At 38.2% G+C, this 144,179-nt stretch overlaps 1 protein-coding gene across 1 annotated transcript; it reads left to right on the plus strand.

Annotated features, from left to right (window-relative positions):
- Nucleotides 1-17,720: 17,720 nt before the first annotated feature.
- Nucleotides 17,721-80,176, plus strand: ZPLD1 (zona pellucida like domain containing 1). Its single transcript, XM_061134155.1, has 11 exons — nt 17,721-18,259; nt 33,366-33,479; nt 50,115-50,335; nt 55,345-55,526; nt 57,676-57,748; nt 62,227-62,324; nt 64,491-64,571; nt 68,299-68,470; nt 70,718-70,826; nt 77,074-77,103; nt 77,745-80,176. Exons 1-11 carry the CDS (start codon nt 18,229-18,231, stop codon nt 77,918-77,920), a joined length of 1,287 nt encoding a protein of 428 aa, XP_060990138.1. The 5' UTR covers nt 17,721-18,228; the 3' UTR covers nt 77,921-80,176.
- The last annotated feature ends 64,003 nt before the right edge of the window (nt 80,177-144,179 follow it).

Below are 144,179 nucleotides of genomic sequence, written 5' to 3' on the forward strand. Positions count from 1 at the left end.
AAATGAAAATTGAAAGAGATATAGCTGGAAGGAGACAAAAGTTTATAAAAGATGAGCTCAAGTTTCATGTTGGTGATGATTAGTCTTGTAAAACCTTCTGGGGCCTGTGGAAACATTTGCTTGTCTAAAATCCAGTTTTTTTTTGTTTTTTGTTTTAGACTTCTCATGATGAGCAGCTCATCTCCCATTTGAAGGATACAGTCTTTTCTGAATAAGTGTGGTACGGCCAGGGATTTGAGCACTCAGCCACACGCCACGGAGCCAGGCACATGGAAAACAGCTGATTCCACAGATCCGAGGACTTGGGTAAGTGCCCAGCACTTAAGCTGCCTAATGTGATGGCAAATGTTCCCCTTTTAGTAAGCATGGAAAATTCATTTTAATTTAATAGTGTTTTATGATACAAGGAAGCCTCTAGTAAAACTCTTCTGATAGTGTGATTCCAGGGATGGGTAGAAGCTGGACTGGGAATTAAATGTACCAAAAGGAAAAACATCTTCCCATATTTGGGAGCAGAAAGATAGAAACAAAACTTTATTTTGTGAACTGTAGTCCCATGCATCTGAAATATTTAGATTAAATTTGTAGAAAGAACTGACCCTTTAGGAAACTTCTTCGATTCTAACGTTAGAGCTTCAGGTCAAATGTTGGACAGGTTTTGCCACACCATTGTATTCCAGGCTTGAGTCCCATCCATAGTCCACCAACAATTGGCTTCAGCCCACAGTTGTTCCATTAATAGAAACAAGCAGGCAATTTATATTTGAGATTTCTTATCTGAGTTCTATCATACCATAAAATGTTGGCTGAATATGGCATCATCTCTCATTACAAAGATGATATGATAGTTTAAAATAATTATGATCTATTTTTTTTAATGAAAATTATTTTAAAGATGAACCTGGTATTAGAATTGACATGGAGTCTCACATAACCTGGGAAAAGTCATCCGTGACTCAGAGGGAATGTTGTGATTTCCATTTCTTGGGTGATCTCTAAGGCTCCTTCTTTCCAAGATCCCCTTTGGTAAAACCAGTTGTTTGGGGTGTTAAGAAAGAGAACTTACTTCTTAGATTCCAGTGTTGGAGATAATAATCTTTTTGGTTTTTAGGAGTGTGGCATTATTTATTTTGCTACTCTAAATTGGTTTCTCACAATTCATTTTAAGGGCCAAAGGAAAACAATTCTAAACTGTCTGTTTAAATAAACTTGATAGCAAAACAAAGGAGTTGATTTTAGTTAAAAACCTTAATATTTCTTTTAAAACACAATATAAAATGCTTTTTTATTATGCTTGCTTATGAGGCACATATCATAACTATTATTTGAACCATTGCTCCCAGTTATACATTTTTTAATGGCCCTAAATGAATTTTGATTTTTCTTCACTGATTGTTATAATGGTTAGAAGAATATAAAAGTCTCAAAATATGCTGTATGTCCATTTTCTTTAGAGATTTTCAGAAATGTCCTCAAAATCAAATACAGTCATCATTCAGTTCAGTTTAGTTCAGTCGCTCAGTCGTTATCTGACTCTTTGTGACCCCATGGACTGCAGGATACCAGGCTTCAGTTAAAAGTCATATAATGTAGTAGCAAGATCATGTAAAATATTAAAACAAATTCGAGACATTTAAAACTTTTGCCCCCTCTTTAAAAAAGGTCTATAATAATGTGAGAAGATAATAAAAATTGAATTTTTCTGCAAGGAAATTTTATTTTAAAGGTAACTTTTGAACTATGAGCAGATGCTCAGAATATTGTCTATTTAGTTCAGGCATCAAAGAGAATTACTGACAATTTATGCTTCTATAGCTTTTTCAAGAGCTTGAATAGTGTTAATTTCATTAGGAGAGAATGATAATCTTTTGCATCATTTAATCACCTATCAGCAGTATTGCTTCCAATGAATTCAACTTTTTGGTTAATTTACCAAATTCATGTGCTTTTTCTTTTCCTGTATTTAAGCTGGAATGTAACCTGAGTCAACACTAAAAATTAAACTTGATCTGGATTGTTAGGTTTTGTCTTCATTACAAAATGGTATACCTGGAAACCAGGCGTAACAGCTTCACTAAGATGTGCTAAAGTTAATATTAGCCTGAGTTTACAGATTCAGAGCCATTGATGATTGTTATTAGATATCTTGTTATTTGACTTCAAGTGGGGAAATATAGGAATTTCAAACTCTCAAAACTTCAGTGATGAGGTGAAAAAAAAAAAGGTATACCTCAAAAAAGTAAATGACCAGTTCCCTCATTCAGTAGTAGTTTTACAAATATTTTAAGAGCATCGTAGTAAGTATTTGGTGGCAAAGAACCCACTTGCCAATTCAGGGGATATAAGAGACTCGGGTTCGATATCTGGGTCAGGAAGATCCCCTGGAGGAGGAAATGGCAACCCACTCCAGTATTTTTGCCTGGAGAATCCCATCGACAGAGTTGCCTGGTGGGCTACAGTCCACGGGGTCACAAAGAGTCCGACACGGCTGAAGCCGCATAGCACACATGGCCTTTACCAAGGTTTACAGAAAAAATATGTTATTGAGAAAACAGCATTGGCTGAAAGAAATCCCCTTAGAAATGTACAGTGTCCTATTGCATAGATTTACGTGTTGTGTGTATGATAGCCACATACTAATTGTTTAAAGCAGGATCTCTAAACTCTGTGAAGGGTAGACAGTGGCTATTTTAGTCTTTTTGGTCTCACTCTTGGCTACTCAAATTTGATATTGTAGCCTTAGAAAAATACATACACAAGTGAGTGTAGTGATATTTCAATAATATTTCATTTGCATACAATGGAATTTTTTTTTTTTTTTTTTGGCCGAACTGCACTTTGGCTTGGATCTTGGTTCCTTGATCAGGGATCAAACTCTTGCCTCCTGCAGTGGAAGCACAATCTTAACTACTGGGCAACCAGGGAATTCAGAGACTAGAATTTTTAAATTTCATATAATTTTGGCTTTTCATGAAATGAAAGAAATGAAAGATTTTTTCAATTATTTAAAAATGTGAAAACTGCTTTTGTTCACGACACATACGAAAATAGAGGATGGGTAGAATTCAGCCTACTGTTTACTGAGTTTACTGAGTAAATAGTTAACTGAGTAAACAGTTTACTGAGCCCTGGTTTAAAGTATTAATTTTCTAGAATTCACAGTAGGCTATATGTACTAGTACTTCAAGAAATATGAAAACCAAAATTAGATACATGTATATTTATGGGCTTTTTTAAAGTGACAAAGTCATATAGAGAACCAACTCAACAAAGTTAAATTTAGATTAATTTAGATTAATATGACATTTTGTTATTTCTATTGCTGTGTATGTGAAAAATTCAGATACTGAATATACAAGATATTTTTACTTGGTTAGAAGGAAACTGAGACCAAATGAAAATGTCAGTGGCTTTTTTTTCCCCCCCAGTGGCTTTATTTGTTATGTTAAGATTTTCTTTAAAATGAGGTTAACTTTAAACTTTCAATTATATTATAGTCATTTAATATGAAATCACATCATTAGATAGGATTAGAAGGAAGACCATTTATTGTCAAAATGTAAAATTTAAAATATGATATTTGCTCAAATATACTTATCTAATAAATAGCCAGTGTTCATATAACTGCACAGTCTCTTAGTGAAACATACCATCATTAAACCACTGAATGAAAATCTTTTGTACATTACATGAATTGTATTTTCAAATTAAGCTATTTTTCTCTAGGTAAGATATACTGTGGAATTGGAAAGAAAAAAACTCATGGCTAAATTTTCTTTCTGTTTCAGATGTAGTTAATAATACTTTGGATATAAGAAATTAAAATATTTGATAGTTTTTAAAATACTAATCTAGAAATTTTAAATCATTATCATAGAATACATTTTAAAAACTTACCTTTATTTGTGTACCGTGTATATTTGTGCTCATATGGTTGAATTCTGGCACAGCAACTCTATTTAAGAACTTATTTTGAATAAGTATTTAAAATTAAAGTATGTATATCTGCATTTTAAAATTCCTTACTTTATCAATTCTATTATAGAAATGTGTTCCATCAATGATAGTGGAGTGAAAGGAGACTTAGGAAAGGACTATAATTAACTTTGGTGGGTTTTAGTTTGTAAAAATTTAAAAGCTTGGAAATATTATTTACAAGACATAAAAGTATTAGATGAACATATTTTTAAAAAGTGAACTAATTAACTAAAGCTATTCAGAGAATATAAAAATACTAGCTGAGTGTTTAAAAAAAAAACAACCTGGAATCAGGTAACTAAATTCAGTAATTTTTTACTCTGAGTTTTATATACCTAGGTGTAATTTCAAATCAGTGTTCTAGACCTAAAATCACATTTGAAAAAAATTCAGTTTAGTTGCTGAGTCGTGTCCAACTCTTTGAGACCACATGGACTTCAGCACTCCAGGCTTCCCTGTCCATCACCAACTCCTGGAGCTTACTCAAACACACATCCATCGAGTCGGTGATGCCATCCAACCATCTCATCCTCTGTCGTCCCCTTCTCCTCTCGCCTTCAATTTTTCCCAGCATCAGGGTCTTTTCTAAAGAGTCAGTTCTTCACATCAGGTGGCTGAAGTATTGGAGTTTCAGCTTCAGCATGAGTCCTTCCAGTGAATATTGAGGACTGATTTCCTTTAGGATGGACTGGTTGGATCTCCTTGCAGTCTAAGGGACTCTCAAGGGTCTTCTCCAACACCACAGTTCAAAAGCATCAATTCTTCTCTGCTCAGCTTTCTTTAGAGTCCAACTCTTATATCCATACATGACTACTGGAAAAACCAAAGCTTTGACTAGATGGACCTTTGTTGGCAAAGTAATATCTCTGCTTTTTAATATGCTATCTAGGTTGGTCATAACTCTTCTTCCAAGGAGCAAGCGTCTTTTAATTTCATGGCTGTAGTCACCATCTGCAGTGATTTTGGAGGCCCCCAAAATAAATCTGTCACTGTTTCCATTGTTTCCCCATCTATTTGCCATGAAGTGATGGGACCAGATGCCATGATCTTAGGTTTCTGAATGTTGAGTTTTAAGCCAACTTTTTCACTCTCCTCTTTCACTTTCATCAAGAGACTCTGTAGTTCTTCACTTTTTGCCCTAAGGGTGGTGTCATCTGCATATCTGAGATTATTGATATTTCTCCCAGCAATCTTGATTCCAGCTTGTGCTTCATCTGGCCCAGCATTTCTCATGATGTACTCTGCATATAAGTTAAATAAGCAGGGTGACAATATACAGCCTTGACGTACTCCTTTCCCAATTTGGAACCAGTCTGTTGTTCCATGTCCGGTTCTAACTGTTGCTTCCTGACCTGCATACAGATTTCTCAGGAGGCAGGTCAGGTGGTCTGGTATTCCCATCTCTTTCAGAATTTTCCACAGTTTGTTTTCATCCACACTGTCAAAGGCTTTAGTGTAGTCAATAAAGCAGAAATAGATGTTTTTCTGGAACTCTCTTGCTTTTTGGTTGATCCAGCGCATGTTGGCTATTTGATCTCTGGTTCCCCTGCCTTTTCTAAATGCAGCTTGAACATCTGGAAGTTCACAGTTCACGTACTGTTGAAGCCTGGTTTGGAGAATTTTGAGAATTACTTTGCTAGCGTGTGAGATGAGTGCAATTGTGTGGTAGTTTGAACATTCTTTGGGATTGCCTTTCTTTGATATTGGAATGAAAACGGACCTTTTCCAGTCCTGTGGCCACTGCTGAGTTTTCCAATTTTGCTGGCATATTGAGTGCAGCACTTTCACAGCATCATCCTTTAGGGTTTGAAATACCTCAGCTGGAATTTCATCACCTCCACGAGTTTAATTTAAAAATTAAAACCACATCAAAACCAATACAAATAATTTCTAGTGATGGGTGTGTGAATGTGAAGTTTTGATGAAATTGAAAATTTTAACTTCATTAGTGATGTAATTCTTAAAAAATAAGTATTATCATGGTCAGGATAGATGTTGATATACTTGATTTTCTACATTTTCGCAGTGTGTTACTATCAATACCACTTTTGTAACAAGATAATCATTCATTTAACAAACATATCTTGAGAATCTACAGTGGACCTGGCGTTATGCTAAATACTAAATACAAAGATGAATATAACATTCTTGCCTTCATGAAATTTACAGGTTTATTAGGGAATATCAAGGATACACATCTGGGATGATTTTGACAGCAGGAGGCATTTGTCAGTGTCTGGGATATGAAGTGGTCATTACTTAAAGGGGAGTTCTGGCAGACAGTTGGTAGAAGCCAGGGATGCCTTTAAACATCCTACAATGCTGTTAAAACACCCTACAACAAAGAATTTATCCAGTCTAAAATGTCAATAGTGCTGGCTTTGATAAACCTTGATCTAAGCGTAACACATTTTTAAACCTATTACAGAATGATATAAAGACTCTGATGGTCAATTTGACAACTCAACAAGCAAGAACAGTTGTCATGATAGAGGAATATTTTGAAAAAAGACCTGTGTTTGAGCTGATTCTTGAAAGGTTGAATGGAGTTGGAAAGAAGTTTTCCAAACAAAGTCAGCAAAGTGAGCAAAACTATAGATGTGTAAAATAACTTCTAATTTTTGGGAACTATGCAAAGTCTAGAGTGGGTTGGTTGGTTGGATGTGGGAGTTTAAAGACCTGAAGTTGGGCAGCTGAGTAGGAAAAGGTATTAGAAATGATGAAGGGATTTGAGCAGGTGCATATGATCAGAGCAGTCCATTTGTAGGATTCATCAGCCATGTGAAGTGTCGTGATTCTTTGAGGAAACATTAAAATCCTACTTCACTTGACTAGAGAAGAACCACAAGAGGATACGTCTCCCAGTGGAAAGAAGCTTCCCTACTTCTTTTCCTATAAATGTTTTGCTTCTGATTCAATATCTTTCACTTTATTTGTCAGAACTATATCAAAGCAACCATAGTTGAACCTTAGCTCATTTTCTGTAGTTTCATAAATATGTTATGTTGCTGACTGGCTGACTCTTGCGGACAGAAGCTGCTTGTTGTAGCATCAGGTAGCACTGTCCTTCTTTGGAGGTTCTATTTTCAGATGCCTGTTGCAGAGCCATGGTGAAGGAAAAAAATAAGAGGACTATCATTACACTGTCATTACAAATTGTCTTCTCTCCAGCCCCTTGAATATTTTTCACTTGTATTTCTCTTTTCTAGTATTAGTGATCCCTTTGTGAAAAATTTCCTCTAGTACTAATTGCTGTCTAGTTATCTTCCTCTCTTTCACCTTAAATTCAGAAACTTCCTTATATAAGTATTTATCCCCTCTACTTCCTTAATTTATATTTATAACATTAATCCTCTAAGACATAAATAATGACTATAATCCAGCTTTGAGTCCTTACTCAGAACATGGACTATGTTTTCTTGTGAACAGTTGAGGCTGGGGATGCTGTTTTCCTTTTGCTTACTTCTTTTGTTTGGCCAATTGAAACATGTTTGTGGATAGGGACCATTTAATCCATGGGTACCATGTTTCTACATTTAGTCTTTAGCCTCTTGTGTTTCCAATTTTAGTACCTTTAGACTCATGTTTCTAAACTCCTGAGTTTCAAACCTCTGACTATAACTCATAGTCAGATATTTTGCATTGTGGTCTAGTAAACACACATCCATCCATACATGTACAGCACATATACATTTTACAAAAATAGTCTATCCACTCCATCCTATACTATCCCATATATAGTATGGGATATACACTATGTTGTATATAGTATGGGATATATACGGCAACACTGTTGTTGTTCCTGACCCACTAATATACTACCGCAGTAATTATTTCAAACGGTTTTTCTAATCTAAACCCACGATTTTCAGCACAGCCTTTGGGTTATAGCGCTCTTCTAAATGGGTCAGATAAACTCAAGGGATATTCAGATAGCTTGAAAGCAAAGCTGTTCTTTGTTCCATTGCTTTGATTTCTGTTTGTGAAGGGAGTTAATTTATTTAGATTTTCAAATACCACAAGAAGGAGAAAATGAGATCATTTTAATGTTTTTGAAAGGTCTATTTCCTACTTTTCTTTAAATCCCATTTATATTTTATGGAGTCCTTCAATGAATGGACCACATTAAACACCCACTGAAATTCACTTAGCAATTAAGCATGTATTGCTGGATGAGACTTTTTGTGTAATTCTTTGGGTCAGAGACATTTGTCATGATAAGGCTTGGTTTTCATGCTGCTCCTGATAGACTGTTAACCAAAATGATCTTAAGAGGTGTGGTCTCCTCACCTCTGAAGATTTATGTTTAAACTTGCCAAAGGTACTAGCTACAATGAAACACTGTCTGGAATCTCGTCCACTGAAATAATGCATCCTTTTGCTCACCTTTGACCTCTGCTCACCTCCTTCCCCTCACTTACTTTTGTTTGAGAGTGACCCTGAGGGCAGTTCACTTTGTTTCTTGTGACCCACAGCTGTCTCCAGAACTTCCTTGGTGCTTCAGATTCCAGAATCCATTTTGGTTTGTGAGAGAGAGCTGCAAAGTTGTATTTAAAATTATGTCTTCATTCCTAACCCTGGATATTGCTGGGCTATAATTTTATTGGAATTGTGTTCATGTCATCTAAAATACAAAAGCTCATAAGCTGTCTTCTTAAGAAGTGATAATTCTCCTCCCCTTCAGAACTCTCATTCTCTAATATCGTGACATCATTGACTCATCCTGTAAATGTTAGATTGACTTCTGCCTCCCCCGACCCACTTCCAACTTTCCTTAATAAAAGATGAAATGTCCTTTTTCAAAGGTTCTGTAACCCAGCTTTAGGCCATCACTTAGATCATGTAGGTCATTATTTTACCGATAACAAGAAAGACCAAGAGAAGCAAAATGAGTTCCTCCTTATTGCAGTTAGAGAATATGTAACCAATAGTTCCCTTAATTTGAGTTTTTATTAAGATAAATTGCAAATAAAAAAGATATTGAAATAACAGGATAATCTGTAATATTTTTACTGTATTTCCTACACATACAAACTTTTTTTTTTTGATGAGTCATTTTAAAACAAAAATACTGCCTTCCCTTGAAAGTCAAGATTAATGCTTAATATTTTCTCTTAATTATGATTTTCAGAGTAAGGATTTGATATAGTAATCACTTCCAGTGATTGATGACTAACCTTTTAAATTCATAAAACAGAAACAATGTGGTGCTTATTGAAATGTTTAAATAGAAGGAGTTAAATTTTAGGTTTTCCTGGCTTTAACATCAATTCTTGAGTAATGCTTTTGTGTGTATATGCTACTAGATACAACTAGCTAAAACTTTGCTGGATCTCATTTCATTATTTCCCAAAGTGTAGTACTTTGTGGATGCAATTTTGTTAGCAGATAACTGAGTTAGAGATATTAGAAATTATTACTATGAAAGCTGCTTTTATTTACCTCCTTTTATATTACCTATTACAAGCATGCACTGCCTAGCAAAAAATTTAGCCACTTGGCATCAATTCCTACATCTAAAAAACAAAAGCAGCTCTGTTCTCTACGATGTATTCCTCAGAGTGATGTCATGAAGGTTAATATTACAATTCCCCCAAATAGTTCAACATGACAAAAAAATTATGAATGTTAATGAGAACAGGGTTGAAAATGTATTTGAGGCAGAATAAAGCACTGTTATAAATTACCAGCAACCTATTTTATTTTGTGATTATTGTTTCCTAAAAGCCTTTGAGACCTTTGAGAAACAAACAAAGATATAGACTCAAGGAGAAATAAATAAAAGTGTAAAACCAATAGCAACTTATTTTCATGTAATTTTAATTTTACTGCTTTTGTCTGTGGAAGTACAGTGCAGTTCAAAAGGCTATTGCCTTTTTTCAACATTATTGAGATTAGACTGAGAGACCTCTTATGGTTTATTTCTTATAAAATGACAAGAGATAGATATGAGGATGTTCTAGATGAAATATTTGCCACCTCATTGATGGCTGTAGACAGAGTGAAAAGGCAGTAGAGAATCTCTAAATCCTCCTGATATGGTAAAGCCTAAATTCTGATAAGGGAAGTGATTTTAAAAAGAAGGCTCCAGGGAACTGGTCGCTATATTCTCCTATAGTTGTTCAAATGTCATACATTCATTGGCTCTTTATAACTGGAAGTCATCTCACTCATTTCTACCCAAAACACTTCAGTTCACACATGAAGTAGCTGAGGGTAAGGCACATTAAGTGACTTCCCCGAGACCACAACTAGTGATGAAACGGGAACTGGAGCCCAAGCCTATGGTTATATTTATTCGAAGGTATATTAGTGTAGCATAAATGTCACATTATATGAATTAATGGGTAACGTGAAAACAGAAATATCTCCATAAGCCTCTAGAAGGAAGTTGTTGGGAGGCCCAGCCTATAATTTATGATGATACAACCATGTTTTTTCCTAAAAAAGCTTTCATTGCCCCAAGATCAAAAAGATATTCTCCCAGGTCACAAGAAATCTTTCATTATCCCAAGGTCGTAAGGATGTTCTACATAAATTAGCCTCCAGAAGTCTTAATGCTGATAATGTAATTTATGAAGCTGAAATGTCTCCCTTCTTATTAAAAACTTTCAGAGGACAGAAACACATATTCAGAATGTATATTCTGTGCATTTGGTGAAGTTGCATCAAACTGGCATTTATCATTAACAAATTCAACTATATAATCTTGGAGAAAAAAGAAAGCAGAATTAATTTAGGAAGCATGTGCAGTCTCCCTGTTATTCCAGTCAACAGATTTATTTTTTATTTTATGTAAGTGTGAGAGAGACAACATCAAACTGATATCCCTCACTTGATCTTAGTTCCCCTGTAACTCTGTAAACATCTCAAGGTCTGGTATATGATTTTAGCATTTTAAAGATATGATTCTATTTTGGTTCTTTTCATGGCTTCTGAAGCAAAGCAACCATTTACTTAGTGTTTAGTGTGAGATTTTCTTGATGTCCTGTTTTGAGTAATTAAAAATTATATTCTGAAATTTTTAAGGATTAATAAGTAATTAAAACTATAAATGACCAAACTTAGCTATTCTTGAAGATTTCAAGCTCAAATTCTGACTATTTATCTGTAAGTATAAGCAGACTTTAATAGTCATTTTTAATGGGACTTTGAGTAATATTTGATTTTATATGCAAGTAGTTAATTGGTGTACAAATAGGAGGTTGAATATACTAGTTTTTTATAAAACACAAGTTAATATGTTTGAAGGAGTTTAATTATCTTCTGTAATAATCCATCTATAAAGTATTTAGTGCTTATAATAGATTTTAAAACTTATTCAAGCTTACATTTTCTTAAATATCTCAATAATATGGAGAAGGCAATGGCAACCCACTCCAGTACTCTTGCCTGGAAAATCCCATGGACGGAGCAGCCTGGGGTCCACGGGGTCGCTAAGAGTCGGACATGACTGAGCGACTTCACTTTCACTTTTCACTTTCATGCATTGGGGAAGGAAATGGCAACCCACTCCAGTGTTCTTGCCTGGAGAATCCCAGGGACAGGGGAGCCTGGTGGGCTGCTGTTTGTGGGGTCGCACAGAGTCGGACACGACTGAAGTGTCTTAGCAGCAGTAGCAGCATGTCAATTTTACATTAAAAGTCTAAAATGTTTCCTCAGTTACACATCTCAAAAAAAAAAAAAAAAGACCAACCTATTAGTTACATAGAGCAAATTCTCTAACACATTTGAATTATTAAGAATACCAACATGTATAGATTCTATAGCATGAAAAAAATGATTCTCTTTTATCATCTTTAACATTTCTATGCCTATGTAATCCTGGGGTTAATAGATGCTAACACACTTGGAAAGGAATTATCTTCTAATTGAAATTGCTTATTAGCCAGAGGCTTTGACTGGGACAATGGGTAGAGTCTTAATAGTAATCACCATACAGCATAACCTTATTTACAGTCTTTACAAGGACTTGGTAAATTAGGGAGGAATTATTGTACCCCACATGACTCATCCAGCCCATATAATCCACATCTAATGTGCTGTAGATTCATGCTACCTATTACTCAGATTTTCTTTCTACAGTCTCAGTCATGCAGCTCTTCTTTCTTTGGCAAGGCCCTACTGAAAAATAATTTTTAAAAAATTAATTGTTATTGGAGTATTGTTTTACAATGTTGGGTTAGTTTCTACTCTATAGCAGAATGAATCAGCCGTACATATACATATCTCCCCACTCTTTTGGACTTCCTTCCCATTCCAGGGACGGTCACCACAGTGCCTTAAGTAGAGCTCCCTGTAATACACAGTATGTGCTCACTAGTCATCTATTTTATATACAGTATCAATAGTGTATATATTTGATTAAATTTTATATTTATGGACTCAAGCTATTTGAATGAATTTCATCTATTGTATTTCTGACTTGGACACAATCTTGCATTTTCTCACATTGTTTTGGAGATGTCTGGTAGGAACATAGGATTCTTACCAATGTAAAGTGCTGCAGAACAGTCAGATTTTCTATATTACAAGAGACTAAAGGGCTATCATAATCTAAATGCAAAGCATAAACCTTTGCATTTAGTTATATTACCTCTTTCATCTCTTTTTTTGGATCTTGGATTAGGGAAATATAAAAAGTATATTTAGGACCTAAAGTCAGTTATTTAACCATCCTGTACTTCAATTTCCTCAACTTTAAAATGGGGGCAGTTATACTACTTGCTTCATAAGTTTTCAGTGGGAATTTAAATAGTATTTGATAACTATTAAATAATGGTTATCATGAATTTGGGTAAACTCCAGAAGTTGGTGATGGACAAGGAGGCCTGAAGAGTCAGACACGACTGAGCTACTGAACTGAACTGAACTGAACTGAATGGTTATCAATAGTAATTATGTAAACAAATAAATGATAAAAATTGATAAAGAACATGATGAACAATTTCTTGCCTAAGTGGCTTCTTACAGCTTTTGGGAAAAAGCTTCCAGAGTGAGATTTGTCAAAATTAGATCAGCATTCAGTATTACTAACTACTGGTAGGATTTTAGGCAAACTAAAATCTCCCATGGTGGCTCAAACAGTAAAGAATCTGCCTGCAATGCAGGAAGCCCAGGTTCAATCCCTGGGTTGGGAAGATCCCCTGGAGAAGGGAATGGCAACCTACTCCAGTATTCTTGCCTGGCAAATTCCATGGACAGAGGAACCTGGTGGGCTATAGTCCATGGGGTCACACAGAGTCAGATAAGACCGAGCATGCACTCATGTAGCAACATAGCAAGATCTCTTTGGGTGTTAGTAAATGCAGATGTCAGAAAAATGATCTCCAAGGAGTTTTCTGGGCTTCCCTGGTGGCTCAGATGGTAAAGCATCTGCCTGCAATGCGGGAGACCCAGGTTTGATCCGTGGGTCGGGAAGATCCCCTGGAAAAGGAAATGGCAACCCACTCCAGTACTCTTGCCTGGAAAATTCCATGGATGGAGGAGCCTGGTAGGCTACAGTCCACGGGGTCGCAAAGAGTCGGACACGACTGAGCAGCTTCACTTTCACTTTTCAAGGAATTTTCCAGTTCTAAGGCTTTATGGTGTTACAGGAGAGATGTAAGTTCCCAATAAATGGATAAATATCAAAGTCAGTTGAACAGCATAATATATCTGATAAATGAATGTTGCAAAAATCATCCCATGAAGTATACTCACAGTGTGCTGAAAGGAACAGAATCCTGGGAGGAGAATGGCCAGAACATTGCTGCTTGCTGACATCATTTGCTATTTGGCCTTTGGCATTCAGCCTGTCCAGTCATGCACACTGCTTATTTTGCCTACTTCTGCTTTCCAAATGAGAATTAATCTCAGTGCTAAGGTCTCATGTGGCCATCAAGCTCTATCTCCATAGAGATAGAAGAGGAGCTTTTTGACAAATCACCTGCAGCCATGGAGATTGTAGAGCTGTCCTCAGATTGATTTGTTTTCTCAAGACAAAATTGGAAATTCAAATATTCTGTTACAGACACTGTGTCTCCATGCCACTATATACCCCACGTCTTTCCTCGTTATCTGTCTGTTTTGTTGGTTATTTCCATCATAATGCAGCAAGGCTAACCGTGTGGGCATGGTCCCAGCTCTTATTGCTGTCTGATTCCCCATGGGTTTTGGATGGTTATATGCATAGTGAGGGGACATTTAAATGACTTTTGTGTGTTGCACAGTCAGGAAAACAACCTTTCCACACCAGCTCTTTTGATCTCTCAAAAAAACAACCATCATAATAAAAGCAGATGTTTGAATGGGCAAAAATAAATCCAGGTGGCTCCAGTCTACCCCAGGAACCTCATACAACTCCATTGGCTCATCCAGGTTTGTCGTTCTCCTGATCTTAGTGGGCACAATTATCACATTTCAAGTAGGCCTGAGTTCCAACCACAAAATTTAAACAAGCAAAAAATCCTTTTCTACCAGAATGGTAAAGGGTCAGTGTGAGAGTTGGAGGGGAAAGGCAAGGAAAATCAGTTTCTTCCACGGAAAAAGTCAAAGAGAACAGTCTATGTCATGGATTATTAGCAGTTCTGGAGCAAAAGATGTACTTGACTTTAGTTTGAACCTGCTCCGTGTTAAAATACAGATAGCAACAAAATGTAAATACTTAGCAGGTTGCCAAATGTATTCAAAGCAAATTGGAAGTGAGAATAACTCAGGTGGGAAGCAGAATCAGAAAAGTCTCCACAAAGGAGGCATTTGACCTAGAGCATTTGAGCAGAAGGGAATGCATATGAGAAAAAGAAAGCAAACACAAGTGTGACATGTTCTGGAAGCTGTGACAAGAGCAAATACTGGACCATGTATTGTGTGAAGTTGGGGAGGATGAGGAAGAGGTAAAATAAGGTAATAGGTAACATTGTAGTCTGATAGAGAAATGATGAGAAACTTAAAGATGCCAGTAAGGTTGCAGATGGGCTTCCCTGGTTCAGATGATAAAGAATCTGTCTGCAATGAAGGAGACCCAAGTTTGATCCCTGGGTTGGGAAGATCTCCTGGAGAAGGAAATAGCAACCCCCTCCAGTATTCTTGCTTGGAGAATTCTATCGACAGAGGAGCCTGGCGGGCTACAGTTCATGAGGTCGCAAAGAGTCGGACACGACAGAGTGCCTAACACATTTACACTTTCAAGGTTGCAGATGACAGGAGTGAAGCCTTTGGCATCTGTGTGAGGAGGAGCATCAATAAAGTTACAAATAACTGTAAAAACTGTCGTTGGAGGTACTGAGCGAAGAACGGCTAAAAAACAGGAGGAAAATGTGACTGGGTGAAAAGTTTTGTGTGTACGGCATCAGATATACACATAGAACTTGGATACAGAATGCTTCGACTAGAAGTACAAGTCTGAATGTTAGGAGAGAGAGAAGGGCTGAGAATTTGATGACAAGAGAGGTATAGGGACTGGAACTTTAAATTGCTATAAAGTTGGGAACTTTCAAGCATAGACAGATTAGGAGTGTGATTAGCATGGTAGTAAGTGAGCAATCATCAGTGAAGGAGAAACAGGCATATATAGGGCATGAACACTAGGGCAGGACAGCATTTCACAGGGTATGTAAACAACACTGCAAATGTCACAAAGAATCACAAAGTTGTGTGAGAAAGAGGTGGTTGGATTTGGTCATTAGAGGGTTCCTAGAACAAATAGAAGCGTAATTTTAGCAGAAATAAAGGAACAAGGAAACTCCCAGGGGAGAGTGGACAAGAGTTAGTGAACTAGAGATTTAGAACGTACTAATTTTTGAAACAAGTTTCCAGGTAGGGGACGAGCAGTAGGGCAGTAGCTTTGTCAATTGAGAAGGAGGCTGTAGGGGAGAGGGGACAGCCGGATGAAAGGGGACCATGAGGTGTGCGACAGGTGTCAGTTCTAACCAGCAAACCTTTGATCATCTCTCTGCAGAAGTTTTGGAAGAGGAAGTGTCTCAAGTACTCTAGGACCTTGGCTTCCATTTCTCCAATTACCCCTTTTAGCTGTTATAACTTCTTGAATCCTTGAACACTGTTCCCTGGATGTGACGTTGTGTCCTCCATCCAGGCCTAAGGAAAGGGACACATTGCAGTTTTTCCACATACCCGTAGGCCAGATGTGTCAATCAGTCTGTTAATATGTTGGAGTACCTAAAGAAAAGTTTTAAAAAGGAAAAAATTAAAACAAAAAAGTAATAAAAAGTAGTAAATTATTTTGTACATTAGTTAGTTTAAAAATATTTGTTGTTCTGGCATTGGTAAGGGCATTTAGTCCTATGTGTCATCATGTGGTCCTATTGGCCTTAGCACATAATGCTCGTCTGTTTGGTCCTTGGGTAGCAGCATTGCCCTTGCTGTGTCCACCGTGGCTGGCATCTCTCACATCGTCTCTGTCGACTTTAACACAAACTCTAGGCTTCCAACCTCTTCAGTCTTCCAACTCTGGCTCTTAAAGCCAAGATGTTGAGAACCAAAATCTTCTTTGTTTCTAGTAGTCAAAAACTATGTAGTTTTCCCTACTTTGAGGTAAAATAAGACTCTTTGTGCTGGGAGCCGGAACACGAGATCCCACTCATGACAAGGTCATGAGGAGAAGACCTGACAAGCAAGGCAGATCAGGACCTCAGGGATTTCGAAAAGCTGCCCCGGCGCTCACCTTAAAGATGATCTCTGTCTTTGTGATGCTTGCTATATTAGACTACTCCCTAATTTCTGTGACACGGGTAGAAGGCCTTCCCAGATCTCTCTCCAAACAAAATCAAGTTAGAACTTTAATTAATATGTCCGCCGGACGGTGGTATCCTATAAGATTATCCAGGATGAAAGGAGTGTTTCAATTTAGACCCCTTTGCTGGCATTCTAGCCCGCTTGGCAAATGTGTACTAATGTACATAACTGCTCACAACACCTTAACCATAAACAGCATAAAGCACCTGATCACATAAAGGCCCTAATAGGCACAGAGCCCTTTGGGGGTGAGGAAGCCCTATTAGAGAACACAAAAATATTATTCTAGAAGTGGTTATAGTTAAAGATTTAGAAAAGTAAGAGTTCAGAATTGTTAATTTTAACCAGGAATGCTAAACAGGGGCTGCCTCACCAGAGCTTCAGAGTCTTTGTGTGGTAAACCTTTTAGATAAATTTAACTGATAACTTCTGCCAAAGGACTGACCTTTGTGTTCATTAAAGAATAGATTACAGGAAAACAGCTTTGCATTCACCTAGGTCATAACATGTCAATAGGCCCCATGGACAGAAGATAACGTACAAGACTCTCACAAAGAAGTATGCAGAAAACACCCTGGTTTTGTGAAGGATAAGCTGATGTAATATTCAACTATCTTCCCCTTAAAAATGTACTAACTTAGAATATCAAAGCGACGGTAAAAAATAAAGATTGGCCAGACTCTGCTTCACCCCCTGTCTGGTCTCTCTCTCTCTCTCTCTCTCTCTCTCTGTGTCTTTCTCTCTCTCTCTCTTTCTCTTGCCGACGCCATTCATCCTGAGGGTACCCCTGGATCCTGCCAAGGCTGGACCCCGGCAAGTGGTGCCACGAACAGGGAACCTGAAGGTAATCCCCTCCATTGTTCAGTCTTCGGGATGGCTAGGACCCCACTAGGGCGCCGCGGACCCCCTCTGCACAAGATAGGTAGGGTGAGGAAAGTGGGTAGGCTTCAGGTTTATTCTTTAGGACCACACTAGGGTGCTACAGGCCCCCCTGCATAAGAAAGGTAGGGTAAGGAAGGTGGGTATGTTTAAGGTTCCTTCTTTTATAAGATTAAGATCCTCTCCTTTTTCTTCTTCTAGTTAGTAACAAAAATGGGTAACAGTGAGTTAAAGGAAAGACAGCTTTTTATTGGGGTTATATTGCAGCTATTAAATAAAAGAAGTGCTAAAGTAAAAAAGGCTAGTGTTCAATCTTTTTTCACATTTGTACAGGAGCAATGTCCTTATTTTCCAGAAGAGAGCAGTTCTCCTGGGTTCCCTTACCCTCCTGCCCTCCACCCCAGTGCCCTTTCCAATGAGATCTCTTGCTTTGTCAGCACATGTGTCTCCTCGGACAGTTCATTTATAAGAGCCCAGTTACAGGCCCTGGAAGGGGTCCCCCTTCCTGCAACTGGTGGGGACTCTTCTTCACTGAGACTGACATCCTGACCACTCGGGGTGCTCAGAGGCCAGCTTGCCTGCCAATGGACCAGACCCAGCGGCCGCAACTGGGACCCTTTTGTCCCTGGTCTCCTCCTGATGCAGACAACTGGCCAGAGTGCCCCGACCGGTAAGGAACAAGAGACTTTACTGACCTCTCTCCCCTTCCCTCTCTCTGTCCTCTCCTTAGCCCTTCCTATCCTTCCCGTTTTTCTAGTCCCCCGGTCCTGGACGCAGGAATCTGGTCGAAGGGCCTCAGCTTGCGCTGAGGATTGGAGACTGACCATCTCCTCTTGGCAGAGAACTCGAATTCTGGTAGGGCCGAGTTCCAGTCCTCCCTTCTCTGGAAGCCCAGGGAAAAGCCCCGTAACGCCTGGGTGTCTGCAGGTGGCAGGAGACGTCTGTAAGGCCACACTTTTTGCCCCTCTTTCCCGCCTCCTCCTCCTCCTTCTTTTCCTTTCCTCCTCTTAAAATCTTTGAAGACCTCTGAAGTTCAGTGTCTCTATAGAAGGTTTTCTGAGAGACTGTATTCTTGTATTTAAGGGAGTGTCTGATGAGGACTGCCAGGTTTATATGTGTGTGTTTTAACTCTGTTCTGTGTTGTGATTTTTGATGGTCATTTTGCTTTGTCTGGCCACCGTTTGGTTTAGCCCTGCCACCATTTTGTTAGAACTTGATTTTCTTTCCCTGTGCCTTGAGACCAGGGCTCTCAGGAACACTTATCTAGACCATCTCTAACTCCTGAGACTGAGGGAAAAGGGAAAAAGCTTTTAAAATTTTTTATTTATTTCAACTTTTTTATAAACTAGTAAATTTTATATTGTAGTATCTAATTCATGACCAAACTTTAAAAATGAGGCTAGATCTTGCACCGTGTCTGTCTAAATATGTCTTGGTATGTCTTTGTCTCTGGGTAATATTTTTTAGGTTAATTTGTAAATGAGCTCTATTTAATTGGCTTAAAAAGGTAAGCACTTACAAATCAAATAATTCTAAACTAAACAATAAATTCCAGGTTCAGCTGAACTGGGAAATAGTCAGTATTAAATACCTGATATTAATGTTTGTTAGTTGACCTATCTAATATAGACATGTCTTAGAGTAATTAACATCAAGCAAAATATTTTCATTATGCCTAGGTCTATTATAAGTTAAATATTGTTATATTGTAATATCTGTTACAAGTTTGTCAGCAAGGAAAGTACCTCAAGTAAAGAAACTTCAAAAAAGAAAAAAAATAAATGAGATAGGAGCTTTTAGATAAACTATTAAAAATCATCATACTTTAGAAATGTCTCTCTAAAACAGTCCCTTTAGATTTTGGTAACCTGAATTTCTAGGGTTGTGCTAAATTAAGTGACTGATTTGTTGAATAGCTAGATCATTCAAAAAAAAAAAAAGATTCTGAAACATTCATTACTGAACACTAATTTCCTCTTACAGAGAAACTGTAGATTTTGGACTATTAATGAATAATGTTTGATGCCATCCTGAGATGTTCACTAAAATTTTTTTAGAAATTGTCACTAGTATTTATGTTCACCAATCTGTAGAATGATAATATAAAAGTCAATTCTTGAGGGGGGATCGGGATGGGGAATACATGTAAATCCATGGCTGATTCATGTCAATGTATGACAAAACCCACTGCAATGTTGTGAAGTAATTAGCCTCCAACTAATAAAAATAAATGAAAAAAAAAAAAGTCAATTCTTGGTTGCTTAAGGAAAGTAATGTGTGTGTGTTCAGTAAAGAAGGTATGAGGAATGGAGTTACATTTTATGAAGGAAAAAGGAAGTAAGTCTGACTTATAGTTGGCTGTTCCAGGATGGGAGAACAAATGGGTACAGAAAGTGATAAAAAGGTTTTCTAGAATCTAGACCCCAGGGAAAGAGTTTTGTGTATGAACAAAAGTTTTCTTGAGATGTTGAACTGCCTTTGATAATGGATTTTAAGTTTCTTTACCTCTGAAGTGATCTGTTCTATGTTTACCTTTAAAATATTCTTTTTTACTTTGGCTAAGTAAATATATTATTTCACAGTGATCTATATGATTCTACCTGACAGAGTACTATAAACCCTTTTGATATTTATTGACAAATCTGCCTAAATAGCTTGACTTCTGGCTGACTTTGGGATGCTTCAGAGGGCCCCTGAGACATCCCAAAGAGCTATTAAACTACCTGAGTTCATTTGACATGTTAAATTGCATGGGAAATATTGTTGGACGAGTGATAAATCTTCTCAGGTTATATTGTATGATTGATGCTACTTATATAGATATCCTAAAAATTATGTGAAATTCATAAAAATCTGATATGTCCTGGTAAAATGTTGTCAGTTATAATTTTAGTTATCATGTTAAAGTGTTACAAGTCACAGCAATGACCAGGCTACTTTGTCAATTACAATTTAATTAGATTTTAAACATGCCTTGTATGGTTTCACTCTCATGCCTTTAGAAAAATACTGTTAGTTCTTCAAGATTTATAAAAAAGACTTTTCTAAGATTAACTGATAAATTTTGCTTGTTTGCTATCTAGTAAATTGGTAACAGACTGAAATTTAGTCTACTCTCTATGTTAAGAGAACAAAGTTTTCTTAGAATGAATCTTTCAATAACAGATTATGAATTTCTTTGCCTTTAAGTGATTTATATTTGTTTTTAAAATCTTTTGTTACTTTAGTAAAGTAAATAAGTGCTATTTAAGATTATGGTACATGTAAAAACTCATTTTGCTTCTACAAAAAATAACCTCTCACTGTTAGACTTGTGCTATCCTAATGTCCTTAAAACATGGCAACAGTCTACTCCTAAATCGAAAAATTAAAAATGGGTGAATGATAGCTGAAAATCAAAGAGTCAGGGCTATGGAAAATCCAAGACGGGCCACTTGGTTTTTCCCAGCTCCGTGACAAACCTCATTTTTATTTGATGGGTTAAAGCCTTCCCTGGCTACAGGGTTAATGTATCCATAATAAAGAAATCACTAAATATTAAGTTTTGTAAATTGTTAAACTAAGTTTCTAGTTTTGCTAATTAAGGTTTATTGTTTACTAAGACTCACTTCTGAGATAGTTCCTTGTTGTTATATTGCTAACAGATTTAATTAAGTTATTAAAAAAAGACACTCTAAGTTTGTTTCTAAAGCTTATATCAGTAATCTATCTTTGGATGAAGATCAGATGCCTCATGACCTGCAACCAAGACATCCTGTGCAGGCAACTCAACAAGCCTCCATACCCACATGGGGACAAATTAAGTCGCTTTGCCATCAAGCACAGAGAATAGCTTCTCTACAGGGATCTTCAGCCTCCCCTTAAAGGTTTTTATGGCTATGCTTGCTTCACTTTCTTGCCAGGTAAATGCTACCTCTTCTACATCAGAAAAATCCAAGTAGTTACTTGGAACAATGACCCTATACGGGTCAACCCAAACCAGCCTTATCTTTTGAGAGGATCCTATACTTCCTATGATAAAGATCACTATCCCATTAATTTTAACTGTACTTTTAGGGGATTAACAGATGACCTTCCCCTTTGCTTTAACTTCCCAAGAACTCTTATCACTCCCTCTAAGGAGGGGTGTGTCGGAGCCTCCAAGAAAGCAATTTTGTCAGATTCTCCAGCATCAAAATTTTCAGATAAAACAGGAGATTGGCTGGTTTGGATATTACAGGCCCCTATGCCCGGGGTCCTTGACCACTGTAAATCCTTGTTCCTCAACGCTCCACCAAAATATCCAAATTGTATTGATGCTGCTCCTTCAGACGTCATATGGAAAACTATAGACAACCGCCTTGGATATCCGGTATGGAAATCTTGTACTTATAATTTAAAAATAGATTATAGAATACCGGGAGGCAGAAACTATTTGGTACAAGACTGGAGCAATCCAAACCCAAGTCAGGATCCAGGATCTGTTCCTGACTATGTCAATAGGTTTAGCAATTGGAAAGATGATTCCGTCCCTTGGCCGTTGGCAGCCAGCAGATGGCATTATAATCAATTTGTTCCCCCCATGTTGTCCTATACAACTAAGGGCAAAACCTTTTGGCAACCAGAAATTTGGAGAGCCCTTGCTGCCGCCTCCCTTGTTACCCTATCTTGGCCAGAGAACGATTCCACCTATTCTGTGCTGCCTTCTTTACCCTCCCCTTAAGTTTTTTTTTTGTTGTTGTTGTTCACTAATAACTCTAAAAAGCTTCATATACAGATGAACTATTCAGGTGGACCAAATATAGTCTGCTGTGAACAATGCATGCTCTCATCCTGCCTAAGCGCTCAATATAATATTTGTTCCTTTGTGGTGCTGTGACGTCCACCTTATCTTATGGTGCCCGTCGCAGTGAGTACCTATTCGTATGACAATTACGGTCTAGCCGTTCTGCAACAACTGCAAGATTTAATGCGATCCCGACGGTTTGTAGGACTGCTTATCTTAGGGATTTCAGCCTTAATAACCGCAATTACCTCTGTCACTGTGGCAGCGATATCATTGACTCAACAGGTACATACTGCTCAATATGTCAATGACATGTCAAAAAATGTTTCTTTAGCTCTAGCTATGCAAGAGATTATAGACAGGAAATTAGAATTAAAAGTAGACGCCCTAGAAGAAGCGGTCATGCATATTGGAACTGAATTACAGGCCTTAAAAGTAAAGTTAGCATTATCCGGTCACGCCAACTATCGGTGGATTTGTGTAACACCCCTAAAAGTAAATGATAAAGATTATAATTGGGAAAAGATTAAAAATCATATTTCATGTGTATGGAATAGCTCCAGCATTAGTTTAGATCTTGGAAAGCTTCACGGTCAGATAAAAACCTTAGAACAATCCTGACTGGACTTTACTGCTGCAGGGGCTGCTAATGATTTTTTTCATACCATTTCTAACTTTATTACTGGAAAAAATATCCTATCAACTATCCTCAGTTATGCTACTGTGGCAGCCCTAGTCCTACTTCTCATTATAATCCTTCCTTGTATTGTCAGAACTCTCCGGCAGAACACTCAGAAGCTCGCGACTGAGATCCATCTGGCTGTCTTAAAAAATAAAAAAGGGGGAGATGCTGGGAGCCGGAACACGAGATCCCACTCATGACAAGGTCATGAGGAGAAGACCTGACAAGCAAGGCAGATCAGGACCTCAGGGATTTCGAAAAGCTGCCCCGGCGCTCACCTTAAAGATGATCTCTGTCTTTGTGATGCTTGCTATATTAGACTACTCTCTAATTTCTGTGACACGGGTAGAAGGCCTTCCCAGATCTCTCTCCAAACAAAATCAAGTTAGAACTTTAATTAATATGTCCGCCGGACGGCGGTATCCTATAAGATTATCCAGGATGAAAGGAGTGTTTCAATTTAGACCCCTTTGCTGGCATTCTAGCCCGCTTGGCAAATGTGTACTAATGTACATAACTGCTCACAACACCTTAACCATAAACAGCATAAAGCACCTGATCACATAAAGGCCCTAATAGGCACAGAGCCCTTCGGGGGTGAGGAAGCCCTATTAGAGAACATAAAATGTTATTCTAGAAGTGGTTATAGTTAAAGATTTAGAAAAGTAAGAGTTCAGAATTGTTAATTTTAACCAGGAATGCTAAACAGGGGCTGCCTGACCAGAGCTTCAGAGTCTTTGTGTGGTAAACCTTTTAGATAAATTTAACTGATAACTTCTGCCAAAGGACTGACCTTTGTGTTCATTAAAGAATAGATTACAGGAAAACAGCTTTGCATTCACCTAGGTCATAAAATGTCAATAGGCCCCATGGACAGAAGATAACGTACAAGACTCTCACAAAGAAGTATGCAGAAAACACCCTGGTTTTGTGAAGGATAAGCTGATGTAATATTCAACTATCTTCCCCTTAAAAATGTACTAACTTAGAATATCAAAGCGACGGTAAAAAATAAAGATTGGCCAGACTCTGCTTCACCCCCCGTCTGGTCTCTCTCTCTCTCTCTCTGTGTCTTTCTCTCTCTCTCTCTTTCTCTTGCCGACGCCATTCATCCTGAGGGTACCCCTGGATCCTGCCAAGGCTGGACCCCGGCACGTGGTGCCACGAACAGGGAACCCGAAGGTAATCCCCTCCATTGTTCAGTCTAAGGGATGGCTAGGACCCCACTAGGGCGCCGCGGACCCCCTCTGCACAAGATAGGTAGGGTGAGGAAAGTGGGTAGGCTTCAGGTTTATTCTTTAGGGCCCCACTAGGGTGCTACAGGCCCCCCTGCATAAGAAAGGTAGGGTAAGGAAGGTGGGTATGTTTAAGGTTCCTTCTTTTATAAGATTAAGATCCTCTCCTTTTTCTTCTTCTAATTAGTAACAAAAATGGGTAACAGTGAGTTAAAGGAAAGACAGCTTTTTATTGGGGTTATATTGCAGCTATTAAATAAAAGAAGTGCTAAAGTAAAAAAGGCTAGTGTTCAATCTTTTTTCACATTTGTACAGGAGCAATGTCCTTATTTTCCAGAAGAGAGCAGTTCTCCTGGGTTCCCTTACCCTCCTGCCCTCCACCCCAGTGCCCTTTCCAATGAGATCTCTTGCTTTGTCAGCACATGTGTCTCCTCGGACAGTTCATTTATAAGAGCCCAGTTACAGGCCCTGGAAGGGGTCCCCCTTCCTGCAACTGGTGGGGACTCTTCTTCACTGATGTAAACTGATGTAATATTCAACTATCTTCCCCTTAAAAATGTACTAACTTAGAATATCAAAGCGACGGTAAAAAATAAAGATTGGCCAGACTCTGCTGCACCCCCCCCCGCCCCCCGCCCCCGTCTGGTCACTCTCTCTCTCTCTCTCTCTCTCTCTGTCTTTCTCTCTTTCTCTCGCTGACGCTGTTCTTCCTGAGGGTACCCCAGGATCCTGCCAAGGCTGGACCCCGGCATCTTTGGAAGTCAGAGTTAGGCAATATATATTCTTGTAATATAGGTTCTATTCTCATCTTCCTAAAAGGATCGAGAATTGTGGGGCAACAGAGAGGGTTGGCAGGAAACTCATTCAAAATATTGTCATATTACTCAGGAATCCTGCATGGAGATGGGGGACTTGAGGAATTTCAAGAATAATTTTGACTACATGAGGGATGACTCATATATGACTATATGAGCTGAAGATCATAACTGATCAATAGAGTGCTATCCCTCTAAATGTGTAAGAAATATTCTCCTGTAAATCCATACTATATACTTTCTTGAGTCACTCCTTGACCTTTTTCCATAGCACTTACCAAATATATTTTAATGTATGCCATTATTGACTTCCCCTCTGTAGTTTTTTAAACTCTATGAGGGTAAAGACCATGTTTATTTTGTTCACTGCTGGATTAATTCCCAGTACCTTGAGTCTAACATAGAAACTGCTTATAAAAATTTTTGTAATGAATAAATAAATGAAAAAATTAACCAAGGAATACCAACTAGTGGAGTATAGATAGAAAGGGGCTCTTCTATTCTTATGCAAAAGTGCACCAAAGTATTAAGTAATCTTTTGCTATTGGTACCCATATAAACACTGTTGATTTTTTGGAGGTAGGATGATATTCAGCCTATTCAGAATATATCAGCATGGTGTCCCTTCTCTTTGGCTGATTCTTGTGCTATGCTTGCTCATATGTATTTTGTATGTCACCTCTATTGATAAATATTGTCATTCTGAAGTGATCACACTAATAGTCAATTGTTTAATTAATTGAGGGAAATGTACATTTAAGAGAAATAGCTAAATTATCACTTTATTATTGATTTGTTATTATATTTCATGAAAGGATAAAGAAAATAAATATACTAATATATATCTTCAAAGCTGCTTCAGAATAATAAAATATATGCATATCTTAAAAATTAACATAGTAAATTATTTAAAAAAGAGTTTTTAGAATGACTTAGTTCAATCTGTCAGTACCCCCAGAACTAAGGTACAGAATAAATGTTCTAAACTAAACACTGTAGATCATTTAAATGCTACAGACTTCTTGGGAAAACCCTCAACAAAAAGACAAATGAGAAATGCGAGCAAAGGGAAATAAATGAACACTCACTTTGTGTCAGAGAAGATTGGAGTAGGTTTTACTCTAAGGAACAGCCTTCAGCATTCATATTTCCTCATGGTATACATTAAGATCTCTAGTCATAAAATTTCTAAATGTCTTCTTGATGACTAAACCTGTTTTGTTTTTTGTTTGAGGCATTATTCAGGAAGCACACAGTGTATTTTATTTTTTGCTTAGCAAGACAAGAATGTTCTATGTTAAGGAATGTATGTACAAAATAATATACTTGTAGAAATACATTTCTGATGAAAGTTTTATATTTTCATTTCCCTTTTATTATATATGTTGCCTCTAACGTCTCAGTGCAACACAGAAATAAAGAACATAGAGCTTCAGTCTAGACACCTGATCAGAAAACAGATTACTTCATTATAGTATTCTTCAAATAATATTGTCTCCAGCGTGGTAAAACTGGTGATTTTGGAGGGTGAGCTAATATGTCTTTCTTCTAGAGGCAAGACCATGTAACACTGTAAAACCTGACTGAGAAAGACAGCTGCCTACCTGTACAACTACAGTGCCTGTTTGCCTCGGGTCTTACCTGGGTCCCATTGGCTCCTTTGAAGGCTAACATAGGACTCTACTCTTTTGATTTAAACTTTTTGATCGCTATTTAAATCAAAAGAATAGAGTCCTATGTTAACCTTCAAAGGAGCCAATGGGACCCAGGTCTCTATAAAATAACACATTTCTTCTCCCTTTCTCTGCAAACTCTTCCATCTATTTGTAGTCAATTAAAGCTTAATCAACTTTTTCTGATCTTTTCTGAGGAACAGGCTTGGGTGTGTACCATAGAAGCACCAGAAAAGAGGTGAAGCCCCCTGTAGGGAACAGCAAGTCTGTGCAGGTCAGTAAGTGCAGAGGAGGGCTGAGAAGGAGTGGATTAGGGTGATCACCAATGTCTAAGAGCCAACTTCATATTTATGTGAATCTGTATGATTAAACAATTTGCTGTGGCTTACTAAACAAAAATTCATATCTTAGATTGATGATTAAATATTTGAAGAAATGATTTTGGTTTAAATTTTCTATTTTTTCCTAACTAGAAATATACTATATTTCTAGTATAAAGGCAATAAAATTAAAGAAGTATGAAACTTTGATGAATTGTTTCTGCAAAAGTTATTTCTCAAGAGTAGATAAAGTGCTTTTGAACAGATTCACTTTTTCTCAGGTCACAGGAGTGCTATTTAATAAATTACTTTTCTTGGGTGCCAAGAGCCACCTTTATTCATCTGAAAAGGTTAATGCAGCTGTTCAAAGTTGTCCAAGTTGTTCTCAGAGAATAATTTAAGCACTGAAACTCTGTTTTGTTTAGGAAATTCCTAAAGAGAAAAAAAAAATGTTCAGTACCAATTAAACACAAGTAGTTATAGTAGTTCATAACTGACATTGTTTTTTCCTCCTGAGTGCCATTTATATGGATTGATTTATATCCCTGGCCACATAAAACTTTAGAATTCCCTCTTTTTCACCCCAGGATTTCCTATCTTTCCTTTTATTTAATTTTTTCCCATAGTACTTATTATAAATATACTGTGTTTCACATATAGATTTTGTTTTCTTCTGACTTCCTTCACTAGAATGTAAGTTCTATGCAAATAACTTTTTTTCTGATTGCATTACCTCAGTTTCCCTGGACAGTACTAGGCACATGTAAACATTCAATAAATGAATGTAGGAATAAATCAGTATTGATCAGATTTACCAAGTAATTGCCAGATTTCCATTTGATGAACCATTGAAAGCATAATTTACCTTTCTCATGATTAGAAAATATAGTAAGAAAACATGGTTAGAAAAGTGCTTTTAAAAACATTCTGATACATAGTCAGCCCTTAACACTCACTGGTACTATCATTAAATCAATTAGTGAAAAGAATACTATTTTTTGATGTACTCATTGCCTAAGTGAAATAGAGTCATGAAAATTAAGTAGATATTAAACATATTTGCCTCAATCGTCTGAATCCTTTAGTTCAAAGCATATTTTAAGAATACATTATTAATATAATTTACTTTCTGAAAAGTAACAAGACTTAATTAAATTTATTTGACAAACTCCAATTAAATCAAACAGAGTATTATAATAATTCCAAAGATTAAGCTTGGTTTTGAATTGTGCTCTGCCATTTACTAAGTCATTTACTAATTGACCCTGGGCAAGTCAATTAAAAACCTTAGGCTTCAGTTTCCACATGTGTAACACGGGTGAAAATTAAATCTATGTCAGTAGTTTAATATTAAACATAGCACAGTACCTGACACATAACAATTCCTTGATAAAAGGAAGATCAAAAAAATATTATTAAATGTATAAAATCTAGTGAAAAATGTCGGTGACAAAGCTATCTCAATTTACATAAAATTAAGTGAGAATTAAGAGTGAAATTATATTTTTCTGACCCCAAGTTTAAGCAAATAAATCAGAAATTCACATTTTGGAAGAAATTATCATTTTCAAAAGAGCACTTAATATAGGAAATACTAACATTTGATGCAAATCACTTAGCATATGACTTCCTTTGTATTGCTAAGTATAAAACACAGAGCCTCTTAGTACCAGTGTAAGGATGCAGGTGTCCTTTTAAAATCAACACTTCTAAATTCCTGAAAAGCCAACATTATATATACAATCCTCATCCTTCCCTATCCCAATAAATTTAAACTTATGGAGGTACTGAGTTCGAAAGATGTTCAAAAACTGTATGATACATGTCTTCAAGGTCATTGTTATCTAAGAATGTGTTACAAATTTTTTGTTATATGGGCCATGTTAGGCAGTTTTGTACATTTTTAGCACCAAAGTAGGGGCATTGGATACTACACTTAGTTATGGTGGAGAAGATGGGAAATGTTTCTGCTCAGGTTCTCTACAGAGACTGCTGGAGCCACAGTGGGAAAACAAGCCTTTCAGGTCATCCCAAGGTAGACCACAGACCCTGGGTGCTACCCTGTAATATGATGCTTAACGATGTTCTGTGAGCCAGATCGAGTCGAGTATGTATGTCTATAATTGTCCAGGAGCTGAGGAGCCTGAGCAAACAGGACATTGTGCTCTAGTGAGGGTAGAGTCTCAGCATTGTCTTCAAATCCCAAGCAACCCCATTTCAGAAAAGAACTTTAGAAGCTGTGACAAGTAACATCTCCAAGCTTGCTACTATTGTGAGCTGATACTCAAGTTTCCTCTGTACAAAGGAAATGATGGTGACAGGGTTGAGGATGCGGAATGTACAAGAAACTAGTTCATCTTTTTTTTTTTTTTTAACTTGTGGATGGAATATAAAGAACCTCTCAAAGTCTTGAAAATGCCACGAGCACTGCTAATGTTACAGGGGTCAGAATGTGGATACTGCCTACATGAAAGATGTGGGTGTCCTTCAAAGTTCCCCTGCTTAATGTACCTTAATATTAAAACACAGACCAGTACAAATAACATCATGTATATAATAATGTGATTCAACTAATCAGGGCTGTTCCTAGGCCAGGGCCACCTGAGTGTCACGCAGTCTAGCACAGAAGAAGGAGGCTTAGCCCAAGGAACACAGGTCCTGGCACTACCCCTTTCCATTGGAATGAGAAAACCTTCCGTATGTCCAGACTACGCTATTGATAGCTTATGGTGAATGATGTCAGATTCGTGATCTCCGAGGAAGATTTAGTTTTGGGACCAGGGACCAGGCTTGAATACTCAGAGCTTTTGTGTGGCCAAAGTTTTATTACAGTGAAAAAAGACAGACATCAGAAGAGCAATGGAGAGTGCCCCACTTGCTAATCTTGTCAACACCTTACATACTTTTACCAGACCCACCCTCTCTCAACATACATCTTAAATTAACAAGATTAGAACTAACAATGTGAATGTGAAGTCGCTCAGTCGTGTCCGACTCTTTGTGACCCCATGGAGCCTACCAGGCTCCTCCATCCATGGGATTTTCCAGGCAAGAGTACTGGAGTGGGGTGCCATTTCCTTCTCCAGAACTAACAATAGAAAGGTCTTACCAGACCACCTCAGTTCAGTCAGTTCAGTCGCTCAGTCGTGTCCAACTCTTTGTGATCCCATGAATCGCAGCACGCCAGGCCTCCCTGTCCATCACCAACTCCCGGAGTTTACTCAAACTCATGCCCATCGAGTCGGTGATGCCATCCAGCAATCTCATCCTCTGTCATCCCCTTCTGCTCCTGCCCCCAACCCCTCCCAGCATCAGGATCTTTTCCAATGAGTCAGCTCTTCGCATGAGGTGGCCAGAAGTACTGGAGTTTCATCAGCATCAGTCCTTCCAGTGAACACCCAGGACTGATCTTTAGGATGGAGTGGTTGGATCTCCTTGCAGTCCAAGGGACTCTCAAGAGTCTTCTCCAACACCAGACCACCTACTCCCACGTAAAGTAACAGAATTAGTCAGAAGGTTCCTGCTAAGAAGGAGAAACATCCTTAAGCAAAACACACTGTTGTTATATGATTAGCACAGAGCTTAAGGGAAAACACACCCTTGAGCAATATGAATTGTTATGTTGTGTAATCATTATCTCTGGGCTTAAAGGAAATAAATTTATGTCTTATGTGACTAAGACAAAACAGGCAGAAAAAAAGTTTGTCCTTTTCTCCAGCTCCAGAGCCCTGGGCCCCTTCCTCCTTGGGGGCCCTTATCAACCTACCTAAAGAATTAACTCTCTCATTTGTCCCTTTTGTGTTTGTAGTTTATACAGTCTTATGATCATCAACTTGATTTTCAAATGTTAAATCTAGAGGGAGGACTTGAATCTGTATCTGCTAAAATGAAAATCAATGGACTTTCTGTTAAAGCAAGCTGCCTTCTACCTCTACCTTCTACTTTTCAAAAAAAAATATTAAGAGTTTTAATCTCTATGACAGGCTCTAAGTCTTGTTCAAAGTGTAGGGCTACCTCTTTTAGACAACCTCAGATCTGATCTAAAGTTGTAAAGCAAAGACTTTACTAAGCTGCTGTTAGTGGGCTGTTTCAAGTAACATGTTTTTCTTAACCATTTTTGGTAAACAGATGAGTCCAGTTTAGCCTGTAATAATAATTCTCAATTCTTCCACAATGAGAACCTCCTCTCTGATTTTAAAAGATAATTTTCTCCCTCACAATGCTCATATTATAAAATACATCTATTTTACAAATTGCATTCACTATGTAAGAATTTGTTTTTATATGAAAAGATCTATTAAAGGGTACAGAATTTTAAAAGCTAAAAAAAAAAAAAAGATGATAAATGGCAACCAAAATAACACTAAATTTATTTACTAACAGATGATGTTTAGGTAGCTTGTGCAGCAAACTCTCATCAGAAAGATCTGGAGTTGAATTCTAGTCCCTCCACTTGTTTTCCATGTTACTTTAGTATTCTGAGACTTATTTTTCTTTTTCAGTACACAGAGTAGTAAATTCAATATCATCCAGTGTTTATAAGGGTATGAATGAGGGAATATAGGAACATTATCTGGCAGCACACTGCCTTCTTTGCATACAGCATCCACTCAATAAGTATTCTTTTTCTCCTGTGAGAGAATATATACAAAAACTAGAAAGCATTTCTGAATAATGAAAGTAACTCACCAGTGAAAATTCCTGAGTCCCTCTCTAGAAAGAGAGACAACAGTGTGTGTCTCCAGTGCCTTCTAGGAATGAATGGAATTCATCATGAGCAGGAAGTTGTAGAGACTAGCATCACTGTGTGTGTGGTGGGATGTACCTTTCAGACATAAGCTGCTGTCTTTCCTAACAATCTTCCATAGACTCCAAAAGAGCAAGGCTGTCGTAGTCTATCTGAAATGTCCTGAGGAGCTAGACGTTGAAGGCACAGGTGTGTTCAAGAGACCCCAGGGTCTGGGTCAGCCATTTGTGTGAGCCTTTTGTTATAGAGTGTCCTACCAGATCAGGCATATGGTTGTTCTTCCAAAAGTTGTTAGGTTTGTGTATGAGTGGTATGCGACAGTGACAAAGAAGGAAGCTCCTGTTGAATTATTTTTGTTTTTTCTGTTTATTTTTGGGAAAAACTCGTGCTATCCTTTCCCACATCCTCACCAAAGTGACTTTGTTAATAATAAACATGCTATACTAAAAACGTGATTCAAAAGCAAGATGTATTTCCTTCCTTTTGCTAAAGGCTACACTTGGTCATCTAAGAGCAGATCATTAAGAACAGCTTAGACATTATTATTCCCCAAAACCCAGAAGCTTTAAACATGCAATAAATTATTTGAGTAAGCTATTTACAATTTTATTTTCTTTTTGTTTTTTATTCACAGACCAAAACCACCAACCCAAAAGATTTTTTTTCTCAATGCACAGACTGTGCTCTGATAACAAGTTGGGCACTTCTAGAAGATATTTTAGCTCTATAAAGCCAGTAAAAGGCCATATAGGAAAAAAAAAAAAAACTAAACATCAGGCTGACTGGTATTTAAGTATTAAAGTCAATTTGTATGTATTTGTTCAACACATATTGAGAATTTCTATTACACTCTTCTAAGAATTCAAGGTTTTCATTATTCTATATCAGTATCATCCACTAGTGAGCAGTCACTGGAGGAACCATAATATTATTCCACACATAGTATTTTTCTGTTCTTCCTCTGCTTTATTCCTTTGTTTCCTGAGAAAATGATATATAAACCATTGATTTTGAGAAATATCAGTATCCTGGAATTCCTTTGCTGAGAGGAAAGGTTTCTTGACACTATTGGTTCATTAATAGTATTGAGGATTCTCTGAAAATCAACTCTTGGGGGTTAAATCCCTCAGACTATGGATATTCTACTTTAAAGGGTATCATTGCCTCCACATCATCAGTCTGCTTTTCTATGCTTTCTAATCTACCAAATATTTGGTTTGAGTTCTTCCTATGTATAATAAAAATCTTTCATTTACTAATGTTTTGATTTATATCTTAGTTCTTCTACTACAAAAATGTAGCTTTGTTATACTTAACAAACTGGAGTCAAAGAATGAAAATAGTTTTGAAATGTTGTGGCCAAAATCTCTCCCTTATTGTTGATAATTATTTCTGATAGTCCTTAGGCCTCTAATGAGCTCTGCCTGCACGGATGTAGACAGCCTGCTTGTCCAACAGTGAGTTGAGAGCAGCTTCAGTCTTCCCAGCAAGTAAGAGTGAAGGCTGGTGATGTCCACATGAAAAATAACTCTTTTCTAGGTTTTGCAATGGAACAGATATGGTTGCTGTTGCTACTAACAACTAGAGTGCTTCCAGGTTCTGCTCAGTTCAATGGCTACAATTGTGATGCCAACCTCCACAGTAGATTTCCTGGTAAGTCTGAACCCAGTCTTTTCTCTAATTGTATCTGGAAAGAGTGATTATGTTTAAATAGAAAATGATTTAAATGCATATGTAAAATGAGGGGGATATCTGTCTTTACTAAGTGGATATTAACAAATGGAAAATGACGAAAGACATTTTTCTGAAGTTGTAATTTATAACCACATTAACATATAAAGTGTTCATTGTATTAGTTTATATTATTATAATGGCTGCTCACAGATGTGAAAAATATTAGCTAATGATTCATAAAATTGGGAGAGGCTAATGTCATTCAAAATTTGTCTACTTGATGGACTTTTTCTCATAAATTAATTCAGACTTTAAAATTTTCCGTTATATTCTAATAGATTTATTTAGGAAGAATACTTAGAAAATGATTGTGAAATATTATACAGTACTCAAACAAAATACTATTTCAATGAAGTGTTGGTCACCAAAAGTACACAGGCCAGCTTCAGAATGCGTTTCAGACCAATCCATTAATATTTTGACAGACATGAGACTTTGACCATCTTGATGGGTGTGTCCCATAGGTTGTTAGAATCTGCGTTTTTTTAGAGGCAATTTGAGGTTTCACTTAAACATTCATCTTTTTATATCAGCTGAAGTTATAGAGCCATAGTTCAATATTTACAAAAAAAAGATTAGGTAATCCGAAACTCTTTTTCTACATATGCGTTGCAAACCGAAATACCTTCTCCCATGTTTTACGTGCTCCTGTGTTTGGAGCATGGCAGGGCAACAGCACCTACACAGAACAATCAGTAGGTAGTTATTTAGTTGATGTGAAGTTTCTAATTTATTGAGCACAGGTAATCCGGCTTGCTCCAGAATAAAGAAAGAATACGTAGAAATATCTTCATGAGCCCAGATCTAGTATGAGACTATTTGGTAGGTTAAGTAAAATAAGGAGTTCAGGATGGGGAATGTCTAAAAGCAAGTCTACAAAGGTAAGTTCAGGCAGGGTTCTTAATGATTTTGAATACACAAATGATAGGATTTTTTTTTTTAACCTTTTTACTATGGAAAATTTAAAATATATTCAAAAGTAGAGATTAGTTAAAAAAAATCCATAGTAATCATCCAGCTTCATCAGTTGTCAGCATTTATAAATTTTGTTTCATGTGTCTTTCCTACTACTCCCATCTCTAAAATATTTTAAAATAAATTCATTTTTCATGTTTCAGTATATATAAGTGAAAAAAACTTTAAAAATCATTACACTTATTTGTTTAATAAACTTAATAATAATTCCTTAATATCATTCAATATTCAGCCAAGTTGCCTCTAAATCAATATGGTACATTTGTTGATGCATTTCTTGAGTCTGTTTTAATGTATTGCATGCGTTAGCTTTTCTAAAATGCCATTTATCTCTGTAAGTAACTTGGTCATTTGTTTCTTAGAATTCCAACACTCTGGGTCTGGTTGAGTGTAACTCCTTTGTGTCATTTAACATGCTCCTCTTTTCCTATATAACCTGCTAACAGATTAGAGCTAGAGGTTTGAATAAATAAATTCAGGTTCAGTTGTTTTGGCAAAAGTAATTTGTGTATTATTTGTGTAATGAAAGTGTTTCAACCTTATTTTGTAGGCCATGAAGAGCCATTGCATCTTTTTAAACCCACCTTTTTAAGGATTTTATGGGGTCACATCTTATTTGAGAAAGTAGACATTGGGGAAAAGTGTGAAAGACAGAATCTAGTGAGAAGAGACTAGTGGCAGAGAGAAATGTCACGAAGGCAGTGGCAACAGAAGCAGAAGGAGGCAGGTGTTCAGAGATACAGTGTTTTGTGGTGGATACATAAGAACTTGAGAACTGATTTGATTTGGGAGGTGAGCCAAGAAGACCAGAGGGTGTTTTGAAATTGAATAATTCAGTGTTGATACTGTTAACTGACCCTGAGAGCATAGGGCATTTGCATGTTTTAGAAAGGAAGCTTGGGTTTGAAAAGAATGACTTTGAAGTACTTTTAGAATGTAGAGAGGCAGCCTCTACTCAGAAGTAGGAAATACAGACCTGGTCTGAGGAGAGAGGCTGGAGACTGAAAGAAGCGGTGTGAGAGTTGGATTCCGGTGCAGCGAGTGAGCAGTGAAGGAGAGACAGAAGGGAGGAGAGGTGTGGGAATACACTGCCCTGTAAATAACTTTGGGGGTGAAGGAGGAGCGGGGAGGATCTGAGCTCATGTTCATGAGTGAGAAAAGAGGGGATTCGAGGACTAGAGACACCTCATCTATTATGTCAGAGTATGAATCAGCAAAGGGGCAGGATTCAGAGCCTGGGAATCCTAACAACAACAACAAAATACTAGCAAAGTATATGCATGAGCAAAGGGAAAGTATGCAGAGATGGAATACTAACAAAGAAACACCTCATGCAGGAAGATTGCTCAGTAGAGAGAATATAGCTGATGTGGTAGTTATTACACTTGTAAAGATAAACTGAACATGTAAATGAGCCAAGGAGTGACTAGGACAGCAAAAGGAAGTATTTTTCATGTGGTAAATTTTAAAAATGGTGTGGAAGCTTCCACCTACAAGAGCACCTTCTGATCACCAGCATCCAAGCCAGCTGAGACAGTTGTTATGTTTGGATGTCATCACTTCACCCCAGATGTGCGGTGCTTACTGGCTCAGTCGTGTCTGACTGTTTGCGACCCCACGGACTGCAGCCCACCAGGCTCCTCTGTCCATGGGGATTCTCCAAGCGAGAATGCTGGAGTGGCTTGGATGGGATCTTCCCAACCCAGGGATCGAACCCAGCTCTCCTGCACTGCAGGCAGATTCTTTACCGACTGAGCAACCAGGGAAGCCCTTACCCCCACTATGTAGTATCAGAATCTCTGAATGTGGTACTGGGAATTTTTTTAAAAATCCTGCAGATGAGTCTCATGTGCATTATGATTGAGAACAATTCACAGGGTGTTCTATTTATTGAGTCCATTATTCCAGTCAAAAGCATAATCATGTATTAAGGAAATATAACTAAAAACGAAATCTCCTCCCAACCCAGAAATCCTTTCCACTAACATAGCAGACATGAAAACACTCATTGAATTAGCATTAAACCAGAATATGATGTTCGTTACAGGCAATTCACTGAAAATTTGCAAAGGCAGAAAGGAATCTCACTCTTTTACATAGTCAAGCAGAGACAGCAAATTATATGCATATTTTCAAAATAAGTAATAACTGTCCTCAGGTAAGAGGGCTTGGCAGCACCATTTGTCATGTATTTACCTGGTTATTGGGGTGACCATTCATGCTAGTGTATTAGCTTTATCCAGAGAAAAAATAAAATGCTCACATCTTTATGAAAGGAGGTACTTTTGCAATTTGAAGCGAGGTTCCAACTGAAGTTAGGCTCCCAGCCTTCCCAGACTGTGATATAAGGGCGCTACTTTCCTTGATGTTTATATTTCTAAGAGATAGTTCCCAAGTCCTTGAGAAACATGTCCCTCAGTAGTAAAGCTAATTTTCAAAAGAATTTATATACATTTCATGAAAATGAGAAAGTACTCATGTGTTTTCTGATATAAATGATCTCTTTATTTTCAACAGGGAAAATTAAAATTTGTATTTGTTCTTACACATTTTAGCACTTTTATTTCTGTTGGGCTTAGACAACAAGTATCCACACGTCCCAAACCTGTGCATACACACACACACATATTGTTGCAGTTTATTATTATTATTATTTTTCATTTATTTTTATTAGTTGGAGGCTAATTACTTTACAATATTGTAGTGGTTTTTGCCATACATTGACATGAATCAGCCATATTGTTGCAATTTAAAATTTATATTAAAAAATATCTAAAATTCAGATAAATTGAAAGCACAGGAGAGGCTTTAGTTATATGGATATTCTTTCCAAGAATTTTTGCAGCCCAGTTTTTAAGCCCATTTTTGCAGATTGCTTGCAAAAGAAGATCAGAGTGAATAAATAAAGCCTGAAGGTTAATTGCTCACTTCCCTCTTGACTTGTGACTTCTCTTCCACATCAAGATCACCCTTGATGTCATCAAGAGCTCCACAAGCTGCTCAGATACTAAGCAAAGGCCTAGAATGAGAATGAGTCTGGCAAAGGAAGGAGCTATCTAAATGCAAAGTAATGTTAATAATGCTGAGAGTAATCATCTCACCCTATCTGACCTTTGCTGTTTCATGACATTAGAACTATTTTCTTTAATTTCCATGGCATTTATCCTTGAGTCAAGGGAACTATCATGGTTTAATATATTTTAAGTTTAAAGGGACACCATCTAATTTTAAAGGTAGTTAACTCTTGGCTATGCAAACTATTATCAGGGAATAGACTCTTGCCCCACTGACATTATAATGATGCTCTTCCAAGAATAAAACTCAAACTGTAGTGGACTTTTCGAGTACCAAGGAATGATTTGGCTGCCAAAGTGAAATATACAGGTAAGTCTTTTTGGCCTCTGCAACTAATGTACACTAGTCTCTCTTTTAGAAGATGGTATATATAGGAGTCTGCTTGAGCTTCTGAGTCCCTAAAGAAGTCTTTAATGATAAAGGCACAATCAAGGAAAAGATTAGGACACCAGAAACTGTGACCTGACATTGTTTTATGATGAACTAATGAGTCACAGGAAACTGAATGTTAGTGTTATATAACTTGTCATTTTGTATTCTATTTGAAATAGCACTCTGTTCAGTTCAGTTCAGTCACTCAGTCGTGTCCGACTCTTTGCGACCCCATGAATCGCAGCACGCCAGGCCTCCCTGTCCATCACGAACTCCCGGAGTTTACTCAAACTCATGTCCATCGAGTCGGTGATGCCATCCAGCCATCTCAACCTCTGTCATCCCCTTCTCCTCCTGCTCCCAATCCCTCCCAGCATCAGGGGCTTTTCCAATGAGTCAACGCTTTGTATCAGGTGGTCAAAGTATTGGAGTTTCAGCTTCAGCATCAGTCCCTCCAATGAACACCCAGGACTGTTCTCCTTTAGGATGGACTGGTTGGATCTCCTTGAAGCCCAAGGGACTCTCAAGAGTCTTCTCCAACACCACAGTTCAAAAGCATCAATTCTTCAGCGCTCAGCTTTCTTCACAGTCCAACTCTCACATCCTTAGATGACACTAGAAAAACCATAGCCTTGACTAGGTGGACCTTTGTTGGCAATGTAATGTCTCTGCTTTTTAATATGTTGTCTAGGTTGGTCATAACTTTCCTTCCAAGGAGTAAGCGTCTTTTAATTTCATGGCTGCAATCACCATCTTCAGTGATATTGGAGCCCCAAAAAATAAAGTCAGCCACTGTTTCCCCTGTTTCCCCCTCTATTTTCCATGAAGTGATGGGACCAGATGCCATGATCTTAGTTTTCTGAATGGTGAGTTTTAAGCCAACTTTTTCACTCTCCTCTTTCACTTTCATCAAGAGGCTCTTTAGTTCCTCTTCACTTTCTGCCATAAAGGTGGTGTCATCTGCATATCTGAGGTTATTGATATTTCTCCTGGCAATCTTGATTCCAACTTGTGCTTCCTCCAGCCCAGCGTTTCTCATGATGTACTCTGCATTTAAGTTAAATAAGCAGGGTTGATTGGTTATTACAATAAATCAAAAGAATGTCTCAAGGCTGTATAGATCTTACTAGACCCACTCTCACAATTTACATTTTAAGATGACAGGGTTAGAACTAACTGTAGAAAGATTTTACCAGACCAACTCCCATAATATACATTTTAGGATAACAGGATTAGTCAGAAGGTTTTCAAGAAGGAGAAACTGTCCTCAAGCAGGATACATTGTTGTTATATGATCCTTAGTACAGAGTTTAAGCTGAGTTGTTTTGTTGTGTAATCATCTGCTCTGGGCTTAAAGAAAAAACATTTTATGTGACTAAGACTAAGGAATTTAGAGAAAATAAATGTTTGTCCTTTTCTCCTCCTTGAGAATTCCAGATTCCTCTCTCCTCCTCTGGGACCCTGGGCTTCTTATCAACCTGCCCAGGAATTGAATCTCTCAACTGTATCTCAATAAAAGTGGAATTTGCTCAATAACCTCAGATATGCAGATGACACCACCCTTCTGGCAGAAAACAAAGAAGAACTAAGGAGCCTCTTAATGAAAGTGAAGAGGAGAGTGAAAAAGTTTGCTTAATTCACCATTCAGAAAACTAAGATCATGGCATCTGGTCCTATCACTTCATGGAAAATAGATGGGAAACGGTGGAAACAGTGTCAGACTTTATTTTTTGGGGCTCCAAAATCACTGCAGATGATGATTGCAGCCATGAAATTAAAAGACGCTTACTCCTTGGAAGGAAAGTTATGACCAACCTAGACAGCATATTAAAAAGCAGAGACATTACATTGCCAACAAAGGTCCGTCTAGTCAAGGCTATGGGTTTTCCAGTGGTCATGTATGGATGTGAGAGTTGGACTGTGAAGAAAGCTGAGCACCGAAAAATTGATGCTTTGAACTGTGGTGTTGGAGAAGACTCTTGAGAGTCTCTTGGACTTCAAGGAGATCCAACCAGTCCATCCTAAAGGAGGTCAGTCCTGGGTGTTCATTGGGAGGACTGATGCTGAAGCTGAAACTCCAATACTTTGACTACCTGATACGAAGAGCTGACTCATTTGAAAAGACCCTGATGATGGGAAAGATTGAAGGCAGGAGGAGAAGGGGACGACAGAGGATGAGGTGGTTGGATGGCATCACTGACTCAATGAACATGAGTTTGAGTAAACTCCGGGAGTTGGTGATGGACAGGGAGGCCTGGAGTGCTGCGATTCATGGGTCGCAAAGAGTCAGACATGACTGAGCAACTGAACTAAAATGTTAACATACCATGTAAATGGAGAATCACAATAGAAATTGCCACATTAAAGAATTTGAAAAATCCTATGATAGAAAAATTTATTTAGCTTTTCTCAGGAGCATCTTTGCTAAGGAACCTTTTTTTTTTCCTAGTAATATTGATTAATATTTCAATAAGTACCAGTATTTCATAGGAAATACAATAGATAATCACCTTATTTCATTGTTAGACTTCTTCAGTGAGTCAATAAAAATGAGCTGTCCAATTTTGTATTAGACTTTGCCTGACCATTGCACTGTTCCGTGCCCAAAGCCAGGGTGGAAAATGGGATAATTATTCCAGGGAATATGCTCTGACCCTCTGTGTAGATAAGAAAGTCCACCACCCCTTCTTTCCTACACAGTGGTTGTATTTTGGCCTCCAAGCTGTGGAGAGGATGCCTGCTTTTATTTTGCATCTGTGACTGCAATTACTGCACCAGATGAGGCAGAAGAAGTGATCCAGCCAGCGATTGCTGATCGCATCCTGATTAATCTTCAGTGATAAAGTGCAGTGGAGAGAAGAGGAATTCGTCAGCAAGTGCAATGACTGAATGATTCAGAGTCCCTCCCTTTATTTTAATAATGAAGTTCTTTACTGCATGGATTTTTTTTTATTTCTTCTACTTGTATAAGTAAAACCTATATTCCTTCTTCTGCTTGAAAAAGACTGAACTCTTCTAATTCCAAAGAATGTGAAGCAGCAAGTGCAAATAGAAGTCTGCAGTTTGTCTGAGACTGTATATTCATTTCTTACAACCCTGCAAAACACAGCTTTCATTCACTAATGAAAAACAGATGTGGAAAATTGAGGTGGTCAGGTACCTGTTCAATACTGAGAGGAAACCTGAATTCCTAATCCACTTTAAATTCTTCATCAACTGCTGATATTAGGGGTAGATAAAGTATCATTACCCTTTTAAACTTCTTGTTTTTTTAGCACCAAAGCCTCAGTATTGTATAAAAACTCAGGAGGAGAAGTAGTTTTCAAAAATGAGTTAAAACAACACAAATAGCATCTGTTTTCTAAGCAATTTTTTTAAAGTTTATGTAGTGTCAAATATCACTACTCTCATTTTATAGAGATAGAAATGGAAATAATATATAAATTACTTTTATAATCTGCTAAGATTATATCATTTTGGAATATCTATTGGAGTACAAGAAATAGAGTTGACCTTCTGTATCCACAGGTCCACATCTGTGGATTCAACCAAACTTGGGTTGAAAATATTGAGGGGGAAAAAAAAAAATCTAAGAAGTTCCAAAAGTAAAACTTGAATTTGCTGCATGCCAATAAATATTTACAAAGAATTTACATAGTATTTACATAAAATTTACATTGTAGTATAAGGAATCTAAAAATGATTTAAAGTATACAGGAGGGTGTGCATGTAGGCTATATGCAAATACTATGCATGCCATTTTAATTAAGGGCTTTGAGCATCTGTGGATTTTTTTTTTAAATTTTGGTATTCAAGGATGGCTCTAGAGTCAACCCCACATGGGTATTGAGGGATGACTGTCCTGTATTTCCAGGTGAGATTTCTGTGGCACCACAAGGCAGCACAGGGCTTCCAGGTGGTAACGGACGGTAATGCATCTGCCTGCCAGTGCAGGAGACCTGGATTCGATCTCTGGGTTGGGAAGATTGCCTGGAGGAGGAAATAGCAACCCACTCCAGTCTTCTTGCCTGGGAAATCGCATGGACAGAGGAGCCTGGCAGGGTATAGTCCGGGGGATTGCAAAGAGTCAGACAGGACTTAATGACTGAGCACGAAGTCAGAAAGTGCACCCTTCAGCGTACAGAAAAGGCTCTTCCTATTGTATTGAATAGGTTTTGGTTCATAGGATCAGGTTTAAACCAATGCTATCTGAAAACCCATTGATGCAGGGACAATCACATTCATAGGAATACCTGCATCAGAACTGCACAGAGCCCTTGTCTGCTCACAGTAGATTCACCCAGCCTCACCCATGTCTCCTTTAATTGTTTCAAACAGTGTTCAGGGCATAGTCGCCATTTGAAGTGAATGTCCTGCTCTTCTGGTTACTAAACTGCTATGGATTATGGAATGGGGTAGAGTAATGTAGGAGAAAAAGGTTCTACTTCCAATTTTATTTCACACATGGCCACCTGAGCACTAAAGTAGACCTATTTGGGCTCAATCTCACAAAGCCTTTCACAAGTGCTCTGTCATTGCAATTCAAACCAATTAGTTCCTCAGAAAGAAAGTGCATGAGACACACACCCGTCCCCTTCATTGTTCATGTCTCTCTCTTTCCTGTTCCTTTTCCATTTAAATCTCTCCCACTTATAAACATATAAATCTTACAATTTGGTGGGAGTGCTTAATCCCACCAGATGGAACCCATCTAAGGATTTAATTCTGCCTAATCAAACTGTATTGTGTAGGGGAGAAAAAAATAATTTTCCCTTTTCCCTTCTAGGTCCTTAGTTGAATGCCCCTATAATAAAAGAGAGATTAACAGGAGAGAAACAAACCAAAGTTTCATAATATTTAACCTTCTTGTGCTCCAAAATCACTGTGGATGGTGACGCATCCATGAAATCAGAAGATGATTGCTTCTTATCAAAAAAGGGATGACAAACCTAGACACTGTATTGAAAAGCAGAGACATTACTCTGCTGACAAAGATCTGTATAGACAAGGCTATGGTCTTCCCAGTGATCACGTATGGTTGGGAGAGTTGGACCATAAAGAAGGCAGAACGCCAAAAAATTGATGCCTCTGAACTGTGGTGTTGGAGAAGACTCCTGAAAGTCCCCTGGACAACAAGGAGATCAAACCAGTCAATCTTAAGAGAGATCAACCCTGAATATTCCCTGGAAGGACTGATACTGAAGCTCCAGTATTTTGGTCATCTGATGCAAACAGCCAACTCATTGGAAAAGTCCCTGATGCTGGGAAAGATTGAGGGGAGGAGAAGAGGGCATCAGAGAACAAGATGGCTGGATGGCATCACCAATGCAATGAACATGAACTTGGGCAAACTCCAGGAGATGGTGAGGGTCAGGGAGGCCTGGTGTGCTGCAGTCCATGTGGTCTCAAAGAGTTGGATACAACTGGGCAACTGAACAAAACCTCCTGTACTCATGGGTGATGCTTAGAAAAACTGAGTAAATGGCCCAAGTCACCACTTTAAATTCTATCTCCAGTTAAAAATAAAAGAGATGTTGGGGAAGCTGGCTATGGGAGGTTATCAAGCAAAGCATAGCAAAAAAGAGTGTTGTTGTTATGCAGATTTAGATCAGTAGCTTCCATTTTTAAGAGTTTCTGAAGATCTAGTTGTTCTACTCTTCCTTCCTGGTAAGGAGAGGGAGACACACAAATGGAGAGTTCCCTTATAAATGTAAATGTCTCTTTGAGAAGGGTAACTTCCTCTTATTTTCAGGGATTCTCTTATGTATGCTGTTTCTTAAAACTAATCAACTTAAAATAGTCCTTCTGCCCAGGAGGCATATTTTGAGGTGGCAAATTCTTCTCTCCTTCACTTACAACACTGGCATCACATGGGAACTTCTGAGAAATGCAAAAATCAGGCCTCATCCCAGATCTACTGAATCATAATCTGCATTTTAATAAGATTCTCTGTAATGCATATTCATAAGAAGTGCTGATTGGAGCATGGTACTTGTGATGTCTTGCCAGATTTGTGTTGTTTCATAACCACAGTATTTATGCTAACCCCAACTGGGTGCCACATACATGCTCACTGTTAATGACAAGAAGGATTAGCAAATCTATTGCTCTTAAGGGGAAGTGATTTTTAAGATGTATTATTAATAATAAAGCAAGATAACTAATTGCTAGACTAATACACTTAAAAAGGCTAAATACCTAAACAAATAGCAAAAACTATTTCATATTATTTATGAAAAATAATTTCATATTATTTACCATATTGAATTAGAAAGTATCTGATGTAGATAATTTTGATGTTCATTTAAAACTCTGAATCTCAGGCAGTTGGCAGAGAAAGGATAGGATATATGAGTTCTGGATGAACAGTCAAGATGAGCCCATATCATTGTGCACATATTTTCTCTGTGAATCTTGAAAGTTGATATTAAAAAGTTAGACACTGTGAATGCAGTTTGTCAAAGAGTTTAATTAAACATATTTTAACAGACACTTCCTAAGTATATGTTGGGCACTCCAACAAAACCCACAGCATTTAATGATTTCATAATCTAGTGGAGAAGCAAATATCCACTCTCAGGAATAATGTATGTAACCTTGTAGACCCACAGGGTAATATGGAATAGGGCAGAAGAGAATGATTACATATGACTGGAAAAATGAAGTCTTATAAAAGGACACCTTGGAAATTACTTTTCTGTTCTCAGCCCACTTCTCTTACCTGAGTGCTGTCAATGAATATTTCATCTATTATTAATTGATATACTGAGTATTGATGATTATCAAATCTATAATTCTTACTCTTTACTATCCTCTAAATATTAGAGGGAGGCCTTGTGTGCTGCAGTCCGTGGGGTTACAAAGACTCGGACAGAACTGAGCGATTGAATTGAACTGAACTGAACTCATATAAATTACAAAGCAATAGACTACTCTAAGGATTACAAAGTAGTGGTCCTTTTTCTCAAAGAGATTACAGTCCATAATGGGAGATTTACAGAACGATTGGGCAGATAGTGGAGTGGGATAGAAAGAGACCCTCGCCCATACCAGCTGATAAAGAAGAGTTTCCTGGGGAAGATGGCGCTGAGCTGAATTTTGAAGTATCTATAGGAGTTAACAACATAAAGGAGTGTAAAACGTAGCACAAAGGGGACAGCATGAATCAGGACACAAATGTGAACTAAACATGCTCAGGCTGGTTAGCATCTGGATGATTCCAATTTCCTTTGACTTTAAAAAGCAAAGAAGTAAATGGTGGGGAATGAGATCAAGCAACAGGCTACACAGGCAAAATCACAGGAAACCTTCCCATGCAAAATAATCTCTGTAAGGTAGCAAAATATCTACTTAAAGATGAAATCAAATTGTCAACTACTAGAGCATGCACCGAGAACTCTATCTATGCCTAGGGAAATAGAGTGAGTATCACTGCCTTACGTGGCATACCATAGTTGTATGGAAGTGAATAGATATCATTAAATATGTTACAAGAGAGATGTCATTCCCTTAACTTAAACCAATTGAAGATTTTATCTTCTTCACCTTTATTCGAGGGGAATTAATCGATGCCTATGCTAGCTTAACAATGGCAATGATTGCTTTGTCCAGACTTCATGCTCTCTTTTCTTGTCTGTTTTATAATCGAAGACTAACCCATGCAATGGAACTGAATTTGCTACAAGCTGATCCCACTTGGAGAAATGATAACAAACTAAAGACTTTACGTTTTAAGAAAGGGATCTGTTCAAATCCATCCTAATCTAGCTTTCTAAAGACTTGTCACTCTCCAGAGAAACACATTCTTCCCTGGTTGTATATAGTAAAGACATCTATTCAGTACACCTTTTCCATTTGTGAGGATTTGAGGGAACTTCATGTTGCCAAAGGGCACTTCTGCCAAAAGCAGACATTTTTTTCAGTTGTTAACAGTTGCTCTCAACAACATTTTTTTTTAGCCTTTTTATTGTCCAATCCCTGGCCAGATTGCAACAATCCTTTGTACAATCAGTTCATTTCAGTTCAGTTCAGTTGCTCAGTTGTGTCTGACTCCTTGCAGCCCCATGGACTGCAGCACGCCAGGCCTCCCTGTCCATCATCAACTACCGGAGTTTATTCAAACTCATGACAATTGAGTCGGTGATGCCATCCAACCATCTCATCCTCTGTCATCCCCTTCTCCTCTTGCCTTCAATCTTTCCCAGCATCAGGGTCTTTTCAAATGAGTCAGTTCTTCACATCAGGTGGCCAAAGTACTGAAATTTCAGCTTCAACATCAGTCTTTCCAATGAATATTCAGGACTGCTTTCCTTTAGGATGGACTGGTTGGATCTCTTTGCTGTCCAAGGGACTCTCAAGAGTCTTCTCCAACACCATAGTTCAAAAGCATCAATTTTTCAGTGCTCAGCTTTCTTTGTAGTCCAACTCTCATATCCGTACTTGACTACTGGAAAAACCATAAATTTGACTAGACAGACCTTTGTTGGCAAAGTAATGTCTCTGCTTTTTAATAACCTATCTAGGTTGGTCATAACTCTTCTTCCGAGGAGCCAGCGTCTTTTAATTTCATGGCTGCAGTCACCATCTGCAGTGATTTTGGAGCCCCCCAAAATAAGGTCTGTCACTGTTTCTATTGCTTCCCCAACTATTTGCAGTGAAGTGATGGGACCAGATGCCATTATCTTAGTTTTCTGAATGTTGAGTTTTAAGCCAACTTTTTCACTCTTATCATTCATTTTCATCAAGAAGTTCTTTAGTTCTTCACTTTCTGCCATAAGGGTGGTGTCATCTGCATATCTGAGGTTATTGGTATTTCTCCCAGCAATCTTGATTCCAGCTTGTGCTTCATCCAGCCCAGCATTTCTCATGATGTACTCTGCATATAAGTTAAATAAATAAGCAGGGTGATAATATAGCACTTTGACATTCTCCTTTCCCAATTTGGAACCAGTCTGTTCCATGTCCAGTTGTAACTATTGCTTCCTGACCTGCATGCAGGTTTCTCAGGAGGCAGGTCAGGTAGTCTGGTATTCCCATCTCTTTAAGAATTTTCCACAGTTTGTTGTGATCCACACAGTCAAAGGCTTTGGCATAGTTAATAAAGCATAAGTAGATGTTTTTCTGGAACTCTCTGGCTTTTTCGATGATTCAATGGATATTGGCAATTTACTCACTGGAGTACATCATTGAATATCTTAGTTTCCTGCTCTCTGGGACTTTCAATTTATTGAGAAAACAATTATGCAAATGTGTATGCGATTCAAAGTTAATATGATAGTATAGGAACAGAGTAGCATAGTTTAGATTTGGGATCATGAAAGTGTTTGGGAAAGAAACAATGAAACTGGAGACCTGAGGGGTGAGTAGGCGTTTCTCAGACGAGGACTGGGGATGAGAGAAGCATCTATGGGGGTGAAGAAGACCATTTAAATGTCTTACATAAGTTTTATTAGGCTTTTTAAAGTGCTCACAGTATTTTATTGAAATACTGAAATGCATTTTATTAAAATAAGATATACCAATTTTTAAGAGTGTGGCTTGAAATTTCACCATATGTTTACACTCATTATCACCACTCAGGTTAAGATAGAGAACAATTTTATCACCCTCCAAATTTTCTTATTTCTCCTATTCTGGCCATTCCCCCCCCCCCGCCCCCCCCCCAGAGGTAACCACTATTCTGGCTTCTGTCACTTAGATACATTTAAAGAACTGGAAAAAGTTCAATGAAATGGTTGTAGAGACCAAGAGGATAATAGAGAGGAGATGAGAATGCAGAGGTAGGTAGGTGGTGGGCCACAGAGAATCTTGAGGAACTGGTTCAGGATTTGAACTTTTGGCTGGAATGAAATGAATAGCTGTTGAAAACCTGCCCAGAGAAATAAAACGATTAGATTCACATTTAACAGTTATACTAATCAGAGGTCATGAAGAGCAGAAATAAAGGAACCAGTTAGGAAGTTAATGTAATATTCTAAAAGAAAAGATAATGGTTACATGTGCAAAGGAACAGCGTGGAGAAAAATCAACAGATTTAAGAGGTAATTTGAAGTTTAAATGTTTGAAACATTTAAACATTTGTTAAAAAGGACTCATTATTTTAATAAGAGCATCATTTAAAAATTATAGTTGCGTTTGAATAGCTACTGTCTTTGAAAGCTAATAGATATATTCTCTGAATTTTAAATGGTATTTATTATATTCTATCTTGGCACAGTATAACTTCACAATGAATTCATTTTATTTTCCACCTACAAAGGGAATATTGCTTGGAGTTTTCCATAAGAACTAGTCTAATATTTGCCTTTGGGCCATAAAAAAGATTTTCCATCTTTCTTTCACTATGAAAAATTCAAAAATTTTTTGTATTGAGTTTAAAATCATAATCAAACATAGAAATTTCCATTTTAATTTATTCATGTCCTCAAAATGTGACTCACTTTACCAACAAAAACCAGTATGGAGAATAAATACTCCAAAGAAATATGCCATTGAACATTTTTACCTTGAGGCTAGAACCGATATATTTCAGAAAATTTACTTTATGCTAAAAAGTCATGAGTGGGATTTACATGTTACTTAGATCATTAGCCAAAAATATTATATTTTGCTTGTTTTACCTTTTTGGAACAATTAAGGTGATTTCACCAAATAACCTAATCCAATTTTTTTTTTTTTTCACCTTTTGAAAAATGTTTCGGATTCTTTATCCCAGTGGTAATAGCAAGAGTGGTAAAGAGTGATAAAGTCACTGTATTAATTTCTTAAGTCTGCTGTAACAAAGTGCCACAAGAGAGTGACTTGAAACAACAGAAATTTATCATTTTGCAATTCCAGAGGCCAAAAGTTCAAAATCAAGGTACTAGTAGGGCTCAGCTCCCTCTGAGACCCTGAACAGAATTCCTCCTGGCCTCTTCCTGGTGGTTCGCTGGCGGCCTTTGCTGTTCCTTGGGCTTTTAGGTGCATCACTGCAATTCCTTGTCTTCACGTGGCTTTCCTCCTGTGCCTCTGTCTCTTCAAATGATAACACCCATCATATTCAGTTAGAAACCCATCCTATCCAGTTTGAACGCATCCTAACTAATCACAATCTCAATAACCCTGTTTCCACATAAGGTCACAGTTTCAGGTACTGGGGCTTAAGATTCAATGTATCTTTTTCTTTTTTTTCCTGAAGGGAGGGAAGCAATTCAACCTGTAGCTGTTACCAAAACCAGTAAAATAAGAGCTTCTGCCACTGTGAAATTACCTAGCAGCAGTTGAATTCGCCATTTTTTACATATATTTTCTTCATTACATGTAGAAAAATAACTAAATATATGAAAATATTGTGCATGTATGTGTGCATATGTGTGTGTGTGTGTGTGTGTGTGTGTGTGCGTGTAGACATGCCCGCTCACCTCTGTAGACCTGTAATGGATTCCATCACTGATAACTCATGGGATCATGGAAAACTGCAAATTTGTCTTACATTTTAATGCTGAGTTCATTGCTTTAATTCAGTCATAGTCACTGGAAAATTTTTTTTAGGGTTGACTATGCATTCCTGAATGAAATATCAACAGATTAGTTTTCATTTTCTTCCACTTTAGCATAGCTTAGTAAAATAAAACAATCTAGATGGATGGCTTCTGTTTCTATATCCTGGATAAGATGGGTTACAAAACACCAAGGTGCTCAACGCTTCGGCTTAGGATAGATTTCTTCCTTACACTTGGGAAGATGCATCAGCCGTAGTGAGTCTCGCTACTCTAGACATGTGTTCTAAATAATTCAGTTACTTTCTTCTGAATTTCCTCAGCGACCTAATTTTTTCCACTCAATTCTCCAACAATCATTTTACACCACTTGACCGACATTTAATGCGCATCCACTGTATACCAAGCACAAGGAGACAGAGATGAAATATAAAATCGACACTCGAAGATCTCTCCGGAAATAACTAAGTCAACCACTGCTTTTCTGGGTATTTTTCTTAACACTTTCACGTTGGATTATGGTGTGTTCAAGTATACAAGCCTGTTTGTTAGACAGACAGAGGGGATGAAAATACCTCAGAGGATGTTAAAGTTATTCTTGGACCCTGTGCTCTGATTTTGTGACTTGTTTTGTTTTTTATATTTTCTATTTCAGCTGAAAGAGACATCAATGTCTACTGTGGGGTCCAGGCCATTACAATGAAGATTAATTTTTGCACAGTTCTTTTCTCCGGGTATTCTGAAGCAGATCTGGCCCTGAACGGAAGGCATGGGGATTCCCACTGCAGGGGCTTCATCAATAACAACACCTTTCCTGCTGTGGTCATTTTCATCATCAATCTCAGCACCTTGGAGGGCTGTGGAAACAATTTAGTGGTAAGATTAGAGTGAAACTATGTGCTAGGTTTAGGGATCATAACTAAAAGAAACACACACACACACAAAAATCCCCATATCCTGAAATAATCAGAAACCCAATCTGTCTTTTAAGAACAAAACCCCAATAAAACTGAACAAACCACTTTCCTTTGCCTGTTTGAGGCTTCTGCTCCCAAACATCTGATTTCATTTTTCCAGTAGTGGTTCTGTTTATTGTAGCTGGTGGTTGAGGGGCCTGAGATTAACTGTGCTACTCTAACCAGCATTATTTTGTATGAGTGACATTGAGGAGTATTTCTCTACAGTTTTTCATTAGCTGTGTTCCTCCTGCTTTTTATGGAAGTATCTTTTATATCCCAGTGAGTTTGGCAATGAATCACTTGGCCTGTTATTTCTTAGTGACCTCCTTCAGGAAGAAAGATGGAATATCGAATGAGAAACTTAGAATCTTCTAGGTATCCTGTTTACCATTGAATGAGCCACACCACTGTTTTGTAAAAGAGGGCTGTTAGCATTTCCAGCATGAGTTTCTTCATACTGTGGATCTATCCTTTGAATTAAAAAATGTTTACATACCCAATCTTACCCAAGAAATCCCTGCAACATGCTCCATCCAGTCACTGTAAAAATTAAAACACCACTTTAGATATTTCCACCTTGAGTGAGAACCACTTATCTACACTATTCATTTATTTATTCATGTATTGAATACCAAAAATAGAATTGTAACAGGCATTCACTGTCCTGGGAATTAAAAATTAATTGAAGTAAAAGATAATTGTGATTTGGTGGGGGTGTTAGGCTAAAATTTATTTAAAACATTTATTTATTTTCCTTTTGCTTGTTTAAATATAGTCTTATTGGTTAATCCTAGCAAAGACAAAAAGAAGATTTATTGAACATGTCCACTTAGGCCAGTAAAGAAGGAGAAATTGACTTTTCCTCTTGATTATTCTGAGGGCAGGGCTTTTAAGACTTGATGGGAGATAGGAGACAGGAAAAAGAGATTTCTTTGAATCTCCTTTATCTTTTCTCAGAGGGCAGTTAGAATATTGTGCCTATGACCGTTTCCAAATATACAGCTTGAGTATTGTTGACTCTTTTTATTAAAAACGTTTATTCATCTCTCTCGGTTGTGTGCAGAGAGGTTATGAAGTGGGCCTAAGGGAGAGTGAGGGGAAGTGGTGCAGGTTGATTATTACACATCCTAGCTTCTTTGTGGAGGGAGGGAGGGAGGGGGAAAGGAAGGGAGAGAGGGACGTAGGGAAGAAGGGAGGGAGCCCAAGTGGAGAGGAGCCGCACAGCCCCTCCCCACAGGGACTCTGCTTCAGGGAGCTTCCTGTTCTCCAGTTCAGTCTTATCATGCTCCCTGCTGCCAAAAAAAGAGAACAGTTCCAGAGAAATGCCAGGCAAAGCACCCACGTGTGTGTGTGTGTGTGTGTGTGTATGTATGCTTCATTTCTTTGTTTTTTTTTTTTTTAAACTGAATAAGTCTGGTATAAAAACTGTAATGTACATGTATGTGTGTACACACATATATATTTTTTCACAGATAGAATTTGCATGTTTAGGTAGCCAGGCAGGCAGGCAATGTGTAGAGAGGAAGATTTACTTAGTTTATATTTTTGTCTTAGATATCACCAGCCTTGGTATCTGCTCCAGGGACAGTTCTATAAGGGAAAAATTAAGTAGACTACTAAATCATTTGGATTAGAATCAAAATGTTTTTTCATAAGGATTCTGGTTCTCTTCGTGAATCAGCTAGGTAATTGCTTCAGCTTTGCCCATGTGCTCCTAGGTCCATGTATAAAGTGTATTCTCTTGTTGAGAATTACATGTTACAGGTCTCCATAATAGCTGCTAAAACATTAATTGATCATCACATTGTATTTGACACGGGGGGAGAAGTTCAGCAGTATTATGATGGCCAAGAACATTATTGATGTTAAAATTGTTAGTTCTCCACGAGCCCAGGGAAAGCTATCCTTCCCAGCCCCTTTGCAGCTAGCGAGGGCGTTGTAACTGGTTCAGTCCTGTAGACTCTTACTGAACTTGACATGTGCATAGCAAAAAGCCTCTGCATGACCTACTAGCTCTGGCGTTTTCTGTCTTAGCAGTACTAGAAGCCACACGCTGAGATGGCAGTGCTACAAGGAAATAGAGCCAGTCTTAGGCAAAAACACTGTGTAAACACTTGGAATGGAATCCCCTTTACCAAACTGCATTGGACATGTAGCATAAACAAAAGATGAACTTTTGTTGTGTTAATATATTGAGATTTAGGGGTTGAATTGTTACTGCAATATTACATAGCCTGTGCTGACTCAAATGATACGTTGCCATGATTTAAAAATCCTCAGAGTTTAATGATCATAGGTCCATATAAAGTTTGTCTCACTGGAGAGCCTGAGTTTTGACAAGCATACTGCTCTTAATCACTGTTGATAAAAGAAGTATTCAGCTGATGACCCTCTACCTGGTAATTCACAATGAGAACAGAGAGCTTGGGCAATAATAACCTTAGTGCTGAGTCTCTCAGTCGTGTCCGACTCTTTGCAGCCCCTTGGACTGTAGCCTGCCAGGCTCCTGTGCCCATGGAATTGTCCAGGCGAGAATACTGGAGTGAATTGTCATTTCCTTCTCCAGGGATCTGCCCAACCCAGGGATCAAACCCATGTCTCTTATGTCCCTGCATTAGCAGGTGGATTCTTTACTACCAGTGCCATCTAGGAAGTCTAATAAGCAGCCATTCCTTGTATCCTTACCATCTTAGTGCTCCAAGACATCGATACCATCGTCAGAGACAGGATTCATCCAAAATCCTTGGCCTCCAGGTTAAACTATGTAACCATGAGCCTGTGCTGGGCTATGCTTAGTCTGTCAGTCATGTCTGACTCTTTGCAACCCCAAGGACTGTAGCTTGCCAGGCTCCTCTGTCCATGGTGATTCTCTAGGCAAGAATACTGGAATGGGTTGCCATGCTCTCTTCCAGGGCATCCTCCCAACCCAGGGATCCAACCCAGGTCTCCCACATTGCAGTTGGATTCTTTACCAGCTGAGCCACCAAGGAAGCCTAAGAATACTGGATTCGATAGCCTATCCCTTCTCCAGAGGATCTTTCTGACCCAGGAATCAAACCAGGGTCTCCTGCGTTGCAGGTGGATTCTTTACCATCTGAGCTATAAGGAAGCCCAACTGTGAGCCTAGTGCTTCCCAATAACATGTATGATGTCAATTTAACCCAAACAATATTTCTTCAGAAAAACCCTTCATCTAGTTATAGACTTGAAAAACATCTATAACTATGGTAACATATTTTAAGGCCTCAATTTTTGAAAGCCTTCCTTCTTTGACTTATTCTAGATATTTCAGATTTGGAATTGCACTTTAAATGTTTGCATTTTATATTAACTTTTTAATTAAGATATTAACATATAATAAAATCAGTGGCAGAGGATGAAATGCTTAGATAGTATCAACAACTCAATGGACATGAATCTGAGCAAACTCCAGGAGACAGTGAAGGACATGGAAGCCTGGTGTGCTGCAGTCCATGGGGTAGCAAAGAGTTGGACATGACTTAGTGACTGAACAACAACAATAAAATCATTTGTGTTAAGTGTAAAAAAAAATATTGACAATTCCTGAAATGGTGGTTATTACATTTTAGTGGAATTGGAGAATCCAATGAAAACTAATCAGTCCAAGGAGAATACACACATGGACAATATTTTTGTATAAATTCTAGGAGTTCATGATCCCTCTGCAGCATCCCTGTGAACTGTTGCCCTGAAAGGAGATGAGAATCTCCATGTACCACAGAGGAAGACCCTAAGGAGATTGACTATCAGAAAATTTGTGACCGTCATTCATTTGTTTAAAATTTATCTCAAGGGCCTCAGGATGCTGGTGTCACTGAGCTATGCTGAAGGGACAAAGGCAAATAAGGCCTAGAGGGTCCCCTGCCTGCAAAGAGCTCTGATTATGGATGGAAGTGTGCTGAGTCAGACCACTCATGCACTTTGACTGCTTCTGTGAGACAGAAAGTATGGGGGAGTTGGGAGAAGTTCCCGAGGAAGATGAGACCCAGGGGAGAAGTAGGATATATTGTGGTGAAGAGGGCCAGTGAGGAGGCAGGGGTAAGCACAAATGCCAGAGCAACAAGGGCCTTGGTGCTGGGGCTTTACTAACCAAGAATGGGAGCCTGGAGATATGAAGCTAACGTTGAAAACAAGATCGTACTAACAGGGGGCTTTTAGTCCAGGCCATGGAATTTGGCTTTCCCCATGAGTATTTTCAAATTACTTGCTCTTGCACAACAAGTAACATATAGTTTCTCTCCTTTCTTATTTATGAAATATGAGTAAACCATCTCTGGTAATATGAAGCTTTATTTATTTAAAAGAAACATATGAGTCAGATAGAGAAAGACAAATATGATACTGCTTATATGTTGATCTAAAAAAAATGTTACAAATGAACTTTATGTGCAAAACAGAAATAGAGTTACAGATGTAGAAAATAAACTTATAGCTACCAAGGGGGAAAGTGGCAAGGGAGAGAAAAATTGGGAGACTGGGATTGACATATGCCTGCTACTATATATAAGATAGATAACTAATAAGAATCTACTGTATAGCACGGGGGACTCTACTCAATACTCTGAAATGATCTACATGGGAATAATATCTAAAAAAGAGTCAATATATGTATAATTGATTCAATTTGCTGTATCACAGAAACTAACACACTGTATACTAACATTGTAAATCAACTATACTTCAATAAAAATTCATTTAAAAAATGAAATCACCCTCTTAATGAGAGGAAAAAAGACATATGATCACTTATAACTAGAATTATGTGTGTATAATATCAAAATTATGTCATGTCATAGTTGCAACAGACCCTGGAAATGATCTGACCTAATGTTTTATTTTGCATATGAAATGCCTAGATTTATATGAAACTATTTAATCACTGAGCTTGACCTACAATTCTAACAGGTATCCACAGTTCCTGGAGTCAGTGCTTACGGAAATGCAACTTCAGTACAAATAGGAAATATTTCAGGATATATTGATACTCCAGACCCACCAACAATCATCAGCTATCTACCTGGGCTTCTTTACAAATTTAGCTGTAGTTATCCATTGGAATACCTGGTTAATAATACCCAACTTGCTTCGTAAGTGGCATTTTATTCTTACTTTCTCATGTGGTCTTTTTATTTGGGTCATTGTTATCCTTGAGGAACTTACAAAGATATTAATAGCAGGATTTGTTGAGAAAGTTAGACTGAATCTAATGGAAACTGTATATGATCTTATGCATCTATCTACTTATCCATCTATAACTATTATTGTTTTGAAGAACATCAACAGTTCAGTTTTAGTCTTTTCCCTAAATTAAAACCAGCTCACGTTAGTCAAATATCTGCCTTTGGTTCTCTTGGCTCCCTTCAGAACCGCCCAGGAACCCAAGAGCCTGGGGGCTCATGCAGTCCAGAGGACCTGTCCTATTTCCAGTGCGTAGATCATTTGGTCACTATGTTGTTGGGTCCTGCTTGGGTTCAGTCTCTGCGTATGTGCTCACAGTTGGGCTGCTGCCCCAGAATCTGAGGTCTCCATGCCTCCCGCTGAGGTGTCCCCTGCACAGATGCTGATGATTCTCAGCAAATGTGGTATCACTCATAGCCAAAGAGCTTCAGACATGGATTCATTGCCTTTTGTTTAGGTATGCATTCATTGAGGCTTCCCAGGTGGCTCAGTGGTAAAGAATCCACCTGCCAAGCAGGAGATGCAGGCTTAAAATCTCTGGGTCAGGAAGATCCCCTGGAGGAGGAAACGGTAATCCTCTCCTGTTGCCATGGGAAATCCCATGTTCAGAGGAACCTGGCAGGCTACAGTCCATGGGATCTCAAAGAGTCGTGTCAGACTTAGCGACTACACCACTACCACATTCATTCATTACTCCCAAGGCCCACACTCCAAGATGTGTTTACATCCATATTGCAATATAATCGTATGGATTTGTGAAACATTTTTGTCAAAATGGGGTGATTGAATAAAAACTTTCCCCTGTCAGTTGTAGGGTTTTCTCTCACGAAAGTAAAGTTGTTTAATCTCGGTCACAAAGGAACATGGAGGACACATTTTGCTTCAGTTTAAAAAATATTCATAGATAATTTAATGGTACAGTTATGATAAACAACTTGGTCAAAAGCAAGATTTCGATGCAGAAAACAAGAAAAGAAAGGCCGTGACTCAAAAAGAAGCAGGTGCAGAGAGAAATAGGTCATAGTCTTTCACTCTGCTCCCCTCAACTTCCTCACTAAATTAATTTCTGAACTTCAATGCACATGGATATGCATTCATTTAAATGGGACTTCCCTGATAGCTCAGTTGGTGAATAATCTGCCTGCAATGCAGGAGACCCTCGATTCCTGGGAGGGAAGATCTGCTGGAGAAGGGAAAAAGCTACCCACTCCAGCATTCTGGCTCGGAGAACTAGTCCATGGGGTAGCAAAGAGTTGGACAGGACTGAGCAACTTTCATTTTCATTGCTGCTTCCCTGATGACTCAGTTGGCAAAGAATTCCCTTCTGCAGTGCAGGATACTCCAGGTCGATTCCTGGGTTGGGAAGATCCCCTGGAGAAGGGAAAAGCTACCCACTCAAGTATTCTGGCCTGGAGAACTAGTCCATGGGGTCGCAAAGAGTCAGAGAGGACTAAGCAGCTTTCACTTTTGGAGAAGGAAATGGCAACCCACTCCAGTATTCTTGCCTGGAAAATCCCATGGATGGAGGAGGCTGGTGGGCTACAGTCCATGGGGTTTCAAAGAGTTGGACAGGACTGAGTGACTTCACTTTCATTTTTTCTTTATTCAACAAATATTTATTATACACCTAATATGTACCATGCAAAGTTCTAACAGTGAAAAAAGTAAAAAAATTCCTGGTCTCATGAAGCTTATACAGAAATGGAATTGATGAAAATGTATTCGCATTAAATTCAGACTTTATTGGAACAAATTTTTTTTCCTGCAAGTCTCATATATGTAATAAAAATGTAAAAAAAATATTCCTCTGTAAATGAAAAGATCAGAAAGAGGTTTGCCTTTATTTAATCCCTCTTGCTTTTTGGTTATTTGTCTGTTCAGTGATTTAAACAATATGCCCATTCCAGACCTAGTTACGTCAGGATTGCTCAAGAGTTTTGGTGCCTTGAATCTAACATTAAAGTGTGACTGAAGCTGTTACTTTATTTATTTATTTTTTTTTGAAGCTGTTACTTTAAAAATCTCATCAGTGCCTTCCTTTTCCTCAATCTATTTTAGGTCCTCAGCTGCCATTTCTGTGAGGGAGAACAATGGTACATTTGTCAGCACTTTGAACCTGCTCCTTTATAATGTAAGTTGATGGTCGAAGGATGTTATTATTTTTTCTAACTGATCTGAGGAGCCATTTATGTGAATGGCTTTCCTATAAAAATCCACCAAAATTTACATTAGCACTGTTATACTTTGGAAATGTTTCTTCATCTTCATCACCATTTTCAAATATCTTAGTGATAAAGGTACGCTAACAACTCCATTATTTTCCAGAAGTTGATAAATGATTTAAATTTTACTGCACATATGTGATTCTGTGTAGTTACTCCAAGTGTCTATCTACATTAATATGTATATATTTATTTGTGTGTGTGTGTGTGTAAACATAGTCAGGGTCAAGAATTTGGAAATAATATATTTGTGATAAAAAGATAGGAAAAGTCCAAAAGATACTTCATTTGAAGGCAAGATACTTGGTGTTCAATGTGTTAACATTTCCAGTGTGGGTTTTGACTGTTGTCAATTCTGTCATATCTGAAACACTTTGGGTTTGACTACATAGTATTGTCTAAACTTTTGTGATATAAATATTGACAGTGGCAGCAAAATGTGAAAAATATATGAATTTCTATTTATAACTCTAACATTAATCCCCCAAATGATATTTTCATGTTGATTAAAAATTTTATTCATACATTTTAAATGCCTGATTTAAATATCAATTTTTCAATATATCAACCAACATTTTTGTAAATTATGAATCTGATTTTTACATTATTATTCATGTCATCATGGCACTGAGTTATAATTCATGCAACTGATTTAAAAGTCAGTGCTTTATACTTTGCATATAATGAGCTATAAATATTGTAGTAGGACATTTTCCAAAGGCATTTAAAAAATCATGTTTATAAGTTTGTAGTCTGACACCACAGAGTTCTAAACAACAAATTAAAATGTGTTGGAATGAAGATTGCCTTTCTGTCATTTCTAAACTTTCTTCTGCAAGGAGAAGCTGCCAAGATCCTTGGTTTTACAATACTCAGCAAATATGTGCCAATATTCATTCCTAATATGACTAGATATTTATTATTGTTGTAAGCAATATTTTTAAATTGGAAAGTTTCTCTCTGTTAATTTATATGTGTAATCTCCCTGAGGTAGAATTGTGATGATTGCCCTGGATTCAATATTATTTGTTACAATTGACTGAAGCAAAGATGAGAATTCCTGTTCTTAAAAGAGTGAAAAATATACTCACATGACATTTAAGGATACCACTATTTTCTGTGAAATTAAGCTATTCTTTCTGTAGAAAAGCAGAAAATAAAAATTTTGAAGTGTGGACTTGAGGAGAGCTTTGCTATTAAGCTCTTTCCTTTATCATTAGAAATAGTATAGCGGTCCTGTTGCTAAACTAGACCTAATCCTTCAAAGAGTTCCTAGAATCTTAGTGTCAAATAAAAGCCTATAATTTGATGATAACCTAAGATTTTAATTTGATAGTTAAACAGTAATCATTTGACATGACTAAACAAAATACATAGTATCAAAATCATTCTCATTTTTAGCCAATTTGCAATGATATTACTAAATGGTTGAATTAACACATTGAAATTTAAAATTTGCTTACCAAACAGTTATCTGGTAAAACTCAACCACTTCCCTACAGACTCATTGTTTTTGTTTTGTCTTTTTTTTTTTTAATCAGCAAACTGTTTTTTTAGAGCAGTTTTCGGTTTATAGAAAAATTGATCTAAAAGTACAGAGAATTCCTACAGACCTCCAGGGCCTACATACAGCTTCCTTTATTACCTACACCTTGCATTATGGGGCATGTGGCATGTTGCTTATAATTTATGAGCCAATGTTGATATATTAAGTAATTTTCGTAGTTTACATCTAGGTTAATGCTTCATGTTACATATCCTATGGGTTTTGAAAACTGTGCATGATCTGTGTCCGTTATTATATTATCATACAGAAGGGTTTCAATGCCTCAAACTAATTTTTTAACTTGACACCATTGTAGTATTTTGCCATCTTTCAGGACATTAAAAAGACTAGCAATTTATACTGGAAAAAATTTTTGTTATTGTTCAGTCACTAAGTCATGTCTGACTCTTTGCGACCCCATGGACAGCAGCCTGCCAGGGTTCCCCCTCCTTTACTATCTCCCGGAGTTTGCTCAAATTCATGTCCATTGAGTTAGCGATTCCATCCAATCATCATCCTCTGTTGCCCCCTTCTCTTCCTGCCCTCAATCTTTCCCAGCATCAGGGTCTTTTTCAACGACTTGGCTCTTCAAATCAGGTGGCCAAAGTATTGGAGCTTCAACTTCAGCAGCAGTCCTTCCAATGAATATTTTTACTTGATTTCCTTTAGGATTGACTGGTTTGATCTTCTTGCTTTCTGAGGGACTCTCAAGAATCTTCTCCAGCATCACCATTTGAAAGCATCAATTCTTTGGTGCTCAGCCTTCTTTCCGGTCCAACTTTCACATCTGTACATGACTTCTGAAAAAACTATAGTTTTAACTAAACAGACCTTTGGTATATTTTAATGAATTTATCCAAAACCATATTTATTATTTGTTTGGAACTCTAACACTTAGGTACCCAAATGTGATTTATTGCAGCATTTCAAACTAAGTATTATGTTACAACCATTCGGGGCCATATTTTCCTATTTTATATGCAAAAGTTTTGATTTCTAACCCTTGGGAATTATGAAAAGTTATATTACATACCTACTACTCTTATTCTGTGGTTAACTATTTGAAAAAGAAAAGTTGTACTGAATATGGATTCAGTACAATTATTTCTGTGTGTTATGGGATTCAGTGAATGTGCTTAGGAAAATTTTACTTGTAAAAAATAATGACATCTATTGATTTTGTGATTTCAATATGTACAGTTTACCTCGAGTTGACCTTGGCCCTTATTCTTGCATAGTATAAATAGATTAGTTTTCTTCTCTGTGGCAATTATGCTAGGATGATTTTGAATTTGAATTGCACCTAGGTAATAGTGTCTTCTGAGCAGATAAACAGAGTAAATCTAAAACTGGGATATGGTAATTATGAATTATTTTTAAAGTTGAAGAAGAAATCTAAAATGAATATAATTGATTTTAGGGACAATATTTACTAACAGGAGTAAGGCAACTATACAAAATAAAATCTAAACATTACTGTTTAGAAGAGGTTTAGGAGAAAAAGGTGATAATTAAGATTAAGCCATAGCTGAGTCATATCATTTGCAAATGACTTTGTAGTATAATATTTGTAAAAAAATGAAGTAAGATCCTTTGGGACAATACCGATGCAAGTACAAGATGAATGAGCCATAATAGTCGATGAAGTGTGTATAACTTGAAGAAGCTGGAAAAGGGATCCAGGAAGAGAATTAATTAAAAATACTACCTATGAGAAATGGTAGAGGAGCTTTTATCATTTATCACAGAAATATAGAAAATAAGTACAGCATATAATCCCTCACTTATCAGGCTTTATTTGGGAATGAAATGTTCCACATGAATGCAACTCTTTCAAAAGTGAAGCATCCAAGTTATTATTGTTTTAAGTTTCAAAATTCAGTATCTGTTCTTTCTTCCCAGCCTTCTGAAACAAAGTGAGCTCTGTATTCTGCCTTTACTTGATGATATTGAGATTTCATTAAATATTTCCCTTTGCTGCAAAAGAGCTTTATCTTCACAGTTACTAAATTTGGGGGAAACAATTTGCCTCCATGCTAAATGATTTGACAACTTAGATTTTGAGAAGTTTTTTCTTTATTCTTCATTTTTTTTTTTCTGCTTTTCTTTACTACCAATTTCTAATTTGCTGCCATAATCTACTGTAGATTGGGGAATTATATAAATAAGCTCTGTAGAATTGGTCTAAACTAAGGGTAAAAGGTAGAAATGAAGTAAGTCCTAAGACATCCTTCTATAAGTCCTCACCACGTTATCTAGTACAGGAATTCCATGGCATGCATTTTTGACAACTTGGAGAGCATACTGGTCCCTTTTTTGTTTTTGTTTTCAATTAAATTCTGGTAATTTTAAATTGTGAGATAAGGGACTTTGGGTTAATAAGAGATTATTAAAAGTATAAAGATTTACAACTCCAGTAGCAAAGGGCTTAAACTGAAGCAGATATAATTTAAATAAACTGAATATTAGCTACTAATATAATTTAAATAAATGAAATATGAATTTAAATAGACTGAATAGTTGAATATTAGCCAAACTAAATACTAACTTCTTACTAGTAACCATTGCATATAATTTAAATACACTGAACATTCATCATCATAAATGATAAACTATGGACATGAAAAGATTTATGCATGGAAGTGAGTTTGTTACTTGGATATGATTTAAGAACAGTTCTGCCAAAAACTAGAGGATTAACTAGGTCGTTTTTGGAGTTAGTTCAGTAAATTTATGTTGATTTGCTCTCTCTTTTTTTTAATAGGACATTATTGTCTTAAGTAAACATGCTGTTGTTGGGAAGGCAATGATGGATTAATTGCTTATTTTTTTTATTATTAGGACTCGACCTACAATCAGCAGTTAATTATCCCGAGTATAGGACTACCTTTGAAAACCAAAGTATTTGCAGCTGTGCAAGCCACTAACCTGGATGGCAGGTATTTTCAAGCTCCTGTCTTTTGTTGGTTAGAACATTTTGGCCGCCTAAAGCCTGATGAGTCTTAAAGTCAGCTCATTCACTTAAAAAAAATATTGTCATTGCCACACCATCTAGGAATGCCTAATTAATATACCTGCCTCTTGAGAAACCTGTATGCAGGTCAGGAAGCAACAGTTAGAACTGGACATGGAACAACAGCCTGGTTCCAAATAGGAAAAGGAGTACGTCAAGGCTGTATGTTGTCACCCTGCTTATTTAACTTATATGCAGAGAACATCATGAGAAATGCTGGGCTGGAAGAAGCACAAGTTGGAATCAAGACTGCCGGGAGAAATATCAATAACCTCAGATATGCAGATGACACCACCTTTATGGCAGAAAGTGAAGAGGAACTAAAAAGCCTCTTGATGAAAGTGAAAGAGGAGAGTGAAAAAGTTGACTTAAAGCTCAACATTCAGAAAACTAAGACCATGGCATCTGGTCCCATCACCTCATGGGAAATAGATGGGGAAACAGTGGAAACAGTGGCTGATTTTATTTTTCTGGGCTCCAAAATCACTGCAGATGTTGATTGCACATGAAATTAAAAGATGCTTACTCCTTGGAAGGAAAGTTATGACCAACCTAGATAGCATATTAAAAAGCAGAGACATCACTTTGTCAACAAAGCTCTGTCTGGTCAAGTCTATGTTTTTCCAGTGGTCATGTATGGATGTGAGAGTTGGACTATAAAGAAAGCTGAGCGCTGAAGAATTGATGCTTTTGAACTGTGATGTTGGAGAAGACTCTTGAGAGTTCCTTGGACTGCAAGGAGATCCAACCAGTCCATCCAATCAGTCTTGGGTGTGCACTGGAAGGACTGATGTTGAAGTTGAAACTCCAATACTTTGGCCACCTGATGTGAAGAGCTGACTCATTTGAAAAGACTCTGATGCTGGGAAAGATTGAGGGCAGGCAGAGAAGGGTACGACAGAAGATGAGATGGTTGGATGGCATCACTGACTCAATCGACATGGGTTTGGGTGGACTCCGGGAGTTGGTGATGGACTGGGAGGCCTGGGGTGCTGCGATTCATGGGGTCTCAAAGAGTCAGACACGACTGAGCGACTGAACTGAACTGAATAAATAGAAATAAACTGCAAGGATGAAAGAGTGACACTTTAAGTCATTAACTGGAAAATAACATTTCTTCCCTTAAAGAAGGAGAGGTAGTGACTGGAAGAGGGCATGGGGAGAGCTCTGGGGATACCAGAATATTCTGGTTTTTCATCTGAAAGATGATTAGTCAGATACAGTAATTTTGTGAACACGTGGCCTGTATATTTTCTATGTGTGTGTGTCCCTGCATGCTCAATTGCTCTAGTCGTGTCTGACTCTTTGTGACCCCATGGACTGTAGCCCACCAGGCTCCTCTGTTCATGGGATTCTCCAGGAAAGAATACTGGAATGGATTGCCATGCCCTCCTCCAAGGGATCTTCCTGACCCAGGAATCACACCTGCGTCTCCTGCATTTTCTGCTCTACAGGTGGATTCTTTATTGCTGAGCCACAGGGGAAGCCCTCCTATGTGTGTGTTAATATTCAATAAATGTTTATTTAAAAAAACAAAAGGACTCTGGCCCACAACTATATATAACAATCCCCAGAAACATCTCTGCAAAATAACCAAATTAGTTATTTTGTCTGATTCTTAGAAAATCCAGAATGATCAAAATTGAAACGAAATTCAAAAGTAAAGATACATTTCTGCCTTAATGAAAAATTGTAACATGTATGTGATTTATTTTGGGTTTCTCATTTATTATTATTTAAACTTTGCATCCTGAAGAGATTGGTGCTCTTGAGAAATTTGATTCTACTTTGTCTTCTCCCTTTTTGTCTTCTTGGCATTTCTGTTCTTGGTTTTATGTGATACTTGATGTGCGATGGCAGTTTGTTGCAGACTTTTAAACACTCTGAGTTTAGGAAAACATTTTATTAAACAAGAAGTCTCAGGAAATAATTAGTTAAAAAACCATATTCCTATATTACTATAAATATATACTATATTAATATAAAACTATATTACTCCAGTAAGATGTTTGTGAATATCTACTTCCTTTGGGTTAATAACTAATATCCAAAGGAGACTCTGACTCTCGATTATTCTTCCTTTTCCCTGCAGATGGAATGTCTTAATGGATTATTGCTACACAACCCCATCAGGGAACCCAAATGATGATACTCGATATGATCTCTTCCTTAGGTAGGTGGCTAAGTCTTGTATTGAAAGCAATAATTCAATTGTAGATAATTCCAATAGAAAACTGAAGACAGATAGATGAATTATAAGGTACTTTTACAGCTTATAAATTTAAAGTTTTACATTCTGAACAAAAATTAAAATATAGTTGAAAGTGTAAAAGTGGAGAACAGTTTTCAACATGAAATGCTGAAAAGGTTATTATTGGATGAAAGTTACCAGTAAGTTTGGCACATCAAAGATGTTTTATTCATGTTTAGGTCACATGGGAATATTTCATTGTCTTAGGAAAAGCATGGTTAGGAGATTATTGGCAATAAGAGAAAGGCAGTGACTATTTTTATGAAACTAGACTGTCTCATGGTATGTCAAAAGGAGAGTAAAATTAAAGTAATGGTGTAGATAATTTAGACCCCATAATGCTTTTCTTCATTTATCAGCATTTAAAATGAAAACCTACCACCCTTTTTTTTTTTTAATCAGATCCAATAACTTTGACTTCATTCCCCAATAGACAGTGATAGAGTGAATGTAATCTACATTTGGGAAAAAGGGACATTGATCATAAAAACATTCAGTCATCCTAGTTCCTTTTCAGCGTTTTTATCTGACAGGAGAACAGACTTGAGAGTCAAGCAATGGCTTCTCATCATGCCTATAAAATGCAGTTGGCTCTGATCACTGCTGCTTATTGACACATGATGGGAATAGTATGATGGGAAATCAAAAGAATAAATTTTATTGGTTAATCGAGGTTAAGGTGCTACCCAGAGGGTATGATCAAACTGACACTCATCCTATTGCAGGAAGTGCTCATTTGGTTAACATTTTTGGGAAACAATATCCTTAAAAACAATCCTTAAAAGATTTCATATCTTTTGATTCTACATTTGTAAATTAGGAAGCATATTCTAAAGTATTTATCATCTTCTTATCTATCAGTGCTATTTAGAATAGGGAAAATAGGAACCAACTGCGTGTTCAGCAGCAAGGAAATGGGTAGGTGAATTATGGAGAACCAGCAAGTTGAGAGCTCACATAGGCATTATAGTCATACAAAGATATTTATAAAATAGAAAAAAAGACTGGTTCTATTTTATCTCTTCCCCTTCTGTCTTCTTGATATTCCTGTCTTTATAAATATGTGGTTCTTTACCATTTAAATGTATTAAAATTTGAAATGAAAGAATCAGCATACACAATTGTACAATTGACCTTATTTATGGGACTGCAAGGAGATCCAACCAGTCCATCCTAAAGGAGATCAGTCCTGGGTGTTCATTGGAAGGACTGATGCTGAAGCTGAAACTCCAGTACTTTGGCCACCTCATGCGAAGAGTTGACTCATTGGAAAAGACCCTGATGCTGGGAGGGAGGAGGGGAAGGGGACAACAGAGGATGAGATGGTTGGATGGCATCACCGACTTGATGGACATGAGTTTGAGTCAACTCTGGGAGTTGGTGATGGACAGGGAGGCCTGGCATGCTGCAGTTCATGGGGTTGCAAAGAGTCGGACACGACTGAGCGACTGAACTGACTGACTGATATATTATAGAAAAGAATGTAAGGAAATATTAATACATCAAAAGATTCACCATGGTTATGGATGCACAGTGAGATTGTGGATCATTTTGCTTTGACGTTTTTGTTTTTCTATAATCTATAGAAATTTCACAATTTCTATAATCATTGCATATTATAGTCTGGAATATGATCGTTAGACTTCTAGTATGACTATGGTTTCAGCTTAGTTCTTCTTTCAGTTTTCTTCCTGGAAACTATAGAGTCTGAAATGGGTCCCCAGATGACATTTTCAGTGAGATTAGGAGGAAAAGAAAACCTAGAAATTACAAAATATTTGTTAGTGTTGATAAAATTAGTTAATAAGATCAAGACATACAGTATAGGAAAAGGCTGGGAGGAAGTGGTGTGGGACGAGGTGGCAGGAGAAGTGGGGAGAAAAGTGAATGCTGAGGGTCCCAGTGCCGCAGAACCTAGAAAGAGCCCGGAGAAATGCACACCTACAAGGACAGAGAATCATAAGATAACTGAAGCGAGAAAAAACAGGTGAACAAAAAATTCATAAAATACAAAAGAAAGGAGGAAATCTACAAGGAAATGAGAAGGATATGATACTACCAGATGTTGCAGTTAATAGACACTCTAGAGTTATTAAGAAGTATGATATTATGTGAGGCTAGACAAGTAGATAAAAATTTACAATATTCAGTTGAAAATAGATCCAAAGCATGGTAATTTATTAGGTGATAGACTGTGATGATATGCAAATCAGTGGGATTGACAGAGATTTTTAAAAACAGTGCAGGACAGTAGATAATCATAAGAAAAATAAAATATGAGATCTGTACTTTGCTCATTATACCATGATAAACTTTAAATGGATTATTAATTTAAATGTAAAAAGTACAGCTTTAAAAATGGTGGGAGAGAAGATGCAAAATATCATTAGAACTTTGAAGTATGGAAAATCATCGTTAGCCCACATATGAGAAGCCATAAAATAAAATATTTAAAATTAAATTATATAAAAATAAAATTTCTCACACATATACACACAGGCACACACACAGTGAGGACTGTCCAAAGCCAAACAACAAAGTAAAACAATTTGCAATTTATGTAACAAACAAGGAACCACATTTCTTAAAAACCAAGGATTTAAAGGAAGCAGAAAGGAAAGGCCAATAATACAATTAAAATTTGGGCAAAGAACATAAACAAATTTCAGATAAAGAAATACAAATGGCTCTCATATATATGAAAAGTGCAGATATTTATTCATACTAACAAAATGGTGAAATAATATTACATGATGATGGTTTACTGTCCCTGTCAAATAGAGAATAATCCAGAATTTTATGCATGTACTTTGTTGATGTAGCTCTGAGGGAAATTAAGTATTTTTATACGTTACTGGGGCAGTACAAAATGTAGCAATACTTATATACAGGGCAATATGGCAAAGTCTGTTGAATGATCCTTACAGACATATTGTGTAGATAACCCAGCACACTTTCCAAATGATGTATTGTGAGACTGTTCATTATTACTTTGTAAAATTCAAAAGATTCAAAACAAGCAAGGGTATATACATGGGACACAGGTTGAGTCAAGTCAGGCACATGTGTGTGATGAAATAGTATACAACTGTGAGAAAAGATGGAGACTCTATTTCTATTGATACAGGGAGATCTCTAAGTTACATTGTTAAACTTCAAAAAGGCAAGATACAAAACAATATAGAGAGTTTGCTATGATTTGTTTAAGAAGAGGGGAACATTGAGAATATGTGCTTCTGTTTCTATTTGCATGTGTCCTGTGAGACTACAGTAACACCTGAGATCACCTCAGGCAGGCTTGTGTGTGGCGTGGAAGGGCATGGACAAAAGATGCAGAGAGAGATGTTTTACTTTGTGTATTTTATGCTGTTTGGGTTTTTCAACCTCTAAGAGTATGATTCCTCTAAAATTTGGCAGAAATATCATAATCATAAACTGATTTGTTTAAATTTTATGATCTATGTCACTCCTACATATCTGTTGAATTAGCTTATTTTCCTATTACAAATCTGTAACACAGCACAATTTTGTTAGCTCTTAATGTAATGGGCGCTGGGGAAACCCTCTTAATATTGCAGAAATTAATGTACGAGTCATGGTGGGTTGGTACTTTCCAGTATTAATTGTTTTCACTTTCTCTACCACGCAGCTGTGACAAAGATCCTCAAACTACCATCATTGAAAACGGTAGAAGCCAGCGGGGCCGCTTTTCTTTTGAGGTGTTCCGATTTGTGAAGCACAAGAATCAGAAGATGTCTACTGTCTTCCTGCACTGCGTCACCAAGCTCTGCAGAGCTGATGACTGTCCCTTCCTCATGCCAGTAGGTTTTTGATGACTTTATTCTGAACTGTTGTGTTAATCTAAGCTGAAGGTTATCAAGTGTTAGGAACTTATTTCTACATAGAAAGTGAATATGCATCAGGTCAGATAGTTTGAAGTACAATTTTTTTCATTCATCCAGTAAAGGTGTATTGAATACCTACTTTGTGCCAAGCATTATACTGGGAATACAGAGATGCGTGCCTGAATTCTGAATTTAATTAGCTTATCTGTTAGGAGCATGAGATAGTCAAGGAATAAAATATGACAAAATGTTATGATGCAAAGGCAGACATATATATGTGCTGTAGCAAAAGGCCCTATTCATCATTGTGAGAGAGATGAAACAGAAGATGAGAGACTTGATGGAAGAGATGTGATTTTGGAGACAGAGACACTCTACACCAAAGGATGGTCAAAGCAGAGACCCAAGAAACAGAGTAATCTGCGAACTTCCAGTCTCAGTAGGGCTATGGAGCAGATCAGAGGATGATGGGAAAACCTGTGGTAGGGGCAGGACTGGCGCTAGAAAGCTTCCCAGGGCCAGGGAATCCCTGGTATTAAAAGTTAAAAACTATAAAAGATGTGGATCTGTACTATATATGTGTTAATCACTCAGTCATGTTACCTCTGCAATCCCATGGGCTGTAGCCCACTAGGCTCCTCTGTCCATAGAGTTCTCCAGGCAAAAATACTGGAGTGAGTAGCCATTTCCCTTTTCAGGGGATCTTCCCTATCCAGGGATTGAAACCTGGGTCTCCAGCATTGCAGGCAGATTCTTTACTGTCTGAGCCACTGGGGAAGCCACTAAAGTATACACCCATTTACCAGTGAAGAAATAAAATTCTATTTCTGACAGGCCCCCTAGGGTCATACCAATATTAACATGGATTAAGTAATGGCAATCCACTCTGGTATTCTTGCCTGGAAAATTCCCTTGGCAGAGGAGCCTGGTGGGCTACAGTCCATAGGGCTGCAGAGTTGGACATGGCTAAGTGACTGAGAATACACACACAGATGCAATATTAACCTGAGAAAAATGCAGTCATGTTTTTTGATTTAAAATAGCTTTAATGTCTGTATAGTCAAAGCTATGGTTTTTTCAGTAGTCATGTATGAATGTGAGAGCTGAGCGCTGAAGAGTTGATGCTTTTTGAACTGTGGTGTTGGAGAAGACTCTTGCAAGTTCCTTGGACAGCAAGGAGATCAAACCAGTCAATCCTAAAGGAAATCAATCCTGGCTATTCATTGGAGGGACTGATGCTGAAGCTGAAGCTCCAATACTTTGGCCACCTGATTCAAAGAGCTGACTCATTAGAAAAGACTGTGATGCTGGGAAAGATTGAAGGCAGGAGAAGAGGATGACAGAGGACAAGATGGTTGGTTGGCATCACTAACTTAATGGGCATGAGTTTGAGCAAGCTCTGGGAGATGGTAAGAGACAAGGGAAGCCGTGTGTGCTGCAGTCCACGGGGTCACAAAGAGTTGGACATGACTGAGTGACTGAGCAACAGAAAGCTTTAGTGTGTTTATATGTGTGCTCTGCTGCTGCTGCTAAGTCGCTTCAGTCGTGTCCAATTCTGTGGGACCCCATAGACGGCAGCCCACCAGGCTCCCCTGTCCCTGGGATTCTCCAGGGAAGAACACTGAAGTGGGTTGCCATTTCCTTCTCCAGTGCATGAAGGCGAAAAGTGAAAGTGAAGTCGCTCAGTCGTGTCCGACTCTTAGCGACCCCATGGACTGCAGCCCACCAGGCTCCTCCATCCATGGGATTTTCCAGGCAAGAGTACTGCAGAGGGTTGCCATTTCCTTCTCCAATATGTGTGCTCAAATTCATGTATTTCTTTACAATCATTGATTATATTCATTCTGTATCAGGTGGGGTTAAAGGAAGAGTCTGCATTTCCTTGGCTCTGTGCTGACCAGTTTTTCAGGGAAAAGTTTATTAAAGGCTTGAGAGAAATAAAAGTAGAAAAGTTTGATAAACACATCTCTTTTTCAGGAGAGCTGTTGAGCTATGTAAATTAATGAGGTGATGCACAATTATATCAGAAGGAAATAAGAAATGTGGCCCAAGTCAGGATGAGAAACACTGTAGCAGTTATATGCAAAGTAATTAAACGCACAGAAGTAAATGAATAAAATTAAACATGTGGTATCTCTTCTGAAAGAATCTGCTTTCCAAATGGCCATAAAGAAACACTTTTGTGCCAGTGTGGAATTTCACTTGTTTTCATTAACTCCTTAGGCTTGTGGCCACAGAGAAAGACGAGATGTGGGGAGGAGGACCACTCTGAGTCCCCAGAGTACTTCTGGAAACGCCGTTCTCTCTGCGGGTCCTATCATTACTCGGAGTGGTAAGAGTGCGCCTCCTTTTGTGTGTAGTAACAGACGGTTCCAAAATGGCTTGTTCTTTGGCTTATAAGCATAACTCAAAATAGTTCCTAAACAGCATTAATTAACTGTGAGACAAGATACATTTCTAGACAACTTTAATTTCATGGTAGTTTCCTTTTTATTCAACTTACTCACAAAGGGCAGTATTGTTTTTTTTACCACATTTCCCTTCATATAGACACACACGCGCATGCACACACACACACACAGACAGTAGGCTGCTGGACATGTTTCATTTGCCCAACCGGATCTGCTCTGCCCCTCTCTGACCTAAAATACTTGTCTCTGTGAGCTGCATCCACTGGATGGTTCCCTTGCCAAGTGTAGTTTCTGGTTGGACTAGACCGATAGGTGGCGCTGTCAGAAGATGGGTGTGAGGTTCACATGGCTCCCATCAGACAAGTCTCCATTCAACCACTCTCTCAGAGTTCTGGAATCCCTCCCTTTAACCCACAGTCCTGGTAACTTGACTTTCTCTTGTGAATTCCCTCCATCTTTGTAAAGTGAGTGAAGTGAAAATCGCTCAGTCGTGTCCTACTCTTTGCGACCCCATGGACTGTCCATGGAATTTTCCGGGTCAGAAGACTGGAGTGGGTAGCCTTTCCCTTCTCCAGGGGATCTTCCCAACCTAGGGATCAAACCCAGGTCTCCCACATTGCAGGCGGATTTTTTACCAGCTGAGCCTTGAGGGAAGCCCAAGAACACTGGAGTGGGTAGCCGAGCCCTTCTCCAGGGGATCTTCCCAACCCAGGAGTCAAACCAGGGTCTGCCGCATTGCGGGCGGATTCTTTACCAACTGAGCAATCAGGGAAGCCCCCATCGTTATAAACCGTCCTATTAAATCTCCTTAAATTACCAGTTTGGATACTAATTGCTTCCTTCCAGGATCCTGAATAGTTAGTTTGTAAATACCGGTACCAGCACACACATCTGTGCTCTTTTCTCTAATGGCCACGGCTGTTCATACAATACATTCTCATATATACAAATATCTGTGCATGCGTGTCCATACACAGACACATCCACTTACACACACTCTCCAAAGGGATACTGCTTTTATCAATGTGAACCCAGACATCCAGAATTAGTTGGATCAGGAGTCCCCAACCTCTGGGATCTAATGCCTGATGTAGATCTGAGGTAAAGCTGATAGAATAATAATAAAAATTAAGTACACAATAAATGTATTTCTCCTGACTCATGCAGAAACCATGCTCCTACCCCAACCATGGTCCATGGAAAAATTGTCTTCAACGAAACTGGTCCTTGGTGCCAAAATTCTGGGGACTGCTGAGTTGGCTAAAACAGACATGCATTATAAACAACACACACTGAAGTCTGAACGACTGGTTTTAGTTCAGCTTATGTCCTAATAAGATGTAGCACTTGGCATTTTACTTCACTTCTCTGGGCAAATGTTTCTTTATTTCTTTATTTTTAAAGTAAAAGGTTTGAAAAAGTAGATTTTCAGATTCTGTCTAACGCTATTGTTCTAAATTTGTCTAAAAACAAAAATGGAGTTCTGATTTGGATTATATGGTAGTCACTTTTCCCTATTTTACATTAGGCATAGGCTATTATTATGTTTCAATTATATTATCTTTACCTTTTCTCCCATACCTCCTATCCCACAGTGAAAAGAAAGTTTCATCTGAAAGAGATAATTAGGCAAAAGGTCATTTGGTTCTGAAAAATCAAGATAATTGCTTTCATTATTTACTTCTTTGTGTTTGTGTAGACATATTAGTAATAAAAAAAAACTAATAGGCCATTTAAAATGCATAAATTTATTAGATATAAAATTTCAAACTTAGTTCATCCTCCTTGATAATTTGGAATATTTTGAATGCTTTGAAAATGACTGGTTTGTGGTTTGTCAGAGGCCCAATTCTTATCTCTAGCTGTCAGAAATAGCTCATAGAATTATACTGCATGGAAACTCAGTTCTTATTGCCAATAATTATGAATGCTTTTGAGTAGGCACAATGAAAAATATTCTTACTTCCATAGAGCATTTCAGTTTGTTGTAAGAAAAGAACCTTGAAAGTCATATCTCTCTGTGCATGTTGAGATGTAGGAAAGTGGATGACTTTCCTTATTAACCTCCTTGTTTCTTTCTTACATGGATCAAATCAAACTACCTATAACAAATTTTAAATAATTTGCAATTATAATAGAGGGCTTCTTTGGTGGCTCAGTGGTAAAAAATCCTCCTGCAATGCAGGAGACCCAGTTTCAGTCCCTGGGTTGGAGGAAGAAATGTCAACCCATTTCAGTATTCTTGACTGGAGAATCCCATGGACAGAGAAGCCTGGCAGACTATAGTCCATAGGGTCTCAAAGAGTTGAACATGACTAAGTGACTAACACTTTCACTTTCGGTATAATATGATTTTAAAAACAGACCAAAATTATTCAGATATCCCAATCCCAGTAGCAGTTTCTATTCCTGCTGTAGCTAACCAGCTATCCAGGCTTATAAGTTTCATCCATATCATGTCTAGTCATCCAAAATGTCTATGTTAAAACCTCAAAGAACTAATGCTTTTGATAACAGTACATCTGATGTCATGCCTGAATTTCTTCCTTTCCAATTGAGACTTGTTTCCACCTCAAAGATGACATTTATTTCCCAAAGCACTAAGGTTGTCTCTTAGTCACCTTGGTCTCTCCACTGGTACACCCCCACAGGATCATGTTTAAACTTCATTTCTCTCTCACTCTCTGTGGATTTATTTCTCATGACTTTGATAAATAACAGTAGGATGGTCTTTATTTGGATATCACGGTGGCCTCACTACCTAGAGGACCATGTGTAATAATGTTTTTGCTATAATACTATAATATCCTTACAATTAAAAAACACATGTAAACACATGTAAAAAACTCCATGTAAACACAACTCTGGAGAAGGAAATGGCAACCTACTCTAGTATTCTTGCCTGAAAAATCCTATGGATAGAGGAGCCTGGTGGGCTACAGCACATGAGGTTGCAAAAGAGTCAGACATGACTTAGCAACTAAACAACAAACATGACTCAGAAATCAAGCCATATCCATTCATAGGCAAATTCTATATAAATTAAATGTCCAGTTTAATGAGCAGGGCTACCTTATTCGCTTAGTTTCACTTTATTTTTACCGTAGTTCAGCTAGAATTTCTCTCTGCAGATCCTGTGGCTGATTTTCAAAAACAAGTCTAATTTCAGGCATGATTTCCTCACTTCAGAGTTCTCTGATACTTGGAATTTTTGCTCTGTTTACTCACTGAACCACTCCTTCCTGTAGACATCTGGCTTGGGTCAAGTTTAAAAAGTTGTTAAACCTCAGTACTTCCATTTTGTTTTTATTTTAATGAAATCAAGTCCATTCTGATTATTTTTTACCCAATATTGTTTGTTAGCTGGTTTAGAAAAATATATACATCCTCAGAATTCAAAATCCTCAAAGTTCATGAAATGTTCTTATTTTAGGCTCTGAAAGGCTATAATTATTTGGTAGGGAAACGCTTATCATGGGGTACAATTCTGGAAATTTAAAGGTACAATTACTGAAAAGCATTAGTACTAATTTTTAAAAAAATATAGATTCCCGTGGAGAAGTCCAAGCCAAACTCTTGTTAAACTAGTGTCATTGAGTTTCATGGATAGGGAATAATTCACTCTAGCCTATTTATTTAGTCCCTGCATGGACAGCAACTCTTCTAGGAACTGGAAATTAAGCAGAGAAGAGGTCACAGCCTTTGCCCTCGGGGATCTTAGAATTCAAAGGTAGAGATGAAGTGGCTGCTCCATGACACAGTGGAGAGTAAACTCAACTTGAAATATGTGGTTTATTTTATCACATAGGTAATCGAAGACTTTAAAAAAAATAGTTTGCTTGTGCTAAGAAAGGAGAATATTCATTCTGTTATATCTTTGTGCGGATGTTCACGTTTTCCGTTTATTTCAGCTACTTATCTGAGAGAGAAGCAGAGAATGACGATCTGTCTGCCACATCTGGCTTTTAAGCAGCTGTGGTATTGCTGCTACCCCTTTCCTGCTATGAGTCCTCAGCTAGCTATATGCTTTTTGAAGATCTCACCAGGTTTAGACTTCCAATCTGGTCAAATTTCATCAGATGACTTTTAGTGTAGATGTGTGCAAGACCAAGTTGGTGTGAGAAAAAATAACTGAAGTGTGTGGTGATAGAAAGTTCCTGGAAAATCACTACCACCTCTTTCTAGACAGAGCTTTGATTTTTCCCTTACTTGCAATGATCCTAACACTGCAGGATGCCAGGAAACAGCAGATAACAGATAACCCTATTCTCTCTAACCTTATTTAGTTATCAAGTACAGTTGCAAACAGTATCCAAATATTACACATTCTGATTTCAGCCACCTGCCAAAGGCAGGATGCTTTCAGGTTTTCAGAGCCCTGGAACCTGCAGCTGATGTAGCTCATTTGGCACTTTTGTGCCCACATGGAGATTTTGTCCACATCCAAGTCCTTGTGGGTGACAGCTGGAATGTTGTTCTTACAAAAGTGCTGGTAGTAACGTAAAAGAGGAGGGGATATTCTGATTTCTTCTGTTAATCTGAAAGTGCAGAAAATAGGTCATTACAGTCATGGAACTTTTGCTTAATTTGAGATATATAGGAGGAAGCTTTTTACTCTTTAATAAAAACCTTTTTTTTTTTTAAAGAGTAAATAAATGTAATTCCTAAACAAAGAATAACTTTTAGAAAGGAATTTTAGAGCATTAGATATTCTCTTCCATATCCTGGTGAGGCATCTTGTTTTGGGAAAGGGGCACACAGATCTTTTGGATCAATTAATCACAGTGTGCACATTCTGTTTCCATGAGAAGCAGTTGTCCTTGTAGGACAGTGTTAGTTGGAGGTTAGGATTTTGCTAAACATGTCTCATAATGAAAACTGGTAATTTTTTTCTTTTTGTCCCATAGCAATGCATTACACCATTCTAAAGAATAGTATGAATGAATGCTCTATTTATTTTGGACATTGTACTTCAGGATCAGTGGAACCATCATTTCTGCCAACACTCATATATTTGAAAAGAAATGCCATCAGCTGTTTTATGAACATCTCACAAGCTTCTCCCATCAATTGTTTCAAATATTAATCCTGGAGTTTTGTCGCTTGAGATATTTATCTTTTTTTACTAAAAACATTTTTCACACTTGCTAGTTTATATTATTTTAGGAAAAGAGCTCTGAAACTGAGCTTTTATTTAAGCATATGTTTACTTTATTATAAAGGCTGTGACAGATGGAAGTTTCTTCATCTGTAAAATGGGAGTAGCAATAATATCTAAACCATATGGCGATTATGAAAATTAAATGTGATAACATATGAGATGGCATTTTGTATACTGTGTGGCATAACACACATATTAATTGTAATAATATTTATATTCCAGAAGCAATAGCCAACTGCACACATTTTGTGGTTGAAATAGTACAGACACACATATACACCCACGTGTTTAAACACAAATATAAAATCCACTTGTTGTATAAGTTCAAGGGTTAATTGCTATATGATTAAAAAGTGGGTAACAAAAACTGGGAAACCAAATGAATGTGTTCACTGCATCTGTTACGTTTGTCAGGGAAAAGTGAAGAACCAACAGCTTCAGTCTCTTACTTAACAAATGCAAATAATTACAGCTCAAGCTCAAGAGTCATGTTTTCCTTCCATTTAGTTATTAAGTATGAATTTATCTTCTTGGAACTTGATGCTTTTTGCAGAATATGATGGAAAAATTGGCATCACTTAAAATAGAGTGGCACTAAATAATGAATATTTCTCTATAAGAATAATAAATAGCAGGTTATACAGCTCTAAAAAATGTATTAATAGTAGCTGTTAACAATTACTGCTCCCACTAACCTGACTGGAGATATAATGATAAAGTGAAGTCAGCAGGAAAGAATTTAGTGTAGTATGTTTTACGATTTTATTTGTACACCCAGAGCGGTGTCAGAGTGTAGATATGGAGGAATGGATAGATGAAGAAATCTTGGACATGTGGAACAGGAAATGAGAAAGCAGACAGTCTAGGAGACTTTCATTATTGCCTTTCCCAAAGGAGCTCGTGGATGAAGGTGAGGGGACATATAGGTAAAAAGCAATTACAGAATTAGACATTGGCAAATATTTGGAGATACAATATTACTTTTGTTTCTCTTTTCTTCCCCTCAGATGAGACGCCAACCAACAATTCACAGCTTGGTAAGATAATTAACATATGTTGAAAGTGAAAGTATAATTTTTAAAAATGTTAAGTATTTTTTGGTAATTAGTTGCAAAGCTGTCATCAACTAAATATAATGAGCTCTGGTTTTACAAGTTTATTGCATTTTAAATAACAGGTCACTGAGAATTTCTGAACTCATATGCAATCTGTTGGTCAATTTTTATAGCATATTATAAATGAAATTTTTGGCTACTCAGGGGATACCAGGCCTCTTAAATTGTACAATGCTTTGGGCTTCCCTGGTAGCTCAGATCATAAAGAATCTGCCTGCAATGCAGGAGACCGGGTTCAATCCCTAGGTCAGGAAGATCCCCTGGAGAAGGGAATGGCTGCCCAATCCATTATTCTTACCTGGAGAACTCCATGGACAGAGGAGCCTGGCAGGCCTACAGGCCATGGAGTCGCAAAGAGTTGGACATGACTGAATGACTGACAGTTTTGGGTGATGAATTGAAGTCAAATGAATTATAGCATAATCTGATGCTATTATTGTAGCATAGTCTGATGCTATTATTCTACAAGATACTGCTGACAGATGCTTTGCAGGCAAAAACTGGGATAAGTTAAGATAAATCTGATGTTGGATCTTCCCACTGAGCGTGTTTATTACTTGCAGGTTCTGCGAATGAACCTCCCTTTCAGCTGAATGCTGTCACGAGTGCCCTGATTTCAGGAGTGGTCATTCTGGGAGTCATGAGCTTTTCCCTGCTTCTGTGCTCACTGGCCCTGTTACATCGGAGGGCGTCCACCAGCTTGGTGTTGAATGGCATACGAAACCCAGTCTTTGACTGACTCTCACAGGCCCCTGCTCTCAAGGGAGGGCTTCACTGACGCTACTGTGTGTGACTGCAGTTGAATGCCAGCCAGCATTTGGTATTTGCAGGCTGGATAGGTTTCAGTGTAGCTTGTTAGCATTAACAATAGTGAGAGAATTTTGATAATATTGCTTTTGTCACTTATGTTTGTGGTCAACCCTATTTGTATGGCACCTCTGGGTATACTGACAATAAGCAATCAACATTCAGGATTTAGATCTGACAAGATCTGCCATTATTTCAGTTCATTTCAATTTTCTTTTCACTATCAGTTTTGGAGGGAAAAGGTGGCCATAGAAAAAAAATTTGTTGCATTTTACCCCCTAAGTATTAAAAACCATTGTGATGGCACTTAGATTTGCATATATAGTCCTGAAATGAAAGTTGTTTTTTGTTTTATCCAGATAACTGCAGCTTGGGGATAGGTTTTAATTGGATTAGCCAATTTGGACACCTGAGATTTAATTTCTCATTCTATGACCTCCTACATTTTTGGGTGATTTCCATGTCTGAAAACATACATGAAAAAACCAAAAAATAAAAACTTGGGTAATATATCCTAACCTGGAGGGAGCATCCATCTGTGCAGCAAACAGTAAAAGTGGTTGTTAGCCTCTAAAGGATGCTAAGTGACACTTGAGCGTCATTCATCTGGTGGAAGAAGCTGCGATCAGTTTTCTCCTGGTTCAAGCGAGAACATCAGCAGGTGCTCACTCTGCTCCCAGGTAAACCCCTCAGCTGCTTCTGCAGCTCTGCAACAACTGCAGGTTGTTCTTAATTCCGGAACCATCATGTGGGAAAACACACAGTCATTGTGGGAGAGGACATTGTCCCCACACACAAGCATAGTGTTCCTATGCAGGTTTTTAACCACCTAGGTTCCTTTCTTTCCCTAGAACAAAGAGGGAACAGGTTCAATGTGTTTTGCAGAACTTTGTTGGGGTCTCCATGGGGGGGAAAATGTTTCTTTTCTGGTCTGGAGGAGGCCTACTTTTTCAGAAATAGTATTTTCCTCTAATAGTAAACTACAAGAAGCATTTTACTTTTTATCAGTTTTGGAAAAGTTTTAAAAAGCCAAATTTTAAACCTATATTCTTACAGAAAAAAAAAAATCAACCTTTCCTTTGTCTAATTTATTCATGCAGTGAAGCAAATAAAACAACTCAACTCAATGATAAATAGCAAAACCTAGCATGTACAGCTACTAAAAATGCTGTTTATAACTGTAAAAACTGCTATAGAGACTAGTTGCTATTTAATATCCGTGACCCATTATTCAGGACTCAATTTTACCAAACAAGTTTGTGATGCAAAGCACTATGCAAGGTTAGATCTGTTTCAAATGAAGTGCCTGTGCGCTGAAGTTAATAGTAAATCCGTTATCAAATAAATAAAAAAAACACCTTTTCTCCAATTTTCCTGACTGTTCAGAAAAAAGTATTTGTATTACCCTAATTAGCTGTAGAGTAATAACTGCCTCAACTTTCTCTTTCAAGGAATAGACACAATCAGAGGGAAGTGGGATCTATAAAGTCTCTGGGTAATTTCTTCAATATAACAAAGTCTAAGACTTAAAAAGCCAACCTCCTCTTCCTCATGTTACTTCAAAATAACTTCAAAATGATTGAAGTAACCATTCTGAACTTTGTCTGTATTAGCAATTTATTTACTAATATAAAGGGAAAAATCTTACAAAAAAGCATGAGCCATGCTCTTTACATGACCCTCCATGTACATGGATACCATTGGAATATTCTGGTACATCGGTTTCAGATACTGTAAGTGACTTGCCATTGATCTAAGTATTAAATCCCGTGAATAGGACATTATATCATTGAAACTGGTTTGTCAGTTTGGTTTTTGTGCTTTGGGAATCACTACCATTTCAGTGGTTAACCTTTTAAATTCTAGACTGTTCTCTAAAACAGAATAATGGGCATATCAATTTGCAAGCAACTTAAATTACATATCATTTTTGCCACCTTTAATGTCATGAATGTGCGGTCCAAAGCTATAATGAGACAAACCAGTTTGCTTTAAATAGCTTTATTCTTATAAACCTGCAGTTATATGTAGCATTTAGTTATACTGAATATTCCAGTTATTATAGTGTGAAAACCTTACAAAATATGTGCAAATATTCCTTCAGTTTTAATACCTCAAACTGTTTTTTGCACTTCAGGGGTAAGGTGTGATGACATGTAAAAGATGATTGTTTAATAAAATAATTGTAAATGGATATCTTTTAAAAAGTGACTCTTCTGTTGGTTTGTTTTTTCTAAGATATACTTCTTACATTGTTTTTAAGTTATAATGGAAATATATTGTGTCCTACTCTCAACATTCTATTCCTACTGTTACAAACTTTAAGAAAGATGGAACTTGAAATAAGCTGCCTAATGCAGCAGGGAAGGGCAGTAGCCCTAGGCAAGATGAAGCCTGCCTCTCCACCCTGAGTTTCAGCAGCCCTGTGCTGGGAGCATATTCATGAGATCAGCCGAGGGTAAAGAAGTACTTTACCTTGAGTTTGAGCTCTGATTAAAACTGAGCCTATGATTTTTTTTGAAATTCTGAGGGGAAAGTAAAAACTGGAAAGACAGGAACTCAGCTTCAGCTGAGTTGCATAGTCTCTCATGACAGTTCTGTCAGGGCCTGGCTGTCATTCCTTGTTTTGGAATATGACATAGCGCTGAGGAGAAATCCTTTTCCTCACTTAGGGAGAATCCAATCTTAGAGAAGTGAGTTTCTCTGGGTCCTCAAGTATTGGCAGTTCGCTTTGGGAGCAGCACAGACATCATGGTCCATGAAGGAGCATTATTCCCTCTGAAGAATGTGAGGCAGAGAATTTCTAGAAGCTGGAAAAGAGCAGGAGAGAAGTATATGGGAGACATTTGTTTGCAGACACACAGGAGGCGTAATCTGAAGGATCCTCAGAGCACTTGGCAGGAGAGGGCGGTAACAGGGTGGAGAGCCTTCTGCAGGGCAATGGGGGCTATTAGGCTAGCACACATTTGCTTTCATTTTATATTTATAAGGGAAATAGCAAGCTGACCATAGATCAATTGATTTCGAAAATGAAGTTCCTCAATTATTTATGAGTGGGGAGGCATTTAATACAAAACAATCCAAATCTGTAATTTAAAAAAATATATACTTGGGTAGTAAACAAAACAAATACCAGGGTTAGTGGGTGTTTTAGGGTTCTCTAGAGGAAAAGAACTAATAGGATGTATGTATATAGAGAGATTTCTTTTAAGGAATTGGCTTTCATTATTATGGAGGCTGACAAGTTCCAAGATTACCAAGGGCAGGATGGAGACCCAGGCGAACTGATGATGTGTTTCCAGTCTGAAAGGCAACAGGCTTAAGCCTCCAGAAGAGCTCTTGTTTCAGTTCTAAAGGAAGGACTAAACCAATGTCCCAGTGAGAAAGGCCATCAGGCCTTCCTGGGCGTTTCAGGGAGGAATTTCTCCTAGTCATGGGAGAGATAGACTTTTTGTTCTATACTGATTTTCAACTGAATAGAAAATCACTGTAGTGATTTTCAACTGAAGAGATGGGGTCCAACTCACATTAGGGAGGGCAGTCTGCTTTACTTGTGTATTCAAATATTAGGTCTCATCCAGAAACATCCTACAGACACACCCAGGGTAATGTTTGACCAAATGTCTGGGCAAGCTGTAGGCCAGTCAAATCGATCAAAATGAACCATCACAGCTGGTAAGGTTGCAAACACACCATCAATATGTGTCACACCACTAAAAGAGAACACGTCCTAATGTTCTCTTTTTAGGGAGAACTAAGGAAATGAATAAATACAAATATCACACAATTTGATAATCTCCACTTGAAATTATTTTGAAATATTTAATGTCTTGAGGTAGGGGCTTGTGAGCAGGGGGTCCTCTTTCACCTTAGCTAAAAATACGGATCAAATAGAGAAAAAACAGGGCCATGAGTTGGTGGGCAGTAATGTGCTTGAAAATTATGGTGAATTATCTCCCTCCCCCCACCCCTTATCAGGTGAAACAGCAGAAGACTTGGCATCAAAGTACTGATTGGACCTACATCCTGCAGGCTTGGTATTGAGGGTGCTGGTAGCCAAGGAGTTGATTGAGTGAAGTCATCAGTGACAACAGGCCAGAAGCACTACACAATATAAAGCAAAGCAGAAATAGGAGCAAATGCAACAAGGAAATTGCTGAAACCTGGGAAGAGAGGCAGCTTCTCAGAGGGTATGAGTTCACTAAAAGTGAAAATGTTAGTTGCTCAGTCGTGTCCCACTTTTTGGGACCCATAAACTGTAGCCCACCAAGCTCCTCTGTCCATGGAATTCTCCAGGCAAGACTACTGGAGTGGGTAGCCATTCCTTTCTCCAGGGGATCTTCCTGACCCAGGGGTTGAACCTGGATCTCCTGCATTGCAGGCAGATTCTTTACCATCTGAGCCACTAGGGAAGCCCATGAGTTCGCTGGTAGAAGACAAAAACCAAATCTCTGGGAACTGTTACCCATGTTCCTCATGATAGTGACTTGTCTCCTCCAGAGGCTCAAAGGAAGTAGAAACTTGATAAATATAAATTATACTTTCATGTTTCTGAGAATACCTTGCCTGATAGCTTATAAAAAGCACTAGTCTCTACAAATTTGAATAACACAGGAGAACTAAGATAGTCTTGATTAATACCACTTTTTGCTTAGATGGAAAAGAGAGAATTCGTTTTGGGTTCTAGACATAATATTTGGAAATCTCTGTTCAATAAACTTCACTTAAAAAGTGCTTTGTATTCTTGGAGAAGTGAAATTGAGAACTCAGATTGTTTTCTGCACAGTTCAAACTTCCAGTTCCCCTTTGACCTGAGTATCTGGCTATTTTTTGTTTTACTTAAATTGCCAACATAATTACATCAATTTTCTCTTCCATTTTCCATGTTGAAAAGAGAAGTGACATCATTATATGGACGTTTAGTCAAAGGCAACTGGGCCCAAATGTTGACGTTAGTTTTCATCAGGAGCTTAGCTGTTTTGGGCTTTCCTGGTGGCTCAGATGGTAAAGAATCCACCTGCAATGCAAGAGACCCAGGTTTGATCCCTGGGTTGGGAAGATCCCCTGGAGAAAAGAACAGCTACCCACTCCAGTATTCTTGTCTGAAGAATTCCATGGACAGAGGAGCTTTCGGCTACAGTCCATGGGGTCACAAAGAGTCAGACAGGACTGAGTGACTGAACCGATAACTTATTTAGCAACGCCCAAAGTGGAATCCATTACTAAATAATCCTGCTGGTTTGACTAATCAATTAACACTGGAAGATGCTGCGAGAGTTTGGGTTTGACAATTTTATGCAACTCTTATAAAGGTCCAGAAGCTATTTTTCCCTTAGTACTTAGTTTTCTAACTTTAGAAATTATTTACCACTTGGGGATTAGAACTGATTTTATTTTAAAAGCTATTGATTTGCTAATATATATTTTGTTGTTCATAAACTGAGATGGCAGGGAATAAGGCAGAGTGCCCACTGAGAGAGAACTGAACAAGTTTTATCTCTTAAATTCTCTAAAGGTAAGTCACAATTTGTTTTTACGTCACTCTCACTTTCAAAATGCAATATGGAACAAAGGTTATTCATTATCTCTCATTAAAAGATTTTTCAATATTTTAGTTTTGATACTGCCTTTTTTCCAGTTTGTCAACAGGTCCATAATGAGAGTTCCTCTTATTTCACACTCCATAACCCCCGGTCTGTAGCCCTTGTCCTATGGTCCAAAATGGAAAAAAAAGGTCCAAAAATAGAGATAAAAGGCATACACACATCATAAATACTTTAAGGAAATTTCATGAAAGCTTTCACAGGACAATTTCATTGCTTCACTGGTTAGAACTCAGTCACATGGTCACACTACCAACACGGGTGTCCCGGAAATGTACTGCGGGTGTTCATGTGCCCAGCTGTCAACAGAGGATCTGACTTAAACCTACGTTACTAAAATAGTATCATTATTTACTCACAGCTTTAAAACATTAAATATACTGATGTATGTACAAAGACTTTTATCACCATCATTTTTAATAAAAATATTAGATGCCACAGACACTTCTAAATACAGAATTCTTAGATGTGTTTTGGTACTTTGCTGTGATTTAATGATATGTAAACACTAAAGTCAGTTATAAAAATCCTTTGTGTGCTCAGTCACCCAGTTGTGTCTGACTTTTTGTAACACCATGGACTGTGCAGCCCACTAGGCTCCTCTGTCCATGGGATTTCCAGGGAAAAATACTAGAGGGGGTTGCCATTTCCTTTCCAGGAAAAAATCTTTACCCGAATAGAAAATGCATATATGATATAACATGAAAAGTAGCAGAATCGCGTAGAAGTGGAAGAAGTGGAAAAAGTAACAGACTTTATTTTCTTGGGCTCCAAAATCCCCGCTGATGGTGACTGCAGCCATGAAATTAAAAGATGCTTGCTCCTTGGAAGAAAAGCTATGACAAACCTAGACAGTGTATTAAAAAGCAGGGACACTACTTTGCCAACAAAGGCCTGTATAGTCAAAGTTCTAGTTTTTATAGTAGTCATGTGTGGATGTGAGAGTTGGACCATAAAGAAGGCTGAGCACCAAAGAATTGATGCTTTCAAATTGTGGTGCTGGAGAAGACTCTTGAGAGTCCCATGGACAGCAAGGAGATCAAACCAGTCAATCTTAAAGGAAATCAGTCCTGAATATTCACTGGAAGGATTGATGTTGAAGCTGGAACTCCAATACTTCGTCCACCTGATGCAAAGACCCGACTCATTGGAAAAGACTCTGATGCTGGGAAAGATGCAAGGCAAAAGGAGAAGAGGGCAGCAGATGATGAGATGGTAAGAAAACATTTCCAACTCAGTGGACATGAATCTGAGCAAACTCTGGGAGATAGTGAAGGACAGGGAAGCCTTATGTGCTGTAGTCATGGGGACACAACTTAGTAATTGAACAATAGCAACATATATAATATGAGCTCACACAGAAAAAAGACAGGAAGGAAACTGATAGAAAGGCTAACTATGGTCAGTTCGGGAAAGCAATTGGTTTTGATATTAGCCTTCCTATACTACTACTATCTAAACATGTTTTCTTTTTTTCTCTGTGTTTTTTTTTTTTTTTTTTTGAGAAAATATCCAGATAATTTAAACTACCAGAAGGTAGTTTCAGTGGTCTGGTAATTTGGAAGCTGAAGAAAATGTTTTGTCTATATTATTGAGATAATTGACTTTATTTCATCTACTAAAAAAAAAAAAAATTCTTTGTATTTGTAATCTAATGAACATATAGGAAGAAAACAAAAATCCAAGCCTTTCTGAGAGACAATGGAAATGCAACTGCTCTATTTATTCTAAAACAATTCTAACATTTTACTCAACATGTAAATGGTCTGCAAAGTACTTAAGATTATACAGTGGAAGACACTAAGGAAATTTGGGGAACTCAGGATTCCATTGACAACAATAACTGAGCTGTCTGACTTGTTTTTCATTTGTGCATTTGTTTTTCCCATATCACTAGTATTCATTATGGTCACACAGCCAGGCTCACAATGAAACTGCATTTATGCTCTGGGAAATGCTGGAAAGCACCATCTTCATTATGTCAACAGTGAAAATTATGTTTGTCCATGTTCTCTGGAGCTGGTGGCTGAAATGTCTGAAAACAACATGAAGGCATTTTCCCTCTCACTCTGGGGGAAAAATATACCTACTGACATTATTATTATTATTATTACTTTTACTAATAATCTGTTTCCCCTTTGCCCTTTAGAACTGAGAAAAGCTGCATGTAATATTTGTACATAAAGGCAATTTCCAGAATAAGTATAATGCCACAGCCTGTCTATTCTTGAGAGAAACGGCTTATGAAACACTATCCCCTTTAGCTGAACACTACTCATATAGTGTAATGAACAAATAACCATTTTCTGTGTGTTTTTGCCTTAAACTGTCACCTCATCAGAACCCTGAAAATTGCTTTGCTGTTGTTCAGTCACTAAGCTGTGTGCCTCTCTTTGGGACCTCCTGGACTGCAACATGCTAGGCTTCCCTGTCCTTCACTATCTCTCAGAGTTTGCTCAAATTCATGTCCATTGAGTCAGTGATACTATCCAACCATCTCATCCTCTGTCGCCATCTTCTCCTTTTGAATTCAGTCTTTCCCAGCATCAGAGTCTTTTCCAATGAGTCAGCTCTTCCCATCAAGTGGCCAAAGCACTGGAACTTCAGCTTCAGCATCAATCCTTCCAGTGAATATTCAGAGTTGATTTCCTTTAAGATTGACTGGTTTGATCTCCTTGCAGTCCAAGGCACTCTCAAGAGTCTTCCCAGCACAACAGTTTGAAAGCATCAATTCTTTGGTGCTCAGCCTTCTTTATGGTCCAACTCTCATATCCATATATGACTACTGGAAAAACCATAACTTTGACTATACAGGCCCTTGTTGGCAAAGTAATGTCCCTGCTTTTTAATACACTGTCTAGGTTTGTCATAGTTTTTCTTCCAAGGAGCAAGCATCTTTTAATTTCATGACTGCAGTCACCATTTGCAGTGATTTTGGAGCTTAAGAAAATAAAATCTGTCACTGTTTCCACTTTTCCCCCATCTATTGACATAAAATGATGGGACTGGATGCCATGATCTTAGGTTTTTGAAAGTTGAGTTTTAAGCCAGCTTTTTCACTCTCCTCTCTCACCCTCATCAAGATGTCCTTTAGTTCCTCTTCACTTTTAGAGAGGAAAGTGGTGTCATCAGCATATCTGCAGTTGTGGATGTTTCTCCTGGCAATCTTGATTCCAGCTTGAGCTTCATCTAGCCAGCTTTTAACATGTTGTGCTCTACACAAATAAGCAGGGTGATAATATACAGCCTTGATGTACTCCTTTCCCAATTTTGAATCAGTCCATTGTTCCATGTCCAAGTCTAACTTTTGCCTCTTGACCTGCATACAGATTTCTCAGGAGACAGGTAAAGTGATCCGGTATCCTCATCTCTTGAAGAATTTTCCAGTTTGTTTTGACCCACACAGTCAAAGGCTTTAGTGTAGTCAATGAAGTAGAAGTAGTTTTTTTTTTTTTTTTTAATTCCCTTGCCTTTTCTATGTACGATCCAAGGTATGTTGGCAATTTGATCTCTAGTTCCTCTGCCTTTTCTATATCTAGCTTGCACATCTGGAAGTTCTTGGTTCACAGACTGCTGAAGCCTAACTTGAAGGATTTTGAGCATTACCTTGCTAGCATGTGAAGTGAATTGTACAGTAGTTTGAAGATTCTTTGGTGTTGCCGTTCTTTGGGATTTGAATGAATACGGACTTTTTCTAGTTCTGTGGACACTGCTGATTTTCCAAATTTGCTGGCATAATGGATACAGCACTTTAACAGCATCATCTTTTAGGTTAGAAATAGCTCAGCTGGAATTTCTTCACCTTTTAGTAGCTTTGTTCCTAGTAATCGTTCCCAACCGCTCACTTGACTTCATACTATGGGATGTCTGGCTCTAGGGGAGTGACTACACCATCCTGGTTATCCAGATTGTTAAGATCTTTTTTGTATAGTTCTTCTGTGTATTCTTGCCACCTCTTCTTAACCTCTTCTCCTTCTGTTAGGTCCTTCTGTTAGTTACCCTTTCTGTCCTATATTGTGCCCATCTTTGTTTATATTCCCTCCATGCCCTAGTCAGTATCCTTTGGATAGAGTGGCCAGGATTCCATTATAAAAATAGCAGTAAGGTCTGAATTCCTGCACCTTTCAAGGAAAAGGCTGTAGCAGCTTTCCTGCATTAACTCATGAACTCTTTGAGCTAAATTTTTTAAAACAGAGCTCTTTTCTTAAAATGTCAACCAGTGACAGTATCTTCATATATACCCAGAGGGTTTGAAATAATGCCTTGAATACTACATGGTTTTTCCTACATTGGTAAATGCAGAGTTCAATGGGATCACATCTTGCCTCAGCTAAAAATCATCTTTTTTTTTTTTTTTTTTTTTCTTGGAATGGGATGCAGAGAATTTTGGAGACGCAGGGGCGCGGGGCAGGGCGGGGCCAAGCTGCTGGGCCGCGGGCGTGCGGGGCCGCGCAGGAGAGCTGCTGGGAGGAGGGTGGAGCGCAGCTGCGCCGTGCGTCAAGGGGGGCAGGCAGCCGGCTCGAGGGACCCGTTGTTTGTCGTGTGGCCTTACGAGACTGCCATCTTTACAGACGGCAAGGAGTTAGCCGTCATATAGAAGCCGCACAGCATCTTGAAGGGCACCCTCAAGCCGCTGCCAGACGAGCTGCGCCGGCTTCTGGGCGCCTGTGAGTGTGGCTCTCAGGCCGGCCTCCGTGGGACCCGCCTTCCGGGCACACGGAGCATTTGAGGCCCTGTGCATGCAGCCCTGCTCCAGCTCACCTGCGTTGCGGATGTGATCACTCAGGAAGCAGCGCCAGGGAACCAACTTTGCAGTGTGAGACCCTTCCCTCACCACTCCTTCCACCTGCCAACACCCACGTTCCGCGCCAACCCCACCCCCCACCCCACCGTGTGCATAAAAGAAATTTGGGTGTCCAAAAAAAAAAAAAAAAGATTATTCTCTTAACCCCATCAGAAGAAAGAAAAATGTGTATCTTTTGCTCTTCAGTTTAAATGACTTGTCCCAATATCTGAACTCTGTGCTAACTCTAAATGGAAGGCGAGAAGCAAAGAATAATGTGCTGTTTTAAATGTAGATGGAAGCTAAGATGTTGAGGCTAAATTTTAAAACCACACCAAGATATATTCATTCCCCTCTCACATTTAAATAATGCTCACATTAAATAATTGTTCCAAAGGAACTGTCAAATGAAACAGTCAGTTATAGCTTTCCTAGCTGAGCTCTGACATCCATAAAAGTCTAAAGCTTACAGTGAAGCTATGAAAATAATTTTTTTAAAAAACTCATTTGCAAAACATGAGCAAAACCTTATTTCTATCTGATATTGGCAGAAAAATGAGCAAGTTCTACAATATTGATTAGGTGAAGCTTTCTAGATTATATTGATTATGCAGGGCTAGCTCAAGGAATCTAAACCATGTAGGACAAAATTGAGTTTTGAGGACCTATGCATAAATTGCAAAGACATAGGCATTATTGTTTTTAACTTTTATCTTAGATATCATCTTTATCTGTGCTTTCTATTCTCAGGGAAAATGCAGAATTGACTATGAAATGCAGAAACTCTGCAAATCAGTACTTAGAGCTTCCTGGGGGCCTTACTTCAAGTCAAGAGATGGAGCACCTTGCTTGTAAAACAGGTTGCTCATTCCTGAGAGCTGATATCACATCATGGCCAACATTGGTCTGGAATAAGGAGAAATAAACTGGAAACTTACAATAACCCTAGTATGCTAGTCCTGGGTGTGTGATCCCCTGACCCTCACTTGTCAGAAATGGAATTTCTCAGAACCCAGTTCAGATCTGTTCAGTCAGAAACTCCGGAGGTGGAGCCCCATATTTTCTATTTATCAAGCTGTCCAGTTGGTTTTGTTGCTTTCTAAAGTTTGAGAACCACTGCTTGGAAATAAGCTTGAAGGCAATTCCAGAAAGCTGAAAAGAGATGACCGTGGATGTATGGCATCATCTGTGTAGCTCCAAACAGAAGGAAGGAGCCTTACTACCTAGTGTGTGGGGCTCTTAACACCTCTGTTAAGAAATCCTCTATTATGTATAGCATTTTGACTCAAATGTTTGCAATTATCCATCATTTGTGATTACCAGGGCTGATTCAGAACTGGCTGGGCTGGTGTGCACCTTCTCCCTCATTTCTCCTTGCTCATTATCTATGCTTAGTATTTTATATGCTTCGTGAAAGGGGATGAGCATTCCAGATTGAGAAGGATGGTTCTTTGGTCAAAAACATCCGCATCCCTGAATTCCTCTGTACCATATTCCTTAAGGACAGAGAACGCTCCAGCTTATGGAAAGTTTTTATTGTCTAGATTGTGTCAATTTGGTCTCTAGAAATATTCTATAGTAGAAGAAAATAGGCAGACCTGATTTGAATCAGCTGTAACTTGTTAGCTGTATGACCTTGAGGAAGTCATTTAGCTTCTTTGAACTTCAGATTCTTTATCTACAAAAGTGAAGATTCTTTTACCAACTTTTTGGGTTAATTTGAGGATTAACTAGGGATAATCTGAAATGAAAGTCACTCAGTCGTGTCCAACTCTTTGGGACTCCATGGTCTGTAGCCCGTCAGGCTCCTCCTTCCATGGAATTCTCCAGGCAAGAATACTGGAGTGGGTTGCTATTTCCTTATCCGGGGGAATCTTCCCCACCCAGGGATTGAACCCTGGTCTCCTGCATTGTAGGTAGACTCTTTATTATCTGAGCCACCAGGGAAAGGCCTGCCACTTGGAAAATATTAAACCCTCCACTTAACTTGATTTCCTCTTCCTTTTGCATCTTTGTTGGCTATTATTTTGATTTCTGACTTAATTTTGTTTCTAATAGGGTGGTGGGAAGTTAAGAGCCTGGGCTGTGGATCAGCATACCTGGCTTTGAATCCCAGTTCTGAAACATATTTGCGTTTTCCTCGTGTGTACAGTGTGAAAAATAATACTGTTTACCTTCACAAGGGAAGGGAATAAATGAATATAAGGTGCTTTTCAAATGACTGAAAGGTAGTAACGCATGCCATTAATGTTAGCTATTACTTTTAACCTCATTCCTCAGCCTGTTGTGATTTCACTTTTATTCATTATTCTGCTTGTACCCTGAAAATAGTACTTTAGTGGAAAGAAATCATCTATTCACTCATTCATTCAGCAATTATTTTTGAAGATCTACTGTGTGAAAGGACTACAGCAGCAAGAGATTGCTGCCTCAATCTGTCTGTTCAAAATCTGTTTTTAAAGACAGATTTGAATTTACCACTTACTTCTTCCCCAGGTCTCCAGGTTAGTTTTCTAATCTGTAAAACATGGATAATAATAATTCTTTCTGTATCCGTGTTAGAGTGTTGCAAATAAAATGAGATAGTAAATGAGATTCCAAAAACTGAAATGAGAAGCCTCAAGACCTTACATGTATAATCAAATCACATGCACTTCGCCAAATAGCATAGCATCAGGGTAGAGGAAAACAGCTACTGCTCCCCGTTTCCAAACACATCCCCCAGCTTCCTACTTGTATTTTCTTTAACAAGCTTCGTGCTCTTAGCAGGATGAGATGCGTGAGAACAAACTATTTAACAAGTGTGGAATGAAGTAGAAAGGCCAAATTCACAAGATTCTCCTCTTTTTCAAAAACTTAAAGCTCTAGATACTACTGTAAATGTGTTGTATATGACCAAGGTTATTTGCTGGAAAGAAAGTCTATCTCCCACCAAGTTAACACTCTGAAAACGAGGACTGGAGTCTTGAGCCCTGAGTGACATCCGTGTGTTGTGGGAAGCACGGCTCCTGGCCTGCTCCAGGCTGCTGAGCTGAAGGTTCCTACACATCCACTTTCGAGCCAAGGAACCTGGCAGACAGGGGCCCTTTCTCGCTCAGGGCCGTGATGACAGGGTCTTTAGTTTGACTTGCGGCTTTTCAGACTCATTGCTGCTGCATCTTTGGGAGCTCCCTGGACGTCCGTGTGTCCATCAGGGCGCACTCTTTCCTGTTACTTGTCACCTTTCAGGACTGGACTCTAATTCCTGACTTGCTCCCCATTCTCCTGACAGCCTGCAGAGCCCTCTTCTCTGCCTCTGCTCCTACCAGCTGCTCCCAGGGCCTGTCCTGCTGTTAACTGGAATGATGAGCTGCGCTGTTCCTGACCAACGGTGTCACCAGCATCAGAAGATTCCCCTCTGGGGACTCTTCTTTCACTTCTCCCCCATGGAGTTTTACACCAGCCCAGATGATGTCTAACTCTGACCAGAGTTTGAGTTTTAATTTTAGATGGTTGGCCTTCAGGGGAGTCACTGCACGTGGGTTCTTAACCATCTGCATTTTCGGCTTATTTCTTTTACACTGTAGTCTGCTGAGCAGTTGCAGAATCTTACGGCTTGGAACATGTGGGTCAAGGCAGGGAATCTGTTGAGGAGAAAGAGTCATTTCAAACTTTCCTAAACAGCAATTTAGGAGACCCAGGCCATTCAAATCATAAAATTTATAAGAAGGCAAGCAAAAATATTGTTAATTAAATGTTTAATCTTTATTATAGCTAGCATATTAATTTTAAGTAGTTTTAATTTATAGCACAATTTTATTTATGCATGGCATGTAGCTTTTATAGTGTAGAGTGCCCTCTTGTATATTCAGTGCATATAGGAATGCTCATTTTATTGCTCTCTGAGCACAATTTTAGTATTAAATATATGGAAGAATTTTATGCTTGTTTTTATGACATCATTGGCCTAAGCTAGCCTTACTTTTATGCCAGTCTGTTGACAAAAACACAGCTCCCATTTCAACATTGTTTCTATGGGAAAATACATAATTACACCGTCTTTCATGAATATTTGCTTGTTTATAATTTCTATAAACATAAAGGACAGAGACCTAGGTTTTCTTCTTTCTGTTAGAACTTTTTGCCTCCGGGGATAATGATTTCCTTTCGGGTTATGTGGTCATGCCATGTGGTGGCTGAACCTTTTACTGTGAATGAAGCATTCATTTCCTGAGTTACTAAATTCTTAGGAAACCAACTTTCTTAAAAATGCATGTAAATATGGGGGGTTGTTGTACATATAAATGTATTACAACCAAGAATGGGATCCTTAATTAGAAAGCAATTTCATTTTAAAAGAAAGCTATTGAAATAGAAAATAAAAGTTGACTTAAACCATATCCGTCTTTTATTGTTGGCACTTTAACTGTTCTTCTCTCAGTATATTTTAGTTCACAGTCTTGTTCAGAGATCTAGATTTTATTTGGCCAGTGAGGCAAAAAACCCTCTCCCTGGTCATCTGGAACAAGATGGAATCTGACAGATGCAGCTGCAGTGCATAATGTCAACAACACTGAACATCTGGTGGTTGATAACAAAGTAAGTTGTACCCAGGGTCTTAAGTAACATACAAAGCAGTAACAATTGGTGATATACCAGAAAGAATATTGAACAAGAAGTTGGGAGGCTGACATTCACTTTGGCAAACCGTAATTTCTCTAAAATTCCATTTGATCCCTTATTATTGTGCTTTATTCATTTCCTGTTGGAAATGCAATCACCATTTTTTCTACTTCATGTGTCAAACTACTTTAATACATTAACATTTTAACAAAACTGGTATAATTACATGTAGAAACATACGCATTGCATCCTTAAATTGTCTGTCCTTGGAGAGAGAGTAACTGTTAAGCCTAACTATAAAGACTTAGGTTAAGCCAGAAATAAATATAATTTGATATTTTAATACTCCCATCTTCAGACTTTATATAATAAACTATACATGCTAGAATAATAAGATCTTATAAACAGCAAACATCTAATCATCTTTTGTTTGTACTTGAAAGCTTTTAATTTTATGTCAGTTGTCATTATATATTGTAAGAGGCAAATCCTCAAAACTATCTTTTTATATGAATGAAAAGTCATATAAATTGAAAGACTATTTCATTTCATCCATGTGCTGTTCATTTCAATCCAGAGTTAGCAAATATTTCATATGCACACAGTGAATCTCTTATGGTCCAATTTTAAGGTTGTCAGGTATTCTGATTTCAATCTGACTTGACCAATTAAAATTGCAATTTAAATGGTTAGATTCTACCATTAGATTTTTAATTACCTTCAATTCTGTCAGAGTGCTTCCAGTCCTTTGTAGCAGATTCATTTCCTGCTTTACCAAAAAGACAATACTCTAAATAGGCTTTTTCCCTGTTAGTGATTTCTTTCTCTGCAAAGAAAACATTTTAACACATACTATTGTTTATTTCCTCTCTTACTCCAGGACAAATTTATGTATAAAATAAGTAACACACCATACAAAGGAAAGACAAGATGAGAAACATGATAATATTTGCCTTGTAAAAAAAGATACTCATAATTTCTTTAATATATGTGACTGAGTGTGTTTGTCATTTTAACTGGGAACTGTAAATGTTCATAATAGTATGACTCTCCACTATTAGGGCCACTGTTAGGCCCTCCTTTGCCTAGGTCATTTCAAATACAACCTCACTGTAGAGAACATAATTATGTAATTAAATGAAATACATAGAAAAAAAGAAATCTTCACTTAGTGGCCTCTGGTTTCAAACACAACATAGAATAATATCATAGAGAATCCATCTGAAGTGTACATATGTACACTTATATAAAAGTATACTGTAAAAGATGTAGCAATGGAAAGTTTCATTCTTTTTCTTGATGCTATCACCAGGCATTTCTGGGCAAGTCATTAATTGCTTCATGCCATCAAGGACCATTTTGTGGACTGAAGCAATAACCTTCTAAGTGGCCTCACTGGCTGGAAAGATTTGTTTGGCAGCAGAAGATACCCATGATAGTTTATACAGGAGTGCTAAAAGTCAGGCATGCTGGAAATGATTTTGTGACTGCATATAATAACTTTGAGAATATGAATGTTATTATATGTGAATAGGTGATTAAAGGAAAATGGTTTTCTTTCCTTGCTGCTTGAGGATTTTTGATGTAACCAATGTCCAAAAGTGAAGGTGACTCTATTATAATGCTACAGCATCTTGGCAGAAAAGCGTCCCATTGTTTGTAAACCCTTTTAATCAAAATCTAGTGTGACAAGAGAGTGCCAATTTCTCTAAACAGGATCTGTTGCCATTATAATCAATTCCGACAAGCTCCTGGCTCATTTTTAAAAGGATGTACTGTTTATTCTTGAATCAAATAATAACCTAAAAAAAGCCAAATTAAATTTTTATAAGATCTGCATATCTTACATAGAAAATTTGTATATAAACAGTTTGCCTCTGTGCCTCTCACTGATTGGTATTATGGAAGGTACTACAAGCTAAAGTGGTTGACAGCTTTGGATTCAGGCAAATCTTAGGTCTGACACTTACTAGCTATGTGATCTTACACAAACTTCTTAATATTGCCTAAACCTCAGTTTTCTCATCTGTGAAATGAGGTGACCACATATAGTTGTGAGGATTAAATGAGATTATCTCATACAAAGTTTGAACATAGGACCTAAGACTTGGTGTGTCCTGAATCCTTTGTTCCTGGTGATGGTGGTAAATAGCTTTCAACTCAAACTGAAGTTGTTTGATAGTTTTCCCTTTGTCCATATTCAAGCAGTAGTCAGACCCTTTAATTCAGCCGCTAAGTCGCTCAGTCATGTCTGACTTTTTGTAACCCCATGAACTGTAGGCTGCTAGCCTCCTCTATCCATGGGATTATCCAGGCAAGAATACTGGAGTGGGTTGCCATTTCCCCCTCCGGGGGATCTTCTTGACCCAGGGATCAAACCCACATCTCCTGCATCTCCTGCATTGGCAAGTGAATTCTTTACTACTGAGACACCTAGGAAGCTCATGATATCTTATATCTATGCTTTATTTTTAGTCCTAGCTTTCTGCTCTGTATCAGCCTATATTCAAATGAGAGTGTGTGCAAGAGAACTTTATAAATTCTAATACACTAAAGAATTATTGTCTATTTCTAATACTTTATTGCAACTTCCCAGAACTATAGTAATTTATTCACTGGTATATCTGCCACTAGTCACTTCACATTCTAATCCATTCTTAGCAGTGCTACCATAGGTATGTTTTGAAGCAATTCTTTTTAGATCACTACCTTCCTCAAATACTTTATATCTCCTGTAGGCATGATAGGGGAAATGGACAACAATCTACTAAAGTGGGTTATTGCCTCTCTTTTTAACCTTGTCTTCCAATATTTCCCCTTAAATACCACTGACAGTCTTCTCCTCATCACTTCAAAAGATGTCTTCCTCTGAATTTGTTCTAACATTGCCTTATATGAATAGTTAACTGATTAAGTAGTTTTAATATTTAAAGATTTATGTTTATTTAGGTATAATTGAAATATAACATTATGTTCATTGATGAATACTTATGATATTTCCATATCTTGGCTATTGTAAATAATGTTTCAGTGAACGTGGAGGTACATAATTCTTTTTGAGTTAGTGTTTTCATTTTCATTTTGATAAATACCTAGAAGTGGAATAGCTGGATCATAAGGTAATTACATTTAAAATTTTTTAAGGAACTTCCTTGCTATTTTCCATAGTGGCTGCACCAATTTACATTCCATTATATACATAGTAGTTGATTCTTTAATTGGATAAATATTTATTGAAAAAATTTTTGTATGCTTTCTCTCTGTACTGAATGGTCTATTACTCTCTTGACTACTTAAATTTCTATCCTCCAAGGCTCTACTTAAAATTCTTTTTTTTAATTTAACTTTGTTGCATCTCTCAGGTGGGAATCAACCTCTTCTTTACCTGTTCTCTATTTTCTAGACTCTATTTATACTCATGCTTTCATCTTAGCTTGCCATTTATGACTTAGTCTGAGAAGTCTGGAGGACAAGGACTGGGTTGTTATTTTCCCTCAACCCTCCACAGTGCCTTGTGTAACATCTTTCACAAGGAAGGTGTTGAATTAGGAGAAAAAGCATTGTCTTTTTCTCTATAGATATATTTGCTAATTGTAACCTACAGTAAAGGAAGAGAGGACCAAAAGATGGAGCAGCAGGCAAACTGAAGGAAAAAATCCCCCAAAATCCCCCCAGAGGAGAGAGATTGGCTCTGATGCTCCCTTCTCTCTTTTCGTGTACTCCTCTTAGTCTGTACATTGCTTTGATATTTGTTTTAACCAGAATTTGCCAGGATAAAAATGGTAGGTGAAGGTCACAGACGAAAGATGGAGGGAGAACAAAGTTTCTTCCCAAACCAAAGGTCCACTGTGGACGGAATCTTTGTGATGAAGTGTTTTACTGAGACTTATGACACATCCTCACTGTCACAGCAACAACAAAAAACACATCATTAACTCAATTTTTTTTTTTTTTTTCCATTTGAGGACGACCTGTGTTAACTTGATGGGGTCAGTTTGGTATTCAGAGTAAGGAGAAAATTTACCAAACAACATGGCATTTTCTCAATGGCCATTGTCCTCACTTTGTGCTCCTACCTCTACCCCAGTATTTTGTGGTTTCTCCTTAGCGCCAAATTGCTGTGTGCGTGTGTGTGTGTGAGATGTAGAAGATTGAAAGATTCAATTAGAAAATACTTTATTGGCCTTCCACACCACCATGGTGCAGGAGAAGCAGTGTTTATCACATGTACCAATTAGGCCACATTGAGAGGATTGCTTCACTCTTCTCAAATCTTCTTTCATCCTTCAAGTAAATCACGGTGAACTCTGCAGAAGATGTGATGGGAAGGGTCATTTGGGAATCACCATATTGATAGTTCTGGGTAAGATACTGTTATAATTTTTGTTGTACCTTTCATAGAGTAATTGGATAAAAAGCATTGTCCCTTTAAGAATTTTAAAATCTAGGGAGAGCCATTCATCTTTCTAAATAAATGAATGAAATTGGTCATCAACTACAGTTGTATCTCACCCTATGGACAATAAAGACTAGTCATCTTTATTGTGAGGAATGTAATATCTTAATCCTCCTGTTTTAAATTCCACTTAAATATAAGAATAGATGGACTGAAAGATAAAATACATTTATCCTCAAATTAGCAATTCTGCTGGTTAAAACAATAAGTTTGTTGTTGGCAGATCACCTGACTGACAAAATATTAATAAACAGAGTGGAGAACGCATTACCTCCCCACCCCCAACCCCGTGTGTTAAAATGTTGTTCTGGGTTTCTTGGTTCCTGAAATGGCCCTGTGATGATGACTTTCATTCTCCTGACATCACATGAGTTTTCCTTTGCATCAGCTTGGGAAGAGAGATGTATCGAGTGCTTTTGTTTCTGTGACCAACTCCTCTTCTTTCATTAAAAGGTGCATTAAACACAGTTTACAGGGATATTCAAATCACACAGGTTTTCTTTTTAAAGTTTTCCACTTGATAGAACAGAACAACCATATCAGAATACATTGCTATTTGTACCGAACCCACTGTTTCAGAAAGATATTGCCTGCAAAACTGCTGCTAGCTATAAAATGAATAAAATATCAATGCTGCACTACAAGTTACACACCAGATGTAACCAAGCTTTTCTGGAAACTATGCCCACCAACAGGAGCTATGTGAGAAATTGGCCCTGAGCTCCTTCAGTCTCATAAACAGGACTCGAATTAGAATACTGATAAATACTTCAACAGCCGCATACAGAGTTGGCATTCTGTGGTTTAATTTGCACAATTCTTCTGACATTCTCTGGTAGGGAATGATAAACCATATTGCTGATACCAGGCTTTCATGAAAGCAATAATAACATTAGCCAAACTCTATTTGCAAAATAATTGCATTAAACCTCAGTCATGAATAACCCTGCAAATGCTGAATGAGAATAGCATGGATAAATGCAAATGATAGATACTCATCTCGTATAACTTTAAGTTTTTAGTTGTAAACTCCTTGATTTTTTATCCCTTTCCTAAAATGTTTTACTATAACCTGAAATATAGGCTGATGTGGGCTTTACAGTCAGTCCTTTTTGTCTACTCTTGTTGAGACACACCAGGCTTTTGCATATATAGGAATAAGCCCCTGTATCACGGTAATCAAAGTCTATGCCTCGACCAGTAATGCTGAAGAAGCTGAAGTTGAAAATTTCTATGAAGATCTACAAAACCTTATAGAACTAACACCCAAAAAAGATGTCCTTTTCATCATAGGGAACTGGAATGCAAAAGTAGGAAGTCAAGAAACACCTGGAGGAACAGGCAAATTTGGCCTTGGAGTACGGAATGAAGCAGGGCAAAGGCTAATAGAGTTTAGCCAAGAGAACTCACTGGTCATAGCAAGCACCCTCTTGCAACAACACAAGAGAAGACTCTACACTAGGACATAACCAGTTGGTCAACACCAAAATCAAATTGATTATATTTTTTGCAGCCAAAGATGGAGGAGCTCTACACAGTCAGAAAAACAAGACTGGGAGCTGACTGTGGCTCAGATCATGAACTCCTTATTGCCAAATTCAGACTTAAATTGAAGAAAGAGGGGAAAACCACTAGACCAGTCAGGTATGACCTAAATCAAATCCCTTACAATTATACAGTGGAAGTGACAAATAGATTTAACAGATTAGATCTGATAGACAGAGAGCCTGATGAACTGTGGACAGAGGTTCGTGACATTGTACAGGAGACAGGGAGCAAGGCCATCCCCAAGGAAAGAAATGCAAAAAAGCAAAACGGCGGGAGGCCTGATGAACAGCTGGGAAAAGATGAGACGTGAAAAGCAAAGGGGAAAGGGAAGAAATGCCCATTTGAATGCAGAGTTCCAAAGAATAGCAAGGAGAGATAAGAAAGCCTTCCTCAGTGATCAATGCAAAGAAATAGAGGAAAACAATAGAATGGGAAAGACTAGAGATCTCTTCAAGAAAATTAGAGATAGCAAGGGAATATTTCATGCAAAGATGGGCTCAATAAAGGACAGAAATGGTATGGACCTAACAGAAGCAGAAGACATTAAGAAGAGGTGGCAAGAATACACAGAAGAACTGTACAAAAAAGATCTTCAGGACCCAGGTAATCATGATGGTATGATCACTCATCTAGAGCCAGACACCCTGGAATGGTAAGTCAAGTGGGCCTTAGGAAGCATCACTATGAACAAAGCTAGTGGAGGTGATGAAATTCCAGTTGAGCTATTTCGAATGTTGAAAGGTGATGCTGTGAAAGTGCTGCACTCAATATGCCAGCAAATTTGGAAAACTCAGCAGTGGCCACAGGACTGGAAAAGGTCAGTTTTCATTCCAATCCCAAAGAAAGGCAATGCCAAAGAATGTTCAAGCTACTGCACAATTGCACTCATCTCACAACGTAGTAAACTAATGCTCAAAATTCTCCAAGCCAGGCTTCAACAGTATGTGAACTGTGAACTTCCAGATGTTCAAGCTGGATTTAGAAAAGGCAGAGGAACCAGAAATCAAATTGCCAACATCTGCTGGATCATCAAAAAAGCAAGAGAGTTCCAGAAAAAACATCTATTTTTGCTTTATTGACTATGCCAAAGCCTTTGACTGTGTGGATCACAATAAACTGTGGAAAATTCTTAAAGAGACGGGAATACCAGACCACCTGACCTGCCTCCTGAGAAATCTGGATGCAGGTCAGGAAGCAACAGTTAGAACTAGACATGGAACAACAGACTGGTTCCAAATAGGAAAAGGAGTACATCAAGGCTGTATATTGTCACCCTGCTTATTTACCTTATATGCAAAGTACATCATGAGAAACGCTGGGCTGGATGAAGCACAGGCTGGAGTCAAGATTGCTGGGAGAAATATCAATAACCTCAGATATGCAGATGACACCACCCTTATGGCAGAAAATGAAGAAGAACTAAAGAGCCTCTTGATGAAAGTGAAAGAGGAGAGTGAAAAAGTTGGCTTAAAGCTCAACATTGAGAAAACTAAGATCATGGCATCTGGTCCCATCACTTCATAGAAAATAGATGGGGAAACAGTGGAAACAGTGGTAGACTTACTTGTTTGGGCTCCAAAATCACTGCTGTTGGTAACTCCAGTCATGAAATTAAAAACACTGGCTCCTTGGGAGAGAAGTAATGACCAACCTAGATAGCATATTAAAAAGCAGGGACATTACTTTGTCAACAAAAGTCCATCTAGTCAAAGCTATGTTTTTTTCCAGTGGTCATGTATGGATGTGAGAGTTGGACTGTGAAGAAAGCTGAGCACCAAAGAATTGATGCTTTTGAACTGTGGTGTTGGAGAAGCCTATTGAGAGTCTCTTGGACTTCAAGGAGATCCAGCCAGTCCATCCTAAAGGAAATCAGTCCTGAATATTCATTGGGAGAACTGTTGCTGAAGCTGAAACTCCAATACTTTGGTCACCTGATGCTAAGAACTGACTCATTTGAAAAGAGCGTGATGCTGGGAAAAATTGAAGGTGGGAGGAGAAGGGGACGACAGAGAATGAGATGGTTGAATGGCATCACTGACTCAATGGGCATGAAATGAGGTGAAGTGAAGTTGCTCAGTTGTGTCCGACTCCTTACGACCCCATGGACTGTAGCCTACCAGGCTCCTTTGCCCATGGGGATTCTCCAGGCAAGAATACTGGAGTGGGTTGCCATTTCCTTCTCCAGGGGATCTTCCCAACCCAGGGATCGAACCCCAGTCTCCCGCATTGCAGGGAGATGCTTTACCCTCTGAGCCACCAGGGAAGCCCTCGGCATGAGTTTGGGTAAACTCCGAGAGTTGGTGATGGACAGGGAGGCCTGGCATACTGCAGTCAATGGAGTTGCAAAGAGTTGGACATGACAGGCGACTGAACTGAACTTCACTGAACCCGACACAACTGTTGATTTTATTATGTAGTTATTTATTTGGAATATATATATATATATATATATATATATATATATATATATATATTTGAAATGTATGTGTATATATTTGAAGTATAGCTGACATACATGGAGCTAGTGATAAAGAACCTGGCTGCCAATGAATAGACACAAGAGATGAGGGTTCCATCCCTGGCTTGGGAAGATCTCCTGGAGGAGAAAATGGCAATGTACTCTAGTATTCTTGTCTGGAGAATCCCATGGACAGAGGAGCCTGGCAGCCTACAGTCTATAGGGTCACAAAGAGTTGGACACGACTGAGGTGACGTAGCGCACACACATTTGAAGTATAGCTGATGTACAATATTATATGTTACAGGTGCACAATATAATGAGTCCCAGTTTTTAAAGGTTATACTTCGTTTATAGGCGGGCTTCCCTGGTGGCTCAGATGGTAAATCCACCTGCAATGTGGGAGACCTGGGTTCAATCGCTGGTTTGGGAAGATCCCCTGGAGAAGGGGAGGAGTACCCACTTCAGTATTCTGGCCTGGAGAATCCTGATGGACAGAGGAGCCTGGCAGGCTACAGTCCATGGGGTTGCAAAGAGTCAGACACTACTGAGGGACTTTCATTCCATTTATAGTTACTATAAAATATTGGCAAAATCCCCGGTGTGGTACAGCATATCCTTGTAGCTTACTTTATACCTAATAGTTTGTACCTCTTAATTGCCTACACCCTCTTATGGCCCCTCCCCCCTTCCTTCTCCCCTTGGTAACCACTAGATCGTTCTCTATATCTCTGAGTCTGCTTCTTTTTTGTTATATTCACTAGTTTGTGGTATTTTTTTAGATTTCACATATAAGTGATATCATATGGTATTTGTCTTTCTCTGACTTATTTCACTTTTTGAACCTTACTTGTGTTGTACTCTTTCAGGTTGCAAAGGATAGAACGATATGAAAGTTCTTTTCATAATATGAGTTTTTGGTCTGGATTCACATGGAGGAGTCATGGAAGTGTTGAACAAAGTGTTGAGCTTTGTTCAACAGATACATAATCAGGTAGATACGTAATCAGGCCTCATGGAGAACTGGAACTTGGTAAGAACTAAGGATGCATGAGACAAGTGTTCGGACCTGGTGCACTGGGAAGACCCAGAGGGATCCGGTAGAGAGGGAGGTGGGAGGGGCATCGGGATGGGGAACACACGTAACTCCATGGCTGATTCATGTCAATGTATGACAAAACCCACTACAGTATTGTAAAGTAATTAGCCTCCAACTAATAAAAATAAATGGAAAAAAAAAATAAATAAAGCTGCTCTAGTGGTCCAACATTGGAGAAGGAAATGGCAACCCACTCCAATATTCTTGCCTGGAGAATTCCATGGACAGAGGAGCCTGTTGGACTACAGTCCGTGGGGTCACAAAGAGTCGGACACGACTGAGTGACTAACACAGTGGTCCAACAATAATTCTGGTAATGTATTAGCCCCGTGTCAGTTTCACATTCTCTGTAATTCTTTCGCTACTCTGTTACTGCTCTCGAGTGAGACCAGGCTACCTTCTGCTTTCATGTACTCATGGTTCCTCCTGTCTCACGGCTCCGGTTCATTGCAGACTCTCCAGGTGTCTTTCCATCTGTGCTACTATACATTCTATGTTTATTATTTTTTACTCAAATTTCTCAGGAGAAGGGATCTAATCAGGGCAGATAATTATGGTCCAGCAAGGAATACCTACAATAAGTAGATGTTTAACTATAAGACACACATCACAGACTAAGTCACTGTAGGGTTCAGTGCCTTTGGTTTAAGGGTTCTTCAACTATAACAAAGATGTTGGAGTGATATGTTCCAAAGAATATTGACATATGCATTGGAACGGAATATCTTCGGTTATGGAGAAGACCCTTGAGCTCTTTTTTAGCTCTTGAAAAAACTTAGGAATGAAATTGTCAACCAAATCGTCCACCAAAAATATAGCATATAACTGTTAATCTGAACTTGGTTTGCATGAGATTGAAACTGTCCTGCCACTCTATAGGAAGTCAGATGTAAGTACCCTAGAATTTTTAAGTTAATAGTTGTGAGGGGATATAAGATGGTCTTACCCAAAGCTTTTATTTTGCAGTTGAAGAATAGGCTAAGCGAATGGTCTGAGATCACACAGCTGATTAGTGTCTATCTGCTACATTATGAATGACAAGTTAAATGGGTGCAGAAAACATTTTTCCTCTAGATTTTGTGTTTTAGCCAAAACACTGAGAGTAGTGCTTCTGCATACTGACAGGGAAGTCCTATTAGTTTCGAGTGATTTCTTCACCACTTAAAATCCTTAATCAACAGATCAAAGAAAGGCCGCAGAATTCATTTAAGTTATTGACAAATGGCTGAAATAGCTATTTTTCTCCAGATTAAAATACTTAAATTCATTTATTCCTCCTTGTTTATACACACTAAATTGTAATGCCATTTTACATTTTTCAAAGGATGCGATCTTACTGTGAATCACAGCATCAATACAATTCATAATTATGCTTTCCTTTTGGTTTATTTCATGGCCACGCTGAATCTTTGCAAACATTCATGCAAGACCTTAAGCCAGGAATCTGCAGCACTGGAAGATTTCACATATTCTGATTACCCTTTATTACAGATATTGTTATTTATATACTCCCAATTACAATTTTGTAATGTTACCTTCCATGGAAAACATATCAGATTAAGTCAGCCTTTTAAAGCATAAGAAATTAAATCAAACTGATACATCCTGGGGTATAAATTATGTCCACTGAGGCACTTTCTGGTGCCCAGGTTAAGTGACAGATGTCTTCCTGTCTCAGGTTCACCCTTTTCTCATCTGTGTGAAGCTCAGCCTGTTAGATTCCTGTTAGATTCACAGTTCTCGAGAAAACAAAGCTAGCCTTTGAGCTTCATTTGGAGGGCACACTCCTAGAGTAAAGATAAAATCATTTTGCATACCACTTACTAACACTACAAGCCGGACAGAGGAGAGAAGGGTTTTGCGGGTAGAAAAGCAATAGTGAAATCTTGTTATGGAGGAAAGAAAACATATACTTACAAATACACCTGCTGGAAATAAAACAAAAACCTCTCACCCATCAAATGACCACTCCAGCCAGCAATAGAATTTAAAGCACTTCATAGAGCCATCCTAAGCTTGCAACAGTAAATTACTGGCTTCAAATATGTTGTTGGTATTCAGAGTCTCAGAACAGTCCTCAAGTCTCAGCTTTGCTCCACTTATGGTCATATTTTCAGTAAGTTATGGCCAACAATCACCTAATATGTTTTAACTGTCAAACTTTATGCAGTTGGTAATGATCCTTCCAGAATGGTTTCTGTGGCCAGTGAAGCTTTCCCCATAAACCATAGACTCAGGAAGGAAATGGAATGACCAAGGCATTTTGTGTTTGTATTTGTACTCATTTGGATACAGACCCATAATTCCTAATGGTGCATCCTTTCATTCTCTAAATGTCACTCTTAAATGCTAAGGTAGTACCTGTGGTTCTGAATAGCATTAAGAATTTAAAAACAAAACTCTTGTCCTTTTTATATCTTGGACTATGATTATATCAACTGTTGCCAATTAGGACAAAGACATGGGGTAAGTCTGAAACCGAGTCCTCCTACCTAAACTTATAGTATAAAATTATAATATTCAGACATCCACTGGATCATTGAAAAAGAAAGAGAGTTCCAGAAAAACATCTATTTCTGCTTTATTGACTATGCCAAAGCCTTTGACTGTGTGGATCACAATAAACTGTGGAAAATTCTGAAAGAGATGGGAATATCAGACCACCTGACCTACCTCTTGAGAAATCTGTATGCAGGTCAGGAAGCAACAGTTAGAACTGGACATGGAAAAACAGACTGGTTCCAAATAGGAAAAGGAGTACATCAAGGCTGTATATTGTCACCCTGCTTATTTACCTTATATGCAGACTACATCATGAGACATGCTGGGCTGGAAGAAGGACAAGCTGGAATCAAGATTGCTGGAAGAAATATCAATAACCTCAGATATGCAGATGACACCACCTTTATGGCAGAAAGTGAAGAGGAACTAAAGAGCCTCTTGATGCAAGTGAAAGAGGAGAGTGAAAAAGTTGACTTAAAGCTCAACAATCAGAAAACTAAGATCATGGCATCTGGTCCCATCACTTCATGGGAAATAGATGGGGAAACAGTGGAAACAGTGTCAGACTTTACTTTTTTGGGCTCCGAAATCACTGCAGATGGTGATTGCAGCCATGAAATTAAAAGACGCTTACTCCTTGGAAGGAAAGTTATGACAAACCTAGACAGCATATTAAAAAGCAGAGACATTACTTTGCCAACAAAGGTGCATCTGGTCAAGGCTATGGTTTTTCCAGTGGTCATGTATGGATGTTAGAGTTGGACTGTGAAGAAAGCTGAGTGCCAAAGAATTAATGCTTTTGAACTGTGGTGTTGGAGAAGCCTCTTGAGAGTCTCTTGGACTTCAAGGAGATCCAACCAGTCCATCCTGAAGGAGATCAGTCCTGGGTGTTCATTGGAAGGACTGATGCTGAGGCTGAAGCTCCAATACTTTGGCCGCCTCATGCAAAGAGCAGACTCATTGGAAAAGCCCCTGATGCTGGGAGGGATTGGGGGCAGGAGGAGAAGGGGACAACAGAGAATGAGATCGCTGGATGGCATCACCGACTCGATGGACATGAGTTTGAGTAAGCTCCGGGAATTGGTGATAGACAGGGAGGCCTGGCGTGCTGTGATTTATGGGGTCGCAAAGAGTCGGACATGACTGAGCGACTGAACTGAACTGAATTCAGTAAAGCTGTTCTCGTCAGTGAAGTTAGGATGTGATCATTGTTAGTGGAACCCAGCTGTGGGGAATCTGGAAGGCAAGGACTCACCATCCATCATTTGGATCACCAGGTATGAAGGCAAACTTACAAACCAGGGTTTATGAACAAGAATCCAACCTCAGGAAGATGGAGTTTAAGTGATAGGATTGTTCAAAGTGAAAGGAGCAGAGGGGTGGATTGAGGGTAGTGGTTGTGTTAATAACACCGGCAAGAATGGTAGCAGTCATAGCTAAAGCTCTTACTATATACCAGGTGCTTTGCAAAGTATTATTCCATGAACTAGCTCATTTACAATAATTCTGTAGGTATTGTTATTTTCATTCTAAAAGAAAGGAAATTGATGTCTTATTTGCAGTTTTATCTACCATTTCAGATAGATTTCTTGAATCTTTGCCACTTGGATCTTAACCTCCATCTTTACCCTAAGAGACAGACAGGAGAGTGTTAGAGGGAAGTTAGAGAGAGGTAGGGAGAAAAGTGAGGTTAAATTACTTTTTCCCCCAGGTTCCTCTCTACCGGGTCATGTCAGGCTGCCTGTGTCCCTCATTTCACAGAGCATCTGCTACTGAAGCAAATGGGGACACAGTCACTAGCAATGTGAGATGCCAGTTGTCATACTCTAGTAGAGGTTCAGAGAAAACTGAACAAGTGGTACAGAAATCCAACTTGTGGGGCAGGAACTTAGATCTCCTTTGGCTGTGATCACAGGCCTGGGTGGGCTGGATGAACGCACTAGGGAACTAACTAGCTTTATCTGTGATGTCATGAGGGCCCCACAGACTCAGGCAAGGCACAGCTGCAATTAGACTCCTCTGAAGATTGCATACGTTTGACTCTCTACCTATTGGGAAACATTTTTTCCTCTTACTAGTTGTTCTTTCATCTAATTGTTGTGACATCATGATACAGTGGGGCTTCCCCTAGGAAATGAGGAAAATCTAATTGCTCTGAGTAAAATTTAATGTCAGTTGAGCTGGGAAATCCACAAAACTGCGAAAGAGGCAGACTAACTCCTAGGTCTGTAAGATTTGTTAGTAACTCAACTTAGTATGTTAATGTCAGTTAAAAACAGCCTCCAGGACAAAGAAAAAGAGGAAGGTAAAACGGGAGTAGATCCATGTTGGCAGTCTGGTAAGTGGAAAAAGATCTTTGGTTAATGATTTTGACTCTTCCTGGCTCTTTTGTCAAGACTGTCCCTATAGGAGATGGTGGCCTTATATGAACATCCAAGTTTTCAATTGTGTTCCCATTAAGGAACTGTTTGGATTTCTCATACATTTTGTCTTTAGGGAAATAATGTGTCAGCTAGAATTGAGAAACTGAATTAAGTAGATTTCATACTGAAATAAGTCACTTGTCACTCTGGTTTTTTATTTAATCAGTTTTGTGAGTTCAGTTAATACAAGTCTACAGCTGAGAGACAGATCATTGTATGTGTGTTGACAGACAAGGCTTCACTGTCTTCAAGACGAAGGGCCAGGGGCTGCCATGGGGAAATGTTCAAGCTAATCTCATCCCACAGAGCATTTTGGGAGGAGGAGGGCAAGTTGGTTTGCCACAGAGAACCCCTACTCCTCTATGGTAATCTGGGGTTTTGGTTATTTATTTATTTTTAAAGGTGTTGAGTATCCCTAAAGTGTCAGGCACTTTACTTTGTACCAGCAACATAGTGGTGATCAGGACACAGCCCTGGTTGCCGATGACCTTAGAGTCAAGTGAGATTACAAGCATGCAAGTCCTCTTGATTTCATTAATTCATCCATTTATTACATCTCATATGTCTTTGGAACAAGTACTGTATGCAAGACTCCTCAGTTCTTTCCTTTTACTGCTTTACTCTAGAAAAAGAGATAAGCCACATCTTATTATTCTATTTAAAACATTTATATCGATTGCTTGTGGGAACGTTGGAGCATTAGGAGATTTCTGTGGTAGGTGGTATTGAGATAGATCTTGAAGTATAAAATATGCTTTTACAGGCAGAGACAGCAAGGACTCAAGACAAGGCAACTATAATCATAGGGAATAGGAAAGAATGCTGGTTTTGAAATCCAACTGGCCTCCTAGCCTAGCTCTGCCAATGATCATATTTGTGACCTTAGAAAAGTCAATTTATCTCTTTCAAGCTTTCATTTTTTTTCTAATAGGAAAAATGGGATAAGAATGTACGCCTTTACACAGTTGTAAGGATTATGTGTAATGATAAATGTTAAAGTTTTCTGTAAACTTTAAGTGCTATATAATGGTAGGATTTTGTTCACACACAATTCATGAAAGAAAAACTCAGAGGAGTTGCATAATGTGTTTTAGGAGTTCTAGGTGTCTTGGTCATAAATTCTGTTTAGGTATTTAGGCTGGTTCTCATCTGTGGGACCCCAGAAAAGAGTTGCCTTACCTTTTTTTCTCAGTTGCTCAACTGGAAAATGGAAATGCTAATTTCTACACACCATGGAGTATGTTATGGAGATGCTGTGATGACTAAAATTAGATTATATTATAAAATGCAATAAGTGTTTGGAAGTGAAGAGTTAACATAAATAAGCTCAACTGAGTACATGTCTTCAAATGTCACTCTACAGAGGTTTCTTTTAATGTGATACTGTTTTCTTTTTATTTATTTTTTTTCTTTTTTTCTTTTTTAATTTTTATTATTATTATTTTTTTTTTCCCAGTGGGTTTTGTCATACATTGATATGAATCAGCCATGGATTTACATGTATTCCCAATCCCGATCCCCCCTCCCACCTCCCTCTCCACCCGATTCCTCTGGGTCTTCCCAGTGCACCAGGCCTGAGCACTTGTCTCATGCATCCCACCTGGGCTGGTGATCTGTTTCACCATAGATAGTATACATGCTGTTCTTTTGAAATATCCCACCCTCACATTCTCCCACAAAGTTCAAAAGTCTGTTCTGTATTTCTGTGTCTCTTTTTCTGTTCTGCATATAGGGTTATCGTTATCACCTTTCTAAATTCCATATACATGTGTCAGTATGCTGTAATGTTCTTTATCTTTCTGGCTTACTTCACTCTGTATAATGGGCTCCAGCTTCATCCATCTCATTAGGACTGGTTCAAATGAATTCTTTTTAATGGCTGAGTAATATTCCATGGTGTATATGTACCACAGCTTCCTTATCCATTCATCTGCTGATGGGCATCTAGGTTGCTTCCATGTCCTGGCTATTATAAACAGTGCTGCGATGAACATTGGGGTGCACGTGTCTCTTTCAGATCTGGTTTCCTCAGTGTGTATGCCCAGAAGTGGGATTGCTGGGTCATATGGCAGTTCTATTTCCAGTTTTTTAAGAAATCTCCACACTGTTTTCCATAGCGGCTGTACTAGTTTGCATTCCCACCAACAGTGTAAGAGGGTTCCCTTTTCTCCACACCCTCTCCAGCATTTATTGCTTGTAGACTTTTGGATAGCAGCCATCCTGACTGGCGTGTAATGGTACCTCATTGGGGTTTTGATTTGCATTTCTCTAATAATGAGTGATGTTGAGCATCTTTTCATGTGTTTGTTAGCCATCTGTATGTCTTCTTTGGAGAAATGTCTGTTTAGTTCTTTGGCCCATTTTTTGATTGGGTCATTTATTTTTCTGGAATTGAGCTACAGGAGTTGCTTGTATATTTTTGAGATTAATCCTTTGTCTGTTTCTTCATTTGCTATTATTTTCTCCCAATCTGAGGGCTGTCTTTTCACCTTACTTATAGTTTCCTTTGTAGTGCAAAAGCTTTTAAGTTTCATTAGGTCCCATTTGTTTAGTTTTGCTTTTATTTCCAATATTCTGGGAGGTGGGTCATAGAGGATCTTGCTTTGATTTATGTCGGAGAGTGTTTTGCCTATGTTCTCCTCTAGGAGTTTTATAGTTTCTGGTCTTACATTTAGATCTTTAATCCATTTTGAGTTTATTTTTGTGTATGGTGTTAGAAAGTGTTCTAGTTTCATTCTTTTACAAGTGGTTGACCAGTTTTCCCAGCACCACTTGTTAAAGAGGTTGTCTTTTTTCCATTGTATATCCTTGCCTCCTTTGTCAAAGATAAGGTGTCCATAGGTTCGTGGATTTATCTCTGGGCTTTCTATTCTGTTCCATTGATCTATATTTCTGTCTTTGTGCCAGTACCATACTGTCTTGATGACTGTGGCTTTGTAGTAGAGTCTGAAGTCAGGCAGCTTGATTCCTACAGTTCCATTCTTCTTTCTCAAGATTACTTTGGCTATTCGAGGTTTTTTGTATTTCCATACAAATTGTGAAATTCTTTGGTCTAGTTCTGTGAAAAATACTGTTGGTAGCTTGATAGGGATTGCATTGAATCTATAGACTGCTTTGGGTAGAATAGCCATTTTGACAATGTTAATTCTTCCAATCCATGAACACGGTATGTTTCTCCATCTGTTTGTGTCCTCTTTGATTTCTTTCATCAGTGTTTTATAGTTTTCTATGTATAGGTCCTTTGTTTCTTTAGGTAGATATACTCCTAAGTATTTTATTCTTTTTGTTGCAATGGTGAATGGTATTGTTTCCTTAATTTCTCTGTCTGTTTTTTCATTGTTAGTATATAGGAATGCAAGGGATTTCTGTGTGTTAATTTTATATCCTGCAACTTTACTATATTCATTGATTAGCTCTAGTAATTTTCTGGTAGAGTCTTTAGGGTTTTCTATGTAGAGGATCATGTCATCTGCAAACAGTGAGAGTTTTACTTCTTCTTTTCCTATCTGGATTCCTTTTACTTCTTTTTCTGCTCTGATTGCTGTGGCCAGCACTTCCAACACTATGTTGAATAGTAGTGGTGAGAGTGGGCACCCTTGTCTTGTTCCTGATTTCAGGGGAAATGCCTTCAATTTTTCACCATTGAGGGTGATACTTGCTGTGGGTTTGTCATATATAGCTTTTATTATGTTGAGGTATGTTCCTTCTATTCCTGCTTTTTGGAGAGTTTTAATCATAAATGAGTGTTGAATTTTGTCAAAGGCTTTCTCTGCATCTATTGAGATAATCATATGGTTTTTATCTTTCAATTTGTTAATGTGGTGTATTACATTGATTGATTTGCGGATATTAAAGAATCCTTGCATTCCTGGGATAAAGCCCACTTGGTCATGGTGTATGATTTTTTTTAATATGTTGTTGGATTCTGTTTGCTAGAATTTTGTTAAGGATTTTTGCATCTATGTTCATCAGTGATATTGGCCTGTAGTTTTCTTTTTTTGTGGCATCTTTGTCTGGTTTTGGAATTAGGGTGATGGTGGCCTCATAGAATGAGTTTGGAAGCTTACCTTCTTCTGCAATTTTCTGGAAGAGTTTGAGTAAGATAGGTGTTAGCTCTTCTCTAAATTTTTGGTAGAATTCAGCTGTGAAGCCATCTGGTCCTGGGCTTTTGTTTGCTGGAAGATTTTTGATGACAGTTTCGATTTCCTTGCCTGTGATGGGTCTGTTAAGATCTTCTATTTCTTCCTGGTTCAGTTTTGGGAAGTTATACTTTTCTAAGAATTTGTCCATTTCATCCAAGTTGTCCATTTTATTGGCATAGAGCTGCTGGTAGTAGTCTCTTATGATCCTTTGTATTTCAGTGTTGTCTGTTGTGATCTCTCCATTTTCATTTCTAATTTTGTTAATTTGGTTTTTCTCTCTTTGTTTCTTAATGAGTCTTGCTAATGGTTTGTCAATTTTGTTTATTTTTTCAAAAAACCAGCTTTTAGCTTTGTTGATTTTTGCTATGGTCTCTTTAGTTTCTTTTGCATTTATTTCTGCCCTGATTTTTTAAGATTTCTTTCCTTCTGCTAACTCTGGGCTTCTTCATTTCTTCCTTCTCTAATTGCTTTAGGTGTAGAGTTAGGTTATTTAATTGGTTTTTTTCCTGTTTCTTGATGTAAGCCTGTAATGCTATGAACCTTCCCCTTAGCACTGCTTTTACAGTGTCCCATAGGTTTTGGGTTGTTTTGTTTTCATTTTCATTCATTTCTATACATATTTTGATTTCTTTTTTGATTTCTTCTATGATTTGTTGGTTATTCAGAAGCGTGTTATTTAGCCTCCATATGTTTGAAGTTTTAACAATTTTTTCCCTGTAATTGAGATCTAATCTTACTGCACTGTGGTCAGAAAAGATGACTGGAATGATTTCAATTTTTTTGAATTTTCCAAGACCAGATTTATGGCCCAGGATGTGATCTATTCTGGAGAATGTTCCGTGTGCACTTGAGAAAAAGGTGAAGTTGATTGTTTTGGGGTGAAATGTCCTATAGATATCAATTAGGTCTAGCTGGTCCATTGTGTCATTTAAGGTTTGTGTTTCCTTGTTAATTTTCTGTTTAGTTGATCTATCCATAGTTGTGAGTGGGGTATTAAAGTCTCCCACTATTATTGTGTTACTATTAATTTCCTCTTTCATACTTGTTAGCATTTGCCGTACATATTGCGGTGTTCCTATGTTGGGTGCATATATATTTATAATTGTTATATCTTCTTTTTTGATTGATCCTTTGATCATTATGTAGTGTCCTTCTTTGTCTCTTTTCACTTCCTTTATTTGAAAGTCTATTTTATCTGATATGAGTATTGCGACTCCTGCTTTCTTTTGGTCTCCGTTTGCATGAAATATTTTTTTCCAGCCCTTCACTTTTAGTCTGTATGTGTCTCTTGTTTTGAGGTGGGTCTCTTGTAGACAGCATATATAGGGGTCTTGTTTTTGTATCCATTCAGCCAATCTTTGTCTTTTGGTTGGGGCATTCAACCCATTTACATTTAGGGTAATTATTGATAGGTGTGGTCCCGTTGCCATTTACTTTGTTGTTTTGGGTTCACATTTATACAACCTTTCTGCATTTCCTGTCTAGAGAAGATCCTTTAGCATTTGTTGAAGAGCTGGTTTGGTGGTGCTGAATTCTCTCAGCTTTTGCTTATCTGTAAAGCTTTTAAATTCTCCTTCATATCTGAATGAGATCCTTGCTGGATACAGTAATCTAGGTTGTAGGTTATTCTCTTTCATTACTTTCAGTACGTCCTGCCATTCCCTTCTGGCCTGGAGGGTTTCTATTGATAGATCAGCTGTTATCCTTATGGGAATCCCTTTGTGTGTTATTTGTTGTTTTTCCCTTGCTGCTTTTAACATTTGTTCTTTGTGTTTGATCTTTGTTAATTTGATTAATATGTGTCTTGGGGTGTTTCGCCTTGGGTTTATCCTGTTTGGGACTCTCTGGGTTTCTTGGATTTGGGTGGCTATTTCCTTCCCCATTTTAGGGAAGTTTTCAGCTATTATCTCCTGGAGTATTTTCTCATGGCCTTTCTTTTTGTCTTCTTCTTCTGGAACTCCTATGATTCGAATGTTGGGGCGTTTCACAGTGTCCCAGAGGTCCCTGAGGTTGTCCTCATTTCTTTTGATCCTTTTTTCTTTTTTCCTCTCTGCTTCATTTATTTCCACCATTTTATCTTCTACCTCACTTATCCTATCTTCTGCCTCCGTTATTCTACTCTTGGTTCCCTCCAAAGTGTTTTTGATCTCATTCATTGCATTATTCATTTGTAATTGACTCTTTTTTATTTCTTCTAGGTCTTTATTAAACAGTTCTTGAATCTTTTCAATCTTTGTTTCCAGGCTATTTATCTGTAACTCCATTTTGTTTTCAAGATTTTGGATCATTTTTATTATCATTTTTCTAAATTCTTTTTCAGGTAGATTCCCTATCTCCTCCTCTTTTGTTTGACTTGGTGGGCATTTTTCATGTTCCTTTACCTGTTGGGTATTTCTTTGCCTTTTCATCTTGTTTAGATTGCTGTATCTGGAGTGGGCTTTCTGTATTCTGGAGGTCTGTGGTTCCTTTTTGTTGTGGAGGATTAACCCAGTGGGTGGGGTTAGACGATTGGCTTGTCAAGGTTTCCTGGTTAGGGAAGCTTGCGTCAGTGTTCTGGTGCGTGGAACTTGATTTCTACTCTTTGGAGAGCAATGGAGTGCCCAGTAATGAGTTTTGAGATGGGTCTATGTGTTAGGTGTGACCTTGGGCAGCCTGTATGTTGATTTCAGGGCTATGTTCCTGCGTTGCTGGAGAATTTGCGTGGTATGTCTTGCTCTAAAACTTATTGGCTCTTGTGTGGTGGTTGGTTTCAGTGTAGGTATGGAGGCTTTTGGACAGTCACTTATTACTTAAAGTTCCTTGTAGTCAGGAGTTTTCTGGTGTTCTCAGGTTTTGGGCTTAAGTCTCCTGCCTCTGGATTTCAGTTTTATTCTTCCTGTAGTCTCAGGACTTCTCCAACTATGCAGCCCTGATAAGAAAACTTCTAGGTTAATGGCTAAAAGATTCTCCCCCGTTAGGGACACCCAGAGAGGTTCACAGAGTCACATGAAGAAGAGGAGAGGGAGGCGGGAGATAGAGATGAACAGGAGGAGAAAAAGGGGGACTCAAGAGGAGAGAGACAGATCTACGCAGCTGTCTGTTCCCAGAGTGTTCTCCGTAGCCCAGTCACCTACAAAGATTCACAGAATTGGATTGGGAAGAGAAGGGGAAAGGAGGAAACAGAGGTGTTCTGAGGTAGAAAACAGAGAGTCAAGATTGGGAGAGAATAATCTTCGGTTTAAAAATAGGGCTTCTCTTCTTTTTTTTTTTTTGTAAGGTTATAGTGTATTGAAAATGAAAATTAAGGAGTAGTAGAGGAGTACTAGAGGACTTTAAAAGAAATAAGAGAAAAAGAAAAATAGAAAATAGAAGAGAAAAAGGAAAGAAAAAAAAGAAAAAAAAGAAAGAAAAAGAAAAAAAAAGAAATAAAAGAAAAAAAAAAAGAAGAAAAAAAAATTTTTTTTTCCCCCTAATTAAAAAATCGTAAAAGTCTATGGAAATGAAAGTTAAGGAGTAATGGGGGAGTAATAGGGGATTTTAAAGGAAAATAAAAGAGAAAAAATAAAAAAGAAAAAAGAAAAAAAGAAAAAAAAATAAAAAAAATAAAAAAAAGAGAAAAAAGTAAAATTATATCTAGGAGTTTCTCTGGAGCTGTTGCGGTCAGTGTGGGTTCGGCTCAGTTTCAGATAGCTCCTCGTTACAGCTTACGCTTCTCGATATCTACAGGCTCCTCCAGTGTAGACAATGTTTCCTAGAGGGATTTTAATCTGTTGCACCGGTCCCTTCTGAAGCGGTTCCCTTTGTTTATTTGGCTTCTGTTTGCAGGTCTCTTCAGAGCCTCATTTCTGCCCTGACACAGGCGGGCGGAGGTGGACTCTTATTCAGGTAGCTAGTTCCGTCGCTCCGCGGGGAGGGGCTGGCACTGCGGGGCGGGGCTGGCGCTGCCGGGAGGGGCTGATGCTGCCCTCTCCGTCTGCGCTGCTCAGGCTCCCGGCTGTTCTATATGGAGCGCGCCCCGCGCTGCGCGAGGTTCCAGCCCTCGGGTGTTCCACAAAAGCGCGGAAGGAGAAGCTGCGCCTGCTCTCTGTGCCTTCCCCGTCAGAGCGGTCCAGGCAGCCAGGGGCTTGGTGGGCGCACTCTCCCCAGGTGTGGCGCGCCCCCTCCCCTCCGCGGACCCAGTCTCAGTTTCCGCTGGCGCCAGTCGGGTGCGCGCGCCTTCTGCCCTCCGCATCCCCAGCCCCAGTCCCCGCCCGCGCCGGTCGGGTGCCTGCGCCCTGTGTCTCGCCGCGACCTTCCCCTCCCCCCTGCCTCCTGCCTCCGGCGGGGCTGCGCCGGCCCGCAGCCTGCGAGCTCCTCTCTGGACTTTCTCGGTCCCTTTGTTCTGCGAACGGCCGGCAGTGTGTTCGGGCCGGTTAATTTTCTCTCTCTCTTTTGGTCTCCCACAGTTCAAGTTGGCAACTCACAGAAGCTCCCTCCGATTGTCCTCAGGGCACTCAGGCCGGGACCCTACCTCAAGCAATGCCGCCTAAGACTCCCTTCCCGGGACGGATCTCCGTCCTTAGCTCTTTTGTCTCACTTTTTATCTTTTATATTTTGTCCTACCTCCTTTCGAAGACAATGGGCTGCTTTTCTGGGCGCCTGATGACCTCAGCTAGCGATCAGAAGTTGTTTTGCGAAGTTTGCTCTGCGTTCAGTTATTCCTTTGATGAATTTGTAGGAGAGAAAGTGGTCTCCCCATCCTGCTCCTCCACCATCTTGGCTCCTCCCCCCCTGTTTTCTTTTTAATAGGAAAATAGGAAATATTTGACAAAGCTCTTGACATAATGGCAGATTAAGTAAATGCATTAAAATTTGATCTACAGTAGGTGACTGTCTCCTTTTAAAAATTGTCAACTTGGTTTTTATTTTTTTATTTTTTTTTAATTTTATTTATTTTTTATTATTATTATTATTATTTTTTTCCAGTGGGTTTTGTCATACATTGATATGAATCAGCCATGGATTTACACGTATTCCCCATCCCGATCCCCGCTCCCACCTCCCTCTCCACCCGATTCCTCTGGGTCTTCCCAGTGCACCAGGCCGGAGCACTTGTCTCATGCATCCCACCTGGGCTGGTGATCTGTTTCACCATAGATAGCATACATGCTGTTCTTTTGAAATATCCCACCCTCACATTCTCCCACAAAGTTCAAAAGTCTGTTCTGTATTTCTGTGTCTCTTTTTCTGTTCTGCATATAGGGTTATCGTTATCACCTTTCTAAATTCCATATACATGTGTCAGTATGCTGTAATGTTCTTTATCTTTCTGGCTTACTTCACTCTGTATAAGGGGCTCCAGCTTCATCCATCTCATTAGGACTGGTTCAAATGAATTCTTTTTAATGGCTGAGTAATATTCCATGGTGTATATGTACCACAGCTTCCTTATCCATTCATCTGCTGATGGGCATCTAGGTTGCTTCCATGTCCTGGCTATTATAAACAGTGCTGCGATGAACATTGGGGTGCACGTGTCTCTTTCAGATCTGGTTTCCTCAGTGTGTATGCCCAGAAGTGGGATTGCTGGGTCATATGGCAGTTCTATTTCCAGTTTTTTAAGAAATCTCCACACTGTTTTCCATAGTGGCTGTACTAGTTTGCATTCCCACCAACAGTGTAAGAGGGTTCCCTTTTCTCCACACCCTCTCCAGCATTTATTGCTTGTAGACTTTTGGATAGCAGCCATCCTGACTGGTGTGTAATGGTACCTCATTGTGGTTTTGATTTGCATTTCTCTAATAATGAGTGATGTTGAGCATCTTTTCATGTGTTTGTTAGCCATCTGTATGTCTTCTTTGGAGAAATGTCTGTTTAGTTCTTTGGCCCATTTTTTGATTGGGTCATTTATTTTTCTGGAATTGAGCTGCAGGAGTTGCTTGTATATTTTTGAGATTAATCCTTTGTCTGTTTCTTCATTTGCTATTATTTTCTCCCAATCTGAGGGCTGTCTTTTCACCTTACTTATAGTTTCCTTTGTAGTGCAAAAGCTTTTAAGTTTCATTAGGTCCCATTTGTTTAGTTTTGCTTTTATTTCCAATATTCTGGGAGGTGGGTCATAGAGGATCTTGCTTTGATTTATGTCGGAGAGTGTTTTGCCTATGTTCTCCTCTAGGAGTTTTATAGTTTCTGGTCTTACATTTAGATCTTTAATCCATTTTGAGTTTATTTTTGTGTATGGTGTTAGAAAGTGTTCTAGTTTCATTCTTTTACAAGTGGTTGACCAGTTTTCCCAGCACCACTTGTTAAAGAGGTTGTCTTTTTTCCATTGTATATCCTTGCCTCCTTTGTCAAAGATAAGGTGTCCATAGGTTCGTGGATTTATCTCTGGGCTTTCTATTCTGTTCCATTGATCTATATTTCTGTCTTTGTGCCAGTACCATACTGTCTTGATGACTGTGGCTTTGTAGTAGAGTCTGAAGTCAGGCAGGTTGATTCCTCCAGCTCCATTCTTCTTTCTCAAGATTACTTTGGCTATTCGAGGTTTTTTGTATTTCCATACAAATTGTGAAATTCTTTGGTCTAGTTCTGTGAAAAATACTGTTGGTAGCTTGATAGGGATTGCATCAACTTGGTTTTTAAAAATTGCAGTATTCCAGTACTTGATTTTGGTTAATAACCAGCAGAACCATTTGGGGGTTTGGGCACAAATTTCGTTTTAATAAACATTGGCCTAATTTGGGAATGATGTTTATTTCAAAATTGAATTCTTAATGTAAATGTCTGAAAAAAACCCTTTATAAAACCCAACACAGAGGAGTTCCGTCCTCTTCATAATGTAAACATAGTCTAAAATTGCAGTAAAGATATAAATATAAGAATTTTGCAATAGTCATGTGTAAATGATTGCATAATTCCTAATGCTTTGTCCCTTTGTTTTCCAAATACTGCCTTTAAACTCTGCTTAATCTGTTTCTTTCACAGTTGGGGGGGCGGTGCAGGTGTTGTATGACATATACTGAGGAAGTATTTTCTTCAATGTTGTCATTATGTGCAACATGTTGCTATATAAAATAATGCTATGGGCAATGCTAATTTGAATGACTTCTAAGCCAACAACAACATTGCTGATATACATCATGTATATACATGATATACATCCTGTACACCAACCCTAATCACTCCAGGAATACAATGTCTCAGTAGATCTGTGAACATTAACACACAGTGCATCCATGTATCACTGCCTCTTGCCACAGTGTTCAGTTCAGTTCAGGTCTCTAAGTCATGTCTGACTCTTTGTGACCCCATGAACTGCAGCACGCCAGGCCTCCCTGTCCATCACCAACTCCTGGATTTCACCCAAACTCATGTCCTTTGAGTTGGTGATGCCATCCAACCAACTAATCCTCTGTCATCCCCTTCTCCTCCTGCTTTCAATCTTTCCAAGCATCAGGGTCTTTTCAAATGAGTCAGTTCTTCCCATCAGGTGGCCCAAAGTATTGGAGTTTCAGCTTCAACATCAGTCCTTCCAATGAACACCCAGGGCTGATCTCCTTTAGGATGGACTGGTTGGATCTCCTTGCAGTCCAAGGGACTCTCAAGAGTCTTCTCCAAAACCACAGTTCAAAGGCATCAATTCTTCGGCACTCAGCTTTCTTTATAGTCCAACTCTCACATCCATAAACGACTACTGGAAAAACCATAGCTTTGACTAGATCGACCTTTGCTGGCAAAGAAATGTCTCTGCTTTTTAATATGCTGTCTAGGTTGCTACAGTGTATTGACACAAAAACATGCTGGTTTAAGAGCAGAATGTATGGTTCAGTATAAATACTTACAAACAATGCATTTATAACACATTTATAGCTTGGTGGGCTACAGTTCGTAAGGTTCCAAAGTTGGACATGACTGAACACTCATGCACCACAGTTGGTAATGTGTCTATCCATCATATGCTCTGCTAATATGATGACATTCTTTTTCTGTCTTACCCGTCCCCAAATTTTGTACATACTATTTCAAATATTCAAAATATGTCCATTTTGATAGATATAATTGGCTTTTTTTCTTGTGACATAAGACATATGTGCTTACATTGGAAAACATTCTCAATTCAATTTAAAATTTATAGTAGAAATTAACTAGATGGTGACTGTTTCTAGGTTGATTATTTTCATGAAGGAGGAAATATCTGTAGGACTCAAAATTTCCTTTAGGGACATGCATAAAATAGAATTTATACATGAGTGTTCAGGAACACAAAGTTATTTCTACTGGTAATCTTCCAACGTGCCTGGTGTCAGTAAATTGCATGCAATATACCCACATAGAATTCCTGTATATCAAAATAATTCATCTTGCTTTGCTCAAGCTGTCAGTGGTGAAAGACACACATGTACTAATACAGAAATAGAAAATTAAAATGAAAAATGCCTAAGTCATAACTGTGGTGCTGACAAATTGTATTTTCGTATTCTTGTCCTTGACTCAAAAGGGCGACTTAAATGAGTACATGTTAATCTAAAGTAGTCAGCATTTCTTAAAGAATATAATGGGATGTAATTTTGAGGACAACGTTATCTTTTAGTGGATTTTTCTGTGTGTTTTATAATTATTGCAGATAGTAGTAAGTCAATATTATTTTGATGTTAAAACATTGGTAGTTGAGGACGTTGCTGTCTGTTTTGGGGATTACCAGAGTGTTGCTTTTCTCTCTGAAGGTTTGGCCATGAGAAAGTCTTAGAACCAACGCTTGAAATGAAATAACTTGAGCTTTGTTGCCTTATTCCCCAAACCACATAATAAAATGCTTTTTTAGGACTGTTCTTCTGAGCAGAATGTGTGGTGCAGTGAGCAGAGCTTTCTGAAAGGGGTCCCCATGGGCTCGTGTGGGTTACCAGGACAATGAGGGAGCAGAGCCTATTTCCCTTCCCCTGGTGGGAGGGGCTGCATCTCAACTCAGCTTCCCATGGGTCCCGACCGTATCCCACAGGCCGTCTCCAGGAGCTGAGGGCTGCTTGCTCAGACAGCTCCTGTAGACGGCTGCCATCCAAATTCTAACTCCTGGTACCAAATATCTCTGTATTTTTGCTCTGACAAGTCTACTTTCTTGTTTTTAACCTGGAGGAAGGAGGTGATCCTCACTGCCCACCTGCCTACCACCAAAAGCAGCAATTCCATATGACAGCAGAGGATTGATTAGGAAATGTACCCTAGTACTGCAGAAGACCTGAAGAAATTCTCCCTAGTCCCTGGGTGGTGCTGTTTACAAAACCTTTGAAGTATCAGGATCCATGGATTCCCAGAGTTCTCAATTGTGCTATAAAAGAGAAAACTACCATCATATATTGGTTGCTCATTAAACAATTTTGATCATTAAATTCTGGGAGAAAAAAAAAAATGCTTCATAATAAGCAACCTACACTTAGTACAGTTCTATTCCAGCTGGTAGTAAGGAACTCTCAAATTGGGAGCATGTTCTCAAATGCTCAGCAAGCCCACTGCAGTAACAACCATGCACAATTCCAGTCTTACTAGATGATAAACTCAGAGACAGATTAGAGAACAGAAGACATTTATAGAGACTGGCAACTGAGGGGACTGGTTCAATGGTACAGAAGAACACTTTAGCATCTCAGCATGGTGGATTCTATCATCAGGGCAAAGGATGGATTTCAGGTTCTGTTAGTGTGTAATTTTAAAATCCAAGCTCTGGGGCAGGATTTTTTTCCTCTGAAATACATACATGATTTCTACTAATATCCTTTTACAATGTACTCCCTGAACTGAATGTGTAGTTCAGTTCAGTTGGTTCAGTAGCTCAGTTGTGTCCGACTCTTTGAGACCCCATGGACTACAGCACGCCAGGCCTCCCTGTCCATCACCAACTCTCGGAGTCCACCCAAACTCATGATCATCACATTAGTGATGCCATCCAACCATCTCATCCTCTGTTGTCCCCTTCTCTTCCCACCTTCAATCTTTCCCAGCATCAGGGTCTTTTCAAATGAGTCAGCTCTTCCCATCAGGTGGCCAAAATATTGGAGTTTCAGCTTCAACATCAGTCCTTCCAATGAACACCCAGGAGTGATCCCCTTTAGGATGGACTGGTTGGATCTCCTTGCAGTCCAAGGGACTCTCAAGAGTCTTCTCCAACATCACAGTTCAAAAGCATCAATTCTTCAGTGCTCAGTTTTCTTTATAGTCCAAGTCTGACATCCATACATGACCACTGGAAAAACCATAGCCTTGACTAGATGGACTTTTGTAGGCAAAGTAATGTCTCTGCTTTTTAATATGCTGTCTAGGTTGATCCTAACTTTCCTGCCAAGAAGTAAGTGTCTTTTAATTTCATGGCTTCAGTCACCATCTGCAGTGATTTTGGAGCACCACCACCCCACACACACACAAAAAAAATCTGCTACTGTTTCCCCATCTATTCATCATGAAGTGATGGGACTGGATGCCATGATCTGAGTTTTCTAAATGTTGAGCTTTAAGCCAACTTTTTCACTCTCCTCTTTCACTTTCATCAAGAGGCTCTTTAGTTCTTCTTCACTTTCTGCCATAAGGGTGGTGTCATCTGCATATCTGAGGTTTTGGATATTTCTCCTGACATTCTTGATTCTAGCTCATGCTTCATCCAGGCCAGCATTTCTCATGACGTACTCTGCATATAAGTTAAATAAGCGGAGTGACGATATCCAGACTTGACCTACTCCTTTCCCAGTCTGGAGCCAGTCTGTTGTTCCATGTCCAGTTCTAACTGTTGCTTCCTGACCTGCATACAGATTTCTCTAGAGGCAGGTCAGGTGGTCTGGTATTCCCATCTCTGTCAGAATTTTGCACAGTTTATTGTGATCCACATAGTCAAAGGTTTTGGCATAGTCAATAAAGCAGAAATAGATGTTTTTCTGGAACTCTTTTGCTTTTTCAATGATCCAGCAGATGTTGATCTCTGGTTCCTCTGCCTTTTCTAAATCAAGCTTGAACATCTGGAAGTTCACTGTTCATGTATTGTTGAAGCCTGGCTTGGAGAATTTTGAGCATTACTGGGGTGTGAGATGAGTGCAATTGTGCAGTAGTTTTAGCATTCTTTGGCATTGCCTTTTTTAGGGATTGGAATGAAAACTGACCTTTTCCAGTCCCATGGCCACTGCTGAGTTTTCCAAATTTGCTGGCATAATGAGTGCAGCACTTTCACAGCATCATCTTTTAGGATTTGAAACAGCTCAACTGGAATTCCATCACCTTCAATAGCTTTGTTCACAGTGATGCTTCCTAAGGCCCACTTGACTTCCCATTCCAGGGTGTCTGGCTCTAGATGAGTGATCACACCATTGTGATTATCTGGGTCATGAAGATCTTTTTTGTACATTTCTTCTGTGTATTCTTGCCACCTCTTCTTAATGTCTTCTGCTTCTGTTAGGTCCATACCATTTCTATCTTTATTGAGCCCATCTTTGCATGAAATGTTCCCTTGATATCTCCAGTTTTCTTGAAGAGATCTCTAGCCTTTCCCATTCTATTGTTTTCCTCTATTTCTTTGCACTGATCACTGAGGAAGGCTTTCTTATCTCTCCTTCCTGTTCTTTGGAACTCTGCATTCAAATGGGCATTTCTTTCCTTTTCTCCTTTGTTTTTCATTTCTCTTTTTTCCACAGCTATTTGTAAGGCCTCCTCAGACCGCCGTTTTGCCTTTTTGCATTTCTTTTCTTGGGGATGGTCTTGCTCCCTGTCTCCTGTACAATGTCACAAACCTCCATTCGTAGAACACCAGGCACTCTGTCTATCAGATCTAATCCCTTAAATCTATTTCTCATCCCACTGTATAATTGTAAGGGATTTGATTTAGGTCATACCTGAATGGTCGAGTGTTTTTTCCCTTCTTTCTTCAATTTAAGTCTGAATTTGGCAATAAGGAGTTCACGAGCTGAGCCACAGTCAGCTTCCGGTGTTGCTTCTGCTGACTGTATGGAGCTTCTCCATCTTTGGCTGCAAAGAATATAATCAATCTGATTTCAGTGTTGACCACCTGGTGATGTCCATGTGTAGAGTCTTCTCTTGTGTTTTTCCGAAGAGGGTGTTTGCTATGACCAGTGCGTTCTCTTGGCAAAACTCTATTAGCCTTTGCCCTGCTTCATTCCATACTCCAAGGCCAAATTTGCCTGTTCCTCTAGGTGTTTCCTGACTTCCTACTTTTGTATTCCAGTCCCCTATAGTGAAAGGACATCTTTTTTGGGTGTTAGTTCTAAAAGGTCTTGTAGGTCCTTACAGAACCGTTCAACTTCAGCTTCTTCAGCAACTTCAGCTTCTTTAGTGTCTCTCTCTAGTTAGTAGATATGTACGAAGTAATGGCTGGTATAATTCAGTTGTAGAGAGGTAAAATCTAGTGTGTGATGTATCCACTGCTCTGCCAGTGCATATTTGTATTAGTTGAATCTTGGAATTTGAAGACTCCAACAGTTGTGTTCTTTTCTCTGAAGCTTATTTCTGCCACCCTTAGTTACATTGATGATGATTCATCTTCCTTACATGATGATGGTAATGGCAGAGTATGCCTGGAGACACAATTCATAAATATCTCAGTTTCAACATTGAGACAATGCAAAATATTTTACATACAATGGACTCCCCTATATTCTTATGTATTGTACTTCTTCTTCACGTTCCATGATAGTCTGCCTATTTCTAAAAGGAAAAAAAAAAAATAAAATAATGGGAACAGTGAATACAAAATTCAGCTAGACTCTTATAAAATTGGTTAAAGGGGAGAATAAAAATGAATGTGTTCAAGTCTTTGCTTACATGTATTTGGTGAAATAGTATAATTAAATAGAGCAGGGAATTCCTGCCTGATCCAGAGGATTCAAATTACATTGTAGGATTTAGAATTATCTCTTGAAATTACTTTGTAGACAGTTAACATACTTCAGGCTAAAGCATCCACCTTTCTCTCTCATGGGCAATAAATGCTAAATGATCTAAGGTCCAAATTAGCTTTTTTCACAATTCAAATTCACTGAAATATTTAACTACCAAAGCTTTATTTTGTTTTGGCAGGAGAAAAAGAGGAAGATGAAGCTCTTCAGGACAAAAATCCATCTGCCACCAGTAACAGCCTTTGTATTTAAAGGGCAGTCAGTGTTAACATGACTTTCCTTTCCTGTACTATTTTTGTATTTCAGTTATTTGGGAAGAAGGGCATTTAAAAATGGACGCACTATCAAAATATGATGCTGTAACAACAAAGAAATAAACTTCATGGACTTTGTGAGGAGATAAAGGGAAAATGGAATATGGTCAATATAGGGCCTCCCAACAGCCCACATCCTCTGTGTCGAATAGAAATGAGTGGATTTTGGTGATATTTAGCTTCGTAGTAATAATGACTGGAAATGTTAACATCAATAACTTATTACTGCTTAAACCACATTTGGAAGAAACATCTCTTTGAGACAATATTACTTCAGCTGCTATTCAAATGAGCAGGAACAAATGAGGCATTTATACAATTATTTTTTTTTTCTTACTCAAATCAAGTTAAATCTCATTAAGAAATGATTCTACCAAAATGAGCCTGTGCAATTAAAAATAACTTAGAGATATTGTATTTGACAAAAGTTGATGTTATATATATAGATGTGCTTATTTATCATATAAAATAAAAATCAGTTTTCTGTTAAAGGGCCTTCACTTAGACTGAGGCAGGTTAGGTCTAATGAATGCAAATACATTATTTCTTTTTTCTGCCAGGAAGTTCTATTATTAAATAAGGAAGTAGATTAGTGAAACCTAAATCCATTTGATTAAAAAAGAAAAAGAGTCCCTCCTCTTTTTATGTTGCTCATTCCATATATGTATTTTTAAAAAATAACTGCAATTTGGCTGCTAATTATCTACAAGTCAATTGGAAAAACTTTAATATGCTACTTTAAATCAGATATAGGGAAAGAGTGACTCAGTGATTTGAATCAAGTGCAGGAAGCCTGGCAATTGTGGAGCTAATCTCTGTTTTGCTCAATTATCTGTGACTTCTTGGTAATCATCTTAGTCCTTAAGGCAGAATTTTTGGATCTGTGGGAGGGATTCTTCTACCTCCCATCTTCAGTTGCTGTGTGTAGAAAATAATGAATATCTTTTTCCTGATAAAGCTTAATTTTATTAAATTACGTTGGCACTTTTGTTGACATGGATTGATCTATATGTGCAGGTCTACTGTTGAACACTATTCTTTCCTACTGATCTGTATGCTTACCTATATGCTAATATCACTCCCTTGATTAGTGTAGCTTTAGCAACTAAGTCTGATAAGCTATCTGACTTTTGTTCTTTTTTAAAATTGTTTCTTTCTATTCTAAGACTTTGTGTTCTATGTAAATTTTAGAATAAACTTGTCAGTGTCTGCCAAAAAAAAAAAAAACCTGTTAGAATTATATTTGGAATTGTGTTGAATCTACAGCTCAATTAAAATGAATGATCCCTGATATTTCATATTTTGGCAATCTTGTTTTTCATATTTTAAATTCTGGTGTTAATTGCTGATCTATAGAATACTTTTTTCATTTTTGTTTATATATATATAAAATTTTATTACAATATAGTTGATTTACAGTTTGTGTTAGTTTCAGGTATGCAGTAAAATGAATCAGTTATACATATACATATATCCACTCTATTTTAGATTATTTTCCCATTGAGCCCTTTACAGAGTATTGAGTAGATTTCCCCATCCTATACAGTAGATCATTATTACCCATTTTTCATATAGTATTGTGTATCAGTTCAGCTCCGTTCAGTCGCTCAGTCGTGTCTGACTCTTTGAGATCCTGTGAATCGCAGCACTCCAGGCCTCCCTGTCCATAACCAACTCCCGGAGTTAACTCAAACTCATGTCCATCATGTGTATGTGTTAGTCTAAATCTTCCAATTTATCCCTCCCCCCACCCCTTAATCCCTGGTAACCATAAGTTTATTCTCTACATCTGTAACTCTGTTTTATAGATTAGTTCATTTGTGCTTTTTAAAAAATCCCACATATAAGTGATAGCATATGGTGTTTGTCTTTCTCTATCTGACTTTACACAGTATGACAATCTCTAGATCAATCCATGTTGCCTCAAATAGCATTCTTTTTTCTCTTTTTTTAATGGCCAAGTAATGTTCCATTAGCATTAGCCACTCAGTTGTGTCCAAATCTTTGTGATCCAATGAATGGAATTCTCCAGGCAAGAATACTGGTGTGGGTTGCCATTCCCCTCTCCAGGGGATCTTCCTGATCCAGGAATTGAACCTGTGTCTCTGGTGTCTCCAGGAAAACTGGTGGTTCAGATGGTAAAGAATCCTCCTGAAATCAGAAAACCTGGGTTTGATCCTAGGTTGGGAAGAGCCCCTGGAGGAGGGCATGGCAACTCACTCCAGTATTCTTGCCTGGAGAATCCCATGGCAGGCTACAGTTCATGGGGTCACAAAGGGTTGGACATGACTGAACTACTAAGCACAGCACACAATATTCCATTATATATAATGTACCACATCTTCTTTATCCATTCCCCTGTTAATGGACATTCAGGTTACTTCCATGTCTTGGCTATTATAAATAGTGTTGGCAATTAACATTGGGGTGTACACATCTTTTCAAATTATGGTTTTCTCTGCATATATATGCCCAGCAGTGGGATTGCTGGGTCATATGGTAGCTCTCGTTTTAGTTTTTTAAGTACCTTCATACTGTTCTCCATAGTGGCTGCATAAATTTAATTCCTACAGAGTAGAAGGGTTCCCTTTTCTCCACAGCCTCTCCAGTGTTCATTATTTGTAGACTTTTTAATGATGGCCATTCTGACTTGCGTGAGGCCGTACCTCACTGTGGTTTTGTATTTGCATTTCTGTAGTAATTTGTGATGTTGAGCTTCTTTTCATTTGCTTTTTAGTCATCTGTATGTCTTCTTTGAAGAAATATCTATTTATCCATTTTTTGACTGGGTTACTTGTTTTTTTTTTTTTTTTTATATTGAGCTGCATGAGCTATTTGTATATTTTGGAGATTGAATCCCTTCTCCACTGCTTTATTTTCAAATACTTTTTCCCATTCTGAGGATTGTCTTCTCGTTTTGTTTATGGTTTCCTTTACTATAAAAGTTTTTAAGTTTAATTAGGTGGTTGCTGTTGTTCAGTTGCTACTCTGTCTGACTCTTTGAAACCCCATGAACTGCAGCATGCCAGACTTCATGGAGTTTCCAGGCAAGAATACTGGAGTGGGTTGTTATTGCCTTCTCCAGAGGCTCATCCTGGACCAGGGATTGAATCTGCCTCTGCTGCAATGGCAGATGGATATTTTTTTACCACTGGGCCACCAGGGAAACCCTTAATTAGGTCCTATTTTTTAATTTTATTTTCATTACTCTTGGAAGTAGATTGAAAAAGATCTTGCTGCGATTTATGTCAAAGAGTGTTCTGCATATGTTTTCCTCTAAGAGTTTTATCATGTCCAGGTTTAAGTCCTCACTCCATTTGAGTTTATTTTTGAGTATGGCATTAAGAAGTGTCCTAATTTTGTTCTTTTACATGTGACTGCACAGTTTTCCCAGCACCACTTATTGAAGAGACTTTCTCCTTACATATTCTTGCTCCCTTTGTTATAGATTAGGTGACCATAGGTGCTTTTATGTGTGGGTTTATCTCTGGACTTTCTATCCTGTTTAATTAATCTACATTTCTGCTTTTGTGCCAGTACCATACTGTTTTGATAACTATAACTTTATGGTATAGTCTGAAGTCAGAGAGCCTGATTCCCCCAGATCTGTTTTTGTTTCTCGAGATTGCTTTGAAATTTGAGGTCTTTTGTGTTTCCATACAAATTAAAAAGATTTTTTCTAATTCTATGGAAAATTGCCATTGGTGATTTCATAGTGATTACATTGAATCTGTAGATTGCTTTAATAGTATGGTCATTTTCACAATATTGATTCTTCAAATCCAAGAACATGGTATATCTCTCTATTTGTTTGTGTTGTCTTTGATATTTTTCATCAGTATCTTATATTTTTTTGAATACAGGTCTTTTGTCTTCTCAGGTAAGTCTATCCATGTTGTTGCAAATAGCAAGGTTTCATTCTTTTATATAACTAAGTACATTCCATTGTGTGTGTATGTAATATGTACATGTATGTATGTGTGGATACATATAATATACCACATCTTCTTTATCCATTTGTCACCATTCATCCATCAGTGGACACTTAGGTGTTTCCATATCTTGGCTATTGTAAATAACACTGCACTGAACATAGGAGTGCATGCAACTTTTTTGAATTAGTGTTTTTGTGTGCTTCAGATAAATACTCAAAAGTGGGATAGCTGGGTCATATGGTAGTTTTATTCCTAAGTTTTTGAGGAATCTCCATACTGTTTTTTATAGTGGTTGTAGCAATTTATAGTATCACCAATAGTGTATGAGTGTTCCCTTTTCTCATATGCTCTCCAACATTTGTTCTTTCTTATGTTTTAGAGAATAGTCATTCTAAGAGGTGTAAGGTAATATCTTATTATTGTTTTGATTTGCATTTCTCTGGTTATTAGTGATGTTTAGCATCTCTTCACGTACCTGTTGGCTATCTCTGTGTCTTCATTGGAAAATTCTTTGTTCACGTCCTCAGTTCAGTTCAGTTCAGTCACTTAGTCGTGTCCAACTCTTTGCGACCCCATGGACTGCAGCATGCCAGGCCTCCCTGTCCATCACCAACTTGAGGAGTTTAGTCAGATTCATGTCCATTGAGTTGATGATGCCATCCAACAATCTCATTCTCTGTCATCCCGTTCTCCTCCTGCCTTCAATCTTACCCAGCATCAGGGTCTTTTCAAGTGAGTCAGTTCTTTGCATCAGGTGGCCAAAATTTCAGCTTCAGCATCAGTCCTTCCAAAGAATATTAAAGACTGATTCCCTTTAGGATGGACTGGTTGAATCTCCTTGTAGTCCAAGAGACTCTCCAGAGTCTTCTCCAATACCACAGTTCAAAAGCATCAATTCTTTGGTGTTCAGCTTTCTTTATAGTCCAAACTCTCACATGCATACATGACTACTGGAAAAACCATAGCTTTGACTAGATTGACCTTTGTTGGCAAAGACATGTCTCTGCTTTTTAGTATGCTGTCTAGGTTGGTCACAACTTTCCTTCCAAGGAGTAAGTGTCTTTTAATTTCATGGCTGCAGTTACCAGCAGTGATTCTGAGCCCATACAAATGAAGTCTGCCATTGTTTCCCCATCTATTTGCCATGAAGTAATGGGACCAGATGCCATGATCTTAGTTTTCTGAATGTTGAGCTTTAAGCCAACTTTTTGCATCGTCCTCTTTCACTTTCATCAAGAGGCTCTTTAGTTCTTCTTCACTTTCTGCCATGAAGGTGATGTTATCTGCATATCTGAATTTATTGAACTTTCTCCTGGTAATCTTGATTCCAGCTTATGTTTCATCCAGCCCAGCATTTCTCATGATGTACTCTGCTTATAATTTAAATAAGCAGGGTGACAATATATAGCCTTGACCTAGTCCTTTCCCTATTTGGAACCAGTCTGTTGTTCCATGTCCAGTTCTAACTGTTGCTTCCTCACCTGCATATAGATTTCTCAAAAGGCAGGTCAGGTCGTCTGGTATTCCCATCTCTTTAAGAATTTTCCACAGTTTATTGTCATCCACACAGTCAAAGGCTTTGGCATAGTCAATAAAACAGAAGTAGATGTTTTTCCGGAACTCTCTTGCTTTTTCGATGATCCAGCGCATGTTGGCAATTTGATCTCTGGTTCTAATTGAATGTTTTGCTGTATCTGAGTTATATGTATTCTTTATCTATTTTGGATATAGTCTCTTATTGGGTATATGATTTGTAAGCTATATTTTCCCGTTTAGTAGGTTGCCTTTTCCCTTTTGATATTTCTGCTGCATTTATTCTTTTGTCTTTTTATTACTCTTTAATCCTTTCCTACTTCTTTGAGACTAATTTAATGCTCTTAGCAGTAAATTGTATTTTATCTATTTCTATTCATTTTTAGTTGATTAAGTTATTTTGCTGTTATTGTTGCTCTAAGCCTAACAACATGAAGCCTAACTTATCAAAGTCTATGTAAATTTAATATTGCATGAATTTCTACTTTCCACTTTTCATTTCATATCTGATACTCTCCATCTTTCATTTCCTTCTTGATAAATGTAAAAAACATGACATTTAATTTCATTTACCCACATATCCATTTTTGTACTGTTATTTTCATATTGTTTTCTTCAACACATGTTATAAACACCACCTTACAGCATTATTAATTTTGCCTTAGAGTCAGATGTCTTTTAAGAATGTTATGACCAGAAAAATGCAGTTATTTACTTTACCTCTTTATCTGTCATTTCTAGTATTCTTTCTACCTTCCAATAGACATGATTTATACCTTACATTATTTTTCTTCATTCTGAAGAACACCTTTTTCACTTTTTGTGAAGTCCTGTGGGCAATGAATTCTATCAGATTTAATATTTCAACATGTTTGAATTTCATTCTTATTTTTGAAGGATATTTTTACTGGATCAGAATTCTGGGTTAACATTTTTTTTCTTTCAGCACTTAAAATTTTTTCTTCTATTATCATCTGATTTACAATATTTCTCATGAGAAAACAATTATAATTTATATCATTGTTAGCTATAAGTTCATTGTTTTCTTCTTGTGTATAATGAAACTCTTTTCTCTATTTTCCAAGAGTTTCTCTTTATATTTATATTTTAGTAATTAGAGTATGATATTGTTTTCTTTGCATTTATACTATTTGGGGTTTGTTGAGTTTATGGATACATAAATCAATGTTTTGCATCAAAACTGGGAAAAATTGATTGCTTCAAATACTTCTTTGTTACATTCACTGTATTTTCTGCTCCTAAGGCTCAGGTTCCATACCTGTTAAGACCGTTCTTTCTGCCTTCCAGCAGGTCACTATTACTCTCTTCAGTTTTCTTTATTCTTCTTGCTAGTCTTCAGATTGGGTAATATCTACTGACCCATCATCAAATTTACTGAGTCCTTGTCCCTTCTGTCGATAAGCAGTGATTTTCAGTGATTTTCTTTTTCATTTCATTACTTTTGCAGCCCTAGAGTTTTCTTTTATTATTCTAAATTTTCATTTTTTCCTGCTAAGGACACCTTTTAGTTTACTTTTTATTACTATATTTTCCTTTAATTTTTTGTTTATATTTTTCTTGAGTTCTTAGAACGTATTTACAATAGTTTGCTTAACATCTTTGTTTGCTAAAGTCAACAATAAGCCTATCACAGGGCTGGTTTCTGTTGATTGCTTTCTTGTATCTATGGAACACATTTTCCTATTTCTTTGTATATCATATAATTTATTATTACATACTACATTTTGAATAATAAATTGTAGAGAATATGGATTCTGCCATATCCTTCTAAGTGTCCTAATTTTGTTCTAGTAAAAAATTTGATAATTTTTAAACACCTTGACTTCTTATAAGCATGGTTTTCAGTTGGTTTATGCACATCTGATAAAAGTATAAAGTATTTCCCAAGATACTGCAACTTCCCAGGATTCAAATTCCTCCAAATTATATCTTACCTGAGCTTTTTTTGTTGTTGTTGTTGTCAGGATTTGGTTTTTCATTTTATTGGGCAAATCTAGAGAAATCTGTACTAAACCTTGTGATGTCTCAACTGGATTCCCAGGATACCCTTCGTGTTTTATAAATATATATAGATCTACACTGTCTGTCTGGACAAGACTGAAACTTCCAGTGCTGTTCAATACCTAATGTTGGCTCTGAACCCTGTACCAGCTGTTTTCTGGTAGGTCTACTGAAGGCTCACCTTGCACACATGCACCTCAGCCTTTAATGAAGGGCTTGCCTGAACCCTCATATAAATTTCTATCTGTCCCTTCCACAGCTTCTTCCTGTCTGATGCCCTCAGATTCCAGCTGCTCCAGCTACCCTAAACCCTGACATCTACTTCCTCAGTTCACTGTTCTTGTTGTTTTTGTTTACTGGTCAAGTTGTGTCTGACTGTTTGCAACCCCATAGACTGTAGCATGCCAGTCTCCTCTGTCCTCCACTATCTCCCAGAGTTTGCTCAAGTTCATGTCCATTGACTTGGTGATGCTATCTAATCATCTCATCCTCTACCATTCCCTTCTCCTTTTGCCTTCAATCTTTCCCAGAATCGGGGTCTTTTCCAGTGAGTTGGCTCTTCACATCAGGTGGCCAAAGTTTTGGAGTTTCAGCTTCAGTAATGGTCCTTCCAATGAATATTCACAGTTGATGTCCTGTAGGATTGACTGATTTGATCTCCTTGCAGTCATGGCACTCTCAACAGTCTTCTCCAGCACCACAATTCAAAAGCATCAATTCATCATGCTCAACCTTCTTTATTGTCTTCAGCTCATTAGGACTTCCATATTCTCTATGAATTCCAGCTGTGAATTTCCACTGTGCCAAAGTCAGGCAAGATGGAAAACATGTGAGAAAAGTCAGTAAAGTTAGGAAATTACCTCCAGGTTGAGAACTGGGGTGATTGTGGGGCTAATCTTGTAGGCTTTCTCTTCCCTCAAGTTTTATTGTGCTACCAGTCATCCAGTGCCTAAAAATAGGGTTTTCATACATTTTGTTCAGCTTTATGATTATTCGTGTTAGAGGGATTGATTAGTATTAATCAATCCAAGTAAATTATTATATCTGGAATCAAAAGTCCTCTCTACATAATTTTTTAAAAGATTGCCATATTCTTATGTGAGTCTTCAAGGATATATTTTAAAATTCTATTTTACTTGCTCTACTAACAGTGCTTATCTGAGGTACAAATTATCTTTGCTGAATTTTTTTTTCATGGCATTGTTCTTTCTGAATTATATGGTGATTCTTGCTTGCATGCCTATGTCAGTTAAGGTCAAAATAAGAAACCCACAGCAAAATTGAAATAATAATTAGAGAATAGTTGCTTTGCAAAAGTGTGGGTTTGCGGGAAACATAAGAATTTTTAGTTCTAAATATAAAAAGTCAGTCTCTATAATAGTATTTATATGTAGACATGGGAATTTGGGGTACCTATGTTTTCTGCCATGTGTAGTAAGGAAGACAGATAATTGAGCCAGTATTCAGAGAGAGAGAAAGAGGAAGGGAGGGAGGGGGGAAACTCCTTATTGTGGTCAATCGGGCTTTGTTCTAGCACCTGTATGTTTCCTGTAGGTTGTTGGCTCAGTGCTATTGCTAGTGTTGACCAATAAATTTACCTGTTTTCCTTTTAGTTAGTTTAACCTGGGTCTGTCACTTGCTACAAGAGGAATCCTAAACTAATGTTGACAATGAAGGGTTGAAGGAAAATAAAGAATAATTCAAGAGAATGTATTAAATGTGGGTGGGGCAACCTCAATTTTTCTACTTAGATGTATTCTTAAAAAGAAATTTAGGCCCTGGTACATGTTGTTTTAGCCTTCCCTGATGGCTCAGTGGCAAAGAGTCCACCTGCCGATGCAGGAAAGATAGGTTCTATCCCTGGGTCAGGAAGATCCCCTGGAGAAGGAACTGGCAACCCACTCCAGTATTCTTGCCTGGAGAATTCCCTGGACGGAGGAGCCTGGCGGGCTATAGTCTCTGGGGTTGCAGAGTCGGACATGACTGAGGGACTAAACAAGAACAACCACCACCTGTTGTTTTGCTTATGATAAAAAGATTAAGTAAGTGTGTCTTTTTAGGTTTCTTTAGGTATCACTAAAAGGAAAATATTATCTGAGAGCTTGAATGGGGGAGAAGGTTTTACTTTGGACTTCTTAGATTTTATTTCATCAACTAAATAGGAATGAAATGTATCATTAAGTGTACTTGCTTACCAGCAAATATTTCATTGGATATTTCATATCCTTTACACAGTGGTCTAGGGATTTACTTGATTAAACTCTTTAAATAATCCACATATTTTAAATGCTTATCCTAAAATGATTCTGCTCATTATCTTAGGCAAAATATCCGTGTCTTGTCTCTTTAAAGATTACCAGTTTTATTGCTACTTATGGAACAAGAAGTTAAGGTGGTTAATGAGTGCCAAATTCATCCCTGCTAATGGAACAAAGGACTTGCTATTTCCTTTTCAGGAATTGAAGGTGGTTAATAATTACATTGCCTATCTTCATACAGAATAATTAGAACTTGCTATAGAAGCTGCCACATAAACTATTTAATTGCTTGCACAGAATTTTAAAAATAATTATGTTTGTTAACATAAGAAAGGCATAACATTTTTAAGTTTAATACTTATTAATTAGCTGTGTTTAAATAGAAACTTACACAAGTCTAAGCCATGAATACAAGGCTCCCTTCTTTTTAAATTTTTATTCATACTATTTTTATGAACAAGATATGGCAATGAGATGAGGGGATGCATTAAATAAGATAAAGCCAAGTTTTATGACTTGGTTGGGGGAAGGAAAACACTAGAGCTTTCAAAATAAGACTTACAATGAATGTTTATGCAATTAGATTCAGGAGAGGCTGTTAAGCAACTGGATGCCTTTAAGTCACCAAAGGGAAATAGTTTTATCCATCATGGTGAAAAACTAGCAGATCAAATGTATGTTCAAATCATTTGTCACTCATGAATTTAATCAGAAAATTAGTGTGTATTAAGACTTCTGGCATCTAACTTATGTCTTAGTTTGGTGGGTATGCAAGGAATTGGAGACTCTGGTATATAGAAAACAAGTATGGTTTCTGTTGAGGTTTGGGTTATACAAGATGTATAGCTGATGTCCTTGCCCTGTAAGCCATTTTTATCTCTTCCTATTTTTTCCTGCATTATTGAGCATGAGAACAAAAATATCTGTCTGAAAAATATACATTTCAGAAAAGTCTATGTGAGGCAAGTTCATCCAAGCATAGTGTGTTATTTGCTCCCAAGACATTTTTTTCCACTTTGTTTTGATTATCTCTCCTAGCTTGCTGTCAGCTTCAGTGCTAGATTTTTGGTTGCCTTGTGCAAACCTTGGTGTGTGGGCCTGCTTGTGTGTATTAGATGTGGCGGCATGCCAAGGTAAAGAGAAGAATGACTACAGGATGATAAAATATTTTTTACTGAGGAGGTTCATCACACCAAACCCTAGGTTTGTTCCACAGTAGCCAGCACCCTCTCCAATAGAGTCATGTCTAATTGAAGCCAGAAAATTTTCTTCCTGAGAATGCTCTGTCTCCTATTCACATGGCCCTAGACCCTCCCACCATCCATCACAGTCACTAGTGCTTGGATCCCATCAGTCCTTATGGTAAGAAACTGCATACACAGTGTGAATCAGAAATAGGTAGATTCTTCATTTCCAGCCTTTCTCCATTGTTAGAATTTTGCTTCTGGAGCTGCCTATGATAAATCTCAGAGGTTTATCAAGAGCTGGGCAAGTACTTTGAGCACTACTATTCTTTAGGGGCATTGGAACTTTGATTTTTTAAAAAATTTTGTACTGTTTCTGTAAATGACTACTGGATGGACTTCCACCTTTATCAGGAGTTGGCAGAAATAAATGAATCATTCATTAATTGGTTCAATGAGCCATTGACTCAGCTCAAATGGCTATACCGTGACTTTTGCCAGAAAGAAGGGGGTGGACACCAGGATTAGGCCAATAATTTAAACTTAAAAGAATAACACTAAATGCCATGGCCAAGATGAGAGGGGACCTGAAATAGAGAAAAATCCTACAAGGGTTTAAACCACACACATTAGGCCTGGATCATATTACTAGAGCTCTTCAGAAAGAGGCCTCTGCTGTCTTTGAACTTCTTTACTATGAATCTGTTATGGGATGATACTGTTGGTAAAACATAATGGCCCACTTTTCTTCCTTTGTTTCCCTTCTTTTCTGCCTTCCAGAAATAACACCACGGCTGCTCTCCTCTGATCGTGTTCCTGCTGTTTAAAGGGGAGTTACCTCCTAGATGCTGCCCTTCTTGGGCTCTCCATAACACAAGGTCAGGCAATGCTTTCCTCAGGAGGGCTTTGATTGCACTTCCCCAGTTTAACAACCTCTCTCTCCCTGAAGTGTACATTACATACAATTGTGCAGTAGCACTTTTGAGCTTCTTCCTATGTGCCTGGCCCGAGGCTATGACATGAGGAAATATTAGTGAAGAAGATACAGGGACTATTCACCCCCATTCTAACCACTTAAAAATAGCTGGCATGCTGTAAAATCAGCCTGTTCTAGGCATTCACAGAGGACCTTTCTTTCCTTCATCCTATCTTTACCCTCCTGCAAACTCTTACCGGGCTTCCCAGGTAGCACTAGGGGTAAAGAACCTGCTTGCTGATGCAGGAGACATAAGAGACACGGGTTCAGTCCCTGGGTTGGGAAGATCCCCTGCAGGAGGGCATGACAACCCACTCCAGTATTACTGCCTGGAGAATCCCATAGACAGAGGAGCCTGGTGGGCTACAGTCCATGGGGTCTCAAAGAGTCTGACATGGCTTAGCATTTTCTGAAGTGACTTAGGATGCACATGCAAACTCTAATCTCCCAGGCTTATTAAAGCCATGTTCTTTCCCCAACTTTCAATATCCATGACTGGCACTCCAACTTTGTTTGCTAAAATATCTTTTTATCAAACGTCCTCTTTTGCTTTATCAATCTTTCACGGCAAAATCCCTTGATTGTGGCTTTACTGGTAATACCTAGTGAGAGCAGTCTTCCCTGCAGAAGTGAGAAAATGATGAGTGAGTATTTATAGCTCAGAAGAAAGAAAAAGGAATAATATTCACAATTATTATGTGTTAAATGCTATGAGAAGTACCTAACATATTATTTCATTTAATTTAGTAGCGAAATATATAAAATATACTATGCCAAGTGAAGGAAGTGTAAATTAAAGAAGGGGTAACATAACTGAGAGAGTTAGTTACTCTACCTGAGCACTGAGGGCATGGTTAGATGCTTTCTGTTTGTGAGGTAAATGTTGACTTGTGACACAAAAAGATGATGCTGGTCAGCAATTGAGTAGCCATAACATGTCAGCTTGTCTTCTGCCTTCTCCTCTTGCTGTTCTCCAGTTCATTCTACACTTGGCAACCAGAGAGAATGAAATCTCAGCCATTTCTCATCACACTGAAATGCTCAAACTCTTTCAGTGGTGAACAGGGATGTAGATCTGATCTACCCTTCCAAATTCAGCTCTGGCGGTCATCACTCTTTCACGCCTTTCACCCCAACCACTCTGACCTTCTGAGTTCTCAAAAATACCAGATACATTCCTCTGGGAGACTCCTTTAATTCCTCTGTCCAGCATGTACTTCCCACCCTCTCTTAAAGAATGGGTGCACTCTTGGGATACAGCTTGTGCATCATGATGATTCTCAGATCGGATACATTTCAAACAAGCTTGTTCATCACCTACAAGAAATTATTATTGGACAACCTGGCCTCGTAAGCAGTTTCATTTCATATAGACTTATTTATTACATTGACACGTGTTTGCCTCAGAAACTTTAGCCAGTGAAAATGCTGCATTGACTTAGGGCGTGGGTTTGTTACGGTTGTGGATATCAGTTTTGCTTTTTAGATTATCTTTGAATATTTATACCTGAAAGTACTTGTTCACATCACCAGTGTTGTGCATGTAACTGGCTATGGACTTTGAAGTTCTGATCTCTGGCTACTGTCAATGTATTTTCTGAAATTATCAGCTGTTATCAAATAAGGAAACAGTTAATCACATTTACTGTAACTGAAATTAATACCAGGCTACCAACGGTCAGCTTTTCCGAGCTAACTTGGATTTTAGGGATCATTTTACTCTTGGGAAACTCTGAAGCTCTCCAGGAGGACTTGATTCAGTTGTGCTTCTTTCTCATATGTTGTGTACTTTTTCTCTACCAAGTCTGCTTAAAAATCCCAGTGGATGTTACTCGATAAATGTACTTCTTTGGATGGAGGTTGGAGAGTAATGGGATAATTAACAAAGCAGGTGATTTTAGCAGAGTGGGCAACTGTCAGTGAGACAAATTTGATGGATAAAGTGAGGAGTTATTTGGTGACTCCTGTGGGCTTGGATTTTTCAGGGCTGTTCTCTGGGACTCAGTGATGGTGAGATGTGAGGCTGACCTAGGTGATCAAACAGAAACAGAAAATCATGCAGGTTAGTTGGGGGATGTAGAAATGCATCAGAGTCAAAGCATAGAATCCATCAGTTCAGTTCAGTTTAGTATCTCAGTTGTGTTCGACTCTTTGTGACCCAGTGGACTGCATCACGCCAGGCCTCCTTGTCCATCACCAACTCCCGGAGTCTACCCAAACTCATGTCCATTGAGTCAGTGATGCCATCCAACCATCTGTCCTCTGTTGTCCCTTTCTCCTCCTGCCCTCAATCTTTCCCAGCATCAGGGTCTTTTCAAATGAGTCAGCTCTTTGCATCAGGTGGCCAAAGTATTGGAATTTCAGCTTCAGCATCAGTCCTAACAGTGAACACCCAGGACTGATCTCCTTTAAGATGTACTGGTTGGATCTCCTTGCAGTCCAGGGGACTCTGAAGAGTCTTCTCCAACACCACAGTTCAAAAGCATTAATTCTTCTGCACTCAGCTTTCTTTATAGTCCAACTCTCATATCCATACATGACCACTGGAAAAGCCACAGCCTTGACTAGATGGACCTTTTTTGGCAAAGTTATGTCTCTGTTTTATAATATGCTATCTAGATTGGTCATAAATTTTCTTCCAAGGAGTAAGCGTCTTTTAATTTCATGGCTCCAGTCACCATCTGCAGTGATTTTGGAGTCCCCCAAAATAAAGTCTGTTACTGTTTCCACTGTTTCCCCATCTATTTGCCATGAAGTGATGGGACCGGATGCCATGATCTTTGTTTTCTGAATGTTGAGCTTTAAGCCAACTTTTTCACTTTCCTCTTTCACTTGCATCAAGAGGCTTTTTAGTTCTTCTTCACTTTCTGCCATAAGGGTGGTGTCATCTGCATATCTGAGGTTGTTGATATTTCTTCCAGCAATCTTGATTCCAGCTTGTGCTTCCTCCAGCCCAGCATTTCTCATGATGTACTCTGCATATAAGTTAAATAAGCAGGGTGACAATATCCAGCCTTGACGTACTCCTTTTCTCATTTGGAACCAGTCTGTTTTTCCATGTCCAGTTCTAACTGTTGCTTCCTGACCTGCATACAGATTTCTCAGGAGGTAAGTCAGGTGGTCTGGTTTTCCCATCTCTTTCAGAGTTTTCCAGTTTGTTGTGGTCCACACAGTCAAAGGTTTTGGCATAGTCAATAAAGCAGAAATAGATGTTTTTCTGGAATTCTCTGGCTTTTTTGATGATCCAAAGAATTCTGGCAATTTGATCTCTGGTTCCTCTGCTTTTTCTAAATCCAGCCTGAACATTTGGAAGTTCACGTATTGCTGAAGCCTGGCTTGGAGAATTTTGAGCATTACTTTGCTGGGGTGTGAGATGAGTGCAGTTGTGCAGTAGTTTTTGGATTCTTTGGCATTGCCTTTCTTTGGGACTGGAATGAAAACTGACCTTTTCCAGTCCTGTGGCCACTGCTGAGTTTTCCAAATTTGCTGGCATATTGAGTGCACACTTTCACAGCATCATTTTTCAGGATTTGAAATAGTTCAACTGGAATTCCATCACCTCCAGTAGCTTTGTTCATAGTGATGCTTCCTAAGGCCCACTTGACTTACCATTCCAGGAGGTCTGGCTCTAGGTAAGTGATCATGCCATCATGATTATCTGGGTCATGAATATCTTTTTTGTACAGTTCTTCTGTGTATTCTTGCCACCTCTTCTTAATGTCTTTTGCTTCTGTTAGGTCCATACCATTTCTGTCCTTTATTGAGCCCATCTTTGCATGAAATTTTCCCTTGATATCTCTAATTTTCTTGAAGAGATCTCTAGTCTTTCCCATTCTATTGTTTTCCTCTATTTCTTTGCATTGATCACTGAGGAAGGCTTTCTTATCTCTCCTTGCTATTCTTTGGAACTCAGCATTCAGATGGGAATATCTTTCCTTTTCTCCTTTGCTTTTCACTTCTCTTCTTTTCACAGCTATTTGTAAGGCCTCCTCAGACAGCCATTTTGCTTTTTCGCATATCTTTTTCTTGAAGACGGTTTTGATCCCTGTCTCCTCTCCAATGTCACGATCCTCTGTCCATAGTTTATCAGGCACTCCGTTTATCAGATCTAGTCTCTTAAATCTATTTCTCACTTCCACTATATAATCATAAGGGATTTCACTTAGGTCATACCTGACTGGTCTAGTGGTTTTCCCTTCTTTCTTCAATTTAAGTCTGAATTTGGCAATAAGGAGTTCATGATCTGAGCCACAGTCAGCTCCCTGTCTTGTTTCTGCTGACTGTATAGAGCATCTCCATCTTTGACTGCAAAGAATAGAATCAATCTGATTTTGGTGTCAATCATCTGGTGATGTCCATGTGTAGAGTCTTCTCTGTGTTGTTCGAAGAGAGTGTTTGCAGTGACCAGTGTGTTCTTTTGTTGGAACCCTATTAGCCTTTGCCCTGCTTCATTCTGTACTCCAAGGTCAAACTTGCCTGTTCCTCCGGGTATATCTTGACTTCCTACTTTTTCATTCTAGTCCCCTATCCTGAAAAAGACATCTTTTTTGGGTGTTAGTTCTAAAAAGTCTTGCAGGTCTTCATTCAACATCAGCTATTCAGCATTACTGGTGGAGCATAGAATCCATAGACCTTTAGTATAAGCTCTCACCCTCTGTTCCTCTCCTTTGTCCTAACAAGACATTAAAAGCAACCATAAACGCATCAAAGGAAGAAGATGTTTTTTAAGAAAACAGGGCTTTGCTTGTTTCTGGAGGTAGGGGGAGTGAGTTAACTTGGGGGTGGAGCAAGAGGAGAGTGGTATTCTTTTGTAAGGCATTATAAAATAAGACACCTCTTACTAAAATAGTGTGCAGTGATATCTTCTAATAAGATCAGAAAAAGTCTTTTCTTATAATCAGGGAAGAAATATTTGAGCCCATTTTGCAGCATTTAAAAAAAAATTACATTGTGTTTAAAGGAAATACTGAGAGAAACAGTCTTCACTGGGTAATTCTTGATAAGGAAGTTGGACTAATGGGAAATGCAAATGCTGTGACATGCATGCGTGCTAAGTCACTTCAGTCATATCCAACTCTTTGCGACTCTGCAGACTGTAGCCTGCCAGGTTCCTCTGTCTATGGAACTCTCTAGGCAAGTATACTGGAGTGGGTTGCCAATTCCTTCTCCTGGGGATCTTCCCGACCCAGGGATCGAACCTGAATCTCAGGTCTACTGCATTGGCCAGGGGTGTTCTTTACCACTAGCGCCACCTGGGAAGCCCCGTAAAGACTGTGACATAGATTATGAAATAGACTGGGAAGTGCATTCAAGGAGCAGAGAAAAACCACTCTCACATAGATCAAAAATGAGCCTAAGTAGAAAGGAAATTGCCAAAAACACTGTCTGGTAAGACTAGATCTGAGGAAAATAAAGTCATCATGACTTGAATTCATGTCTCATAATACTCAGCTCTGCCTCCATATGTTTTATTTGCCGAGAAATGTCTTCCCCATTGATGCAAATGGTAGTTGAGTCAGCTTGCACTAATGTATACTCTTTCAATGAGACACCTCAGTGCTGACTCACCGCACATCTTGAAAGCATACAAATAGAGTATGCCATGGGAGGGAAGGATTGTATTTTGAATGCATGATAAGTAATGGTAGACCATTTAAGTACCGCATTTGCCAGAAATCAACAATCTGGATTTTCTGTTTCCACCTGATTTATGAATGGCAAACCAAGATAAGAAAGGAAATAGCTGAGAAAGGAATTCATATGAATACTAATAAATACAAATCACATGGGACCTTTGTTCTCTGGTCAACTGTCACAATAAAATGGACTATCGTATCATCTCAAGTAAAATGTCATTGATTACTACCCTTTGTGATAATAAAAACATCAGGGAAATGGAACATGTATTCTTGGAATGAAACCAGCCTCCTGAATCAGACTTTTCATGGGAAATGTCTAGTGTATATTCTTCATAGGAGTCACTATACCGACTATATGAGGGATGAACATGCAGCTTGATGATCACTGAACATGGGTGACTTATGTGGTTATAACTCAGAGTAGCAGGGGCAGTTCAGCTGGTACTTATCAGAAAACATCCATTTTCAAAAACTGAATTTGGGTTTTCTTTGGACCATTTGCTGCCTGAATTGGTTTCTATTACATGCTTTACTCTTCTCTGGAAGACACATGCACTTTGTATATAGTTTTCCAAATAATTTTAATCATTAAAAGAAATATGTCAGAGAGCTTTATACAAGTGTTACATCTAATGCCCCTTTATCTGATTTCAACTGCTTTTTTTTTTCATGTCGCTTTTTTTTAGTACAGCTCCAGCTTTGTGTTATGAAATCATGGCTCCCATAAAATATAAGTTTATGAAAGAATCTTAGAAATTATCAAGTCTAATAGTTCTTAAATTTAGCTTGCTAAAAATCACATATGTCAAATCAACTGAATCATACTCTGGGGATGGACCAAAGCCAGATAATTTAAACCATTTCTCAAGGTGATTTTGATACAAGCAGTGAAAATCATTGACTATTCTCCAGAGAGATATTTCTGTTCTATAGGAATTCAACAACCTAGCCAAGGTCACAAAGTTGGTTTGGACAAGTAAGAACTAAAATTCAAAACTGTGGACATCCAGGTAGTGAGTATTCCTTCTGAAGCATCAGCAAGTTAGAAAAGTTAAAATATAAACTTTTCCTCACTATGAATGTGCTAGATGCCACTGACTTTTACACTTCAAAGTGATAGTTTTATGTTATGTGAATTATACCTAATAAAAATAATATTAAAAGTACTAATATTATTTAATCTATATATAGGCAAGTTAATTCATTTTCTAAATATCATCTAGAAAGGGAACACATATTATGTCTGGCCAGTACATTGAGATGGATCATTTAAGCTATTCAGTAAGCTTTCTTGTCTGTAAGATGGGAGAATGAAAGTGAAAATGTCTTTGTTGTCGAATTAATGTAAAGCTTTGAAAGAGGATATATGTAGTGTGCCTGGTATATAGTAGATGCAGATGTAATTATTCCCCTAGAAAGATTTGTAATGACAAAACAGTATTTTTGTTTTTCTAAATCTGTAGGAATCATATCTCTTGCACGGGGCTAGATAATTTCATTGGAATAAGGAGTTTTGATTATCAAAACTGTTAGTTTTGCTTGAGGATGTTAGGTATTTTCTTTTGTCTCCTCATCTTGCCTACCACATAGTAGGTGATTAATAATTTATTTACTGACTCACTGATTGATAGATACCTATAGAGATTAACACAACCTTTTATTGGTGGGAAAAAATTTCCTTGAAACCTCCATCTGAGGCAGAACTCAGTGAATTCCATTTACTCCATATGTGAATGTTCTGTTTTCCTGAATCTGATTAGGTTACAAGTTGTAAAGGCAGGGCTCGTTTTGGGGGTAATTACAGCATTAAATGCACCCAGAAGGCTATTACACACTGGCCATATCCAATGCATATAATAAATAATTAATTGG

The sequence above is a fragment of the Dama dama genome, chromosome 31 (assembly GCF_033118175.1).
Source record: "Dama dama isolate Ldn47 chromosome 31, ASM3311817v1, whole genome shotgun sequence".
Taxonomy (NCBI): Eukaryota; Metazoa; Chordata; class Mammalia; order Artiodactyla; family Cervidae; genus Dama; species Dama dama.

Bases quoted from the DNA above. Each gene is read 5' to 3' on its own strand.
- ZPLD1 (XM_061134155.1), top strand. From the start codon at position 18,229: ATGCAGACAACTGGCCAGAGTGCCCCGACCG. The intron at 55,527-57,675 runs GTAAGTGGCATT...AATCTATTTTAG, and splicing joins AATAATACCCAACTTGCTTC to GTCCTCAGCTGCCATTTCTG. The intron at 64,572-68,298 runs GTAGGTGGCTAA...TCTACCACGCAG, and splicing joins CGATATGATCTCTTCCTTAG to CTGTGACAAAGATCCTCAAA.